A 144,179-nucleotide genomic window follows, 5' to 3' on the forward strand; every position below is an offset into this window, starting at 1 on the left:
TTACAGTGGAAATACATCTGTGGGGGTCGCCCAGAGGGGGAACCATGCACATGGAGGCACCTAGTCAAGCGCAAAAGCTGCGTTATGGCAGATTGGCATAACTCAGGCGCTGACGTCACCGGTGCTGGAGGAACTCAGAGCTTATCAGACTCACCTGAGAAGAAAATCGCACGTATCCCGTCCGTGGAGAGGAATGGCGAGCAAGCGAAGACACCTGAGCAGAATCTAGTACTGGCTGGTTGAAGCGAGTACGTAAGTAGAAACTGGCTCTACTCAGAGATTATAGAATCTCGCGAATGTGTTGGGTGTCGCCCAGCCTGCAGCTCTACAAATGTCTGTTAGCGAGGCGCCATGCGCTAGAGCCCAAGAGGAAGCCACACTACGAGTGGAGTGGGCTTTCACACCAAGGGGGCATTGACGACCTTGCTGCTGGTATGCCAAAGCAATGGTATCCACTATCCAGTGAGATAACCTTTGCTTTGAGAGAGCCTTTCCCTTCAGCTTCCCACCATAACAGACAAAGAGCTGGTCTGAGGTCCTGAAACACTGCGTTCTGTCTACGTAAGCACAAAGGGCGCGTACTGGACAGAGCAGTGCCAAGGCTGGGTCTGCCTCCTCCAAGGGCAGCGCTTGCAGGTTCACTACCTGGTCTCGAAAGGGTGTGGTAGGAACCTTGGGCACATATCCAGGCCGGGGTCTCAGGATCACGCGAGAGTTAGCCGGCCCGAATTCCAGGCATGCTTCGTCAACCGAAAATGCCTGCAGGTCCCCTACCCTCTTGATGGAGGCCAATGCAACCAGGAGCGCTGTCTTCATAGACAGGAACTTAAGCTCTACTGATTGCAAAGGCTCAAATGGAGCACTCTGCAGGGCAGTTAGAACCACTGAGAGGTCCCAAGAGGGTACGAGGGGAGGACGAGGAGGATTCAGTCTCCTCGCTCCCCTCAGGAACCTGATGATCAGGTCGTGCTTTCCCAGAGACTTACCATCAACTGCGTCGTGATGTGCGGCAATGGCGGCAACATACACTTTCAGGGTGGAGGGAGACAGCCTTCGCTCCAACCCTTCTTGCAGGAAGGAAAGCACGACACTGAATGGGCATTTCGTGGGTTCTTGATGTTTAGAAGAACACCAGTTGACGAAGAGGTTCCACTTCAACGCATAGGCATGCCTCGTGGACGATGCTCTAGCGGAAGTGATGGTAGCCACCACCGCAGGTGGTAGGGTACTCAAACCTGCCTCGTCCCGTCGAGGAGCCACACGTGGAGGTTCCAAAGATCGGGACGAGGGTGCCAAAGGGTGCCCCGTCCCTGAGAAAGGAGGTCCTTCCTCAGAGGAATTGGCCAGGGAGGTGCTGTCGCGAGGAGTACTAGTTCGGAGAACCAGGTCCGGTTGTGCCAATATGGGGCAACCAAAATGACCTGCTCCTCGTCCTCCCTGATCTTGCGCAAGGTCTGCGCAAGAAGGCTCACTGGGGGAAACGCATACTTGCGTAGGCCCCGCGGCCAGCTGTGCGCCAGTGCATCCGTGCCGAGCGTGCCCTCGGTCAGGGAATAATACAGGTCGCAGTGGGACGAGTCGTGGGAGGCAAACAGGTCTACCTGTGCGTCCCCGAACTGATCCCAAATCAGCTGGACCGACTAGGGATGGAGTCTCCATTCTCCAGCGAGAGGCCGAAGCCGAGACAGTTCGTCGGCTGCCTGGTTCAGGTCTCCCGGGATATAAATGGCTCGAAGCGACCTCAGATGCTTCTGACTCCATATGAGGAGGTGGCGGGCGAGTTGCGACATACGGCGGGAGCGTAGACCACCCTGATGGTTGATGTACGCTACTGTCGCGGTGTTGTCTGATCGGACTAGTACGTGCTGACCCTTGAGCAGCGCATGGAAGCGGTGCAGGGCGAGACGTACAGCCAGCAACTCGAGGCAATTGACATGCCAAAGGCGCTGGGGTCCTGTCCAGGAGCCCGCGGCAGCATGTCCATTGCACATGGCGCCCCAGCCCGTGGTGGAGGCATCTGTTGACACAACAACATGCCGGGAAACTTGTTCTAGGGGCACTCCGGCCCGTAGAAACTTGAGGTTCGTCCACGGGGTGAAGGTCTGACGGCAGGCTGGAGTCACTGGGACTCTGAGCGTGCCGTGTTGCCATGCCCACCTCGGGACTCGATCGCGAAGCCAAAGCTGAAGCGGTCTCATATGAAGCAATCCCAGAGGCGTTACTGCGGCTGCCATATGCCCCAGGAGCCTCTGAAAAAGTTTCAGTGGAACCGCACTCTTGCCCTCGAACTGACGAAGACAAGTCAGCAGTGACTGCGCGCGCTCGCTCGTAAGCTGCGCGCACATGGCGACCGAGTCGATCTCCATACCGAGAAAAGAGATCCTCTGCACAGGGCAAAGTTTGCTCTTCTCCCAGTTGACCCGAAGGCCCAGACGAGCTAGGTGCCGGAGCACTAGGTCCCTGTGTTCGCAAACCTGGTCTCGAGAGTGAGCTAGGATCAGCCAGTCGTCGAGATAATTCAGGATGCGAACCCCGTGTTCCCGGAGGGGAACAAGGGCTGCCTCGACGACCTTCGTAAAGACGCGAGGAGACAGGGCTAGCCCGAAAGGGAGAACCGCGTACTGGTATGCCTGCCCCTCGAAAGCAAACCGTAGAAACGGTCTGTGTCGAGGTAAGATGGAGACATGGAAGTAGGCGTCCTTCAGGTCGATCGCTGCAAACCAATCCTGCGGCCGCACACACTGGAGGATGTGCTTGGCCGTTAGCATCTTGAACGGCAGCCTGTGAAGGGAGCGGTTCAAGACGCGCAGGTCGAGGATTGGCCGTAACCCACCGGACTTCTTGGGTACAATGAAGTAAGGGCTGTAGAAGCCGGACTTCATCTCGGCTGGAGGGACAATCTCGATCGCACCCTTCGCCAGTAGGGTGGCGACCTCCGCTCTCATGACAGGGGCATTGCCACCGACCATAGTGAAGCGGACTCCCCTGAAGCGGGGAGGAGATATCGCGAACTGAATCGCGTAGCCGAGTCTGATGGTTCTCGCGACCCAGCGGGACAGTCTGGGAAGCTCTAGCCAGGCCTCCAGAAAGTGCACCAGCGGGGTCATACGAACCACAGACGTACCGTCGGTGGGGCAGCGAGGCGGAATGACCGGCACCGGCGAGGGTGGCAAAGCGGCCCTGTGCGGGGGCACGGTCATTAACCGCGTCCTGCCAGAGGAGGCCAGGGGAGGGCGCGCGTCCCACGGGGGCGTGCTCTGGCAGGGGTCTGGCGACAGAGGGGAATGAGAGGAGCGTGGCCCGTGGGTGGCGCGTGCTGTCATCCCACACCTCTGGAACAGAGGAGGGCGGAAGTGGCGGGACCCGAGGGTGGCGCGCACCGCGGCCCTCGAGCTCTGTTGGCTCAGGATTGGGGAATTCAATTCTGTCTTTAACCACATTAGGGTGCTGCTCGCCGTTGGACGAGCAGCGGGGAGTGGAGAACAAAAGATTCTCCCCCGGCCCTCCACCGGGGGAAGGAGTGGCCCTGCTACCACCTCCTGAACAGAAAAGAAAGCCAATCCTGAGTGGCCCGTCTCAGGAGCGCCGCTTAGCCTGGCGTTTAGCGGGCTGCGGGGCTGGAGAGGGCTGTGGCGCCTTCCTGCGGCTTCCTCCACGACGCGGCCCAGATGGAGGCTGCTGCTGGGGCCGTGCGGGAGGGGCGGGAGCCGCGGGAGGGCGCCCTCGGCGGCGAGCAGGCTGAGGATTCTGTGCCGGCGGAGCAGCAGCGGAGCGCCGGGGCAGAATGTGTTTGATCGCCTCAGTCTGCTTCTGGGCAGTCGAGAACTGCTGGGCAAAGTCCTCGACGGCACCGCCGAAAAGGCCGGCCTGGGATATGGGAGCATCGAGCAGACGAGTCCGCTCGGGCTCACGCATATCGGCCAGGTTCAGCCAGAGATGTCGCTCCTGGACCACAGCTGTGGACATCACCAGACCCAGGGAGCGCGCGGTCACCTTCGTCGCTCGGAGAGCGAGGTCGGTGGCGGCGCGCAGCTCATCGAAGAGCCCTGGGTCTGTCCTACCCTCGTGCATGTCACGGAGCACCTTGGCCTGGTAGACCTGCAAGATGGCCATGGCATGCAAAGAGGCAGCTGCCTGTCCCGCCGCTCTGTAAGACTTCGCCACCATGGTAGACGAAAATCTACAGGCTTTGGATGGGTGCTTTGGATCACCACGCGATGAAGCGCTTGCCGGACACAGCTGCATCGCGACAGAACGCTCCACCGGGGGAATCCCAGTGTACCCACAAGCATCAGCCTTATCGAGGGGAGGAAAGGCGGAGAAAGCCGACGAACGATCACGGGAAGACATGGGAGCCTTCCAGGGCCGCGTGACTTCCTCATGCACTTCCGGGAAGAATGGTATTGGGGTTGGGCGGCGACGAGTGTCAGCGGCCGCTCCCAAAAACCAATCATCCAACCGCGAGCGCACTGGATCGGGTGGCGGGGACCACTCGAGCCCAATGGCCGCGGCTGCCCGGGAAAGCATGGCAGTCAGCTCGGGATCAGACTCGGGCAATGCTGGCGCGCCCGAGGGCGGCAACACAGCCGAATCCTCACTTCCCGAGGACTCACGCCCACCTTGTGATGCAGCGATCGACATTGCATCCTCCTCTGGAGCTCCAAACGAAACACGCGGGACCTCAGTAGAGGGACCAGCGGTTTCAGTCTGAACGCTCGCGGGTACCAGTGCTGGAGAGGGGTGTGTGGACCGTGGACGTGTCGGCGGTATGTCCCACACAGTCACCCTCAGGTCACCCCGGCCACCAGCCGAAGTACTGGCTCCCGAGGAGTCAGTAGATCGGGGTGTGGGTAGGGGGACTCTTGCTCTAACGAGCTCATTGAGTCTCGACCGCAGCATGGAGATGGTCATGTTCCCGCAATGGGAACATGAGTCATCCACGAACGCTGCTTTAGCGTGATCAACGCCCAAACACGCTAAGCAGAGATCGTGCCCATCAGAGAAAAACACATCGCGACCGCAACCAGAAGTGCACGGGCGAGGCATCTTTAAAAAGACGTGCCGCGTGCAATGCTCTTTTGTGAGAGGAAAAACTCCGCGGATGCTGAAGCGAACAGGGAGAAATCACACTATCTGTCAGATCACTGAGCAGATCAGCAGGGTAGTGAGCACTCGCTGAAATCGCCGTCACACCAACACCGGAGAGTTCGCTCGTCTCGAAGGGATGAGAAGAATAACTCAGAATTTTGGCTTGCAAGGAGTGGAGAAGTTCTCGGCTCCGAAGCGAAAACATATCTGCATGTTGCCAGCGTACTTCCTTATATACCCCCTGCGGTGGGCGGAGATACGCTATGCAAATTCCGCAGACCCATGGCATTTCATTGCCATTGGCTCGTTTTATATACTCGAAGGTGATAGGCTTCTAAGCGAAACCCCAATCGTCGTCATCCGACGTAACTCGGAGTGACCACGAAAGGGAACTACAAATGACATCTTCAACAGTGTAATTAGATTAATGTTATAATGACTATCTTTAGAAATTATTGGTCTACTTATTACTAATTACTAAATCCCATGTCAACCTTAAACACTTTAACAATACAAGGAGAGACAAGAAACAGCACTTTTAATGCTTTCAAATAAACAATATACAATTGCATGAATTATTCTTGAATTTGACCAAAGTGTGTAGAGGGAGAAGGTTACATTAAAAATATAACTTTTAAAAATGTATGTTAAATATACAGAATTGTTCTATAGTCTAATGCAATTACATCAGATTTAACTTTAAATTACAGAAGAATTAAGAGTAATCTCTTTAATTAAATTACAGTATTTAGATTACTTGGTAATGCATTACACCCATCACTGTATAACAGTAATTAAAATGTGAAGAAATATGCAGACCTCTTTTTGTCTGGCGCTGTTGCCATGGTGACTCATAATATCTGTGCTCCATTGATAATGGCTTTTTATAGTTGTGGTGCACGCGCTTAACTCAGAGTCAGTCAACTCAGAGTTGATTGAACTAACTCATTTCAGCTGTTCTGTAACCGAAAACTCATTTTCCCATCTCAGGGTAAGTCAACTCAGATTTCAAGTTTTAACTCAGAGTTGGTTGAACCTCCTTATTGAAACAGGCCCCTGGTGTTAACAAGCAGAATCACTGAAGGAGAAAACCATAATTAAAGTCACCATTGTGGAGATCAGTGTGTGTTTTAGTTGGGCTCTTGACCCTTAACTTATTAACTTTAAGTTTCGTTTGGCTGCTGTATCTGCGTTATAACAGCCAGATGAACAAAGAGAAAAGGTGATCTGATGGTGTTGGTTGTGTTTTAACATAATCATTATTTCACAATCATTTGACCTGAATCACTGAACTCATATAGAGTCCAATTTAGTTAGGTTAACTTTATTAATTATAGTAGCACTGGCCTTATATGGCATAATATTTTTTGCTTTTATAGTATAATCCAAATAATTTCTAAAAAGTTTCTCTTACATAAAAAGGAGAGTTCATTTCATCATCAAAAAGTTCATTTTTATTTATTGATTTGATCATTTGGATTTTATTGAAAAGGAAAAAACTATTATGCTGCTGTAATTAATAAAGTTAACTTTACTCATAAATTGGACTCTATATGAGGTTCAGTGATTCAGGTCTAATGATTGTGAAATAATGATTATGTTAAATCACAACCAACACCATCAGATCATCTTTTCTATTTGTTCATCTGGCTGTTATAACTCATGTACAGCAGCCAAACGAAACTTAAAGTTAATAATTTAAGGGTCAAGAGCCCAACTAAAACACACACTGATCTCCACAATGGTGACTTTAATTATGGTTTTCTCCGTCAGTGATTCTGCTTGTTAACACCAGGTGTCTTCAATGTTGGCAATAAAAGATATTTTGTAAATTTTACTCATTTTAAATGGTTAACTTTTAATGAATTCATTTGATTAACTATTACTCAATTCTAATTTGTTAAATTTAATTAATAATATTGCTTGTAATCTGTTGCCTCATTTTTATTGATATCAATCAAATCAATGTATTCTTTTTTACAGTGTTATAAAGGCAAAAAAAGATGTCGTTTTAACGACATCTCGTTATTACAAGAAAAATATGTCGTTTTAACGACATAAGATCACGTTATTACGAGAAAAGATGACGTTAAAACGACATAAGATCTCGTTATTACAACAAAATTGAGGGGAAAAAATAATATGTATGTGGCAGCAGCTATGAGTCACCGTAGTACTGCTCTTGATGTAAAGTGTAACAATTATCATCAGCCCTCTTGCGCCCTCTGTTGGCATTTGTACATAATATACATATGTTCATTGTTTATATATTTCTTCATGTATTTTAATAGTGGTGTTAAAATAAAATAATTAATTACTTTTAATACCCTACTTTATTTTAACCAATTATATTGCCTCATTTGTAATATGTATTTAAGTCATACTAAACGCTATTGTTCACTTCAGATCTATCTTTATGACCAAAAAATATATAAATAAAATAGTCGACACTGACAGCCCTAGTTTTGAACATTTGAACATGAACCTACATTGTTTTGCATTTTGTGACTAAAAGACTATTTCCCTGTCTTATATTTTTTCATTGTTGATTTCTTGAAAATAATAGGCTATTAAAATACTTTCTTGTCACCTTCTCCTGTAAACAATATCGTGAATAGTTTCATATTGTGTATTCGCCCATTATGGTCAACTGTGTAAATTAAAATTATTACCACCTTCAAAAGTAAAAACTCAGAATGACACATTCCAGAATATTATGTTTATAGATTACAATTAATGAATTTATCTGTTCAACTTTAAAGTTGTTGTTAATAATTGTGCAAAAAGTTGTGACTTTGATGGTGTATAATTTGCAGCCTCATATCCAGTAGAAAGTGAGTGAATTATTAAAAAAAATAAAATACTATGTTCATAAACCATTCAGAGATAATGACATACACAACTTTGTATACAATACAAAATTTGTATCAATGATATTTTCAATGTCATCAGAATACAAGAAAAGAATGATTGATTAGAAAGATAACAAAGGAAAGATAAGAAAAGCTAGGGGGAAAAATAGATATTATTTTATTGTGATGCGACGTTGGAGTCACACATTGGTGTCACGCGTCTGTGGTGCGACGTGCTGTGGTGCGACGTTGGAGTCACATGTTGGTGTCACGCGTCTGTGGTGCGGCGTGCTGTGGTGCGACGTTGGAGTCACATGTTGGTGTCACGCGTCTGTGGTGCGGCGTGCTGTGGTGCGACGTTGGAGTCACATGTTGGTGTCACGCGTCTGTGGTGCGGCGTGCTGTGGTGCGACGTTGGAGTCACGCGTCTGTGGTGCGGCGTACCCCTTCTGTCACGTAAAAGTACACGACTGTCGACTTCGGTAAGTTATCCGTGGCACTATCCACTCGTCATAGCCAGCGCAGCTTCTCAAGAGCGGCTGCACTGGGCTGCACGAGGGCTGATGACGACACAGCTGTTCCATCATTGACCGGATTCACCGCATGACAACGATCACGTTTCGTGTTTATTCGAACACCTTTAGTTACTCTAAGCTCACAAATCAGTTTTTTATAACAGTAAACACTCTTTTCATGTTGTTGCGATGTTATATTGTGTCATGTTTATCAAATTAAAACTGATTAAAAAAACGTAGACTCCACTTCATTGATAGTAGCTTATGTTGAACTTTATTCTTGTTCAAACAGACGCTGTATGAAGCAGTAGGCTACATAAAGTATTGAATGAAAATGTCTCTGAAACATCTGTGCATTATTAGGCAAATATTGCATTTATTTCACTTCAGCTGTGGTAAAGTATGCAAACACCACGTGAGCGGTCACTACGGGAACCAGAAAGTGTCCGACTTCACGTCTCCGTTTGCAGCTCCTCCCCGCCTGCAGGCGGCTACTCTCGCCGATCGGTTACATGCAGCCGCAGCCGATGTCGAACACACCTAATAGGCCAAATAATACACAGATGTTTCAGAGACATTTTCATTCAATACTTTATATGCTTCATACAGCATCTGTTTGAACAAGAATAAAGTTCAACATAAGCTACTATCAATGAAGTGGAGTCTACGTTTTTCAATCAGTTTTTATTTGATACACATGACACAATATAACATCGCAACTACATGAAAAGAGTGTTTACTGTTATAAAAACTGATTTGTGAGCTTTAGAGGAACTCAACTAAAGGTGTTCGAATAAACACGAACACACACGTGATCGTTGTCATGCGGTGAATCCGGCCAATCGTGGAACAGCTGTGTCGTCATCAGCCCTGTGAAGCCCAGTGCAGCCGCTCTTGAGAAGCTGCGCTGGCTGAGTTCTCCGGCTACTCTCGATTCGCTCTTGCGGTACTTTAATGGCATACGTCACAATCACGTGGCGTCGGCGCTGTATCAAGTCGGACAACATTTCTAACCGGCATGCACTGCTTCAAGTCAGCCGCCGATCGGTCTGCGCAGAGCTGCATGAAGTCGAACAAGCCTAATTTCTAGTGAAGCCCCGTATCGGGGCGTGTATCAGTTTACTAGAGTCACGTGATCGATGACAAACGAAGCCTCACTTTCTGTCCAATCACGTGCGCGTTTCGCTTTGGGTGTCAGAAGACTCGAACTACAGATTGTATTTAACGAGTCGATTGTTGCCTCAGTCTGGTTGATGCGTTTGTGAGGAGAGTGCTGTACTTTGAAAGTAAATCAATATATTACATTTAAATAACCAACATTTATTTTTCACTACTTAGGCTATTATTTTTTGTTGTTTTTGTGTCTTTTTGTTTTTGTAAAATCTTTGCACTTTTTGGTGATTTTAATAAATTTGGTGAGTGAGAGTGAGTAGGCCTACATTAAATCTTGTTGAATCATATAAGCTTATATTACATTTTATTGTCACACTTTAATAGGAAAAAGAATTTATTTAATGAACAAATCAAACACAAACATGTAAGGCTTTTATTTGTACACATAACATTGAAACTATGGAGTGTGTTGTGGTTGCTTCATCTGCCAGAGCTTTTAAAACAGGCTTCTGGCTGCTTTATTTTAAATAACCACCAGATGGCGCTGTTCTCGACCAGTTCTCGACACTCTCGAAGCTTTGAATCTTTTCCCGGAACAGTCAGGGGAAAGCCTCAGTGATTCATGAGGCTTCATTTCCCCATCCCTACCACGTCACGCACACACAAAACACCATGAGGAACGCATCAACGCATCACCAGACGCGGGACCGCGCAAGAGGAACGCCAGAGGAGCGTAGCAGCTGCCAACAGCCCACAGCCGCGATTTATCCTCAAAGCTAAAACGGTGTTACAATATATTCGGTTCCTGAAATATTTGGTTCCATTGGGTGGAGCTATCATGAATATTCACGAGACCAAATTGTGGGTGGGTGGGGCGAGCGAGCAACTACAGGCGAGTGGAACAGAAATTATTAGCGTGAGCGCCTCAGATCGCGTTTTGTCCTAAACTACTCCTAACTGTTCGTTTCTCATGATGAATGACTGAGATTAAGCTTTTTAAATGTGTATTATTGCATGTTTAAATAAATATTTACAAATATATTCTTGTGTATTTATTCTGTCTCCCAAAGTTGTCTGTATATTATTAAAATAGATTTTAAATTATAGGCTGATCAAGACAACATGTCATGAACTTGGAGTTGCATGCTGCATGCTTTGAATGTTGCTTTACACTCAACTGGAAATATTTTTGATACACAACTGTACTGTATCATAAATGTTAAGCTTCAGTTGCTTTCAGCAATGTTTTAGAACGTTGGTCAAATTAAGTGATAATTATTTCAATTGTATTTATGTATACAAAGCAAGGTCCAACTAAAGTAATGTTGTAGCTACTTAGTTTGTGCAATTTGTAGTCTTGATAGTAGTTTGTTTGCCTTTCCTACTGTAGTAATATTTCCCTTTTCTGACCTCAGTAGTCACAGCAAAGTTTGGTGACACGGTTACTTATATTACATAATGGGTTGGGATATGCTCCATGAATGTAGCTCTGAATTCAAACTGTGCTGTACGTATTTTCCCATAGGCTAGGACGTTGTGGTTGAAAATGAAAATTAGAGATGTTCCTTGAAGGCATGCTCAGCAATCGAAACATAGAAGAGCCCACTTTTATGTTGTAGGCCATAAGGCACCCAGGGCAAATAAAAACCTCACTGTATAATATAGTATAAGACCTCATCTAAACGTAGTATGTTTTGATCATGAAGATACTATCAGATAAATCACTAAGTGTTACTTAACTCACCTTTGATTGTGAAGTTCTGTGCCCTTCTAAGAAGGACTTTTTTTAATATATTTACTATATTATATATATCTATATGACAGCCAAAATGACAAATTCAATAAGTATGGGTAGGTTTATTTTGATGAATTGTGGTTGAGACTCACACACCCAACAATTCTTTTAAAATATCACCATAGCCAATTGAATGTGGATGTTGAATGCTCCACAAACTATGTAATGAACCAATTATTTATTGGCCAGAGGTGTGTACAATAGTTAATTGCAGGTCAGAAAAGAAGTTTCTCGGGTGTGGTGGGTCATGGACATATAATTAAAAAGTATTATCATTTAAAGAAGAGCATATATGTTTATAATATAATATACATACAATTATCTACCTATCCTAAATACTATCTAGACTGTTTAAACTTGAAAAACAAAAACATCTGCCTCAACATATTTCTGTGTAAAATGTATTGAGGTTTTTTAAAGCATTCATTCATTAACTCAAAATTAGTGTCTTAAAATTAAATATTTTATTCATATTCATCATCTGTAAAAATGAGAATGTTAGACAATAGAAAAGCATGGGATCAAGGACAAAATTACAACAGCAAGACCAATAAAATATTTACTATAATATTATTTTTCAAATAAGAATTTATAACTATACCTTTCCTTCATTTTTAGTAGACCCATGCCTACTTCACCAGTGTGTTTTTGTGTTTACTTGTTTACAAAAAAAATACATAAGAATGATAACATTAATAAACTGATAAGATGTAGGCCTAATTTTTATGATTAATGGTTAGTCATTATTTTCACTTAATTTGACCAACGTTCTAAAGCATTGCTAGAAAAAAACTGTTAATGCATCTGAAGCTTAACATTTATGATAACCTTTGATAATGATGGTTGTGATATAAAAATTTTTTATAAAGTATGACGGTATCAAAAAGATTTCCAGTTAAAGGTAAAGCAACATTCAAAGCATGCAACATGCAGCTCCAAGTTCGTATGTTGTCTTGATCAGCCTATAATTTAAAGGCTATTTATGCAGACAACTTTGGGAGACAGAATAAAAACACAATAATATAATTGTAAAAATGTATTTAAACATGCAAAATTAAAAAGATTAATCTCAGTCATTCATGAGAAACGAACAGTTCTATAGCATAGAATGTCAACAACAACTAATCTGGGAGAAATTTGGAAAAATATGTCTTTATTGTAGGACTTCCAAGGTCTGTAGCTACTAGTTCAGGTAAACACAGAGTACTGAGAAACACATGCTACATGAATTATGTATAAAATATATAGTTTACGCTTAACTTCGTTCAACTTTATTACCTGTTTGAAATAAATAGTCCATAAAACAAATCGCGATCTGAGGCGCTCACGCTAATAATTTCTGTTCCACTCTCTTGTAGTGTCGCCCCGCCCACGATTTGGTCTCGTGAATATTCATGATAGCTCCACCCATTGGAACCAAATATTTCAGGAACCAAATATATTAGGCTTGTTTGAGATGAGCAAAATCTGCGCAGAACCGATCACCGGTGATCAGCGCGAGATGCATGCCGGTTAGAAATGTGTCTGACTGCAGTCCGCCTTGCTCTGATGTCATGCTGACGTATGTCAAAAATCTCTCGCGAGCGCAAGGCGCACCTGTCGGATTCTGCAGTCGAGCGCAGTTGCGCACCGACAGCGCTGATCAAAAGCATGATGGGAAACGACTTGCTGACGACACAGCTTAATGCTCATTGGTTTAAACAACCGTGATGTATTGTTCTCTTTTAAAATGTTTGATTGTAAAACTTTATGTAACGTTTTGTAAAATGTTATGTGTGAATATTCCCAAACTATCTGACAGTGCGATCTCCTTGGGTTATGCAATTTAATTTTTATAAAAAAAAAACAAAAAAAAACATCTGTATTAAAGAAAAAAATATTGATAAACATGTATTTGGAATGGAATATAATAACAAGTAGGCTAGGTGTCTTGTTCATTTTATTTATTTTCATATAAAAGCAACAGAACTTGAATTACATCCAGTTTATTAGCAACACTGTGCACGAGCGTGAATCCCGTGATTCCCGCGATATCCATCTTTGATCTCACAGGTGTCAGATCCACTGCGTGAAGAGAGAACTGTCCGGCTTGCCTGCGCTTTTTTCACTCCTCTCACTGCAGCCGCCTACTCTCGCATACATTTCAGGCGAGGCAAGGCGCATCTCAAACAAGCCTATTGTAACAACTGAACAATTGTTTACATGACATCACGCATCTCTGTTTAACTAGTCCTCCAAACGAGAACGGATGAGGAACCAGGAGGGGCGGTGCCCGGGCAATGACGCACCACACAGACGACACCCACAAGTAAACAGTGACTTGAAACCAAGCGTGCCCAGAGAATGTCTAATAAGGGGAGAACTTCCACTCTCAGTAAACTTCCGGCTTCTGAACTGGTTGCAGTTCCACTCTGATTCCATATGAGGGCCCTCACAGGACGAGTGCAGAATGAATGGAGGTCTATGGCAGTATACCCATCAAAATACACTTTTCTCAGGATATAATTTTTTGTCTAGTAATTTGAATGCTGTATTCGAAAAGAGATGCAAAGAAATTACACATCGCTGGGTGTTAGATTTTTTAGAGTCACTTATTTGCTTTAAAAAGTCTTTTAAAGTGTCAATGATGTCATACACATCGTACGACCAGATATACTGATTTACGGCAATCCTTCAGTCAATTTGGTGCTTTCGCGCTCTGCACTTTCTTTTCTCTCGAGGCATCGACAACACAGCTGACACAGGTAAATAAACGTGCTAGAAGAGTTTCTGTTTTGTTTGTTTCTGGTCCCGCTTCGGATGCCGCGATGCCATCAAGCGGTATCTCTGGTCGTAATCAGTCCTTCACTGACCAATCAGCGTTCATTAGCAGAATGCTAGCGTGTTATGGGCAACAACAACTCAACCTGTAAGAAATCGAAAGGACATAAGTACTCGTTCATTCAACTTTCGACCTATAACCCATGTTGAACTTGCAAAACCTACAATCAAATCTGAGATTTATCAGTGGCAATCGGGTGAAAGAGACGAATTTAGCTGTCTAGCCCCATAGACTTCCATTCATTCTGCACTCATGGCGATCGCCCCCAGTGGAACTACAACCAAAATTCGGTACAATAGGACTTAATAGGGAGTGGGCAGGCTCTCCGTAGACGGGCTCTGGCGTGCCGCACAAGCCCTGAAAAGTGAAGCCAAAACGTCTCGATCGCCCCCCGGTGACTGTTCCTAGTATAGGTCATAAGTCCCGCCTCCCCGTGTTATTCAACGGGACGTGAGACCAACTAAACAATTAAATACACTTCAAATATCTTTTTTCCAAAGGTGGTTTCTTTCATTTGCTGTCGTTTTTATCACGCTGATGTAAGTTCAAGTGTCTGTTTCAAAAATAAGTTGTTTTTTAGTTAGTTACGTGATCCGGTGGTGTAACGTCATGATTGACAGCTGTGATTGACAGGTTCTCTGAGCGAAGTAGTCACTGAAGCACCAACGGACATTTTTTCGGGATCTTCAGAGGACTGAGGAGATTGTATTTACTTTATTTTAACAAGCCTCTTGTCGTACTGCAATCAATTTTTAAAAAAGTGTGCAGAATCCTCTCACCCTGAGTGGATTTTGCGAGAGTGAGGGCGGAGCGTTGATTTCGCGGGTTTACTTCCTGCTCACGACTGCGCAGGTCTGGTCCCGAGATCGCTACTGCGCAGACTCAAGTTCCAATATGTCAGTGCCATATCGGGACGCTGGCGGCTTCAGTTCTCATCAATGGAAGAGAGCGAAGGGGCGTCGTCCATCTTTTTTTACAGTCTATGCTTGAAACCCTTTTTATATGGTCCCGCATCGTTATGATTGAACTCACGCCCGAACGCATTAGGTTAATTAGACGCAGCAGTACGTCCCACTACAACAACAAAACTGCCCTGTTCCCCAAATGGCATCCTGAAATATTTTAATACGCCTTTCAGCCTTGTACATTTTAAATCTGAAGACAAATTTGACATTACAAAAACTCCTACTTCTTGAGAATCAACTGAGTAATGAAAGAATGTCTCCATCTTTGCAAATTCACGGTAGATGATGTACTCCTGGTCTTAATAGACAATAATATTTTCCACCAAAGCAACAATCTGATTGATTCTAACACAATTGTCTCCTTCTGTAATTCTGACGTGCACATCATTCACTACCAGTTCTCTGAATTGTAGAACATCCCCTTCAAACAAGTCTGGTACATTTCTATGCTCTATATTTACTTGCATGTTTGACCACTTAACTTCAACGCTATGTTTTTGGTTGTGAACTTCAGACACTCTATGGATCACCTGAGTTAGAGGGCTGTGTGGTTTCCTGATCATTTTTTTAATGTACACAGGTAATTTTCAAATGGAAACCCAGAGATCTCATCTAAATGACCATGAATCTTTACATCATCACTAAGATGAATCAACCCATGTATATTGTAGACAACAAACTCAGGACCATACAATTTACTGAAGTGCTCCACAAATTACACAAACCTTTTCGCAAAACCATTCAGAGCTGAACAAAGGCGGGGATTGGCTAAAATCGAGATGGCAACTGACAGCAGCATGAAGTTGTTATATATTTCCTCAGGTAACACACGCCTAAGAACAAGAGAAATGGTGTACAGAAGGAACTGCCTGAGTTCAGTTGCCTTCCACCTTAGTCTTTCTGCCAGACTCCTTGGCTTCCTAGCAAATTCAACTGGGACGAATGCCTTCAAACTTACCTGCTTTTCAGAGATCTCCTGCATGTCACGACCCGAACGACGACACCGAAGAGGGCCAGAACTGCCAAACCACAAATCTAAGAGCCTCCTCATTACTCCCAAACAAACCAAATGCATTATAATCGTGAGGAAACTGACTGACCGATACCCGTTTCAAGTAGAGGGGAAACTGCTATGTGATGTTTCTCATCTGTGCCCCTCGCAAATGACTCATCAGTCCTATCAGCAGCACTTACCTCTGGGAATGTCATGAGGTGACGAGCATAAACGCCTGGTATACTTCATAAAATGAACATGAAGACATGCACTTTTTTTTTTTTTAAAGACATGCACTTTTATGATGAAGAGATGCACTTTTATGATGGATAGATGTACTTTTATGATGATAGATGCTCTTTTATAATGGATAGATGCACTTTTATGATGGATAGATGGACTTTTTTGATAGAGAGATGGACTTTTATAATGGATAGATGGACTTTTATGATGAAGAGATGCACTTTTATGATGGATAGATGTACTTTTATGATGATAGATGCTCTTTTATAATGGATAGATGCACTTTTATGATGGATAGATGGACTTTTTTGATAGAGAGAGATGGACTTTTATAATGGATAGATGGACTTTTATGATGATAGATGCACTTTTATGATGGATAGATGCACTTTTATAATGGATAGATGGACTTTTTTGATAGAGAGATGGACTTTTATAATGGATAGATGCACTTTTATAATGGATAGATGCACTTTTATAATGATAGATGCACTTTTATAATGGATAGATACACTTTTATGATGGATAGATGCACTTTTATAATGGATAGATACACTTTTATGATGAATAGATGCACTTTTATAATGGATAGATGCACTTTTATAATGGATAGATGGACTTTTTGATGGAGAGATGGACTTTTATAATGGATAGATGCACTTTTATAATGGATAGATGCACTTTTATAATGGATAAATGCACTTTTATAATGGATAGATACACTTTTATGATGGATAGATGCACTTTTATAATGGATAGATGCACTTTTATGATGGATAGATGCACTTTTATAATGGATAGATGCACTTTTATAATGGATAGATGGACTTTTATAATGGATAGATGGACTTTTTTGATGGAGAGATGGACTTTTATAATGGATAGATGCACTTTTATGATGGATAGATGCACTTTTATAATAGATAGATGCACTTTTATAATGGATAGATGGACTTTTTTGATGGATAGATGCAGTTTTATAATGGATAGATGCACTTTTATAATGGATAGATGAACTTTTTTGAGGGAGAGATGGACTTTTATAATGGATAGATGCACTTTTATAATGGATAGATGAACTTTTATAATGGATAGATGCACTTTTATGATGGATAGATGAACTTTTATAATGGATATATGCACTTTTATAATGGATAGATGGACTTTTTTGATGGAGAGATGGACTTTTATAATGGATAGATGCACTTTTATAATGGATAGATGCACTTTTATAATGAATAGATACACTTTTATGATGGATAGATGCACTTTTATGATGGATAGATGCACTTTCATAATGGATAGATGGACTTTTTTGATGGAGAGATCAAAATAGATAGTTGTTGTCTTTGGAGCTCTATCGATTTGATTTATAATTATTTATAATAGATACACGTTGTTGTCTTTGGAGCTCTATCGATTTGATTTATAATTCTTGATTTTCTCTTTAAACTCACTTACAACGAACATTTTCCACTTGTCCTCACTGAGAATCACTACTGCTCAAACCTCATAGTTACAACGCGGACTGTGAGCAGACGCGTCTCAAGCCTTTTAGTGATCCAACGCTGGATACTCTTATAGGTTACGTCCGTGGATCACGGCTGAACGCGTCTTCTCCACACTCACTTACAAACATGTTTTCGCCTATCGTGCGTCTACTCTACACCCGTACCACTAAAAAGACGGATTATATCCAAGAGTTTAGTCATAAATTAGTATTAATACTGATAGCATCACTGGTAGCGTCGTTGCTAACTTACTGTCCATCTGTTAAAATGGCGAACATATCAGATGTAAGTAGTCTACCTTTTGGTGCAGTTGAGGACACATTCGAGCTGCACGCGGTGCAGTCTGAGCTGGAAGCTGTAGAGAAGCAGATCCACGACCTTTTAGTGAGACAAGCCGAGCTAAGAGACCGGCGGTTAGCTCTTGAAACATCACGCGCCGATGCACACAAATCAGTGATTAACATTACTAACCCGCTGACTCCGACCTCGTCTACTCCGTGCGTTACTCAGCATTGGTCCCGAGCGCCGAGGTCGCGATCAGCCATGGTCTCGTTCACTCCGGCTCCAACACGCCACCACGAAGCCTGGATGGTTCCGCAGTGGAAGACGCGAGTCAGGGCTAGACCAAGAATCTCTCCGTCCCTCCCGGTTTTCGAGTTATCCACACAAAACCGCTTCTCCCCTCTCCGCGAAACAGAACGCGATGCTGTGATCATCGGCGATTCCATCGTTCGACACGTACACGTTACGTTAGGTAAAAGTAAGGTGCACAGTCACTGCTTTCCTGGTGCTCGTCTTTCTGAAATCGCCGCTCGCGTTCCCGAGATTCTGAACGGTGACGAGCGCGTCGGAACTGTGGTCTTGCACGCGGGAGTGAACGACATCAGGCTGCGCCAGACGGAGGTTCTGAAGAAAGACTTCAGGAATCTGATCGATACGGTACGCAGCACATCGCCCGAAACAACGATTATTGTGTCAGGACCGCTTCCCACGTACCGACTAGGACATGAAAAGTTTAGTAGACTATCCGCGCTAAATGAATGGTTAATGTCATGGTGCAATGAGCAGAAACTGCTCTTTGCAAATAATTGGAATCTGTTTTGGGAGCGTCCTAGGCTTTTCCGTGCCGATGGATTACACCCAAACAGATTCGGAGTGGATCTTCTGTCGGATAACATCTCCAAAATGTTAAATACCGTTAGATGACTAGTTACCAAAAGTCCAAATCATAGTCTCTGCTGCACCAATTTAACTGATATAAATACTAGTGTAGAACATTGCATAGAAACTGTGTCTATTCCTCGTTTAGTGAGATCAAATAATAAATCTACTGCAGGATCTAGGAAAAATCTAATTGTTATTAAAACAGAAAATGTTGCTATTAGTAAACAAAACAATTTCTAAAGCTAGGTCTTCTAAACATTAGATCACTCACACCTAAGGCAGTTATTGTAAATGAAATAGTCACAGATAATAGCTTAGATGTACTTTGCCTTACTGAAACCTGGGTCAAACCAAATGATTATTTCGGTCTAAATGAGTCTGCTCCTCCTGGATACTCCTATAAGCATGAGCCCCGTCTGATTGGTCGTGGCGGCGGTGTTGCAACAATCTATAGAGATATTCTCAATGTTACTAAGAAAACGGGTTATAAGTTTATTTCGTTTGAAGTACTTGTACTAAATGTTACGCTCTTAGATGTTAGAAAAAAATCCCTATTATCTCTAGCCTTGGCTACCGTATATAGACCGCCTGGGCCTTACGCTGATTTCCTAAAAGAGTTTGCAGATTTTCTCTCAGATCTATTGGTCAATGTCGATAAAGCATTAATTGTTGGAGATTTTAATATACACGTAGATAATCCAAATGATGCGTTAGGGGCTGCGTTTACAGATTTATTAAATTCCTTTGGGGTTAAGCAAAACGTTACCGGACCAACTCATCGTCTTAATCATACACTCGATTTAATTATATCATATGGAACCGATCCAACCGATATAGATATCATTCCACAAAGTGATGATGTCACTGACCATTATATGGTAACCTGCATATTACGTACTGCTGTAATATGTCATGCGGCGCCGCGTTATCGACCAGGCAGAACAATCCTTCCATCCACCATAGATAATTTCTCAAATTGCTTATCTAATCTGTCTCAGCTGCTGCCTGAATCCAAACAAACAGATGAATTAGAAGAACTAACTAGCACTATGAGCTCCATTCTCTCTGGAACACTGGATATTGTTGCACCGATTAGATTAAAAAAGGTCAGAGAGAAAATTAAAGCACCATGGTACAACAATACTACGCGTGTTCTAAAGAGAGAAACCCGTATTTTAGAGCGTAAATGGAAAAAAACTAACTTAGAGGTCTTTAGAATCGCGTGGAAATACAGTATGTCACGTTATAAAAAGGCCCTAAAAGCGGCCAGGGCTGAGCACCTCCGCAAACTAATAGAAAATAACCAAAATAATCCAAGGTTTTTATTTAATACCGTGGCTAGACTAACAAATAAACAGACATCACCCGAACAAAATATCCCGTTACAGTTTAGTAGTAATGATTTCATGAACTTCTTCACTGAGAAAATAGAAAACATCAGAACCACAATTGTAAACGTTCAATCTTCAATCGCGCCTTATAATTCAGCCTCAATTATCACCCCGCAAGAACAATTACAGTGCTTTACAACTATAGAACAAAAAGAGTTAAATAAACTTATCATTTCATCTAAAACAACAACATGTTTATTAGATCCTATACCAACTAAACTATTGAAAGAAGTGTTACCTGTAGTGGAAGAGCCTCTCCTCAATATTATTAACTCGTCTTTATCTTTAGGTTATGTTCCAAGAACATTTAAACTGGCAGTTATAAAACCTCTCATTAAGAAACCACAATTAGATCATAATAATCTAGCAAATTATAGACCCATTTCAAATCTTCCATTTATGTCTAAAATACTAGAAAAAGTTGTGTCCGCTCAACTGGGCTCTTTCTTGCAAGAAAATGACATCTATGAAAAGTTTCAGTCTGGATTCAGGCCGCATCATAGCACTGAAACTGCACTCGTTAAAATCACAAATGATTTACTTTTAGCTTCTGACCAAGGTTGTATCTCAATACTAGTTTTACTTGATCTTAGTGCTGCGTTCGATACTATAGATCATACAATACTTTTAGATCGACTACAAAATTATACTGGTGTTCAAGGACAAGCATTAAGCTGGTTTAGATCATACTTATCAGACCGCTACCATTTTGTCTATTTAAATGGAGAAAAATCTATCATAACTCCAGTAAACTATGGAGTGCCGCAGGGATCTGTGTTAGGCCCTCTATTATTCTCAATATATATGATGCCACTTGGAAATATTATAAGGAAACATGGAATTAGTTTCTATTGTTATGCTGATGACACTCAAATCTATATTTCATCACGGCCGGATGAAAACGCTAAATTATCCAAATTGACAGAGTGTGTTAAAGATATAAAAGATTGGATGACGCATAATTTTCTTTTATTAAATCCAGACAAGACAGAGGTAATACTTATCGGTTCAAAAAACCGCCCACAAAACCTCTCACAATACAACTTTAACATCGTAGGATGTCCTGTTACTTTATCCTCTACAGTAAAAGACCTGGGTGTTATACTCGACTGTAACCTGTCTTTTGAAAATCATATTTCATATGTTACAAAAACAGCCTTTTTCCACCTTAGAAACATTGCTAAGCTACGTAATATCCTATCAGTTTCTGATGCAGAAAAGTTAGTTCATGCATTCATGACCTCGAGACTAGATTACTGTAATGCTTTATTAGCTGGTTGTCCTGCATCCTCAATAAACAAGCTACAGTTAGTCCAGAATGCCGCCGCTAGAGTTCTTACTAGATCAAGAAAATATGATCATATAACACGATTTTATTATCACTGCATTGGTTACCTATAAAGTTCCGTATTATTTACAAGGTATTGCTACTGACTTATAAAGCCCTAAACGGCTTAGCTCCAGTCTATTTAACGGATCTTCTATCGCCCTATAATCCATCGCGCTCTTTAAGATCAATAAATTCGAGGCTTTTGGTCATACCTAGGATATCCAGATCAACCAAAGGAGGGAGATCATTTTCACATTTAGCTCCAAAACTCTGGAACAGCCTTGATCCTGATACTGTTCGTTGCTCAGACTCGCTCTCCCAGTTTAAAACTAGATTAAAGACGCATCTTTTCGGCCAGGCATTCATATAATATTTTTAATCTTACAGTTCAAACTACAATCCGGCCTCTAGTTCATAAATGCCAGAGGAGAACTGGCCCCCGACTGAGCCTGGGTTCTCCCAAGGTTTTTTTTTTTCTCCATTAGGTCACCTGATGGAGTTTTAGGACACCATTAGGTCACTTGATGGAGTTTTTCGGTTCCTTGCCACTGTTGCCTTTGGCTTATCAATCAATAAATTCCACTAGAAACAAACCTTGTTGTATTTTAATTTAATACTGTGAAGCTGCTTTGATACAATCTGTATTGTGAAAGGCGCTATACAAATATACTTGACTTGACTTGACTTTTATAATGGATAGATGCACTTTTATAATGGATAGATGCACTTTTATAATGGATAGATACACTTTTATGATGGATAGATGCACTTTTATAATAGATAGATGCACTTTTATAATGGATAGATGGACTTTTTTGATGGAGAGATGGACTTTTATAATGGATAGATGCACTATCCATCTATCCATTATAAAAGTGCATCTATCCATTATAAAAGTGGGTGAATATCAAAATACATGATAGAAACATTTTGTTAAACCAATTACAAGTGTTATGTTGACAACACTATTGAAACAATTACTTTTTATTACAACTGTACATGAATAAATAGGCCATTTGGCCCTGGACTAATAGACTAATATTTGACCATTCTATTGGCTCTATTCTATTTTGCTGGATGCACAAGTCTAATTTAAGGCTCTCACAAATAAATAGTCTGGGTATATTATACATTTTCTGAGTCATCAGAGTGCCTTGAGTATTGAAGTTGTTGAGTTTTGTGTCCGTGGTGTTCTTTCATGCCACAGGGATAAAAGAAAGCATACAGTTTAGGCGGAAATTGTGAAAAAAATGTGTGTTATTTCTGGTTTAAAGAAGTCATGTGACCTCTGAGTTTGTCAGACAGATTCAGTACTGGGCTTAAATGAAAGCCTAAAAGGTCCCCTTTTCAACGATACCAAGCACCATATTATAGAATATTGACAATATCCCTAGCATGAGCCTAAACCAGATATACACCAGATTTCAAAAACGGAATTTATCGTAGGGGGTTAGTAACTTCATGAGCTGAAAAAAGTGATTTTGCTATCACCCCTGCACTGCTATCGTGATTTTTCTAATACTAGGGGTGTATACCTTGCCAAAAAACAATGATAGCACCCCCCCCCCCCCCCCCCCCACACATGGGGGAATAGTTGATTGCCAATGAAGTAAAAATGGAAATATTGGAAAAAAGTGAGAAAACGCCTAATTTTTTGCATTAAATTGATACAAAATCATGTAGAAATGTGTTTTAAGAGTTATTTTTTCAGTGGATGTTGTCAGCACATGTGTTCTGTGTATCTTGAATGCATTTATTGACAGTCTACCAAACCCACTGAGGATTTGAGGAAAAAAATCTTTTTTCACATTTTTCTGATAAAAAATAAAGGGTGCATACACTAAAATGGCCACAATTTTTTTTCGTGATATTTCCGGCAGAGCAGACCCTCCAATTATTGGTTCTTAGGGTCAAAGTTAACAGAAAAAAACCCCCAAAAAATATGGCAGACCATGTCAGGTTCAACCCATTTTATTGAGCTTTTGAGACTTTGGCTCCCCGACTATTATGTTGTTGTCTCTTAAAGCTACGAAGTGTAGGTTACCTAATGTTGTTGCAAACCCTGAAGTGCATCTGAAGTTGCTGCCTAGCTAATAGGGGTGTAACGGTTCACAAAATTCATGGTTCGGTTCAATACGATACACTTGTGTCACGGTTCGGTACGTTTTTGATACAGCAAAAAGAAAGAAATGCCAGAGAAATTTCCTAGATTTTTTTTTTTTTATTAAAACTAACATCATAAAGTAGGCTTTGATATTTTTTACTTTGAGCAATGATGGAGCTATAATTGACTCTTCTTAGGAGCATATAAAACAAAACAGCTCCTTGGAAAAAAATGAAATGTAATATTTTGTACTTATAAACAAATGTTTATTTTAGTTCAGATTAACATTTGGGAGGGCAGCAACGTTATTCATAATGTCGAAATAAAACCGACGTAACGTTACTTGAAAGCATTATAGCCTACTATTCCTGACAAACTTCCAAAGTTACAGTTAGTTTTACTACAGTAAATCCATGGTGAATGTTGCTGATGTGTGGACACCGGATAGTTCATATCACAATGTTTCTTCCTGGTTTCCACGTCAGCGTTGTTTGATCAGTTAATAACAGAGAAATGTGAATGCTTCTCACTAGATCTTGCAGCGATGTTATTACTTCAGTGGCGAATTCAAATGCTTTCTTTACATCCAGTAAAGAAAGCATTTGAATTCGCGCTGTGTAGTATAAGATCGGCTCGCGCTGCTTTGGTCCAAACTGATAAACGGTCCGTCACGAGTAGCTCAGTTTCGTTCTGCTTACATTACGTTTGTCATTTGATGTTGTGGTCGCGCCAGCGTCTCTTAAAGCTGCATTCAGTAACTTCGGGATTTCTTCGCTGTATTCTCGCTTTTTGCTCGCAGGTTTCTCTCTAGAGCTCCCCCCACAGCTTCGGAATAGATATTTGACAAAACTGTTGTAAAAACTCGTTGGCTATTCTCAGACACCGGAGGCTAGCAGATCAACGACATCAAAGCAGATGGGACATTCTTTAAAACGTCTTCTTCCTTCGGGTTCGAACAGCGTGAGGGAGCGCAATAATGACGGCATTTTAGCAGATTTCTTTTGGCCATAAAGCAATTGTTTACATCGCGAGACCTGATATCACGCGAGACTTCCTGACGCGGCGGCCGGCGGACCGCCGGCTCAAAGTTGCAAGTGCGAATTTTCCGCTCACGGGCACCAGGGGTTCACCATTCAACCCGAAATAAGTAATATAACCATTCCAATGACTCCGAAGCTGTTCAGTTAAGGTAAAAAAAGTTACTTAGTTCACCTTTAAGCCTTGGTTATACTTTCGCCTGGCTCCGCAGCGCGAGTCTCCGCAGACTGCGCGCGCACCTCCCCAAACGGACGAGGCGCTTATACTTGACGCGCTCGCCGTTGTACTATTCTTTGAAACGACAGGGGGCGAGTAATTGTCCTCGAGTAATTGTCCTCTAAACCATCAGGAATCAGCGGTGAGAAGAAGAAAGCTACTGTATACACACGTGACAATGTTTATTTTAGTACACCACCACCAATACCACACTACAAAAAGAATGGTGTAAAACCCAGTAAACCCTGAGATTATTACTCGTGACAATAAAACAAAATATATGGATATGAGAATGTGTATACAACATAACTAAATTAACGATCTCTGACATATTTTCTAATTTCACTAAACATTTCATTAAGTTTCGTGAACATTTTTATTAAACATGGACCTTTATGTTCATTAAAAATACTTTTTATGCTACTGTATGCTCATTTTTTAAATGTAAGCAACTCAATTAGACGTGCAAACTGGGTGCCGGTGTGGCTCGAAGTTCGAGCTCGGCCAGATTCGGCTCGAAGTCGTTCATCTTCGGATGCGGCGCTGCGCGCGTTGTTACAGAAAATGTCGCGCACACCGCCAGGCGAAATTGGGTCTTGCGAACCCAACGCGCACGACCGCCCACACCGCATTGACGTCATTTTTGCCGCGCGCACCTTCGCGCTCGTGCGGACGCGTCGAGTATAAACCAGGCTTTACAGTGCGCTCGCGACGCGCTTAAATTTTAAATAACCTTCGGTTTGAAAATGCGTACCTAACACCGAACCGAAAGCCTTGTACCGAACGGTTCAATACGAATACACGTACCGTTACACACCTACTAGCTAACTATCTAACAAACTGTTGCCTCTTCGAAAATGCTCAATGGCCAACCATTAATGTTAACTAAAAAGTAGCTGAGATTCTGCTCATGACATTATGCTACCTTGTTGGTGGAATATTGTTGGTGGAATATGGTCGCTGTAGTGCGTTTGTCTCTGTCTCTTTGTTCTCTACACCAGTGGTTCCCAATTCCAGTCCTCGTGACCCACTGCTCTGCACATTTTGTAGGTCTCTCTTATCTGACACACTCAGTTCAGTTCATGGAGTCTCTCCTAATGAGCTGATGATCTGGTTCAGGTGTGTTAAATAAGGGAGACATACAAAATGTGCAGAGCAGTGGGTCACGAGGACTGGATTTGGGAACCACTGCTCTACACCAGTGGGTTCCCAACCTTTTTTTGTCTTGTGTACCCCCTGAGCCCTTTTGTCATACCATGAGTAGCGTTACCCTTTCAGGCTTTATCTTTATTTTGCATGTATTCTGCGATGGATTTGCCAGTGTAAAGCATTGATTACATAGATTTTTTCATAATCTAATTATTCTGTTGTAGGTAAACCATTATATGAGATGTTGGAGAACCAGCCTGACTGGACACCATCCCTGCGGTTAGGCCACAATGATGTTAAAGAAACAGATGGGGCGAGATATCAGCGGCAAGTAAAGCGCAGGACTCAGCATCTGTACCAGCAGTCGCCATCGCCAGCCCAGGACCACCAGCAGCCGCCATCGTCAGCCCAGGACCACCAGCAACCGCCATTGCCAGCCCAGGACCAGCAGCAGTCGCCATCGCCGCCAGCCCAGGACATGGAATGTGGACTCTGCACATCTAGACGAGATGTTATCAAAAATCTTTTGGAAGAAAACAGAGAGCTGATGAGTACCGGATGAATGAGAACTTTCTGAGTGGTGATGATAAGACAGTGAAGTATTACACGGGGCTTCCAAACTTTGCATTGATCCAGACACTTCTACTCACCCTCACTCCATATCTGCCTCAAGGTAGGATGAAGAAGCTCTCACCCTTCCAGCTTGTCCTATTGACTTTAATGCGCCTCAGACTAGACCTTCCAACACAGCACCTCAGCCATCTGTTTAGAGTACATAGGACAACAGTCGCCGATGCCTTTCACCATACCCTTGGAGTGATGTACGCACAGCTGTGTCCATTGGTGCACTGGCCAAGCAGGGAATGCTTATTGACCAGTATGTCACACCAGTTTGTGGAGTCATTTGGGAAAAATATAACTGCCATTGTGGGCTGCATCGAGGTGATCAGCGAGAAACCCTCAAATGTACTGGCAAGGGCACAGACTTTCTCTCAATACAAACACGCATACACCATGAAATACCTAATTGTGATCACGATCACGCCCCAGGGTGTCATTTCCTTCATATCGAACGGGTGGGCGCACAAGTGACAAGCGTATAACTGAGCAAAGTGGTTTCCTGAACAAACTGCTACCAGGTGACATTGTGCTGGCAGATAGAGGCTTTAATATAAGAGAAAGTGTGGGCATGATGTGTGCTGAAGTGAAAATACCTACATTCACAAGGGGTCGTGCACAGCTGGAGGCGAAAGATGTGGAGGAGACTAGGGTCATAGTACATCTCAGAATTCACGTTGAGAGGGTGATTGGTATTGTGCGCAACAAATTCAAATTCTTACACTCAACTGTACCTGTGCATTTGCTTGTCAAATGTGAGGGTGAAAACCTAATGCCTTTAGATAAGATTGTCACTGTTTGCTGTGCAATTTACGTGCAAAAGTGTTGTTTGAGTGCCTTGTTCATAACTTTTTAATTTCTTTGAAATAAATGCTTGAAACAACTTGATATGGCTTAACAATATTTATTGATAACTGAATATATATTTTTTTTTGGGGGGGGGGGGGGGTAATCTCTTGGAAAAGTTAGCAGTGCAAAAGAACACAAAAACAGTGCAAAAGAACATGTGTGCATTCAAAGTATAAATATTTCCAGCATGTAAACATGGACAACATAAGTAATAATAATTATTATTATTATTATTATTATTATTATTATTATAATAATACTGTTATTGGTGCAAAAGAACAAAAAACATACAAAAAAAAAAAACCTATTGTAACGACAGATAACAAATCAGACACAATTATTTGGTACATGTACCATAAAAAACCTTCAAACTTCTCTGGGATCTGGCCCCATCCACCAAACAGGGCAAGACGATCACAGTTGTCACGGCAACAATCAGATAAGTTTGTTTTATGGATGTAAAGGAATGTGACCATGTGCTCGAAAGAGAGAAAGACAATGGGAGGACAGAGACAATCTTTAACACAGACTGATGCATTAATCAGAGACGAACTGATCTAGAATGAACATGCATCCTAGAAACTGTGTGAATGATTGACTGTCCCGTGTACCATTATGTATATACTATGGTATGTATTTTATTTTACCACCAACGGTCAATGTAACCTCACCTGTATCATGTCTTCTATCTAATTAATCCTTGTGTAATGACTCATACTTTGATGTACATCACCTTCTCTTAGAATGCAGTGTGAATTTGTTATATCTATCTGAGTATTAATGAACAGAAAAGAGATAAGGCAGAGGCCTAACCACACTTAAGACACTTTGGAACGGATTAATTGATTGTAATATTAATTTAGCTTACCTCAAAGTTAATCTAATTAACTGACCCAAATATTAATAATTAATCATAATTGGTAATTATGGATTATTAATAATATTTCCCCTTTAAGCTAATATCATTACACTATTCAGCACAAGAAGGGCAAAACCATGGCGTGTCAGCGGAGGGTCTGTCCACAAGCCCCACACAACTGAAGTGATACCACTGGACTGGGCAGTTCTCGTTGTCACAGGCCACCCTTTCACCCTCCTCTGGTCCGGCACAGAGACACCACACTTCCTTTGTTCTCTTGGCTGCTTTTTTGGCAGGCTTCTTTCTTGGCCTCTTCCCACCTACTTGTTGTGGCTGTGGCTGTTGTAGTTCCCGTAGCACACTGTGACCAGATGATGGTTGAGAGGTAGGTGGGATAGTGAAATATTGCACAGCAAGTTCAGGGAGAGCCACCTTCACAAAGAAGTCCTGTGCCTTTTGTAGTCGTGCATTCCAAAAAGCACTATCTGGAGCTATGCGCAGAATCACAGTATCCTTCAAGGTCCACACTACAAAGTCACAGTAGCACTCTGTCACAAACAGTTGGGTCTGGACTTGTGTGTAATACTGGTGATTTTTTTTAAGGTGCACCTGACCATCGACTACATGCAAGTAGAAGTTGCGGTCATCCGATGAACAAGCTTGAAGGATTGTGCAGTCCTTGTATTTTGCTGGGCATTTCACCTCCACGCAGCCTTTCCCACAACAGGTGCAGGTTACAATGGCATCTGGCGAGGCTCCTACCTGTGGGAAGGCCGGGTTGACAAAAAAAAACACAGGTTTGCACTTGTCGATCGGTGTGCTGTTTGGGCAGTGTATGCCTGCCTCGCTGTCTCCTCGTGTCTGATTCCCCAACTGGTGGCAGCTGTTCCTGGCCCACGAGTTGGGTAACACCCTCTTTACGATGGAGAGTGCTGGAGAACTGAGGCCTGTTCCATAGACGCTATGCATCGAGGAGGCCGTGACTCTCCCTGCCCGTGCAGCAAACCAAAGGGATGACGTGTGCTGTCCCCTTGTCCATCTCTCCATCTGCACTGCCTGTTCCTCAGACACATCTGCAACGATCTTTATTGTCTGACAGTGCTGTTGCAGCGCAGGTAGGTCACTCCTATTAAGGCCAGTTCCATTAACCAGAGACTGTAGGCTCCGAATGGGCAGAACAGGATCTCTAAACAGCTCACAGTAGTCAGGGAGCACACTTAAAATGGCAGATCCTGTGCTTGTCATGCTGATTTGCCAGTAGAATATTGCCAGCTTTTCTGGTGTTGGTGTTGTTTTGCCCATACGTGTTCTCTTCGCTGGACTATCGTTGGTCTCACCATCAATTTGTCTGTCCAGAGATCTGCGTGTGGCTGCTGCAGATATAAAATTGATCTGGTGACCAACCTCTGGTTGCACCTTGTTGATGCTGCTTGGGAGCTTCCAGTACGCCGGCTCATCTGTGACCGTGGCCTTCACCTTTAGCCGGACACAGGCATTGACCATGAAGAGCAGGTCTCCAACGTGGGTGCACGACTCCGCTACGCCGGCCATACAGGTGCAGTGGGCCGAACACACTTGTCCCGATGGTGTTAAGATCACCCATGGAGTAAGAGGAGGCTCACTGAGCCGCCGTGAAAGCAGGACCTGTTAAATAAATAAAGGTAAATAAATTATGGAAAGAGTAAAAAGCATTTAAGACAGAAAGTGCCCATTTTTATTTCAAGTTACAGTCTACACTTTAGATTACCACCTGTCTGCAGCCTCGTCTGAATCTCTTACACCTTGCATTCACACTGTTAATGGTGTGACCTTTGCTTTTTTCTCTCTCTGACCCGGTTTGTCTCACCCCTCATCAACACACACACTCGAATTGTAGATGACAGCCGACTTTATTTTTCTGCACAGAGCAGTGAAAGAGAGAAGATGGTGAATCGTAATGTTTCGAAAAAACTCCACCCACAGCAGTTCTCTTTAGCTCTGCTGCCCTCAATATCACAGTAAACATTACTCATTCACATTATAGTGTACTTAAAACAGTAAACAAAAATAAATCTTAAATGTAATAATCTCTCCAGAAAAATTACAGACTTTGTAAACAGTTCAATACTGTCTTTTCCTGTATAAAACTGATTACACAGCTTACATCATCCTTTTTATGTTACTCTTAAATGTATGAATTTAATGTAAATAACATCTAGTATTTTTAGTAAAACCATGAATTAAATACTTTATAAAACAGTTCGTATCAAATATTTTTTTAACAATACAGAAAATACAACTTCATGAACAGAGTAAATTCTTCAACACCATATAATAAAAAAACATTTACCTGCACAGAGCAGTGAAAGAGAGAAGATGGTGAATCGTAATGTTTCGAAAAAACTCCACCTATTCAAAATATCAAAACATGTTGGAAACGTTTGTGTACATTGAACATCTCGTTACAATCTAGTGTTTACGAAACAGTCGCAGTTAATTACTTTGTCATTTTGGTCAAGAAGTGTCTGCTAAATGCAATGTAATTACAACACACTAAAACGCATGTGAAGAAACTTACCTTTGCCAGTACAACGCTGTTTTCACCACCTGGAGGCTTGTAGATGGCCAAGTCCTGCACCCAGCCACAGCAGAAAGCCTCGTAACTTTCCAAAGACTTGTGGCTTTTAAACTCCTGCATTTTGTAGTAACTTACACCAAAAACAAGATAATTCTCGATGTCCATATATGTTCATGGAGGTAAATGGTCCAGGTCTCTGTGCCATTCCGCTGCAGGGAGCTTGTATGGGTCGATATTTTGGATGCCTGAGAGCTTCTCCAAATACCGCTGTTTTGCGCTTGTTGTGAGCTTGTTCCTGTAAGGTCCCTTTTCTTTCGCCTTATCTTTTTGCATTGATTTACTTTCTTCCTTTTCTTTCTAGTATTCGTAGATCCGTCTCTGTCCTGCCGAAATAATAAATGCGCAAAAATTAAAGAACTCTGGAATGTTTAGCCGCACCTCTGAAGTTCTGAAGGCGTTGCCCCTGGCAACCGATAGCGTCTCCTACCATCATGGCCGACCGGCTCGGACCCCGCCCAAATCAACCCAAATCGGCACGTGCCTCCTCACTCTCAATAGATAGTAGGGCTGGGCGATTTAAATCGCGATATTGTTATGCGCATCTCGTCAGTAAAGCCGGTTCCTTGATTAGTAGTAAATCGCCATCATCTGCTTTCAGATGAAGCGGCATATACTACAAAGAGCCGTAGTTAACTGACAAGCTGAGCCATATCGCATTAATATCGCGGACGTATCGCCAGCGATATTTAATGCGATATGGCTCAGCTTGTCAGTTAACTACGGCTCTTTGTACACAGCAAAACCTCCAGTGTTAAATTAACACTCCTGGGAGTGTATGAGTCCACACTCAAGAGTGTTTAAGTTAATGAGATAATTAAGTGATTAATTTAGTGATGATTGAGCATTATTGAAGACACCTGATGTTAACAAGCAGAATCGCTGAAGGAGAAAATCGCAAATTGTAAGTTACCGTTATTGTGATGGGTAGTTGCTTTAGTTGGGCTCTGACCCTTTTATGTGTTCTTTAGATTTTCTTTGGCTGCTGTATCTGAGTTAAAACTGCCAGTTGAACAAAGAATAAAAAGTTATCTGATGGTGTTGGTTATATTATGACAATCATCATTTGAACTTGATCACTGAACTCATTAAAATCCTTCTTTCTGACTTCGATTTAAGTTGTTGGTTACAGCATAACTGTGAATCTGAATAAATGGCCAGAATTTTTGATATACCGGTAATATTAAAGATTTCTTAAAAGTTGTTTAAAAAAAAAATCATTCTTTTAGGCACATACAGATGTCAAGATTCAGTCTATGCATCTCAACAATGGTGAGGAGCAGAATATTCAATTAGGAAAAGTAAATTACATAGACAATTCAGATCATAATTTATTCATACTGCAATGCATGATGGGAACCATTAATGAGTTGTGATTGGTGGCAGCCACTTCAACATGCATTATTATTGTCACCATTGTTGAGATTCACAGGCTGATTATTGATGTCTGTGTTTTAAATGATTATGTTTGAACATCTTTTTGATCAGAACAATGTTTATTAAATATTTTAAATTATAAATAAAGTACTATAATCATAGGCTGAAGAATCACAAAACTGCTGCTAACAAGTTAAACCAAACTATCTTACTATGTTTCATTGTTCAGATCACAGCATGATTATGTCAAAACATAACCAACACTATAAGATAACATTTTACTTTGTTCATTTAACTGTTATAAATCAATAACAGCAGACAAACAACAGTAAATATTCAAGTAAACATATAATGGTCTAGAGCCCAACTAAAGCAAACACCCATCACCTTAATGGTAACTTACAATTTGTGATTTTCTTCTTCAGTGATTCTGCTTGTTAACATCAGGTGTCTTCAATAATGCTCAATCATCACTAAATGAATCACTTAATTATCTCCTCAGCCCTAAATGCCGCTCCATCTGAAAGCAGGTGATGGTGATTTACTACTAATCAAGGAACCGGCTTTACTGACGAGATGCGCATAACAATATCGCGATTTAAATCGCCCAGCCCTAATAGATAGATATCCATACTGTAACAAATAAATCCACTGCAGGCAAGATGTAGAGATCCCAAATGCAACTTTAATTATAAAACGTGATCAAACTTAAAACAAGGTCATGCAAGGCATGAAACTAAGAAATAAGAACACAGACAAGAAAACATTCACAAGAAACATACAATCCTAGACAAAGACACAGGGCAAACATGAGGGCTTAAATACACAAGACTAACGACTAGACAAGGGTCACCTGTGAACAATCAAACAATGAACCAATAAGGCTTGTTCAACTAGATACTCAGAAAAATAATATCACAGGTTTGGCACCTATAATGCTATGCATTTTTCTTATATCTTTATCATTTGCATTTGAAAAAAAAAAGACATTTTAACTCTGAATTATAACTTCAACTTTTTCGACAAAAAAAAGGAAAAAGCTATTATATGGCTTCAGAAGACTTACAACACAACCCATAACACATGAGTTGTGAACTCATTGATTATTTTTAGGATCTTTTCTGGGAGATTTCTTAACCATTTTTACATGAATTGTTGCATTGAATTGAACTAGACAAGTGTATATAAGAATGGTTTCATGAATGATTTACACAATTTTTTGCTGCTTGTTTCATGCAGTGAAAGTGAATGGTGACAGGGGTTGCATTATGCCTGAGATCTGCTTTTGGGTTCACAGACAGAAAGTCAAACAGGTTTGGAACATCACAAGGCTGAGGAAATTATTTAAATTTCACAACTATCACTTTAATAACCTTTCTAACAGTAAATTTTGTACTTTGCAGGGATCTCGGTAAGCTGAAATACAAGTTTGAACAAGAATAAAAATCCTCCTGTAGACCTGAAAATCACTGAAGTGCCTGGACACCAGAAAAGAGGAAAAACAAATGGAGAACAAATCTTCTCTACCTTTTTACTTTTCTAACTCTTTAAGTATCGCACATGTCCCTTGTGAAGATTTTATTATTGATGGCATTTTATGTTGCAGCGAGTAGAGGTGCGGTCACATTTTTGAATTTCGTGAAATTACACATGCAAAAAAAGTCCATTGACCATTGTCAGCAGTGTAGCGACGTAATGTATGAAGCACAGCTCACACAGGAGTCACTTTCACACAGCTTTCTGTTGGTCAAATCCATAGACTGTAAAAAAAGATGGACGACACCCCTTCGGTCTCTTCCATTGGTGAGAACTGAAGCCGCCAGTGTCCCGATATGGCGCTGACATATTGGAACTTGAGTCTGCGCAGTAGTGATCTCGGGACCAGACCTGCGCAGTAGTGAGCAGGAAGCAAAGCCGCGAAATCAACGCTCCAGCGCCCTCACTCTCACAGGGAGAGTGGATTCTGCACACTTTTTAAAAAATTGATTGCAGTACGACAAGAGACTTGTTAAAATAAAGTAAATACAATCTACTCAGTCCTCCGAAGATCCCGAAAAAATGTCCGTTGGTGCTTCAGTGACTACTTCGCTCAGAAAACCTGTCAATCACAGCTGTCCATCATGATGTTACACCACCGCATCACGTAACTAACTAAAAAACAACTTTTTGAAACAGACACTTGAATTTACATTAGCGTGATAAAAACGACAGCAAACGAAAGAAACCACCTTTGGATAAAAGATATTTGAAGTGTAATTTAATTGTTTAGTTGGTCTCACATCTCGTTGAATAACACGGGCAGGCGGGGCTTATGACCTATACTAGGACCAGTCACCGGGAGGCAATTGAGACGTTTTGGCTTCACTTTTCAGGGGTTGTGCGGCACGCTTGGTCAAATCCAGCGAATTCCAGTGACCAAGTGGGTCCCATAGTGACATATTTGACCACAAACGAAATTGCTGATCGTGTGGATTCTTATTAAAATGACTGGAATTCACAACTGAACATTCACAGAACAGATAATTTTACTGCACCTTAACTCTGTTTCCAGGACGAAGCCTCTACTTCCTCTATCTTGTTTCATGAGAATATTCAACAACCATTTATGAACACTGTTGATTCAAGTCACACATTTAAGCTTTTCAAAAGCCATAGTGTACAAAATGGCTGAATAACTAACCATTAGAGATTTCAGTATAGAGATAAAGGTTAGGACCATAATTTTCAGGAATATTACAGCATAATGAGTGTATATTAGCACTGTTTGTTTGTTTTTGGCATCTGATAGAGCTTTTGGACATGGAAACAATGATGTCAGACTTACCATCAGACTGAAACACAAATGTTTTAAAGTTAAGTGAAGATGGACATTTTTAATTAGTCAAATTATTTATTTTTACATTCATTTATTTCGTGGAACATAATTATGTTAGCCAACATCACCTGATCTCTTTTTCTCTTGGCTTTTTTGCTGCAACAAATGTGCTTTATAAACACAATTATAGCAGCCAGAGAAAATTTTATATTAAAGAGTCAAGGGTCAAGAGTCCAACTAAAGCAAACGCTAACCACCATCATGGTGACTTTAAAATACAACTATTGATTTCATTAAACCGGAAATTAAATAAAGTCAGTCTGGTTAGTAATAAGTGAAGCTGGTAATGCTGTTTGTGGAGTTGTTTAAAGCTCCTCTGCTGAGATCTTCACAGATTTAATGTCTTCTTTTCTCTTCAGTTGATTTCATCTAAGGCCACGTCCACACAAAGCCGGTGCGTTCCCGATCCGATATATTTTTTTCCTCATTCTAAAAAAAAATTCCGTAAACACGGCGTCGTCTCAAGAAATATCTGCGTACACACGAAACCACTGAAACCGACTGAAAACGGTGTAGTATATATGCCAGACCAGTATGGGGCGCTGTAATTCTGCCACAGAGATACACTATACACGGAGAAGAAGACTTTGAGCATGCCATAACCTTGCGCGCTGTATACGAACCAAGAAGAAGAAGACAAAGATTATCGCTTTTTGCTCACCACAGTTGCAGAGAAGCAATAGATTTTGCTGTAATAAAGCTAGTAGGCTTAGTAACTTCTGCAGCACGAATACAATCATATAAGTCCGCCATTATTGTTGTTGCTGTTGCTCGTGACACAGACGACACGTGATGTGATGACATCATCGTTTCACAAAATATACGGATTGGCTGTACACACGAAACCGCAAGGGTGTCGTTTTCAGATTTATCCACTTTGGGACCCGGTTTAAAAAAATAGCGGTTTCAGTCTCCCAAAACGCCGGATCCGTGTGGACGAAACGCCAATACGATAAAAAATGTATACGTATACAGCGAAACGCGTCTCCGTGTGGACGGGCCCTAAGGCTGTGGCTGAAGTCAGTTGTAATTCTTGTGTTTCTCTTTCTTTCAGTGATTCTGCTTGTTAACAGCAGGTGTTCATAATTAATGCTCAATCATCACTTAATTATCTCATTAACTTAAACACCGCTTTAACTCTGTAGTGTGCAGACATATGAACACTGAGCAGTGTTAATTTGACATGGGCGTTTTTCTGTGTACTATTACATACATCTTACCCGTTTCATTTACATATGACTGACAAATATAAATCACATTCAGTTTATTAATACAATTATATAAATCTTATCTGTTTCATTTATATATGACTTAAAAATATTAATCACATTCAGATTATTGATTGGTTTATGTTAAAACTAAGTAATCTAAATGGATGGAAATTTTATATGCAATTCAAATACATAAATCTTATGTTTAGACACAATATTTTTTTTTTGAGTGTGTTGACACCAATGAAATGAGCTTTAAGTGTCAATTTACAGGAGATCTGAAGACATCAGCATAATAAATGAGGTGAAAACAGGAACTATTGTCATGAAATAAAGAGTGTTTTCAGCAGATCTGTTAATATTGATGAGCCTCAGACTATCAACACTCATTCAACAAGCCATTCAGGATCATCAGCAGATCATCTCACTTTATTCTGAGTGTTTGCTGTTAGAAACACATTATTTGAGTCAGGATACATGATAAAAGCCTATAAAACAGCTCTATTTAAAGACTTGATAGAGTTAGATTTTTTGATAACTACATTCATTACAATAAAGTAATTAGATCATTAAAATGTGCAGAAGCTGAAAACGTAAAACGTAAGTACTTATACAACTTATGTACTTTATAGACCTTATGTAGCTCCGCCCCTTTTCAGCGCTGCGCTCATTGTCTTTTGACTTCCGGTCTGTATTTTCACAGCGTTTTGCGTGTTTATTAATGAACGGCTCGTTTTAAAATCTTCCCGGTCGATTTACATTTGTTAAGTCATCTGCTTTAAACATTACAGTCCTCATGATAACTTTCGTTAACTTTACATTAAGTAAATCCACTTAAAAAGCGAATTACTCCTGGACAGAAATGCCATATAAATATACAGAGCGACCGCAAAACGGAAGTTAAAAGACAATTTTCCAAAGATGGCGGCGCCCTTGTTTCTCTGGTGCATAAGGTCTATACAATATTATTTATGTTCTGAATTCTTCATGTCTAGCATAATAACGGAGATGCGCACAGAATCAGCGCTGTACGTCACTGTATAGTGCGCAACAAGCGCGTTGCGGAGCCTACGCTGATTTAGTAGACTGAGCGTAACGCCATAGGATTATATGCCGTCAATCCTTTGAAGTTTGAATAGCGATCGTTATAACTTGTATAAGCAAATACTTCATGTTGAATTTTTCATTTATATCTACAATGTACCACTTACGTGAATTTATGTTGATTATTATTTCTTTCATTGTTTTTAGAAAACCTTGCAAATGTCCATCTATGTTGATGCCAAAGCAATCATTAAAAGGCTATAGACTGGGGGCGTAACTTGAAAGGGGCGTAACTTGAAGGAGGCGTAACTTGAAGTTGTCCAAATCACAACCGAATCACACGAGATGTCAGTAGAACGAGATTTTGTTGGCAAGATGGCAGCTCGTTCAGAGACCACGGTAAGAATATTTTCCACAGATAACTGTTTAAATTGAACTGTATAAGAAATGTTCATACAGTAACACATTTTTGTACTGTTTCTGGAGTTGATAATCTATTAAAAGTTTTTATTTATTTAAAACTAATCCGTCATCGCTTGGCGTTGTTAAGTATTTAGCCTACTGGCTGGCGTGGTAATAATAATGCTGCCTTGCTCTCGGAATTGGCGTAAAACGACTTTCCTTGGTATAAAATGTACATGAACACCCTCCAATTTCGAACTTGAATGCAATGAGCTCGAGATCACGATTTCAAAAGTTGTAAATATCACATTTCTGATAGCATGTGAAAGCAACATAACTATTGGCGGGCAATAAGAATAAGCTAGCTAGTCAGGGTAAACATTAGGGTAATTTGGGAGCTCACTCTGTAACATGCAACGTGTAATGTTATTTATTTCCCCTCACACATCGCTGCATTCAGAATAATGCACGTTTCTTAGTGGTGATTACTTGAGTGCCACTTGTCAATCTGTGTCCTGAAGATGCCAGCAACACAACACATAAGATGGACCCTGGAGTGGTCACTTGCCATTATTAAAATGTAAATGCATGTTGTACATAGATGTTTCCTAATTTATTATTTTCTGTATAAGTTTATGACTGTTTCCTCTGTGATTTGTGTGCAGCTGTTGTGCTTTTGAGTGACGATTCTACATTTGTGTGGGCCATAGTTATGATTCAAGTCAAGGTTCTAGTGCTAAAATTATTTTAATCATCATAATATAACATTCACTTAAACATTAGACTAATGCTTTTTGTTTTAGGCAATAAGTGTTTCTTTTCATTTCTGAATTGTCTTGTTGTGGGGTGGCACACCACTACTAAAATTAATATTGAGGAAAAAGTTCATATTAAAAAAAAGAAAGAAATGCAAACATGTTTTACACTTAAACCTTTATTTTCTTTTGTCAACAGGTGTGGTAAACTGGAACTCCTTTTCAGAGGAGTATAAAAGAACCTACCGCATTCCCTATCTGGGGCCTGTTTCAGAAAGGAGGTTAAGTGAAAACTCTGAGTATGTTAACCCTGAAATGAGGGAAACTCTGAGTTTTCTGTTTCAGAACGGGAGGTATGTCAAACCTGAGAAAGCAGAGTAAGTCAAGCCCGTTTCTGAAAGAGAGGTAACTTATACACAGAGTCAGTTACCATGGCAACTTACTCTGTGAACCTAACCTGGTCAGGAGCAGGGTTTCTTCTGTAAACCCAGAGTTTCTTTCGGTCTCCTCCCCTTTTTTAAAGAGGAAGTGGTGTTTAAACACCTCATTCATTCTTTCAGTACATTTTTATTAATACAATTTATCTTTTATTAATAAATAAAATGTTGCTATTTTTACTGCAGTTTTAAAAAAATAAATAAGATGAAGTCTATATAACTCCTTAACTGGCAACTGAAAATACAGTAGTAGATTATTTACATTCTAAACAAATAAGAATACCTGTTTATACTTAGATTTAAACTTTGATTATATCGGCTACTCCACATAAAAATGTGAAATAATCAGAATGTGTAGATTGTTTGATGTGTAGACACATAATATTATATATTAATATAGACTTGTATTTGTCACATGATTTCTTGGGTGTGCCTGATTAAGGTGATCACCTGTATCTATTTAAAGTTGACTTCACTATTACATTAACATTGAGCCTGATGAAGACCTGAGGGTCGAAACGTTGCTTGAGCTTGAATAGCTTGAATAAACTCTTTTGGAGCATTAATTTTCAGTGTGCGGACTTGACACTTCTTTATTTTGTTTATATCATTTAGTTGTCCTGCACCTGCGCCCAATTTGGGTGTTTGGGATGTCCACAACATCTTTGTATTTTACATTAAAAATATACCTTTTAAAAATGTGTGTTAAATATACAGAATTGTTCTATAGTCTAATGCAATTACATCAGATTTTACTTTAAATTACAGAAGAATTAAGAGTAATCCCTTTCATTAAATTACAGTATTAATGTTCTAATACTGTAAAATTACAGTAATGTTTGTACTGGTGAGAAATATGAAGACCTCTTTTTGTCTGGTGCTGTTGTCATGGTGACTCATAATATCTGCGCTCCATTGATAATGGCTTTTTATAGTTGTGGTGCACGCGCTTAACTCAGAGTAGGTCAACTCAGAGTTGATTGAACTAACTAATTTCAGCTGTTCTGTAACCGAAAACTCAGAGTTTCTCATCTCAGGGTAAGTAAACTCAGAGTTTAAGTTTTGACTCAGAGTTGGTTGAACCTCCTTTCTGAAACAGGCCCCTGATCTCCCGTTGCATTCAATGCGATGATTTGTACAAAGACTGTGAAGGCAAGTGGACAAAGAGGAAAACTTCAAGGGTTCTACTCTGAAAATGATTTTGCTGGATACTGCTGCATGGACTGTTTTTATGTGGCTGGAGGCACAATATGATTTTCTATGACAATATTAGTGCCAGAAATTGTGGATTGCCACAATTGTGTTGCCTTTCAATAAAAAAAAAAAATTTGTGATAAGTTTGCTTGTAGTTAATTTGTCTCAAAGTATCATAAGATATTTGACAGTAGTGCATTTAGCGGTTTATTAGTGTTGTCAAAAATTCATTTGTCAGCACATCAGGCAATATGACATGAACAGATGTTTAAAATTATTTATTTAAAACATGAAAAGATGTTTAACAATATTTATAAAAAAAAAATGTTTTAGACAAAGCACAATTTCAAAAGAATAGCTATATTAGTACTTGCTCCACAGTAGTTGAGGTGGGACAATTAGAAAAAAACTAAACATTGCAATATGTTTTCTAGCAATACATTATCAATACCTTGGCATTAATGCATATTGAAACTTGCTTTACTGAATACAGACAAAAACAGGCATTTTGAAGATGTCATCTCAAAGGTTTATGTTCATGAACAGGTAAGAGTCAGTTTAGTTTATTTGAATATGTTCAGTTAAACTTGTGCGAGATCGATTAAAAAGCATACGGAACTAATCGCATACTTTAATCAATCTCGCGGTCATTTGATGTCATCTCGTCATATCGCGGAAGTGGGCGAAACTTGAAGTGACGTGACGTAACTTGAAGGGGCGTGACTTGTGGCGTGAAGTAACCTGAAGGGGCGTAACTTTAAGTGACGTAACTTGAAGGGGCGTTACTTGAAGTCTTGCGGGGTGCAGACAGATTCTATTGCAATAATCACTTAATTAATCACTTAATTTATTGACTGCAATGTATATCTACTTTTAGTAAACTCAACTGAAATAAGTTCAGAGTACTCATAACTATTGTTTTTATAAACTTAATTGAATTGAGGCAATCGGTTTCCTCAGATGAAATGAGTTAGCTTAACTTGTTGGGTTTTACAGTGAATTAAGGCAATCGGTGTCCTCAAATGTAATAAGTTAGCTTAACTTATTGAATTTGACTTTGTATTATTGTTTTAGTGGCCTTGATTAAAATAAGTTCAGAGTACTCATAACTATTGTTTTTTATAAACTTAATTGAATTGAGGCAATCGGTGTCCTCAAATGTAATAATAAGTTAGCTTAACTTATTGAATTTGACTTTGTATTATTGTTTTAGTGGTCTCGATTAAAATAAGTTCAGAGTACTCATAACTATTGTTTTTTATAAACTTAATTGAATTAAGGCAGTCGGTTTCCTCAAATGAAATGAGTTAGCTTAACTTGTTGGGTTTTACAGTGAATTAAGGCAATCGGTGTCCTCAAATGTAATAAGTTAGCTTAACTTATTGAATTTGACTTTGTATTATTGTTTTAGTGGTCTCGATTAAAATAAGTTCAGAGTACTCATAACTATTGTTTTTTATAAACTTAATTGAATTAAGGCAATCGGTTTCCTCAAATGAAATTAGTTAGCTTAACTTGTTGGGTTTTACAGTGTGTGTATTTAGTTCCTCATTGTTCTCTGTTTGCTAAGTTTGGTTATGTATGTGTTCTGCTATTAAAGCCTGTTTATTCTTATTTCGTCTTCATTGTGTTCCTGTTGAAGCCACGCTGAGCCATAGTGCTGTCAACATTGATTAATTGAGTGATGATTGAGCATTATTGAAGACACGTGATGTTAACAAGCAGAATCACCAAAGGAGAAAAGCACAATTTTAAGTGTATAATTTAGGGGTGACCCCGTGGCCTCCGCTGGCACTGCTGGCCTCCTCTCAGCCAGTTATGGCCCATGTGTAGCCCTTGTCTTTAATCCAGATCTAGGCCACTCCAGGACAGTCATTATTTGCAGCATGAGGACAGAGGAAAAAGGGGCTTTGTGGACCGGAGCTGGGCCAGACAAACATTGATATGTGATATGTGGGAAGGTGTGATGAAGTTATGAAACTCCCATGAGGTTTTGTGAACAGAGTTTGCTTCTGATACAGTAAATATTCTCACTGTACCATAAGACTGAATCTATACTGTAGTTGATCTTTACAGATGAAGGGTGAGTTACAGTAATGTCTCTACCATGGTAATCTGTTTACAGGATCACATGGCATACATACTGTAATGTAAAATGCTGTATTTGATGCCATCGGTCTGCCTTCGACTATGATGCATCTCTGATCAATCTGATGTTATACAGTCATTTACTGTTTACTCTGTCCTGGTATATGTTCACAAATCACATCTCTCTCTCTCTCTCTCTCTCTCTCTTGATCTTTTGTGATATTAGAATTAAAAGTGTAAACGTACAAAATGTAAAAAATGTTCACCTTACTTGTGAAAATAGTAAAAAAAAAAAAAAATCTGTATGTAAACTGAACAAGCAACACAATGTGTTAGTGATGTGATGCAAAAAGATTCTGTAAATGAGAAAATAAAAATAAAAATTACTCAGAGAACACTGTATTGGGTCACTTAAAAATAACTATATTTCATTATGTTGAAATTGTTTTCCCTGACAAATAATCAGTAGCTACAATAGCTGGGTTTCCATCCAAACGTAAAGCGAAGGCGTTATATGCAAATGTATCTTCTAGTGTCGTAGAGATGTAAAGCTGTAGGATTCAAAACACAAACGACTCGTAATGGTGGTTCAGAGACGATTCTTTCTTTTGGGAGACAATAACTTTATTTATTGTGCACTTTCGAATTAAACCATTTGCAGAAAGGTTACATTCACAAACAGCAATATTACACTGCGTGAAAGGGAATATTCGAAAAACCATAATTGGGGAACTTTAACTCTTTAACTCGCAGAAGTCAAAAACCATGTCAAGCAAGCGTGAAAACTTTTTTGCAAATTAAGGGATTTAATCAGAGATTAGACTCTAAATGAGTTTAGTGATTCGGGTCAAATTATGATTATGTCAAAACATAACCAACATCACCTGATCAACTTTTCTCCTGCTGCAACTACTTAGTCGACAGAAGCTTTTAGGAGCACAAGAGATCTATTCAGGTGTAATTGTAGGCCTACATTAAAGTACTGTATGTAATACTTAAAATATTGTAGTGTCCAATGTTTTTGGAGAATATTTGTTTATTCCTGATGATTCTTTTGCATGTTAGGCTCTGATTAGGTTCAGCTGTTACAATTTAAAGAGAATACTAGCAAACGTGTGTGATATATTCAGCCGTCAAGAAAGTTTCACTTCAACCAGGTAATCAAGGTCGGCAACCATGGCCATCACACTACTCATTGTTAGCATGATATACATTTACACCATCAAAATTAATGATCACTTAAATAAGAGGAATTTAAACAATATGAAAATTACTTCGTGGCTTGCTGTCAGATATTACATACCTCAAAGGTACAATTAAATCGTGGCTTGCTGTCAGATATTACATACCTCAAAGGGCATTTCATTACATATGTCACACAAAGAATGTTACAATGAACTGCCGTAGCCAAGGCGACATCTAGTGTATATATCTATGCACCAGTCTGCGCACATGTCACATACCAGGAAGCGCGCGCGCCCTCAGATCACTTGGACGTGGTTGTGTATAAGATGTAAAAACGATATAAATACTGTTCATTTTCTCACACAAACCGCTCGTTTCGTGTCTTAGGCCATCAATGTGTACTTACGATGGGGAATTGTTTAATTTGGATGATGGGGAATTGTTTTAATTTGGACTTTGTGTATGCTCTTTGAGATATAGTGACCATAGACCTGCATTAAATGACTGACAGACAAGAACGGTTTGACCTAAAAATATAAAAATTGAAACTACTGCGGAAAAAAAAGACACCCACATCTTGGATGCCCTTGAGGTAAGCTAAAACATACCAAAATTTTATTTCAAAGTGAACTATCCCTTTAAGTTTTTAATTTGGATATATATTTATTATTAAAGACTATTAAACATTTTTCTCAGAAATGTTCATTTGAAGTGCAATTTTTTGCATTATTATTATTAGTCAAATATGGACACAGAAAAAGCATTTTGTTATTCATACTAGCTACATATAATAGCTTTATCAGTCATCTTTATCACACAAAAGTAATCAGAATAAATATTGCGACCAGGGCGATACTTCAAAATAATTGAGTGTTTACATATTATGAACAGAGACGTGTTCTGTGGTCAACCATGGCCATCACACTACTCATTGTTAGCATGATATACATTTACACACCTGAAAAAAAGCCAGTACTGTATTATAAATAGTTTTAGTATAGTATTAATAATAAAAAAAAATAAAAAAACAGACTTACCACGAGTAGGCTAACATTATCCAGTATCCTGATAGCGACGATGACTAATGATAATGATATCATTCGTCTGTACTATTCCTTCTATAAGAAATCATCTCAACAATATAGTGTAGCAGCAAATAAATACAGATATAAACTTAATATCACTAATAACAGAAACAGATCCTACGCTCAAGAGAAAACAAAAGAACATCTATGAGTGATTGAGGTAGTAATAGAAGTAGGCTACTAAAGATTCTACGCTCAAAAGACCACCGCAGAGACAGTGATAGTGTTGGAAGACTAATAGAGCCGCCCTCGGGGCTGTAATACTCTGAGTTAGTATTAATGATCCTGTGTCGGACCAGCGTATAGATGCTAAAGACCTGTGTGCTCATGTGTGATTGAGGTAGTGATAGTAGCTTCTTGACGGGACGCCATCACCTTACTTCAGGGAAGTATTGTATTGTATTTGAAGTATTCAGGGAATTACCTTGAGATACTGTAGTTATTATTTTTAACAACTTACTGCAAGTTGTTTAAATTGTCCGTAGTGAAGAAGTCCGATTAAGTGGGTTGTATTCGTATTAAGAATTTCCACGACATGGTTTCTTTCATTTTTGGTAGCTCATATAATGCTGATGTGTGTTCAAGTGTATGCATTTCTAATAAGTTTGGATTTTGTTAGTTATTTGATGCTATAAAAAATGTCGTGTAATGTCCAGGGTTTGGTATCTTAATTTTAGCTATTCCAATTCTGCTTATATCGATCTCAATTATTATCGATTCACAGTTTTAATTCCAACAAGTAAAAAATGAGTCAAACATTTAGATATCAAACCTATTCTGTCTTTTTGCAGAACATTAATTTGCAGCTGAATTCCATATGCAAACATCTTCAGCATAAAGAACATTTCCAAGGAACTTTTGCCAATGGTTTTAACAAAAATTCCACAGGAAAAACAACTAGACTAATACGTATTTCAAACATTATTAAAGACAAGTAAACAGTCAGTAATGAAATATGAACAAATACACAAATTAGCAATAGCACATGAACGTAAATGTACATAAATGTAAATCAAAAGTAAAATAAAACGGCATACTTTTCTTTTTATAAATAAATTAGATTAATCAAAATATAGATGAAAGTTATATTATTGGAATTGTTGCAGGGTAACAATAACAGATCTATCTTGAGAAGAACATATGTGTGCTTTGTGTGTCTCTAAAGAGAATAAACACTTGATGCCATTTAGCTTTTGGAAAAATCTGTACTGTGAAGGAATGATCTTTAAAAAATTTGAAAAGTAAAACTGTTATAATTGTAGTAATTTTATGATTTATCAATGCAGAATTCCAGCGTAGAAATAGCGATTTGTTTGAAAAGCTGACATTTAATAAATATCATAAAGGTTCTGTATAGAAAGGAATTTTAGCAGAACGGAACACTTTTAGTTTTACTTTCTGTTATGTCATGTGACTTCAAGGAATTGTTTTCTTGCATCTATATAAAGGTCTGCAGAGAACTTTCACTTCCTATCTGGAAATCAGAGACAAGGACAGACACACACAGGGAGACATCAACACTCAGGTTTGAATTAAAATGCTTCATTTGATAGATTTTTCACACAAAAAAAACACTTTTTAAATTATTTATAATGAAGATTGCCAAAGCCGGCTGATAAAACAAATCATTGTCCTGTCATAGATTACTTTGTACATTGGTGTGACACCGATTTTCTGAAACTAAATGTAAAAACAGGGCATGCTCATTGATTTTTGTTTTGCAAAATTTCATGTTGATAAAAGCCTTATGATACTCTGACAAATTCTACACTGAGTGTGTATTAATGTTTACTGTAACATACTGTTATGGAAATATCAGTGGCAAGGTAAAAAAAATGCTCTTTTTAAAATAATTTTGGTCAGTAAGATTTTAGTTATCCAGCCAAGTAATCTTACTGGCCTTAATAATAACCATGTGATACGGAAAGCTAACTCCATCTTATCAGTTAGTGCCCACCACCCTCTCTACTCTGAGCTCAAGATTTGTTGGTGTGTGTTTTAGATTCCCTGCTGCAAAGAGTAATACTGTAGATACAGATATTCATTCCCACTACAATATCCGTTGTGCAGATGGCTTCTGTGTGTAAGATGCTATGCAATATAATGTTAATACCGCCTATCGAGGGTGAGCTCCATTAATACTAAGACTTTCTTTTCTATTTTATATCTATTTAAAAAAAAAAACTATACTGCGTTGGACTAAACTGGGAATGATCACAGCACTTGCATATTGTTGTCCTATTGTTAGTTTAATTGCTTCTATTGCTCTCCTCATTTGTAAGTCCCTTTGGTTAAAAACGTCTGTAAATGTAAATTATTAATGAGTGAATGTTGACATTATATGATATTGAACAATCAGCAGAAGTGAAGACATCCAAACCTGCCGACCATGCAGAAATGATCAAGGCACCCAAACCATTCGACTCATCGCACAGTGACATCATGGGTAGGAACAACACAATATTCAAGCATCCAAGCATTAACCAAGCAAATAATCAATAATGATCAGATAAGTACTGATATTCTGATGAATTTGAGATATTTTTTTTGTGTGTGTTTATTCTAGATCGCGCGTTTACAAATGTGACGGCTGTGTTATTTGGAAATTCTTCATCAGTCCAGTTTGGACATGAAAACATTCTTCTAGGAGAAAAACAGACTAATGTGGAAAATGCAGAAATGTCCAGAATTGTTCCTTTACAGAGGAAGATATCAGAACGCCACGTCTCTGTGATCAACATGACCGGTTTACATGAGGCTGAACTTTACCTGGACTGTGTGGATCATCTCATTGATCAACTAGTGAATGAAAATGAAATCCATGCCTTCATCTTTGTTGTGCGACTGGGTCAGTTAACCAATGATGATCAGATGGGTCTTGAATGGCTTCAGAAAGTGTTTGGTGACAAAGTTCTTCAGTTTGTGATGATTCTCTTCACTTATGAGAGAGAAGAAGAGTGTGACACAATAAAAGATTATCTGAAGAAAAACCCTGTTCTGGAGCAGCTGCTGGAGAAATGTGGAGGAAGATTTCAATCCTGCAACAAGACGATGAACAACCAATCAGAGATGAGAGAACTGATGGACAAGATTGAACGTCTGTATAATGAGAATAAACAGCAGTGTTACACACTAGAGATAAACAATACAGCATTAAGACAGATTGGAGAGCTGAAAAAGAGTGAATGTGAAAGTGGTGAGACAAAAGATTCTTCATTGATATTCCCCATGTTTAGTCCAGACTGTGAACTAGCATTCTGATTTTAACTGATTTTAACTAAACGTCATATATACATTTGTGGATAGAGACAGGGCTTCATGATATATCAGTAAGAAATGTTAATTGTTTGGGGAAAAAGGTGCTACATCAACCAAGGATTATCATTTTGAAAATGTCATATTAAAAAAGTAATAGTAATTTAAATGTATTTCAGTTGTTTTATTACAACTTATTGAAGCAGTAGTTACAAATACAGATAGTATAGTGAACAGAGTCAAAACAAATCCCAACCACCTTATATCACATCTATGGTATGATCTTATATAAATCTATGGTATACCCAGTTAAGTGGAATTAAGCGTCTACCCGGATCTAATGAAAGTATAACTGCTATAATATAGAACAAAATCTAAAACATTCATGTATTTTCTATTTATTTTTATTTCATAAGATAAACCTTCAATCAATAAAGAAACAAAGGAGCACACCGCAACAGAGACAAGAGACCCACACAAGGTAAGAGCTGGTTTACAGTATGTGCACATTTATTAGCTGACTTGTATTTGCTGCTTGATAGTTACATCCTCCAATTCAAACTTCAGTTGTTTTAATGATAAACAAGGCTGTACCCGACTAAAGATGTTCCTAGTCAACTGTTAGCAGTTAATTTAAGCTATTAGTCAATGGGAAATACTAAACCATAATAAAATATAAATTAGGCCCTCTAACGAGCACATAAAGCGACCTGCAGCGACACCAGCAAATATTGCATTAAAGGGATACTTCACCTCTGGAAAGATGAATGTGTATTTAAAATAGGTCATTTATGTAGAAGAAATGTGAAGAAAATTTTGAATTTGGAGCTTTCTAGACTGAGAAAAGCCAGAAAATGTATTTTTGGCTCATGTGGATGAAAGACAGTAACTCCCAGAATGCACTTGCTTCGCTGCCCTAGGAGGCCACTCCCAAGCCACGCCTATCGGTAAGAGAGCGCAGTTGAAAACAACAAGGTTAGGCTACGAATGAGTCTCCGTGACGAGTTTGCCCGGGATTTCGAGATCGCCCAAAATGTCCGGGATTCGGCTTTTGCGTTCTACAGTCGCCATTTATCATGTTTACTGTGGCGAGCAGGACGAGACTGACCAGCCGCGGGAGAACGACGCTAGGCCGGTGGCGTCATTACTGAGACGCACTGGTCTCGTATCTCTCACAGAGGAGTGGGAATTTTCTTAGCAATGTTAAAAAACGCACATCAACCGATCACTTGTTTAGCGTTCATGTAAACACTACATTCAAATTCACCAATCGGAATGAATTCAGTTAGATTGAAACAAAAGGTGTGCATGTAAACAATGAATGGCGACCGCAGAAAGCAAAAGCCGAATCCCGGACATTTTGAACGATCTCGCCCGCCGGACAAGTCGGGGAAAAGGAGGATGGTAACCCCTAGTACTCAGCTTTCTCCTACTACTCAGCTTTCTCCACAGAACAAGAGCCTGATAGTTTAGCTTCCAAAGAAAGACGGCTGACACTGTGTGTACATTCTGTGAGTGAGATCCCACCCTCTATGGGCGGGTTGAAAACATGCGGAACAGCTCCTCCTACTGGCTGTAGTCTTTAGCCTCTGGCCAGAAAATCCTCGAATGACGCAAAATGACGATTTTTGCGTCATCGGAGGATTTTTTCCAGACAAAAAATACATAAATCTCTCATCTCAGGGGGATATGAGGGTGGAAAGCATGGTAATTTGAAAATACTACAGATTTTCTACTAATACAAAGCTTAATGCTAAATCCTGAAGTATCCCTTTAACTTTTATGAAATCAGAATGTAAAAAAAATAACCTATAATATAAATAACCTTACACAAACACACACACGCACACATACATGCATATATATATATATATATATATATATATATATATGAAGAGTTTAGATGCAAAAGCCATCTGAAATTTTCTTCTAGAATGATAATTTTTATCAAGCTCGTATATTTAAGTTCAGTAATTTCACTTAAATGGCCTTGAATGTTACCTATAAATGGTAATTTAAGTGAAATTACTGAACTTAAATATATGAGCTTGATAAAAATTATCATTCTAGAAGAAAATTTCAGATGGTACTTAGAGGCTTTTGCATCTGAACTCCTCATATATACAGTGCAATGCATAAGTTAATACACCCATGCTAAAGTTGACTAAAAAGAGGAATAAAAAATCATATTTTGGAAATTGAACTTAATGCCTTAATTTAAAAAATTAGGAAAAATCCAACCTTTAAGGACACCAATTTTCTTTGTGAATGAATAATGTATCGTAAATAAATAAATGTTCTTCCTTAAAATACATGGTGCATAAGTTAGTACACCCCTATGTTAAATTCCCATAGAGGCAGGCAGATGTTTATTTTTAAATGCCAGTTACTTCATGGATCCAGGATACTATGCATCCTGATAAAGTTCCCTTGGCCTTTGGAATTAAAATAGCCCCACATCATCACATAGCCTTCACCATACCTAGAGATTGGCATGGTTTTATTTCAGTTAGCCTAAAAGCTAGTTTGATTTGCATTGCTCTCAATGGGAATTTAACATAGGGGTGTACTAACTTATGCACCATGTATTTTAAGGAAGGACATTTATGTATTTACGATAAATTATTCATTCACAAAGAAAATTGGTGTCCTTAAAGGTTGGATTTTTCCTAATTTTTTAAATTAAGGCATTAAGTTCAATTTCCAAAATATGATTTTTTATTCCTCTTTTTAGTCAACTTTAGCATGGGTGTATTAACTTATGCATTGCACTGTATATATAAAAGAGTTTGGTTCCAAAACGCGATAAACGCCATTTAAATAAAAATTGAGTTCCCGCAAAAATCAGTATTGTATAGGGTCGGTATTGAAAAGTCAATTTTAAATTTTACGTAAAATGCGATATCCGCCGTGTTATTCTGTCATGTTTTCTCCCTTTCTTTCCAAACCGCGACAAACGCCAGTCTCCTTTCTCTGCAGAATGCGATAAATCCACTCAACCAATCACAGCGCACCATTCCAAGCATTGTAAACAGTAACGGCGGCGCTCTGAATACACCCAGCATCCTAGTTTTTCCTATCTACTTTGTACTTTTTGATCAACAATCAAACAAAATTTTTTATAATCTTGACGGCATTGATGAACCTGGGGTGGTTTCTGCGGTAGGGAAGAAACGTAAGCCATCGAAATCTAATCATGTACGTGAGGAGATTAAGAAGACGAGACACGCGGGAGGAGGAAAAATGCCGGCTGTTGCTTGTTCTCACACGACAGCATCAAACTTCAGTCACGCTGACACGTTGACCCCAGGGGATCTTTTGAAAAACTTTCAATTGTTTTACTCAAAGTCAACGAAAACCGAGCGGGACCAAGCCATTTTACAGCTGATCGCCGTCAAAAAAGTTCAGGAGGTATTTCCTAGCGATGGCTGATTGAATGTATTTTTAGTCCAGTGCCTGTAATAAGTCAAGTCAAGTCAAGTCAAGTATATTTGTATAGCGCTTTTCACAATACAGATTGTATCAAAGCAGCTTCACAGTATTAAATTAAAATAATACAACAAGGTTTGTTTCTAGTGGAATTTATTGATTGATAAAATCTAATTAAATATCCCCAAAATATCCCCAACTGAGCAAGCCAAAGGCAACAGTGGCAAGGAACCGAAAAACTCCATCAAGTGACCTAATGGTGTCCTAAAACTCCATCAGGTGACCCAATGGAGAAAAAAAACCTTGGGAGAACCCAGGCTCAGTCGGGGGCCAGTTCTCCTCTGGCGTTTATTAACTAGAGGCCGGATTGTAGTTTGAACTGTAAGATTAAAATATTATATGAATGCCTGGCTGAAGAGATGCGACTTTAATCTAGTTTTAAACTGGGAGAGCGAGTCTGAGCAACGAACACTATCAGGAAGGCTATTCCAGAGTTTTGGAGCTAAATGTGAAAATGCTCTCCCTCCTTTGGTGGTTCTGGATATCCTAGGTATGGCTTAACCCCTTCCCAGTCACCCCCAATTTTGGCAAGTGCTGCATACATGAAATGCCCAAAATAAAAAGGTTACTGCTCATAAGTAATTCTGAATAGAAACATAACACACATACATTTAGAAAGCCAACACTTGAGAGTTCATAGTTCAAGACTCAAAATTAACCAGACTGTTATTAATATTGAGATATATAAGCTCAAACATATTTTGAACTAAAATAATCTGGGATCACCAGTGATCCCTGACTGGTAAGGGGTTTTAAAGAGCGCGATGGATTATAGGGCGCTAGAAGATCCGTTAAATAGACTGGAGCTAAGCCGTTTAGGGCTTTATTAATCAGTAGCAATACCTTGTAATTAATACAGAACTTTATAGGTAACCAATGCAGTGATGATAAAATCGGTGTTATATGATCATATTTTCTTGATCTAGTAAGAACTCTAGCGGCGGCATTTTGGACTAACTGTAGCTTGTTTATTGAGGATGCAGGACAACTAATAAAGCATTACAGTAATCTAGTCTCGATGTCATGAATGCATGAACTAACTTTTCTGCATCAGAAACTGATAGCATATTACGTAGCTTAGCAATGTTTCTAAGGTGGAAAAAGGCTGTTTTTGTAACATATGAAATATGATTTTCGAAAGACAGGTTGCAATCGAGTATAACACCCAGGTCTTTTACTGTGGAGGATGAGGTATAACAGGACATCCTACGATGTTAAAGTTGTATTGCGAGAGGTTTTGTGGGCGTTTTTTTGAACCGATAAGTATTACCTCTGTTTTGTCTGGATTTAATAAAAGAAAATTACGCGTCATCCAATCTTTTATATCTTTAAGACACTCTGTCAATTTGGATAATTTAGCGTTTTCATCTGGCCGTGATGAAATATATATCTGAGTGTCATCAGCATAACAAACAATAAGATATTGACTGAGTTCAGAGTCATATGTGGATCAACTTATTTTGTTGTGTATTTTCAACAGTTTCAATATGAAAAATAACTTTTATATTGATTCAATGGATTAATTGCATTTTGAAAAAAAAAGTGTCATGAATTTATTGCATTTTGGGGGAAAAATTATCAGTTTTTATTCTGGATTTGATTTTTTTTTTTTTTTTTATTATAACCTAAAGATGCTATGTGAAAGTTTGAAACAGAAAATAGTGGTTTTCATCTTGCCACATTCTTGGTAAAGAAAACGTACTCGGTTACTAAACGTAACCTCTGTTCTCTCTAGAGAGGGAACGAGTATTGCGTAAGCTAGCTTACGCTGCGGGAAAGTCTCCTTTCTCGAGATACTGAAGCCAAAAATTATCCTAATTTTTTAAAACTTGTCAACGCAGTGCGGCAGCCTGCAGACCTAGGGCAAGCGAGTCGCGTGCCCATTGGCTGCTCTGCGGCAACTGCAGCAGCCTATGGCTGAGCCTTGCGCGTGACGTCACGTCCAATGAGCGCGCTTGGCGCGCTTAGTGCGTCACAGCCCGTCATTAGGGGTGTGGCTTAGTGTATATAAGCAAGGAACAGAGGCTGCTTCGCTGGTTTCTGTCGCATGAAGCGAAATGAGCTCGTGGCGAGAGCACGGCGGGTTACGCAATACTCGTTCCCTCTCTAGAGAGAACAGAGGTTACGTTTAGTAACCGAGTACGTTCTCTTACGAGAGGTTCTCTCGTATTGCGTAAGCTAGCTTACGCTGCGGGAACACCTTTGTCAACGCCGTGCGCGCGCCCAGCATCCTGAATGAATCCCATGGGGAGCCCAGGGAACGCGAAGCGGAGCTGGGCGGCCAAGATACCACAGTACACAAGCACATAATATGGGGCAGGGAGCGGCACAGCCGGTCCAACTAACACTTCCATATAGTGTAGCTCAACCAGTAGAGCTAAATCAGCAGCGTAGCCCGCGCACAGACAGTGGGCTGGCTTACGCGAGACTTAGACTGATAGCACTTTGGCCTGCAAAGCGGGAACTTCCAGGTTGTAAAACCTAACAAATGTGGAGGGGGAGGCCCAGCCTGCCGCTGCACAAATGTCATGAATGGGAATCCCACTGGACCACGCCCACGATGAGGCCATGCCTCTGGTGGAGTGTGCCCGAATGCCCAAAGGGCACTGCAGGTTTTTAGATGCGTAAGCAGCTGCGATAGCATCGACTATCCATCTGGACAGGGTGTGTTTCGAGGCGGCGAGACCCTTGGTGCGCCCACCAAACGAAACAAAAAGCTGCTCTGAACGCCTGAAGGCGGCGGCGCTCGAAATATAGCTTCTCAGCGCCCTAACTGGGCAGAGGAGGTGACTATCTGCCTCGCATCCAGTATTCGGCAGGGCTGAAAGGGAAATGACCTGCGCTCTGAAGGGAGTGCCCAAAATTTTTGGGACGTACCCATGCCTCGGTCTGAGAATAACTTTAGAGTCATTGGGTCCGAACTCGAGGCACGCAGCGTTAGTGGATAACGCGTGAAGGTCTCCCACACGTTTTACTGAAGACAGTGCTATCAGAAAAACGGTTTTGAGCGTGAGGTATTTCATATCCACAGTTTCTAAGGGTTCAAAGGGATGTGCTTTCAGTGCGTCTAAGACCAGTGAAAGATCCCACATAGGAACCGAAGGGGGTCGCGGGGGGTTCATCCTCCTCGCTCCTCTAAGGAAGCGGATGACAAACTCGTTCCTTCCTAATGCGCGGCCCGGCTCTGAAACAGAGAACGCTGAAATGGCCGCGACATAGACTTTGAGCGTGGAGGGGGACCTGCCCGCGTCCAGTAGCTCTTGAAGGAAGCACAATACTTGCGAGACCCCACATGTCTGTGGATTGAGCCCTCTGGTAGTGCACCATTTGTTAAACACAGACCATTTAGACGTGTAGAGCCGCCTCGTGGAGGGGGCTCTAGATTGTATGATCGTGTTCATCACCCCTTCTGGTAGATCAGCATGTAATTGTTGAGGCTCCACGCATGCAGAGACCAGTGCTCTGGGTGGGGATGCCAAATCGAGCCGCGGGCTTGAGAGAGAAGGTCTCTCCGCACCGGAATCGGCCAAGGGGCTGAGTCTGCCAATTGTATGAGTTCCGGGAACCAAGCTTGGTTCTCCCAGAACGGGGCTATGAGGAGCACTGTGTGGCGCGCTTTCCTGACTCTCTCGATGACCTGAGGCAGCAGAGAGACTGGTGGAAACGCATATAGCGGGCCGCTGGGCCAAGGCTGGGCCAGCGCGTCCTCGCTCTTCGAAAAGAACGCTGGGCAGTGTGCGTTGTCTTTTGACGCAAAGAGGTCGACTTTCGCTCTGCCAAAGCGGCGCCACAGCGACTGGACTGTTTGGGGGTGTAGAGACCACTCCCCAGGGGGAACGTTGTCCCTGGACAGTCTGTCGGGGCCCTCGTTCAGATGGCCAGGCACATGCGATGCTCTCAGAGAGCGCAGAGAGTGCTGAGCCCATACGAGGAGGCGTTCCGTCAGGGCGCAGAGTTGCTTTGATCTGACACCGCCCTGGCGGTTCACATAGGCCACTACTGAAGTGTTGTCCGTGCGGACTAGAACATGGTGACCATAGAGGAAAGGGAGGAAGTGCATGAGCGCTTTCTCGACCGCGAGCATCTCTAGACAGTTTATGTGTAGGAGATTCTCCTGGTCTGACCAGTGGCCAAAGACCGGTCTGCCTTCGAAGAGCGCTCCCCAACCTAGGTTGGACGCGTCTGTTGAGACAACTTTCCGGTGTGAAACCACTCCCATATTCACTCCCGTGTGATACCATTCGGCTGCTAGCCAGGGCTGCAGGGCTGAGACACAGACCTGAGTCACTCTGATTAGCGAGCCGCCGGTCGCCCAGGCTTGATGGGATACGCGCGTTCTCAGCCAGCGTTGAAGCGGGCGCATGCGCAGTAAACCCAGCTGAAGCACTGCTGCAGCTGAGGCCATATGCCCCAGAATGCGCTGAAATGCCTTCAGGGGAACCCGGTTGCCTTCTTTGAAGGATGCAGCGAGGCGCTGGATGCGGCCACCGAGTCCAGTTCTATTCCGAGAAAGGAAATCGACTGCCGGGGCGAGAGCGAGCTCTTGGTCCAGTTGACCGCTAGACCCAGACCCTCCAGGTGGTCGAGTAGCGCTGTTCTGTGAGACACAAGTTCTGTCTCTGACTGCGCTAGAACGAGCCAATCGTCCAAGTAGTTCAGAATTCGCATTCCCTGACTCCTCAGGGGAGCGAGAGCCGTGTCCATGCATTTCGTAAATGTACGGGGTGCTAAAGACAGGCCGAACGGCAGGACTGTGTATTGATAAGCTCGACCGTCGAAGGCGAATCTCAAAAATGGCCTGTGACGGGGAGTTATCTGGATCTGGAAATACGCGTCTTTCAGATCGAGAGAGATAAACCAGTCTCCTGGGCGAATTTGCGCGAGGATCTGTCTGGTTGTAATCATCCTGAACGGCCGTCTCATGAGAGCCTTGTTCAGATGTCTCAGATCTAAAATAGGTCTTAATGCTCCGTCCTTCTTGGGAACGAGGAAGTAACGGCTGTAGAAGCCTGACTCGCTCAGGGAAGGATGCACCTGTTCTATGGCCCCTTTTCGCAGCAGCTTTGTTATTTCTGCTTGAAGCAGATGTGCTGTTTCCAAACTCACTTTCGTTTCCGTCTGCGCTAGAAAGCGCGGAGGGCGACGAGCAAATTGGAGCGAATAACCGTGTCTTATGGTGTTGAGCACCCATTCTGACGCGCCCTGAATAGCCTCCCATGCTTTTGCATGCATAGCTAGGGGTCGAATGGTCTCTGGGTTCAGATCGCCGCGTTGCGCGGGATGGGGAACCTGTATCAGAGAAGACGGGGCGGCGCGCGCGCCGCCGATGCTCGGACACGAGGGCAGAAGAACAGGGCTGGCCGACTGTGCAGAATTTAGTAGCTCGATCTCGGACGATGGAGCGTGAACTGCTGTCAAATAACCCAGGCGCGAGAGCGGCGTGGGGATTATGGTGTCTGAAAGTGGGCGCGCGTGCTCGTGAGCTGGCACGGGATTTGCACTTATGACACGGCCAGTGTTTGGGGGCTTTATGAGGTTTGCAACCTGTCTGGCAGAGCGGGCAGTGGGCAGGTGTGAGCACAGGGCTGTGGGCACATTTCCTACACTTGATGCTCGAGCGGAAAGTTTCCGCTTTAAGAGATAGCGCTCTGGACGCGTTGCCATGGGAACCTGGTCTGTGTGAGGCAGTGAGCACACGGGAGTGGGCACTTTTTCTACACTTAATACCCCTGCGGCTTGAGCCGTAGCAATTTGAGGTAACTGAGTGACAGAGCGAGCAGCGAGTAGTTGTGAGCACGGAAGTGTGGGCACATTTACTACATTTAGTACTCGAGCGGTGTGAGGCCGCTTTATGAGAGAGCGCTCTGGGCGCGTTACCATGGGGATTGTACTTGTGTGAAGCAGTGAGCACATGGGTGTGGGCACATTTTCTACACTTAAAGCACTTATACTCTTTTTGAGATTTATCTGGGTCGCCGTGAAAACGGCGTTTGTGTGCAGGCGAGCGAGTGTTAATACTGGCTCGTTGGCTGCGGTGTGTGCTGCTGCAGTAGCCTGAACATAGGGGACTGACAGAGCTGTGTGTTTTGATGGCGGTCCGGCCGTAGCGGGACTCAACCATCTTTTCCTCCTTGCGGATGCTAGGAGGACTTTGCGGGCTCGGGCTTCAACGCGATCTTGGGCCGCGGGCCCCGTGGGGGCGGCGGTCTGTGACGGCTGGTCGAGCGCGACCTGGGGCGATTGCCCTGGCGTCGCTGCGAAGCGCTGGGGGGCCTGGAAGAGCGCTGGTTAGAGCTGCGCACAGGAGGCTGAGTTTGAGGGCGGCCTGTGGCTGAGCTCGAACGGCGGGGCAGGAAGAGGTCCATCGCCTGCGACGCCTTCTGTACTTCAGAGAACCGATCCACAATTCCGCTGACCGCAGGGCCAAAGAGGCCGGTGGGCGAGAGTGGTGCGTTCAGAAACACAGCGCGCTCTGACTCACTCATGTCCGCAAGCGTCAACCAAAGGTGTCTGTCGATGACGGTGAGCGCGGCCATGGATCTGCCGATGGCTTGAGCAGCGGTCTTGGTAGCGCGCAGCGCGAGATCCGTAGCGCTGCGCAGATCGGTTAAGGCAGACTGATCCGAGCCCTTCTCGTCCAGTTCACGGAGGAGGTCGGCTTGAAGGATCTGAAGAATAGCCATTGAGTGCAGGGCGGAAGCAGCCTGGCCGGAGGCGGCGAAAGCGCGGCCGGCGAGAGCTGAGGTGGTCCTGCAGGCTTTAGACGGCAGGGCAGACTTTGAGCGCCATCTAGCAGACGGCGGGCAAAGGTGCGTTGCCACAGCATCCTCAACGGCGGGGATGCCGTTATAGCCGTTCTCGGCGGCTCCGTCCACCTGGGAGAGAGCCGAGGAGACTGGCGAGCGGAGTCTGGTGGAGAACGGAGCGTTCCAGGACTTAGAGAGCTCGGCGTGGAGCTCAGGCAGGAAGGGTGCTGACCTAGAGGCAGGCGCAGGGCGGCGGCTAAGCAGAAAAAACCCGTCAAGGCGATTGGGCTCCGGCTCCTTAGGTGGGGACCAATCCAGTCCCATTCTCTCAACCGCTAAAGTGAGGAGGCGGAGAAGCTCTGCGTCAACACTAGCGCGGGTTCGAGAAGACTCCAGAGTCGAGGGGGCGGAGCGGTGAGAGCCCGACCACTCCTCGCTGTCAGACGCGAGCAGAGAGCAGCTGTCAGCGGCATCATCTGCATCATCCCCCAGGGCGACGGCAGTGCGGGCAGTGGCCGGCCGCTGCGCGTCGGTGAAGGGTGGGGGGGAAGGAGAGAGCGAGGCTCGTGGGAGAGGTTCCGGCGAGCACTCAGCTGTAGCGTCCAGTTCCGGCGGCCTTTGAGAGCGACGTTTCTTCTTTCGTGGCCCGGAAGAAGCGGCCGGAGAAGGTGGAGTTTCTTCAAATTTAGCGAGTCGAGCCCGTAGGGTCGACATCGGTAACTCCTCACACTGTTCGCAGCCGCCCTCGGAGAGAGCGCGAACAGCGTGGTCAAAGCCCAGGCAGAGAGCGCACACCACGTGGCGGTCTCCGTCGCTGAGCGCGGCTCTGCACGAGCCACAGGATGTGCGAGGCATTTGAAACAACGCCTCGCGCTCTTTTAGATGCAAGTGTGTCGTGGCGGACACACAAACACACAACACAGAGCAGAAAAGGATATATATACCGGATGGCGCAGCAGGCAGGGAAGGCTGAAGGCGGCGAGCGGCCGGCGTCCTCAGGCTGAGATCCTCGGCGTGCTGGTCGCTGGATTCGACGGCGGCTTCCTCGGAGATCAGCGATGCGAAGAGCTTCGCTGAAGAGACAGAAATCAGCGAAGCAGCCTCTGTTCCTTGCTTATATACGCTAAGCCACACCCCTAATGACGGGCTGTGACGCACTAAGCGCGCCAAGCGCGCTCATTGGACGTGACGTCACGCGCAAGGCTCAGCCATAGGCTGCTGCAGTTGCCGCAGAGCAGCCAATGGGCACGCGACTCGCTTGCCCTAGGTCTGCAGGCTGCCGCACTGCGTTGACAAGTTTTAAAAAATTAGGATAATTTTTGGCTTCAGTATCTCGAGAAAGGAGACTTTCCCGCAGCGTAAGCTAGCTTACGCAATACGAGAGAACCTCTCGTAAGAGAACACATTTTTACTCAAATTAATCAAAATGGATTTATCGCGTTTTGGAACCAAACTCTTCATATGTATATATACAGATGGTACTCAATCAGAATGCGTTTCGGGAAATGCATTTCTGCTCTTGACCGCTTTAACCATAGATTTACACATGTAATGGACTGGACGTATCACATCTTGTTTTCGCGAGTAGCAGACAACTGTGCCATTTGGAGATTACCAAAATATTATCCATCACATTCCCATAACCAAATGTTCTCAATGTAAGCATTTGCTGTTTAGAACAAATTCAAACAGAACAGTAGCCTAAGTGTCAAAATTGTGTTTACTTTTTCATGGACTGTGCTTTATAATGCAGTAATACCCCATATTTCAAAAAAACAATTCTTAATATTTATTATGTTATTTTCTCCTTGTAATGAAATAAAACTATAGAAATATGAACTATATAAAAACTGTACGTAATTTTAATGGTAATTGCAATGGAAAAGACATGTTAATTGGTTAACAGTATGTACCCTTACTATACACAGTGAAAAAGTTTAATAGCTCTCAAGGGACATTTCGTGTAATTTTACAGTAAAATACTGTTAAATGAAAGGATTTTGGAAGTACACTGTAAAAAAAAGAAACATACCATTGCATTTTCCGTACTTTACTGTAAAAAATACGGTAGCAATTTTTATGTTTTACGGCATTGAATTTAAATTTACGGTAAAAAACTGGCAGCTGTGGTTGCCAGTACTTTACCATTAAAAATAAAATTTTACGGACTTGAACTAAAGTTTACAGAAAAAACTGGCAGCTGGTTTCAAGCACTTTACCGTAAAAAATACGGTAGTAATATTTTAGGTTTTACGGCTCTGAGCTAAAGTTTACAGTAAAAAACTGGCAGCTGTGGTTGTCAGTAATACCGTAAAAGATACGGTGGTAATATTTTAGGTTTTACGGCATGGAACGTCAATGTATGGTACTGTAACTCTCACGGTATCCTGAGACCCCAGCCTGGATATGTGCCCAAGGTTCCTACCTCTCCCTTAAAACGGGATCAGGTGGTGCTGCCCTGGAGGAGGCAGACCCAGCCCTGGCTTTTCTCTGTCCCTTCCGCTCCTTGCGGTTATAACTGGACAGAATACAAAGCCTCAGGACCTCAGACCAGCTCTTGTCTGTTACGGAGACCAGCAGAAGGGAAGGCTGTTTCCAAGCTGAGGTTGGCCCACTGGATAAGTGGTTGCCATAATCTTGTGGTTGCATGCCCCCTGGGTGGTGAGCCCCTGCAAACAGAAAGTGTAGCTCCTTCCTGGGCGTTGACACAGGGTGCCTCGCTGACAGATGTTTTTAGAGCTGCGGGCTAGGCGACACCAACACATTAGCTAGAAAAATAGCATATGTGTCGAGCCTGTGCTTCCCGTGGACTCCCTTTACATGAAGCCAGTTTCACTGTAAGCCTGGTTCGAAGTGTCGGCTTGCTGCGCCATTCCCCTCCAATGGACTGGATATGTGCGCCATTTTTGCTCCAGTAGAGTTCCTGTTTAGCCGAACCCTGTTGAGTTCCTCCACACCCTTCGGCAACAGACGTGGCGGAGCGTCCGATGCCAGGCCTTACACTGATATGCACTTGTGGAACCTGTGCTAGGCTGTTGTGATCCCTATGACGATCCCATGTGTATTCTGCCACTGTATCTTCCCTTGGCAAAGCCTGCTCTTTGTCACTAACCGGTTGTGTCTTCCCCCTGTTATCGGCTGGAGCCACCTCAGTGATATAAGTATATGTTGTACTGCCTGGTAAATTGCCCGGGGGAAAATAATGCGGGGGGTTCAGGAGGCTTTTGTTTAGGCACTGGAAGGTGGCAGCACTAGTGGCATTTTAATAGGGACTACGTTGAATGTGAGCGACTGAAAGGGAACGTCTCGGTTATGTATGTAACCCTCGTTTCCTGAAGGAGGGAACGGAGATGTAGTCCCGTCGCCACTTTTGCTAGACCACCGCTCCGCTCAGCTCCACAGCGGAAAACAACTAATACGTGCATCCACTTACGTATTTATACGCTGCAGGGCGGAGCGTGTGATGCAATTCACGCACGCCAGTGTGCATTGGCACGTTTTAACAATACTCGAAGATGAAAGTCTCCATAAGCGTGATCCCAATTAATCGACACGTCGACTACATCTCCGTTCCCTCCGAGGGTTACATACCTAACCGAGACGTTCCTCAACATATAGAGCCTTTGGAAAGTCTAAAACAATCTATATTATATTTTTATATGTGAATGTTTTTTTTCTAGAAATGTTCAGTAGTGGAAAAACAACAACCATGCGACCTAACAATCTCAAAATTTGCAACAAATCAATCATGCATGAAAAGTTTGTTAAGTGTTCACAATATGAATTAACTGTTACACTTGTTCTATTTAAGGAATAATAATAATAAAAGTAACAAAATGTATAAAGAAATAAAAATAACAAAGTAACAACAGTATTTTCTTTCACAGGGAACTACAGAAGAGCTTAGAAAACACAGAGAGAAACCAGATCAACCAGAAAAAGAAATGCTTGACCGATTGAATCTTAAAGGCAGGAATGATCATAAACTGAGAGCTGCAGACGTTCTTCAGTTAACTGAACATTCATTACAGTCCCATGAATCTTGTGCTGAAGAGGAGCTGGTTCAGACTTTTATACAAAAACTACTGATGATGGACTACAGAGCAAGATATATTCATGTTAATGAGGCCAATGAATGGGGTCAAATACAACAAAGAGATAATGACTCAGCTAAATACGAGTGTGACATTTTCGAAGAAATGTTTTTGTCTAACGAAGGATCAAATCATTCAGAGCGAATTCACCCAATGGATGTTCAGATGGCTGCATTTCATTGTGCTGATGGTTTCCTGAAGCAGCTGATGGTCACTAAACTGTCCCAGTGTCAGTACGCTCTGCCTCTGCTTGTTCCTGATCCATTCACAAAACAGATTGAGTTTCCTCTCTGGACATTCAGACAAATAAACAAGAGCTGGAAGATGAGAAACACCAACAATGAGATCATCAGTCAAACTCATCCAATCTACAAGGCACAAACTCCAATGGTGTCTTTCTTCAGGTTTGGCTCTGTGTCTTCATCCAAGTCTCATCTGATGAACAGTCTGATCAATGAGAAACACAACACGTTCTTCCACAGGAATTGCCCAGGCAGCAGCAGAACCAGAGTGCTGATGGATGGAGTGGTGGAGATCGCCTGGTTCTGCCCCTCTGGGAAAAACACGGATAAATTCACTGACTGTGTTGCGTTCTGTAATCTACATGGTGATGGAGGAGAACATGAGAAGCAGCTGCAGATCCTCACTGAAATGGCCTCAGTCAATGTTGTTCTTCTACCACAACTTCAGAGGAATGACACAAGCTTAATAAAAGTTCAAAAACTCTACAAGGACTCAAAGCCACTAATTTGTCTTTTTACTGAGGATGTTTCAACTCTCATTGAGACACGGAAAGGAAAATACAAGATTGGTCTGAAAGACAGAAATCAATCGGATGTATCTGAAGAACTCAGAAGAGCTATAAATATTTGTCTCTCATCTTCAGAATCATCTTCCACTTTCAGACTTGAAGATTGGTCCAAACACTCAGACATCAGAGTAGATGAGGAAGATGATGAAGACTGCTGGAGAGGAAGAGAAGCAGCACAGCAGATGATGAGTTTACTGGAGAAGAAAGATCTGACAGAAATCAAAGACTCATTTCTGCCCTGTCAGGGGAAACTGTGGCATCAGTGGAGTCAGAAGAACAAAGAACTTCATCGACCTAAAGCAGATGAGATTGAAAAGGAAATAAGTAAAAAACAGGCAGAAATGAAGCAAATTCGCCAACAACAGCATAAGTATGACATCAGCAAGTTTATGAAGTGTTTTATTGAAGAAATGAACTCAGATGCTGCAAATAAGAACATGTTTTTTGTCAAATGGCTCAGAATCCTCCTTGAGGAATATACATCAGCTGACCTTTCTGATCTACATCACAAGTATAATGAAACATGGTCAAAAGTCTTAAAACTGAAAGAGAACAATGATAATTCTGAACAACTTAAAGATGAACAAACTGAACTTGAGAGAATATCTGAGGAACTTCAAGCAGCAACATTTGGTTTGGAGCACATCATGAGGGAGATCGGTCAGATCTATGAATCATGTTCATCCGAGGAGAAGAACAAGAAAGATATGCAGTTTGACTTCTCTTCTCTCCCGAGTCTTGCAGCAGAGATGATGATCTCTGGATTTCCACTGGAGCTGATGGATGGAGATGCTGCTCATGTTCCTGTGATCTGGATTTCTGCTGTTCTAGATAAACTCCTCCAGAAACTGGGAGATCAGAGAGTCTTTGTGCTGTCTGTTTTAGGGATTCAGAGCTCTGGGAAATCCACCATGTTAAATGCCATGTTTGGACTCCAGTTTGCCGTCAGTGCTGGCAGGTGCACCAGAGGAGCTTTCATGCAGCTGGTCAAAGTCTCAGACGAGATGAAAACACAGATGAACTTTGACTATATTCTGGTTGTTGATACTGAGGGTCTTCGTGCCTTAGAACTGGCTGGACGATCAATACAGCATCATGACAATGAATTGGCGACATTTGTTGTTGGTCTTGGAAACCTGACCTTGATCAACATCTTTGGAGAAAACCCATCTGAGATGCAGGACATTCTTCAGATTGTTGTTCAGGCCTTCCTGAGGATGAAGAAGGTCAGACTAAATCCCAGCTGTATGTTTGTTCATCAGAACGTTTCAGACGTGACAGCTGGAGAGAAAAACATGGAGGGAAGGAGACGACTGCAGGAGAAACTGGATGAGATGGCAAAACTTGCTGCAGAAGAGGAAGTCTGTGATGCAGAAAGTTTCAGTGATGTCATTGAATTTGATATCCGGAATGATGTGAAGTATTTTGCTCAGCTCTGGGAGGGAAGCCCACCGATGGCACCACCAAACCCAAACTACTGTGAGAATATTCAAGAACTAAAGAAATCTATCCTTTCTCATGCTTCAAGATCAGATGGAATGGTGCTGAAAGACTTCAAAAATCGTATTCAAGATCTCTGGGAAGCTTTGCTGAATGAACGTTTTGTCTTCAGCTTTAGAAATTCTCTGGAAATTTCAGCCTACAGAAAATTGGAGATAAAATACAGCAAGTGGTCCTGGAGTCTTCGTAGTGCCATGATGGAAATTGAGAACAAACTACAAAACAAAATAGAAAATGAAGCAATTAATGAGATTGAGGGAACTGTTCTTCAAAGAGAACTGAATGAGACAAGTGAAGAAGTGGAGAAATCAATGTCAGAATTCTTTGAGAAAGACACAGATGCTAATATACTCATTCAGTGGAAAACATCATTTGAAGTCAAAATCAAAGATATCGAGGAAAACATTGTGAGAGAAACAAAGAGAAAATTAAATGATATACTCCAGCAGCGAGACCTGAAGAAAAAGATTGATGATAATAGGACACATCATGAAAACACTCTCTTTGAGAAGAGCAAGGAACTTGCCTTAAAACTCAAAGACAAAGCAAATGATGAAGAAACACTGAAGACAGAATTTAATTTGTTTTGGAAACAGTGTGTAAAGAAGATCATTACAGACACTCCTCTAATAAGAGACATTGACATACTCGCAGATGTGAGAGAGATCCTCAGTGACGTCTATGAAAGTGCTCCTGTAGACCACAGAAAAGAGGGAAGCGAATACAACAATATTTTTACTGTATCAAGTTATTCTGAATATGTTATTTTCAAAAGGTCCACAAAAGGTGGGATTAAAGGGGCTATGAAGGGTGCTTGCAGAACAGTTATAGAAACATTAGGATTTTCTCAAACTCTGTCTCCAGCTGATAAAGTCCAGATAAGGTCATTAGTCTTCGATGTTGCTCTGCAGACAGACACAAAGATTCAGTCATTTAACATTTCAAAGATGGGATACAACATCAGCTGCATTCAACAGCTCATAGATTACATCAAAGCAAGAGTAATTGAACATCAGGAAGGACCAGTAAAATATGTGTTCAAGAATGAATTCTTCATGGATTTGGTTTTTTCCATCTGTAACAGAGCAAACAAATTGATAACTGACCAACACAAAATGTTCAGGGAAGCCAATGATCCTGAAATGTATGTTGAGAATAAGAGAGAAGAGTACTATAGTATTTTCCAGAAATACTGTCATGGAGCAACATCAGCTGCTATTTTTGGAGAGATCATCTGTCAGAAACTTAAAGAGCCCATTGAGCAGAGTGTCTACAAGAAGACTGCCAGAGATCTGGCAGGTGAAATGAAAACAAACTGTGAATCACTAAATGGAAACAGATCAAAACTGGAGAAACACATCCTGAAGACACTGGCAGAGAAAGAGGATTTTGACAAATACATGGATTACATAAAAAATCCCAGAGATCATTTCAAGAGTTTCATCAGCGATGAAGTCAGTCAGTACATCTGTGATAAGTTTAGTGTCAGTGTTTTACCCAAGATGGAGGAGAACATTGAACTCCTTCAGCAGAAGATCATAAAAGCAGCACATGAATCTACTGTATATGTTCAAGTGAACAGTGGAGATGTTGGTTTGTGGTTGAAGAGTTTCACAAAGGAGCTCTCAGATGTGCTGATCTTCTCTGAAAAAGACCTCAGTGGAGTTAAACATGATAATGTTGATGATTTCAAACTCCTAGAAGATGTGATAAGAAAAGAACTTACTGCTATAATGTCTGCCATCAGCAGTAACTTCAGCAAAAAGACATTTCCAGTAAAGCTGGACTATAAGTTCAGGCCAGATGAGCTTCTGATTGATCACTTCTGTCAGTGCTGTTGGGTTCAGTGTCCGTTCTGTAAAGCCATCTGCACCAACACCATAGAAAACCATGATGGAGATCACAGTGTTTCATTTCATCGTGTTACTGGCATAAAAGGGTTTGCGTACAGGAATACAACAAACTTGTCTGTTAGCATCTGCACATCAGCAGTAGCAAGCAATCGATCTTTTTATCCCAGTTCATCACATGATAAAGTCCTCTGGAGAGAATACAGAAGAGCAGGAGAAGTTTATGCTAACTGGAGCATCACCCCTGATCTCTCTGAGCTGCCCTACTGGAAGTGGTTTGTGTGCAGATTCCAGAAAGATCTGGAAACGCACTACAATAAAACATTTGAGGAGAGTGGTGAGATCCCAGATGAATGGAGAAAATACTCAAAACATGAAGCTTTGGAAAGTTTGGATAAATACATTTAATTGAACAAAATTCAACAAGTTTCTTTGATTCACAGGACATAATATGAAATGACTTTCTCATCAGGGACTCTGAAATCGCCAAATCATCAGTTCACAATATACATCAAAGAGAAGAGTTTAAGCATGTAAAATGATCTATTCCATTAAAGGTAGAAGTGGCACAACTTTAACCACTCACAAGGTGCATGGAAATAAACAATCCAGCAGCACTTGCAGAGAGAACTTTTAATCATATGCCAAAAAGTATAAGCATTTCGGCTTGAGAGCCTTCCTCAAGCGTTCTGTTTAAAAAATCTTGTATGTGTAACAGTAGCAATTAACTTTTGACCACATGATCCCGATCATCTTCTGCTCAGAGGTGCTGCTCCGCTTCATTTCCTCCTTGTGACTGGAGATAATCTCAGTAAAAGAAACTCCCAGAGCCATCTGCTCCTGCAGCTCTTTCTGAAGCTCCTTGCGAGCTCCTATCGACTGCCGGTTACGGGAAAAATCAGAGAGCTCCTTCAGCCCAGCGTCAGAGAAGTACTTGGAGAAATACTCATAGCTGCGCTTGTTCACCAAATTAACTTTTTTTGTTGTTTAACTTTTAACTTTACTTTAAAACAATAGAAGGTGAAACAGATTACCTATTTTTTTGAGAAAACGATAAAAGTTCTGCAATCAAGCATGATGACTTTTAAATTATATTTTGAGTGTATGTTGCAAACTGAGTGTTTAGTATTCATTTTATTGGCATCTCTCATTCTGACCATACATATTTTAAAGTGCCCCATTATGCTTTTTCATGTAGTATACCTTTCATGTAGTGTATAATATAGCTGTTTGTGAATGTAAAATGTCTGCAAAGTTTTAAAGATCAAAGTGCATGATAAATAAAGTTATTGTCTCCCAAAAGAAAGGAGCAATTCTGAACTGCTGAAACGTGTCATCAGTAATTCCAGTCTCACGTCCGCTACGTAACAATGAAACAAATTTGTATTATTCCCAAATACACAGTAAAACTTAATTAATGTTCTGGTGTTGAATTTCAAGGGATTAACATGGCTAGTGTAAACAGTACCCTCTGGCTGGTGAAAGAAAAATAGAGTTAAAGCTCAATAACACTGAAAGTATAATTAGTTCCCTATCTATCAGTCAGTCATGTTAGATGTTACATCAGAACTGAACTGATGAATTAGAATCTCACCTGAGAGCCCAATCACCTTCGTGTGGTAACAGAACTAGCTAATGCACATTGGCGAGTGAGATTTGCATCACAAGACGCTCCCCCACTTCCAGGTATATAAGGCAGCGTGTGAATACTCCCATTAAGTTTCGCTTCAGAGCAGAGAGAACATTTGTCTTCACTCTGCTCTCAAACATTGTTCAGTGTGTCTACAGAACAAGAGGGAAGCAGTTTGTGTGTTAGTGTGATGGTGCATTCCAGTGGAGGTCATGGTTGCTCAGTGTGTGTACGATCAAGTGCAGTGGCTGTTCCCATGGGGGCTTCAACGTCGAAAGAGCAATTTTACCTAAAAGAGTAAAGACGGGTGTGGTGTTGCGACTTTTTAAAGATGTCATTCAGAGTTGAATTTAATTGTCATTCCTCTGAGTATTTAACAATTGGTGTGAGGGCCACAGGGTGGAAATCATTAAAGCAAGTTGGGTTAGGCTTCTTCGGAAACAGGAATGATAGTGGCGCTTTTGAGGTAAGTCGGCACAACTGCTTGACTAAGGGAATATTAAAAATGTCTGCAAAAACATAATTTAGTTGTTCTTCACAATCCTTTAAAACATGTCCAGGGATGCTGTCCAGCCCCGCAGCTTTGTGTGTATTAACTCTGGCAAGGGCCCGTTGACAGGCAGAGTTCAAGCATCTGTGCCTGAATGGTGCTACTGACCTCAAAACCTGTGTAAAAGTCATTTAGTTAATCTGGAAAAGAGGAGTCCATTATGACATACCTGCATGGGAGGGGGCTTGTAGTTGGTGATGTTCTGAGAACCTTGCCACAACCGCCGTGGGTCTTTGTCATTCATGAAGTGGCTGTTTAGTTTTTGTGCGCACAGCCTCTTTGCTTTCCTGGTCCCTCAGGACAGATTATTCATTTTTAGTCTGTATGCAGCAGTATCCCCAGATTTAAATGCAGCATTATGTGCCCTCAACAGTGAACAGACTTCTCCAGTTAACCATAGTTTCTGATTGGTGGCACCTTTTGATGGCATTGACCACTGAATACCCTATATCTACTCAATAAAATTGTGGCAACAGATTACAAGCAATATTATTAATCAAATGTAACAAATTAGAATTGAGTAATAATTAATCAAATTAATTCCTTAAAGGTTAACCATTTAAAATGAGTAAAAAAAAAAAAAAAAAAAAAAAATGTTTTAAACAAAATATCTGAATAACAGACAGACGTCAAAGATGAAATAAGAACTATTTATTTTTTATTGCCAAAACTGAAGACACCTGATGTTAACAAGCAGAATCATTGAAGAGAAAACAGTCATTTAAAGTCACCATTATGGTGATCCGTGTTTGTTTTAGTTGGGCTCTTGACCCTTAAATCATTAACTTTAGATTTTTTTTTTTTTTTTTTTTTTTTTTTTGCCTGGTGTACCTGAGTTATAACAGCCAGATGGACAAAGAGAAAAGGTGATATGATGGTGTTGTTTGTTTTAACATAATCATTATTTCACAATCATTTGACCTGAATGACTGATCTCATATAGAGCCCATTTTCTGAGTTAGGTTTACTTTATTAATTATAGCAGCACTTTCCCAGCAGCAAGACCTGAAGTAAAAGACTGATGCTCAGAGACAAGATCATGAAAACACTCTATGAATAGAGCAAAGAACTTGACTTAAAACTCAAAGTCAAAGGAAAAGATGAAGAAACGCTGAAGAAAGAGTTAGATTTGTTTTGGAAACTAGAACACACTGAGATTAGAAGTGAGAAATATAAATTTGAGTATTCCCATCTTTGACTTTGTGTCATCAGGGAGAACGCAGTTCATAGTTGCATAGCAACGACAGACGCCACGGGAGCGCAAGTGCTTGTAGGAGACAGTGGCACGGCCGCGTGCGCTTTCCACACGTTTTTAGACACAATATGTGAACGGCCTCTTGCAGAGTTGGCCAATTACAATATTTTTGGTTTATTTAGAATATTGAATATTTACAATATTCTGTTGGTGACGTTCACCATTTTTAATTAATTTATGGATAATGGACGCTCGAGTAGTCGATTGTTTCCGACACCGTCGACAAGTGGTTAACTTAGTCGATCTATCGACTACTCAACTAGTCTATGCAAGCCCTAACAGATACAAACAAGGTGACGGAAAACAGCTGTGTGTAATGATCATTGAGTGACAGAACAGGATGATGGGAAATGTAGTTAAATGATTGAATGACACCGTGGAGGAAGAGGAAACACAAAACTTGTTTACCCAGGGAAACCCAGACCAGACACTGTGACACTTTGTCTGTAATGTGGCGTAAAACAATGTTGGTATTGGAACCAAAATGTCTTAAAGTGAGGAAACAATTTGTTCTTTCAATTTACTTTAGTTTTGAGTGTTCAATATTTTCAGTGGCTTCTAGTTTTTGTTTTATTTTAGATTTTTAATTTTTGGGCTATCAAACTACATTTTTTAATGATTTAAATGTGTTTAACTATGTTAAATGGCTATCTAGTTCTAAAATATATGTAGTCATTGTTAGTTTTGGAGTTATGAAAATGTATTTTAGTGTGCAAAAATGTTTGCAAAATTGTAACAAAAAATTTATAAAACTTTAAAACTGGTCAAAAATACAACATTTGTATCATGTAATACACACACATATTTTTTTATTCTGCTCTTGATTGGTTTAACTGTTGAAGAAATAAATTAGAAGTAGATATTAGGCTACCTATCAAGCCTTTCAGTAGCCTACAGTGAAGTAAAAAAGAAAAAATAACCCCTAAAACAGCTGTAAATATCAAACAAAAATATTGAATTTAATTTAAAGGTTTTTTTTTTTTTTTTTTTTACTGTTTGTAAACTAAATTGGCACAATCATAAGAGATGAACCAGTCAAAAGTTCTTAGTGAGTGAACACAAGGTTTCTCGGGTGAACACTACGCAAAACTTTTCTGAGAGAACAAAAGCATTGATTTCCAAATTCAGATAATCCAGATTAAGCTTTTCAAACCTCCGGCCCCAGGAAAGCTGATTTAACACAATTGATTTTGCTGTGAAATTTTCCCTTGAAGATTTTTTTTTTTTTTTTATGTTTTACAAATACAGCCAATGGGTACATTATAAGAAAGAGAAATAAATATTTAAAAAATATATATAAATACTTAGGCAGAGCAGGTTTGTGTCTTGCATCATAAATATTCAATTATATGTTAATGAAGCAAAAGTCTGTTGGGTATTTGAAATGTTTTCGCCCTTGGATGGATGTGATTTAAAAACAATACATAGTAACAACATGCATGTTGCGCCTTTTGTGCCAATTCTGGGTGGCTCATCTTACCCCAAGGGTCTAACTTTATCTTTTTATTTCATAATAAAAAACTATAACTTTTACTCCACAAATCCAAAAACACTGATGTGTGTGTTTAAAAAAATGAACACAAAAAACTTTGACATTCAACATTGCAATGACACAGATCACTATTTTCCAGAGACACGGAATTAGATTAAAAAAAAAAAAAAAAAACCTCAAACTGTTTCGGCTGACTAAATCTCAGATCAAATTACAAATAGCGTAGCCATTCATCAAAAGTGCTGAGAGGAGATTGTGTGTCTGTGTCTGGAAGTCAGTTGTAGTTCTTGTGTTTCTCTTTTCTTCAGTGATTCTGATTGTTATTATCAGGTGTGTTCAATAATCAAATAATCATCACTCAATCAATCACTTAATTATCTCATTAACTCTAACACTGCATCAGTGTTACTTTAACACCCTGCTGGCGGTTCCCATATAAACACTGAGCAGTGTTAATTTAACACTGGGGATTTTGTTGTGCACTTATAAAATTCACTTGTAATTGTTCAATATTTATTTGCTTTTTTTTTTTTTAATCTTATCTGGTTTTTCTTGTGTTATTTTGAATGTTTTTCCCCCCTTGTGCAGAACCATCCTCTGTAGATTGTTTTGTCGTCTTGTTTTGTACATTCTTTCATATGCCGGAGGGAGAAAAGACAACTGAAGTTCACAGACTCCACCCTCCTGTAAACACTGAGAAACGTCTTCCTCATTCAAAGAGATTCAACAACACCTTGACACGCAGGTATCGCCTTTCTTTCTAGCTTTCTTTATTGAATATGTTTTAGAATGTAAAACATTTTATGTAAATATAGAACAGTTTAAGATAAAACAAGCGTTATAAATGCAAGTAGCCTACTGTCTATAATTGTATAGTGTCTTTCATTTTGATCTAGATATTTTTATCTCAAAAACAAATCTGTGTGTCTGTGGTTTTTTTAGTGTTGTGAACTAAAAGCATTTGGTAACGTATACACTATATTAAAATCTCATAAAATTTAAATGATTTAAAAAAAACAAATTTGTAATGTGCAGCTGAATGTTTAAATGTAAATATTGTTATTGGGTGTAAGGTGATGTGCACGTCACTTGTTTTGTAAATTCAGTTAGGCTTTATCTGAATAATATTATAAGTTATGTTATGCACTGGTATTTCACATTAATATGAATGTAATAAAAAATGCGACTTGTATATATTTTTTTCCCAATGCAATTTTGCCACGATGAGACTTTCTGGAAAATACGGGTAAATACTCAGATTTCCACTGACCGGTTCGTAAGACATGAGACATAAATAATCGTATGCATGTTTGTGTGATGTAAAACATGTAAACATACACATCATGACAATGCGCTTATGTGCAAGGTATTTTTGAATCCAATTGAGAACATAGTCAGATTCAGGAATTTACATGTTTAATTTTGTCCTGTTGATCGGATTATTTCAGGTCTACACCACCCCTTTCGGTTTTTAGAAATTTCCGATCGAGCTCAATATGAAGTATTTTCAGTCTGATTGAGTCATCAGTCCGATTACTAACATATTATTTGAGTGCATGTAAATGTAGTTACTGATTGTTGGGGTCTTTGCCGAAATCCGTTGACAACAAGGGTCTATGTTGGTCTTTTTTTGGCTGTAGAGGACTGTGTTGTGTTCTTAGCTGGTTGTAAGTCTGGTCAGACTGACTCTGGTTATCTTGGGATAATCCTGAGGATGTTTAATCCAGATGTTTTACTGGACCATCTTTCCTATACGCTAGAAATGTTAGACTCTGACGAATGCTGACCAGAGACAATCAAACAGACAGAAACTAATGTGAACGTAGATGCTGTTAACTTTTAAATCCGAGGTAAAAGTGCACGGGGTGTTTTGTAAAGTGTTTCTGCACAGTAAAGTGATCTATTAGAACAGATGTCAGTAATGCCTGCTGTTGCTTTACAAATCATACACCCAACCTCCAAACCAGTTTTACATGTCACTTGTCTTCTTTATTATGATGCATTTGCTAGCCTTTTTCTTTTCTTTTATTTTGGTAAGGTATTACAAAAACATCTATTGTTGTGCTTCCAATGTCACTTCTCAAATGTTTAGCTTATTTGTTTTATTTATTTATTTTGGTCGAACCGAACAGTTGTTCAACCCTGAATGAATGTAAATGCCAGGAGGACAATGAGCAGTGAAACGGCTCACAGATGCCAAGTGCGTTTATTCAGCACTAAATAAAGGCACCGATGTCATCATTGGAAGACACAATGGCCAACAAGGAAAGCGAATGTGAGTACATAAAGTGTGCATGAAACTTTCTTGATCAGTCCTCCTAATGTGATCTTGGCCTATTCAGCTGCAGAATATGGTCGTCAGTCCTGTTGTATGGTGTTAAATATGTTCACACACTTCAGTAATTATTGAGAGTGACAACTGCATTAGATTACCAAACCGATCGGGCGGTGTCAAAGTTTCAAGGGTCCAAAGAATGTTTTGTGTTGCTCAATAATGCAATTGAGTTTAAAAATATATATATAAAAAAATAAAGATTTACATTTTTCCTTTTTGGTAACTTTTCCTTTTCCGGGTAATATTTCTTAAAGTTATGATTTGTTAAAAAAGCAAAAATGGGAAATTTGAACGATAATGTCTAAATTTCGACATTAAAATTAATACAAAAAAATTCCACCAGAAAATAACACGTTTCCCACGTATTAAACACCTGGAAAATTGGGTTTATATTGTAATCAAGAAATGGTCATGTAATCCATAAAAAGTAACTGTAATCAGATCATTCACATTTAACTGTAATTAATTTACATTCATTTTAATTAAAAGTATTTGATTTATGTAATTCACTTAAAGCTGTCTAAAGCTTTGTTTTAATGCTTTTTGCTCTGCAGCAGTTGTTCAGACTTCTCGCAGAAGAAGAAACAGCATGGAAATAAACCCCCCCAAGTGTAAGTATCTTTATGAAATTATGAACTGTTTATTGATTTAAATTGCTTGCACTGCTGTTTTTTTTTTCATTACATAATGTGTGTGTTGTGTTTGTTTTGCAGTTGGCAGTAGTCCAGATTTGGATCGCACTGACAGTAAGACAATTTAATTATTTTATCGCAAAAAAAAGTGTGATATACAACTAATACTGAATTTATATGACACTTTGCAACACTGATCAGATCATTTATTGTGGTGCACTGTGTGGATTAAATTCTGGATTTTTTGTTGTTGTTTATTTAGGTCTAAAGGAGTCGTCTCTGACAGTTGTACTGTTTGGAAACTCTGCATCTGTCCAGTTTGAACCTGAAAACATTCTGCTTGGAGAAGACAAGCCATTTACAACTGTAGAAACACCCAGGATTGTTCCTTTACAAAAGGAGATATCAGAACATCACATCTCCTTGATCAACATGATTGACTTACATGAGACTGACTCTGTGGATCATCTCATTGATCAACTGGTGAATGAACATGAAATTCACGTCTTCATTTTTGTTGTGCGACTGGGTCAGTTAACAGATGCTGATAAGATGGGTCTTGAATGGCTTCAGAAAGTGTTTGGTGACAAGGTTCATCAGTTTGTGATCATTCTCTTCACCTACGAGAGAGAAGAAGAGTGTGACACAATAAAAGATTATCTGAAGAAAGACCCTGTTCTGGAGCAGCTGCTGGAGAAATGTGGAGGAAGATTTCACTCCTGCAACAAGATGATGAACAACCAATCAGAGATGAGCGACCTGATGAACAAGATTGAGCTTCTGTTTAATGAGAATAATCAGCAGTGTTACACAGGAGAGATGTATAACACAATGCTAAAACAGAGAGAAGGCCAGAAAAACAGTGAATCTCAAAGTGGTAAGAACACAGATTTGGTTTCCTGATGTTTCACATGTTGTTTTTTCTGATGTGTATTTGCCCTTGATGCTACTCTATTTTTTATATTTTTTTATATTCAATAACCATAAACTTATAGAATCAAATATACTAGTATACATTGACCTGCATCTGACACACCAGCTCAATGTTATATTTCAAATTTAATTAAATTGTTTATTAATTTATTTAATTAGGCTGATAATTCAGTCAGTCGGATAGTCTGTCTAGATTAGACACTATGTCTGTTTTAAATAATTAAACTTTTCCATTCAATCATTTCAACAAGAAATCAACCAGGGATTTAAGTATCAAAATAATAATTTAATTAATAAAAAAAAAAATACATTAATTTCTTGAGGGAATAATTATCTCAGAATTTGATGGGATCCTAACAGTAACTTTATCATTTGCCAGAACTGTAGATTAAAGTCCCTGTAAAGGCAATTCTAAATAAAAAAATCTAAACACATTATAAATGTTAGAAATGTATTGCTAAAACATATTACAAAGACTGTGAACTGTGAAGTACTGAATTGTGGAGTTAGACCGTTAAACAGTTTTTCACCATTGCTGTGTTACGGATTTTCTGGGCGGGGCTAAAACTGGGGCTCCATGACGCACTGGAGCCCCTGAGCTATTGGACACGCCCCTACTTGATGACGCACTGGAGCCCCTGACGCTGGCCCCTCCCCTAACAATATAAACATTCACAAGTTTGCCGCTCAATCGCGAGTTAGTGTCAGTACCATTAGTTATTACAGCCTACAGTTTGCTAGCTAGCTATACCTTCATCACGGAAATGCGTATTACCTGGATGCGATCACGTACAAAACAGATCGGTGTCCTTATTTAAATTTCCGAAAAACGATCACATCAAGAAGAGGTGGATTCATTTTGTGAAGAGCCAACTTGATGGAGAGTTGAGGATCACCACCAAAACCCGCCTCTGTAGTGATCATTTTACACAGGATAGTTTTATAAACTTTAGTCGGAGACAACTGGGATTCACTGATAATCCGCTGTTACTGGTAAATGTCATCGGCAAACGACAACTGGTGCCATCATCGGCAGTGTGTGCCCACCAGTGAGTGTAAGTTGCCTTGTGTGCTTATGTTATAATTATAGTTGGTAGTCCACAGTAACTACTAAATTGTGAAATTGCGGTGACAGTTGAGTGTAGCGACGGCAGCTTTCCCGCGAGTGGGCGTGGTTTCAGCGCAGCCAGCGGACACGCCCCCAGCGTTTGAGAGCAGAGACTACTGCTCTTTTTTTTTTCAAGATTTTGATAGCTTATTTTATTTACTTGGCTGCTTTTTTTATCATTCAAATTTGGCTGGGTGGCTAATAACACATTTTTCTGTGGTGTGACAAACTCAGAACACATACCTAATTTTGACTTTACAGGGACTTTAATTTAAACACAGACAGCTGTGCAACATATAATTCATTGGTTCTGTAATCCTTTTCTAAGCTGGTAAAAGGCTTTTTTTTTAACCCTTGTGCATCCTTGTGTGTTTTTTATAACTTTGCCTGTGTTTATGCTAACTGCATATAATCTGGCACAGGTGTGTATTTTTATTGGGTATTTATTTTTTAATATTTATTGGATTGGTATTTTACTATTTCACCCTCATTTCCTTTAAGAAATCTATTTTGCACTAGGTACACAAAATAGTTCCTCTCAGCGCCTTTTGGACAAAAATGAAATTGAAACCCATTGAAACGTACTCGGTTACTAACGTAACCTCTGTTCTCTCTAGAGAGGGAACGAGTATTGCGTAAGCTAGCTTACGCTGCGGGAAAGTCTCCTTTCTCGAGATACTGAAGCCAAAAATTATCCTTAATTTTTTAAAACTTGTCAACGCAGTGCGGCAGCCTGCAGACCTAGGGCAAGCGAATCGCGTGCCCATTGGCTGCTCTGCGGCAACTGCAGCAGCCTATGGCTGAGCCTTGCGCGTGACGTCACGTCCAATGAGCGCGCTTGGCGCGCTTAATGCGTCACAGCCCGTCATTAGGGGTGTGGCTTAGCGTATATAAGCAAGGAACAGAGGCTGCTTCGCTGGTTTCTGTCGCATGAAGCGAAATGAGCTCGTGGCGAGAGCACGGCGGGTTACGCAATACACGTTCCCTCTCTAGAGAGAACAGAGGTTACGTTAGTAACCGAGTACGTTCTCTTACGAGAGGTTCTCTCGTATTGCGTAAGCTAGCTTACGCTGCGGGAACACCTTTGTCAACGCCGTGCGCGCGCCCAGCATCCTGAATGAATCCCATGGGGAGCCCAGGGAACGCGAAGCGGAGCTGGGCGGCCAAGATACCACAGTACACAAGCACATAATATGGGGCAGGGAGCGGCACAGCCGGTCCAACTAACACTTCCATATAGTGTAGCTCAACCAGTAGAGCTAAATCAGCAGCGTAGCCCGCGCACAGACAGTGGGCTGGCTTACGCGAGACTTAGACTGACAACACTTTGGCCTGCAAAGCGGGAACTTCCAGGTTGTAAAACCTAACAAATGTGGAGGGGGAGGCCCAGCCTGCCGCTGCACAAATGTCATGAATGGGAATCCCACTGGACCACGCCCACGATGAGGCCATGCCTCTGGTGGAGTGTGCCCGAATGCCCAAAGGGCACTGCAGGTTTTTAGATGCGTAAGCAGCTGCGATAGCATCAACTATCCATCTGGACAGGGTGTGTTTCGAGGCGGCGAGACCCTTGGTGCGCCCACCAAACGAAACAAAGAGCTGCTCTGAACGCCTGAAGGCGGCGGAGCGTGAAATATAGCTTCTCAGCGCCCTAACTGGGCAGAGGAGATGACTATCTGCCTCGCAGCCGGCATTCGGCAGGGCTGAAAGGGAAATGACCTGCGCTCTGAAGGGAGTGCCCAAAATTTTTGGGACGTACCCATGCCTCGGTCTGAGAATAACTTAGAGTCATTGGGTCCGAACTCGAGGCACGCAGCGTTAGTGGATAACGCGTGAAGGTCTCCCACACGTTTTACTGAAGACAGTGCTATCAGAAAAACGGTTTTGAGCGTGAGGTATTTCATATCCACAGTTTCTAAGGGTTCAAAGGGATGTGCTTTCAGTGCGTCTAAGACCAGTGAAAGATCCCACATAGGAACCGAAGGGGGTCGCGGGGGGTTCATCCTCCTCGCTCCTCTAAGGAAGCGGATGACAAACTCGTTCCTTCCTAATGCGCGGCCCGGCTCTGAGACAGAGAGCGCTGAAATGGCCGCGACATAGACTTTGAGCGTGGAGGGGGACCTGCCCGCGTCCAGTAGCTCTTGAAGGAAGCACAATACTTGCGAGACCCCACATGTCTGTGGATTGAGCCCTCTGGTAGTGCACCATTTGTTAAACACAGACCATTTAGACGTGTAGAGCCGCCTTGTGGAGGGGGCTCTAGATTGTATGATCGTGTTCATCACCCCTTCTGGTAGATCAGCATGTAATTGTTGAGGCTCCACGCATGCAGAGACCAGTGCTCTGGGTGGGGATGCCAAATCGAGCCGCGGGCTTGAGAGAGAAGGTCTCTCCGCACCGGAATCGGCCAAGGGGCTGAGTCTGCCAATTGTATGAGTTCCGGGAACCAAGCTTGGTTCTCCCAGAACGGGGCTATGAGGAGCACTGTGTGGCGCGCTTTCCTGACTCTCTCGATGACCTGAGGCAGCAGAGAGACTGGTGGAAACGCATATAGCGGGCCGCTGGGCCAAGGCTGGGCCAGCGCGTCCTCGCTCTTTGAAAAGAATGCTGGGCAGTGTGCGTTGTCTTTTGACGCAAAGAGGTCGACTTTCGCTCTGCCAAAGCGGCGCCACAGCGACTGGACTGTTTGGGGGTGTAGAGACCACTCCCCAGGGGGAACGTTGTCCCTGGACAGTCTGTCGGGGCCCTCGTTCAGATGGCCAGGCAAATGCGATGCTCTCAGAGAGCGCAGAGAGTGCTGAGCCCATACGAGGAGGCGTTCCGTCAGGGCGCAGAGTTGCTTTGATCTGACACCGCCCTGGCGGTTCACATAGGCCACTACTGAAGTGTTGTCCATGCGGACTAGAACATGGTGACCATGGAGGAAAGGGAGGAAGTGCATGAGCGCTTTCTCGACCGCGAGCATCTCTAGACAGTTTATGTGTAGGAGATTCTCCTGGTCTGACCAGTGGCCATAGACCGGTCTGCCTTCGAAGAGCGCTCCCCAACCTAGGTTGGACGCGTCTGTTGAGACAACTTTCCGGTGTGAAACCACTCCCATATTCACTCCCGTGTGATACCATTCGGCTGCTAGCTAGGGCTGCAGGGCTGAGACACAGACCTGAGTCACTCTGATTAGCGAGCCGCCGGTCGCCCAGGCTCGATGGGATACGCGCGTTCTCAGCCAGCGTTGAAGCGGGCGCATGCGCAGTAAACCCAGCTGAAGCACTGCTGCAGCTGAGGCCATATGCCCCAGAATGCGCTGAAATGCCTTCAGGGGAACCCGGTTGCCTTCTTTGAAGGATGCAGCGAGGCGCTGGATGCGGCGCGCGCGCTGCTCCGACAATCTGGCCGTCATCGCCACCGAGTCTAGTTCTATTCCGAGAAAGGAAATCGACTGCCGGGGCGAGAGCGAGCTCTTGGTCCAGTTGACCGCTAGACCCAGACCCTCCAGGTGGTCGAGTAGCGCTGTTCTGTGAGACACAAGTTCTGTCTCTGACTGCGCTAGAACGAGCCAATCGTCCAAATAGTTCAGAATTCGCATTCCCTGACTCCTCAGGGGAGCGAGAGCCGTGTCCATGCATTTCGTAAATGTACGGGGTGCTAAAGACAGGCCGAACGGCAGGACTGTGTATTGATAAGCTCGACCGTCGAAGGCGAATCTCAAGAATGGCCTGTGACGGGGAGTTATCTGGATCTGGAAATACGCGTCTTTCAGATCGAGAGAGATAAACCAGTCTCCTGGGCGAATTTGCGCGAGGATCTGTCTGGTTGTAATCATCCTGAACGGCCGTCTCATGAGAGCCTTGTTCAGATGTCTCAGATCTAAAATAGGTCTTAATGCTCCGTCCTTCTTGGGAACGAGGAAGTAACGGCTGTAAAAGCCTGACTCGCTCAGGGAAGGATGAACCTGTTCTATGGCCCCTTTTTGCAGCAGCTTTGCTATTTCTGCTTAGCAAACAGGGCTGGCCGACTGTGCAGAATTTAGTAGCTCGATCTCGGACGATGGAGCGTGAACTGCTGTCAAATAACCCAGGCGCGAGAGCGGCGTGGGGATTATGGTGTCTGAAAGTGGGTGCGCGTGCTCGTGAGCTGGCGCGGGATTTGCACTTATGACACGGCCAGTGTTTGGGGGCTTTATGAGGTTTGCAACCTGTCTGGCAGAGCGGGCAGTGGGCAGGTGTGAGCACAAGGCTGTGGGCACATTTCCTACACTTGATGCTCGAGCGGAAAGTTTCCGCTTTAAGAGATAGCGCTCTGGACGCGTTGCCATGGGAACCTGGTCTGTGTGAGGCAGTGAGCACACGGGAGTGGGCACTTTTTCTACACTTAATACCCCTGCGGCTTGAGCCGTAGCAACTTGAGGTAACTGAGTGACAGAGCGAGCAGCGAGTAGGTGTGAGCACGGAAGTGTGGGCACATTTACTACATTTAGTACTCGAGCGGTGTGAGGCCGCTTTATGAGAGAGCGCTCTGGGCGCGTTACCATGGGGATTGTACTTGTGTGAAGCAGTGAGCACATGGGTGTGGGCACATTTTCTACACTTAAAGCACTTATACTCTTTTTGAGATTTATCTGGGTCGCCGTGAAAACGGCGTTTGTGTGCAGGCGAGCGAGTGTTAATACTGGCTCGTTGGCTGCGGTGTGTGCTGCTGCAGTAGCCTGAACATAGGGGACTGACAGAGCTGTGCGTTTTGATGGCGGTCCGGCCGTAGCGGGACTCAACCATCTTTTCCTCCTTGCGGATGCTAGGAGGACTTCGCGGGCTCGGGCTTCAACGCGATCTTGGGCCGCGGGCCCCGTGGGGGCGGCGGTCTGTGACGGCTGGTCGAGCGCGACCTGGGGCGATTGCCCTGGCGTCGCTGCGAAGCGCTGGGAGGCCTGGAAGAGCGCTGGTTAGAGCTGCGCACAGGAGGCTGAGTTTGAGGGCGGCCTGTGGCTGGGCTCGAACGGCGGGGCAGGAAGAGGTCCATCGCCTGCGACGCCTTCTGTACTTCAGAGAACCGATCCACAATTCCGCTGACCGCAGGGCCAAAGAGGCCGGTGGGCGAGAGTGGTGCGTTCAGAAATACAGCGCGCTCTGACTCACTCATGTCCGCGAGCGTCAACCAAAGGTGTCTGTCGATGACGGTGAGCGCGGCCATGGATCTGCCGATGGCTTGAGCAGCGGTCTTGGTAGCGCGTAGCGCGAGATCCGTAGCGCTGCGCAGATCGGTTAAGGCAGACTGATCCGAGCCCTTCTCGTCCAGTTCACGGAGGAGGTCGGCTTGAAGGATCTGAAGAATGGCCATTGAGTGCAGGGCGGAAGCAGCCTGGCCGGAGGCGGCGAAAGCGCGGCGGGCGAGAGCTGAGGTGGTCCTGCAGGCTTTAGACGGCAGGGCAGACTTTGAGCGCCATCTAGCAGACGGCGGGCAAAGGTGCGTTGCCACAGCATCCTCAACGGCGGGGATGCCGTTATAGCCGTTCTCGGCGGCTCCGTCCACCTGGGAGAGAGCCGAGGAGACTGGCGAGCGGAGTCTGGTGGAGAACGGAGCGTTCCAAGATTTAGAGAGCTCGGCGTGGAGCTCAGGCAGGAAGGGTGCTGACCTAGAGGCAGGCGCAGGGCGGCGGCTAGGTAGAAAACACCCGTCAAGGCGATTGGGCTCCGGCTCCTTAGGTGGGGACCAATCCAGTCCCATTCTCTCGACCGCTAGAGTGAGGAGGCGGAGAAGCTCTGCGTCAACACTAGCGCGGGTTCTGGAAGACTCCAAAGTCGAGGGGGCGGAGCGGTGAGAGCCGTCAGCGGCATCATCTGCATCATCCCCCAGGACGACGGCAGTGCGGGCAGAGGCCGGCCGCTGCGCGTCGGTGAAGGGTGGGGGGGAAGGAGAGAGCGAGGCTCGCGGGAGAGGTTCCGGCGAGCACTCAGCTGTAGCGTCCAGTTCCGGCGGCCTTTGAGAGCGACGTTTCTTCTTACGTGGCCCGGAAGAAGTGGCCGGAGAAGGTGGAGGTTCTTCAAATTTAGCGAGTCGAGCCCGTAGGGTCGACATCGGTAACTCCTCACACTGTTCGCAGCCGCCCTCGGAGAGAGCGCGAACCGCGTGGTCGAAGCCCAGGCAGAGAGCGCACACCACGTGGCGGTCTCCGTCGCTGAGCGCGGCTCTGCACGAGCCACAGGATGTGCGAGGCATTTGAAACAACGCCTCGCGCTCTTTTAGATGCAAGTGTGTCGCGGCGGACACACAGACACACAACACAGAGCAGAAAAAGGATATATATGCCGGATGGCGCAGCAGGCAGGGAAGGCTGAAGGCGGCGAGCGGCCGGCGTCCTCAGGCTGAAATCCTCGGCGTGCTGGTCGCTTGATTCGACGGCGGCTTCCTCGGAGATCAGCGATGCGAAGAGCTTCGCTGAAGAGACAGAAATCAGCGAAGCAGCCTCTGTTCCTTGCTTATATACGCTAAGCCACACCCCTAATGACGGGCTGTGACGCATTAAGCGCGCCAAGCGCGCTCATTGGACGTGACGTCACGCGCAAGGCTCAGCCATAGGCTGCTGCAGTTGCCGCAGAGCAGCCAATGGGCACGCGATTCGCTTGCCCTAGGTCTGCAGGCTGCCGCACTGCGTTGACAAGTTTTAAAAAATTAAGGATAATTTTTGGCTTCAGTATCTCGAGAAAGGAGACTTTCCCGCAGCGTAAGCTAGCTTACGCAATACGAGAGAACCTCTCGTAAGAGAACTGCAATTTTTAATCCCAGGGCCATTTAACTATAAAATGATGCAATCTTTGTTAAGAGGCTTTCATTCTGTTGGCAAAGCTTCAAAATTTACATTTTTACAATATTATTATTATTATTATTATTATTATTATTATTTTACCAGATGGTGCAATTTTTTCAGGTTTGGCCTATAAAGCAAATACTCGCTTTATTCCTGTTTTCTGCTTCGGCATATTATTGAGCCAATTGGATAAATTATGCAGCGATAATTGTGTGTTGGTGTGGATGTCAGAGTGTGGTTTGTATGTGTGTCATAAAAAAATGTGTGCTTGTAATATTTGAGAGAGAAAAACTCAACTGCAAATAACAAATCCAACCACTGTGTGCACCAGTGGAGTTTTGCTGGCGTCCATTTGGGAAAATATGGTACTGCGCCCAAACAAAATCTTACTGAAAGCACATTTTTTGAGATATCAACCTAAAATTTGGAACACAACTTGTTTAGATTTATGGCTTTGTTTTTCTAGCTGTTTTAGAGTTCAACTTATTTCATAAAATATACATTTTAAATAAAAATATTCATAAAACATTTTCATAAACTTTTACCTATATTACTTTTTTTGGTTTTACTTTTAAAAAATTTTCTTCAGCAATAATCTGCCAAGGGTCTTCTTTAAAATGAGACTAAACTTAAGTCTGTGCTCCTAGGCTTAACATTTTTTATGACAGTGTTTTGACACAGACATTTTTGTCCACTCTGGACCTATGTGTAACTTTCTTTAATTGATGCACAAGGGTTAAATTGCATGTGTTTTATTTATGCTTCCCTTAAAGCAGATTCTTGTTCAGAACCTACAATCAATAAAGAAAGAATGGAATACACTACAACATCAGAGACTGGAGAAAAATATGGCGTGAGTGCACATTTTTAATATTGGCTGCATTGATAAAACAATTATAGAAATATATATACAAACATTATGACTTTTAATTTAAGCAATACAGTGAAGGAGACTATTTAAATCATTACATCCCTATTCAATACAGAACAACGAATGAATGAAGGGGATGAGTGTATATACAAATATAAGAGTTTTTCTACATTAAGCTTTTTGTGCAAAATTCAACACTCTCACAAAATCTAATGGTCAGACTAAAATGATTGTATTGTTCAGTTCTTTAAAACCACTTATCAACATTTTGTTTCTTTTTTTAACAGGGAGAAAACAAAGACTTCGAAACAAGAGTCAGACCAGATCAATGCCAACAACAGGAAGATGCTAAAAAATACAATCTATTTCACAAACTTCATCTTGAAGGCTGGCAACAAAATAAACTGAGTACTTCAGATGTTCTTCAGTTAACAGCACATTCATTACAATCACACGAATCTTGTGCTGAAGAGGAGCTGATTCAGACTTTCCTTCAAAAACTGTTGATGATAAACTACAGAGCGAGATACATAAATATTAATAAGGGCAAAGAACAGGATCAAACACAACAAAGAGACAAAAACTCTGAAAATGAGGGTGATATTTTTGATGATGTTTTTAAAGATGTAACTTTATTCACGAAAGGAACAAGTGTATCTGAGCAAATTCACCCGATGGATGTTCAGATGGCTGTGTTTCATTGTGCTGACGGTCTCCTTAAGCAGCTGATGGTCACTAAACTGTCCCAGTGTCAGTACGCTCTGCCTCTGCTTGTTCCTGATCCAGTCACACAACAGATTGAGTTTCCTCTCTGGACATTCAGACAAATCAACAAGAGCTGGAAGATGAGAAACATCAACAATGAGATCATCAGTCAAACCCATCCGATCTACAAGGCACAAACTACAATGGTGTCTTTCTTCAGGTTTGGCTCTGTGTCTTCATCCAAGTCTCAGCTGATGAACAGTCTGATCAATGAGAAACACAACACGTTCTTCCACAGGAACTGCCCAGGCAGCAGCAGAACCAGAGTCCTGATGGATGGAGTGGTGGAGATCGCCTGGTTCTGCCCCTCTGGGAAAAACACGGATAAATTCACTGACTGTGTTGCGTTCTGTAATCTACACGGTGATGCTGGAGACCATGAGAAACAGCTGGAGATCCTCACTGAAATGGCCTCAGTCAATGTTGTTCTGCTATCACAACTGGACAGGCATGACAAAAGTGCAGCAATAATCCAAAACCTGTACAGGAACAGAAAGCCACTCATTTTTCTTTTTACTGAGGATGGTTCTACTGTAACTGAGACGAAGAAAGGGACATTCAAAATTGGTTTGAAAGACAGAAATCAGTCAGAAGTATCTGAAGAACTCAGAAGAGTTATAAATGATTGTCTCTCAGAATCATCTTCCACTTTCAGACTTGAAGATTTGTCCAAACACTCAGACATCAGAGTAGATGAGGAAGATGATGAAGACTGCAGGAGAGGACGAGAAGCAGCACAGCAGATGATGAGTTTAATGGAGAAGAAAGATCTGACAGAAATCAAAGAATCATTTCTGCCTCATCAGGGGAAACTGTGGCGTCAGTGGAGTCAGAAGAACAAAGAACTACATCGACCTCGATCTGATGAACTAGAAATGGACATCAGTAGAAAACAAACTGAGATGAAGAAAATCCGTGAACAGCAGCATGAATCTGACATCAGTGAGTTTATGAAATACTTTATTAATGAAATTGATTCAAATGCTGCAACTAAAAATATATATTTTCTGAAATTGCTTGAAATACACCTGGATGAATATATCTCTGCTGACCTTTCTGCTATACATAAATACTATGATGAAAAGTGGTCAACAGTTGTAAAACTGAAAGAGAACAATGATAAATCTGAGCAACTCAAAGCTGAACAAACTGATCTTGAGAGAATATCTGAGGATCTTCAAGCCGCAGCCTTTGGTTTGCAGCACATCATGAGGGAGATCGGTCAGATCTATGAATCATGTTCATCTGTGAAGAAGAACAAGAAAGATCTGCAGTCTGATTTCTCTTCTCTCCCGAGTCTTGCAGCAGAGATGATGATCTCTGGATTTCCACTGGAGCTGATGGATGGAGATGCTGCTCATGTTCCTGTGATCTGGATCTCTGCTGTTCTAGATAAACTCATCCAGAAACTGGGAGATCAGAGAGTCTTTGTGCTGTCTGTTTTAGGGATTCAGAGCTCTGGGAAATCCACCATGCTGAATGCCATGTTTGGACTCCAGTTTGCCGTCAGTGCTGGCAGGTGCACCAGAGGAGCTTTCATGCAGCTGGTCAGATTGTCAGACGGGATGAAAACACAGATGAACTTTGACTATATTCTGGTTGTTGACACTGAGGGTCTTCGTGCTCTAGAACTGGCTGGAAGATCAACAAAAGATCATGACAATGAATTGGCCACATTTGTTGTTGGTCTTGCAAATATGACCTTGATCAACATCTTTGGAGAAAACCCATCTGAGATGCAGGACATTCTTCAGATTGTTATTCAGGTCCTCATGAGGATGAAGAAGGTCAGACTGAATCCCAGCTGTGTGTTTGTGCATCAGAACGTTTCAGACGTCACAGCTGGAGAGAAAAACATGGAGGGAAGGAGACGACTGCAGGAGACACTGGATGAGATGACAAAACTTGCTGCAAAGGATGAAGTCTACGATGCAGAATGTTTCAGCGATGTCATTAGATTTGATGCACGAAATGATGTGAAGTATTTTGCTCATCTTTGGGAGGGAAACCCACCAATGGCTCCACCAAACCCAAACTACTGTGAGAATATTCAAGAACTAAAGGAAACTATTATGTCTCATGCAGCAAAATCAGATAAAATAATGCTGACACATTTAAAAGATCGTATTAAAGATCTCTGGGAGGCTTTACTGAAGGAGCAATTCGTCTTCAGCTTCAGAAATTCTCTGGAGATTTCAGCCTACAGGAAACTGGAGACCGAATACAGCAAGTGGTCCTGGAGTCTTCGCAGTGCCATGATGGAAACTGAGAACAAACTACACAACAAAATAGAAAATGAAGCAATTCATGAGGTTGAGGAAACTGATCTTCAAACAGAACTGAAGGAGACAAGTGAAGAAGTGGAGAACTCAATGTCAGAATTCTTTGACACAGACAAAGATAAAGATATACTGATTCACTGGAAATCATCATTTGAAATCAAAATTAAAGATGTTCAGGAAAACATTGTAAGAGAAACAAAGAGGAAATTAAACGAGATTCTTCAGCAGCGAGACCTGAAGAAAAAGATTGATGCTCTGAAGACACATCATGAAAACACTCTCTATGAAAAGAGTAAAACACTTGCCTTAAAACTCAAAGACAAAGCAAATGATGAAGAAACACTAAAGAAAGAATTTGATGTGTTTTGGAAACAGTATGTAAAGAAGATCATCACAGACACTCCTGCAATCAAAGACATTGACATTCTGACAGATGTAAAAAGGATTCTCAATGACATCCATCAGGGATGTCTCCCTGTAGACCACAGAAACGATGATAGTGAATACAATATTTTCAATGTGTTGAGTTTTTCTGAGTATGTTATTTTCAAAAGGTCCACAAAAAAAGAGATGCAAGATGCTGTAAAGGATGCTTGCCGAACAGTTAAAGGAACATCTGGATCTGCACAAACTTTGTCTCCAGAGGATGAATCTGAAATAAGATCATTCGTCACAGATGTTGAACAGCAAACAGACAGAATGATTCAGTCATTTAACATTTCAAAGATGGGCTACAACATCAGCTGCATTCAAAAACTCACAGGCTACATCAAGAGGAGAGTAGCAGAACATCAGGAAGGACCAGTGAATTATAAGTTCAAGAATGAATTCTTCATTGATTTAGTTCTCTCCATCTGTAAGAGAGCAAACAAGATGATCACTGAACAACAAAGACTGTTCAAGGAAGCCAATGATCCAGTTATATATTTGGAGAGGAAGAGAGCAGAGTACTATAGTATTTTCCAGAAATACTGTCATGGAGCAACATCAGCTGCCATTTTTGGCAAGATCATCTGTCAGAAACTTAAAGAGCCTATTGAGCAGAGTGTCTACAAGAAGACTGCCAGAGATCTGGCAGGTGAAATGAGATCAAACTGTGAATCACTGAATGGAAACAGATCAAATCTGGAGAAACACATCCTGAAAACACTGGCAGAAGAGGAGGATTTTGACAAATACATGAATTACATAAAAAATCCCAGAGATCACTTCAAGAGTTTCATCAGAGATGAAGTAAGTCAGTACATCACTGATAAGTTCAATGTAAGTGTTTTACTCAAGATGAAGCAGAACATTAAACTCCTGCAGCAGAAGATCATGGACGCAGCACATGAATCTACTGAACATTGTCAAGGGAACAGAGGAGATGCTGGTTTGTGGTTGAAGAGTTTCACACAGAAGCTCTCAGATGTGCTGATCTTCTCTGAAAAAGACCTCAGTGGAGTCAAACATGATGATGTTGATGATTTTAACCTCCTCGAAGACGTGATAAGACAAGAACTTCATGCCATAGTGTCAGACATCAGTAGTAGTTTCAACACAAATACTTTTCTAGTAAATCTGGACTATCCGTTCAGACCAGATGAGATTCTGTTTGATCACTTCTGTCAGTGCTGTTGGGTTCAGTGTCCATTCTGTAATGCCATCTGCACCAACACCATGGAAAACCATGATGGAGATCACAATGTTTCATTTCATCGTGTTATTGGACTAAGCGGAATATATTACTCTAATACAGAAAACCTGTCTGCCCATATCTGCACATCAGCAGTAGCAAACAGCAATCTATATTTTTATCCCAATGAATCACAAAAAGTTCTCTGGAGAGATTACAGAACAGCAGGAGGAGTTTATGCAAAGTGGAGCATCACTCCTGATCTCTCTGAGCTGCCCTACTGGAAGTGGTTTGTGTGCAGATTCCAGAAAGATCTGGAAAAACTCTACAGTAAAACTTTTGAGGGACAGGGTAAGATACCAGATGAATGGAAAAAGTACTCTAAACAGGATGCTCTAGAGAGTTTGGATAAATACATTTAGTTTACATTTGCAAGTTGCTATGGATAAAAGTGTCTTCATAAAAGTTCAGCTCATTTATCTGAACAAGTAAGTTAAGTTTTAGGTCTTTGATTTACAGAACACAGTATGAAATTACTTTGTTCCTAACTTCAGTGAGTCTGAAATAATTTAATCCTCAGTGTACAGATTAAAGTATTCTATTTTAAAAGACAGTATGGGCCCTATCTTGCACCCAGCGCAATTGACTTTGTACACCGACGCATGTTTCATTCCTATTTTGCACCCGCGCAAAGCGCGCTTTTCCCTCCACAGAAGCACGTCGCTAAACTAGGGAATGAACTTGCGCTCTCTGGGCGGTTCAGCGCAAAAAAGGAGGCGTGTTTTGGCGCAAACGTTCCCTGGTGCTATTTTACTGTTCCATAAAACAATTGCGCCACTGGCCAGAAAAAACCTAGTCTAAAGTCAGTGGCGCGTTGCGCGTTGTTCATTATGCTATTTTAAGGGCGCATGCTTGACCATAATGTATAGAGTGCACAAACGCTCATACACTGTGATTCTCTAATCTACACAGAAGCAGCAGTTTTCATTTTTGCAAATCATATTATTACAAACGATAGATAGATAGATAGATAGATAGATAGATAGATAGATAGATAGATAGATAGATAATTTATTATAAATATAATAATTTATTATAAAAGCATACATCTAGCTTACACATTTACCCACATTATTATATGCCTGTTTAGCCGAAGCTAATTTGGGTGTGTTTCTCCCATCCCCAATGTCACTTCTCTCTCTTTTACGGCCGTGACGAGAGAGAGCGTTGCTCTCCTCGGCTGTGAACCGCTCTTGACGCGCGCCTGGCAAATCCGCCGTTATAATAGCAATACGCCAAGGAAAAAGTGCGTCTGCTCTTAAAGGGAATGTGAGATGATGCTCTGATTGGTTTATTTCACGTTACGCCCAAACCACACCTATGAATAATGAAGCTACTTCAGACCAACCCCTTTTAGATTTGCGCCAGGCGCAAGAGTCATTTATCCCGCCGGGAAAATAGCAACAGCGCCGAGACCCGCCCACAAAGTTACTTGCGCTTTGCGCTTTGACACTTGCGTTTCAGATCGTTAAAATAGGGCCCTATATGTTTAAGGTTCACACCTGTAGATAATTTTCTTTGTTCTGAAACAGGGACTTAATGTGTTACAATTAGGGCTACCCCCTAATAGCCAACAAAACATTAATTGACGAGAATAGGCTTAGAGTTTTATTAGACGGTTGGTCAAAGAAAAAAAAAAAACATGTTCCATCGGCCTCAACTGTAAAGGGTCTACTTTTATGCGTGTACACTCAAAATGTTAAAACATTGTGCTTTTGTAAAATAAAGAAAACAAACAAAGCTTTCTGCCCTCTCGGTCTCCTTGAACAGCAGCGCGTCACAAAAATGAACCAAAACTCAGTGTTTATGATACTAGAAAACTAGACTAGAAAAAGCTTTAGTCAGGGGCAGCCCTAGATACAATGTTGATACAATGCTGCTTTTTATATAACACATTTCCTGCTATGGATTATAATACTGCTTAGTTTGTTGGTCCGTTGGGTCTGATTTCCCAGAGTTTGTTTTCAATCAGGCTGAGACCACTTCGTTCAGGCAATCTCGGAGTGATTGTTTTGGTGTGGATCAGAGTGCGATTATTGTGTGACAATACTGATTGAGTTTAATCCTTAAAAAATTTCTACCAGAAAAAATTATATAACAAAGCATATATTTATTAACTGCCCAGCAAGAAAATATTTATAAAGTTCTTTGGCGTAGACCCCATCTGTAGCACGCAATCCAAGGGGAGCGTAAGTTCTGTCTTCCTAACAGAAATTAAGCTAAAGCTTTATTTTTTGTCTCCTAATTTATGCTTTTTGTTTTATCAGTAATAAAACATATAATTTGACTTAACTTTGTGACCAGCAAAAACCCATTACATTTCATCACAATACCCTCACATTATCCATTCACCAGCTTATTGTGGATGTCACTTTTTGAGTTTATTTTTTGTATACACTTTGTATAGTCATGCCGTGGTTTCCCAATAATCAGAAGTTGAGGTTCACCCTATTTAGGTTGGTCTAACAACACTCTGTTGTTCTAAATGGAAAACCCATTATTAGCCATAAGTATACATGACTAATGCCAATGTGTTAGTCGGATCTCTAAAACTTCAGTCGGTGTGCTCCTCTTCTTCACCTAAGCTGGATTTTAGTCTGTTTACTAACCTGAGCGTAGAATTGTGGTGTTATGGATTTAATGTAATGTTAAAGTTTAATTAATTTCAGAGTAAGTCAGACTAAATCCAAATGTAACAATTTATTATTAGTCAGTTCCCTTTCGAAGGGAACTCAACAATACGTCATAACGACGCTATGGGGAACGCCTCAGGCTTGACAGGTGTCTGAAATCAAGTATCAACTCACAGCAATCATGTTGACCGGCGACAGCCCGTGCATCATCAGCTTGAATGATGAGTGCGCAACCTGTATGTATAAAAAGGGCGCCTTGAAACCGTAACAACATCTTTTCGTCTTCAGGGACTGCTCTGTTTGTTTGAGGGTATTTTCTCGAGTGCAATTAAAAATGAAGCGTACAGAAAAGAAGAGTAATTCCTTCCGCAAGTGTGCCGACCCGTGTCCCAGATATCTGACACCGGAGGATTCACACGATCTGTGCGTGTTCTGCTTGGGAGAAGAGCACGCACAGGAAGTTGTCGAGGGAGCTTCCTGCACAAACTGTGAGCGTTTTTCTTTGAGAACGCTCCGCTCTCGTCTGTCCCACTTCTTGAGGGAAGTGGGCGCGGCATCTGAACCCCGCGGTTGCGGTCCCGCTCGGGCTGAGGCTCGGCGGCGCTTGAGTTCGTGGGGCTCTCAGATGGAGCTGGCAGATCAGCTGGAGAGGGGCGTTAACCTCGCGGATGATCTGTCAGCTGACGAGGGTGATTTACAGGTCGATGTAGAGGAAGTTTTGTCTCTTTCTGATGGATCTGTAACTGGTTCTCTTCGGGCCGGGCAGGAGTTGGCTGCTGATGATGTCAGTCTGGTTGAGACTGAACCATCTCAGCCCTCCTGTCCAGTGTACGCTGAGCTGGTGGACGTTATGGGGTGCGCCACCAACAGACTGCAGCTGCAGTGGAGGGGCGTCCGGGAGGAACCTGTTCGTGGTATTTTGGACGATCGGTTCCTCCCCACCCGTAAGCCACCGGCTCGGACGAGCCTTCTATTCCTTCCCGATCTCCACTCTGAGATCGAGAAGGCATGGAAGAACCCTTTCTCTGCGCGTCTTCATCTGCATCAGCGGGCTAGTTTCGCTGCTGTGGAGGGAACCGCAGAGCACGGGTATGTGTCGATGCCGCCAGTAGATGAGACGTTGGCCAACTATCTCGCCTCTGGTCGGGCATCGTCACTGGGAGCTCCGACCCTGCCATCCAAGCCGTTGAAGACAACATCACGCTTGAATGGCAGAGCGTACATGGCAGCAGGTCAGGCAGGGGCGGTTCTGCACACCCTCGCGGTCCTTCAGGCCTACCAGGCCGACCTGCTGCGGGACCTCGATCAGGGGGCCGGCCTGCCCCCTGACGCGGTAGCAGAGCTGCGCCGTACCACGGATTTGGCTCTCCGGGCCACCAAACAGTCAGCTGCTTCCATCGGTCGTGCGATGGCGGCTATGGTGGCCACGGAGAGGCATCTGTGGCTTAACCAGGCTGACATCGGGGAGAAAGAAAAAACCTTTCTCCTCGATTCGCCGGTTTCGCCTTCCGAACTTTTCGGACCTTCCATTGAGATGGTGGTCGATAAGTTCAGGGAGGCGAGGGCGCGCTCTGCGGCATTTAAGAGCTGCATTCCGCGGAGGTCCTCGGCCCAGCCCAGGCAGGCGGGAGGGCCTGGTCCGTCGTGGTCTGAGGATCACAGACATACCCAGAAGGCCAGTGTTGCCTCCCGTGCACCCCCTCCCTCTAATAGAGGGAGCAGGGCGCGCAGGAGGCATAACTCCCGCGGGAGGCAGGATCTCAGGGAGGTGATCCAGAGTAAACGTTCTCAAACCAAACGTTAGACATCACCCCCCTGGGTCTTGCCTCCTAATCACCATCGCTACCAGGCTCCTCCTACATCAGGCCTGGGGCAGGGCCCATGATGAGTTCATGAATTATCTGATGGCCCGCTTCAGCTTGGTTGATAGGAGCGCCTCCAATTAGGCTTAGTAATATTCAGGCTTCTGAGTTTCTGAGTCCTGGCGTGCTTCATTCTGCACGCCGCAGGTTTTATATTGAGTAAAAATGTTTTGTGCGCAAATAAAATTTTTCTCTTCTTTTTCAGAATTCGTCTCCTGTCCAGAGCCTGGGACATGTTGGTAAGCAGGTAATGTATTGTAAAAGTGAGCAGCCGCATGTCAGGTCACAGGCCTCACCGGCCTTCCTGGTTATGAGCTCCCACCTATTGTGGTCGCCAGGTTACAGGCCTCACCGGCCTTCCTGGTTATGAGCTCCCACATACTGTGGTTGAGAGGTCACAGGCCTCACCGGCCTTCCTCGTTATGAGCTCCCACATACTGTGGTTATCAGGTTACAGGCCTCACCGGCCTTCCTGGTTATGAGCTCCCACATACTGTGGTCGCCAGGTTACAGGCCTCACCCGGCCTTCCTGAATGTGAGCTCCCACTTACTGTGGTGATCAGGTTACAGGCCTCACCTGGCCTTCCTGATATGAGCTCCCACCTATTGTGGTTGCCAGGTTACAGGCCTCACCGGCCTTTCTGGTTATGAGCTCCCACCTATTGTGGTCGCCAGGTTACAGGCCTCACCGGCCTTCCGGGTTATGAGCTCCCACCTATTGTGGTCGCCAGGTTACAGGCCTCACCGGCCTTCCTGATTATGAGCTCCCACATACTGTGGTTATCAGGTTACAGGCCTCACCGGCCTTCCTGGTTATGAGCTCCCACATTCTGTGGTCGCCAGGTTACAGGCCTCACCCAGCCCACCTGAATGTGAGCTCCCACTTACTGTGGTGATCAGGTTACAGGCCTCACCGGCCTTCCCGGTTATAAGCTCCCACATACTGTGGTTATCAGGTCATAGGCCTCACTAGGCCTTCCTGATTGAGAGCTCCCACATACAGTGGCTGAATATGAGCTCCCACACACTGTGGTCGCCAGGTTACAGGCTTTACTGCCTTCCTGAGTGTTAAGCTCCCACATTCAGTGGTCACCAGGCTTCAGGCCTCCCTGGTTATGAGTTTTCACATGTCAGGTTACAGGCCTCGTCAGGCCTTCCTGAATGTGAACTCCCACTCACTGTGGTCGCTAGGGTATAGGCCTCACTGGTTTTGAGCTTCCACATGTCAGGTTGCAGGCCTCATCAGGCCTTCCTGAATGTGAGCTCCCATGCATTGTGACTATCAGGTTACAGGCCTCGTTTGGCCTTCCTGATCATGCGTTCCCACATGCTGTGGTTGCCAGGTTACAGGCCTCACCGGCCTTCCTGGATACGAGCTCCCACATTCTGTGGTCGTCAGGTCACAGGCCTCAGCGGCCTTCCTGATGATGAGCTCCCACCTACTGTGGTCGTCAGGTTATAGGTCTCACTAGGCCTTCTTGAATATAGAGTGATGAAGTACATGCACCTTTACTTCATCTATTTTTCTTTTTGGTACGTATGCTCTGTACCTTCTTAAACCCATACTTATGTTAAGTCACACGACTGAGCGTCTTGTGTACTTTCTAAAATCCATTTTTTATGGTAAGGGTCATGCGCTGTACGCTTCGGTCCCTTTTTATGTGGCTCTGACCCCGGTCTTTCACCTCGGGTCCCACTTTAGATGCGTCTTCTGTCGCAATGTTTTACGACGGGCGCCTCCCTTTCAAGCTATTTCCCACATTTTGTGGTAACAGGCCTCGTTAGGCCTTTCTGAAGGTAGCCCCACATTGTGTGGCTGTCAGGTTACAGGCCTCTTCGGCCTTCCTGAATACGAGCTCCCACTTACTGTGGTTGCCAGGTTTCAGGCCTCACAGGCCTTCCTGAGTATGAGCTCCCACATACTGTGGTCGCCAGGTTAGAGGCCTCATCAGGCCTTCCTGGATTCGGACTAGCATAAGTATACGCACTTTCGTTTCGTGTACTTTTTAAAATCCATATTTGTGGTAAGGGTTATACGCTTCCGCTTCGTTCCCTTTTTTACGTGGCTCAGACTCCGGTTCTTCACCTTGGGTCCCACTCTAGATAGAATAGAAGAATAGAATGAGGCATTTATATAGCGCTTTCATATGTACTACTGTACACCCAAAGCGCTTTACAGTCATATCAGGGAATCTCTCCTCAACCCCCACCAGTGTATAGCATCCACTTGGATGATGCAACGGCAGCCACAGTACAACGGCGCCAGTGCGCTCACCACACACAAGCTACAGGTGGAGAGGAGAGAGAGTGATAGAGCCAATTCAATGTAAGGGGATTATTAGGAGGCCATGATTGGTAAGGGCCAATGGGTGGAACGTGGCCAGGACACCGGGGTTACACCCCTACTCTTTACGAGAAGTGCTATGGGATTTTTAATGACCACAGAGAGTCAGGACCTCGGTTTAACGTCTCATCCGAAGGACGGTGCTCTTTGACAGTATAGTGTCCCCGTCACTATACTGGGGCGTTAGGACCCACACAGACCACAGGGTGAGCGCCCCCTGCTGGCCTCACTAACACCTCTTCCAGCAGCAACCTGGTTTTCCTAGGAGGTCTCCCATCCAGGTACTAACCAGGCTCAGCCCTGCTTAGCTTCAGTGGGCAACCAGTCTTGGGCTACAGGGTGATATGGCTGTAGATGCGTCTTCTGTCGCAATGTTCTTCTGTCGCAATGTTTTACGACAGGTGCCTCCCTTTCAAGCTATCTCCCACATTTTGTGGTAACAGGCCTCGTTAGGCCTTTCTGAAGGTAGCCCCACATTGTGTGGCTGTCAGGTTACAGGCCTCTCCGGCCTTCCTGAATACGAGCTCCCACTTAAACTGTGGTCACCAGGTTTCAGGCCTCACAGGCCTTCCTGTGTATGAGCTCCCAAATACTGTGGTCGCCAGGTTACAGGCCTCACCGGCCTTCCTGATATGAGCCCTCATGTACTGGAGCTCCCCACATGAGGGGGTCATCAGGTCTTAGGTCTCAGTAGACCTTCCTGGTTTGAACCCTCTCTTACTTCCCCAGTGTTTGGAGCGAGCACTGGGTAGACCCGTGGATTGAGTGGACGATTTCCGTCGTTTCTTGAGGTTGAGTCACACTCTCCGGGAGATCCCGTCTCTGTGATCCGGAACTGAATGGTTTCTGCCAGCTTTGCAGGCCTTCGGTTTTTGGATGCCTTATCCAAGGCAACTTCCAGAGGTTCTGTCTCGGACAGACAGGCAATGGCCAGACTGTGTGTCTTAGTATACATCACCAGGCCAGCCTGGTGGTATTTCAGGAGGCATGCTCCCCTGAATAGTGACTGGCTGGGAGTCCCTTGGGTCCCCTAGCCACACTCCCTAGAAGGGACCCCTTCTTTTGGAAGTTGTGGTCCAAAGCCTTTGAGCTGGCCCAGATATACCCTCCATTAACTATGTTCTGGCAGTTTTCTTGGTTCATTAGCTTGGGCTATGACCGGTAGGGAGTGCTGTCACTGACAGCCCGATGTGACCTAAGGGTGAGTGGTTCTAGCGTTCATTGAATTGCTGGTTCTGACAGTTGTCACGGCCTTTGGGCATGCACTCCCCTCAGCATGGTGGCGTTGGTATATTGTTCCCCATAGCGTCGTTATGACGTATTGTCGAGTTCCCTTCGAAAGGGAACGTCTCAGGTTACGAATGTAACCTATGTTCCCTGAGAGCAGGGAACGAGACAATACGTCTCCCTGCCATGCCTCGGGGCCTGCCTGCAACAGTCCTTTCAGACGATAGGATGTTGTTACGGTTTCAAGGCGCCCTTTTTATACATACAGGTTGCGCACTCATCATTCAAGCTGATGATGCACGGGCTGTCGCCGGTCAACATGATTGCTGTGAGTTGATACTTGATTTCAGACACCTGTCACGCCTGAGGCGTTCCCCGTAGCGTCGTTATGACGTATTGTCTCGTTCCCTGTTCTCAGGGAACATAGGTTACATTCGTAACCTGAGACGGTTTCTAGACATAGGGAGTTCACTCCTTGTTGAGCAACAGGAGGTAGTTTGGATGAAGGACCCTGGGAAAAAGTGCACGCCCAGTAAGAAAAGTGTCTCTAAACCCTTATTACCAATTGGTTTACTTCTGTGGAGACGAGACCATTGTACCAGTCGCACTGAAACATTTTACATGTGATTCAAAACATTGACATAGAACAGAGTGAACTGAGTGAAAAGAAGAATGTGTAAAGGGAAGGAAGAGGGGAGAAGGAAAAAATGTGAAGGAAGGGCAAGAGGGAAATAAGCTTTCCCGCATCTTCACTCTGTAGAGTGTGGAGACAAATGGCAGTATGTGTTTGTGTTGTCCATATCTCAGGAGATCAAAATAGCTGAAGTTCTGTTTGTCTTACATTTTATTATATTTAAAGTCTCCTAGAATATATCTCCTTGGCTTCGTCATGCGCTTATCTAAAGCCACATTCCATGACAGTGGACTGTTTTTAACAGTAAAAAAACTTTTTTGAAGTGTGTTGCAGTCATATTTTTTTTATATATATATTTACAAAATACTATTAGATTGGTCAGTGAAAACATTGGAAATATTTATTTATACATTTATCAGCGAAGTAAAGGTTCAAGACAATTAACATGTTGCAACTTTTATTGAAATGGGTTGTATATTTCTACAGCTTTCCTTGTGTGCATGTGTTTATGATTATATAAAAGACAGACACAATAGACAAATTGAATAAATTTCTGCCAACCCCCTTGAAAATATTATGTTTGAGAATAGCAATATTTTTTATAGTTATGGGCTTTGGATAAAATAAAAAAGCGTTCACTCCAGTGGTGATTATGGGTATTACAAAACTATCTATTTGCTTATTTTTATTTTTACTTGGTTCAAAGTGATTGTCTTTTTGTCTCAAAAAATTGGTTATTCAAAGCTCAGGATGGTCATTCACAGAGCACATTGCGATGTACATGCACATATATAACCACATTGCACGTTCTTGTTCCTAAGACTTAAAAAGTAAGTCCAAATGTAATTATCAAGATCATAAAAAAAAATCTTTTTAGGGGTTAACTCTTCTCTTAAAAGGGTTGATTTTGTTTTTGGGGTGTACTAGAATATGCTTGCATGCATGATTGTTCAAAAACACATTATTTTTCACATATTTTACTTTAATACAGCAGACTGTTACATTTCTTTATACAGCACTTTATACAAAAGATTGTTCAAAAGCAAGCAGATTTACAGAATTAAACATAAAAAAGTGTCAGTGTCTCTTTCGATTAGAATTACAACTTAAATTTCTACTATAAAGCAGCTCTCCAGTTACTTCATGTTTTCACTTGCGGACATCTGAACTCGACAGACTAAACAGAAGAAACGAACCGGAGAAGAGTTCCATTGAAGGAGGAGCCTCACAACCATAAATCACCACGGACCAATGGCACTGTAAAAAAAAATCACAATTTTATGGAAAATAACAGATTTTTGTCCGGCCATTTTCTTTTCTTTTAAATTGTACTCAAAACTCTGTAAAAGTACAAACAATATCTTTAAATTTACAACTCAGCTGTTATTTTAAGTATTATGAAATTATTGACAAAATACTTCATTGTATTTTAATTACACGCGTTGCTATTTTGGATAACGGCCGCGTTTGCTTAGTGTTTCTGTTGTTTTTACTGCACTTAGGTGTCGTGCTGTCCAACACTTTAGTTTCGATTTCTCCCATTTACGGGCCAAAATGTATGCTTTTGCTGTGCTAATTGCAAGGGCGGGCACAGCAACTGTATAAGCAAATATAAACTAGAGAGATTAAGGAGAAAGCCAGGCAAGTGCATGGTCAGTCAGGGAACATGGTGAGAACACGTAAGTGTTTTTTGCTTAATACCAAGTTCTGCTGTTGCTTAGTTTATTATTCACTACTAGGTAGGGCTTTTCGATTCTCTGCTTATTATAAATGTTTACCTTTAATAACTATTCTCCTGTTTATTGGAAATGTTGAGCTAAATCCCGGACCTGACTCAAATATTTTTTGACAACTTTAGGCATATTGCATTTGTGGGGACTATATACATATGCAAACTATATCAGATTTTTTACCACTACCACAATCACAGCGTATGTTGTTTTCTGTTAACTGATTATTTTCACTCCTCCATCTTTTCCGATCTTACCCTCTGAAGTACCTTCTTTTAGGGCTTTAGTCAAAACAGATAAAGTACAAAGAAGAAGACCCCATCTAAGGAAAAGTCCAATTAATTTAAGTAAACCCGGTAGCATCACAGGCTTTAAAATTTGCCATTTAAACACCCGAAGCCTTGTTCCCAAACTAGACGAATTTAAAATCTTGCTTGTGCAGTCGAAAGCACATGTAATGGCAATCTCTGAGTCATGGTTAACTCCTAATATTCCGGATTCTTTTCTTTCAATTGAAAATGAAGAATTGTACCGTAAAGACCGCATTAGCAAGACCGGCGGCGGAGTGGCCTTGTATGTGAGTCGGAAATATGCACACTTAATATCAAAATTTGAAACCGAAACTGAAACATTAAAACTGATCGTACATTTTACACCTCAACATGCAATTACCATTATTGTCACCTACAAGCCCCCTAATGTCAGTGAAAGTTCTTATCTATCTCAGCTTTCTGACATAATTAAATCTGTTACATCAAAGGAGCTTGTAATTCTGGGCGATGTTAATCTCGACTGGAATGATAGCACATCAAAATCTTTAAAAGCTATTGCAATGAAACTTGGACTGTATCAATTAATTAAGGATCCAACAAGAATTGGTAAAACACGTAGCTCCATTTTGGATCTTTTTCTCACAAATCAGCCCTCAAAATATTCAATTTCTGGTGTCATAGATGTGGCTATTTCAGATCATTCGCTCATCTATGCAGTTAGAACTATCTTAAAATCAAAAAAATCTCATGCCTCCAACTCTGTACCAAAAATACCAATTTCAAAACTGCCGCAATTCAATGCTAATTTTGGTACTATTGATTGGAGTGATGAGCTATCATTAGAAGATCCAGAACAAATTCTAACACAATTTCATACTAAATTACATAAAATACAGAATAAATATATTACTGCCAGTAAGATTCGACTAAGAAAAAGTAGATTACCTTGGATAAATTCTGAAACCCTTCAACTTCTTAAATTGAAGGCCTCTTTTTTTAAATTGTATAGGTTAAATCGAACATCTGAGAGTAAAATTTATTTTATACAAATTAGAAATAAATGTACTTTGGAACTGCGTAAGGCTAAGGCGGTCTATTTCCAACAGAAGATTAACCAATCTAACAACCCAAAGACATTATGGCAGACCCTTAAGGTCATCACTGGTGAAAATGAAAATGAGAAGAAAAATGATGTTAATATTCAAATTTCCCTAAGTGGTAGTCTTATCTCAGACTCAGAAAAGATTGCAAGTGCTTTTAATGATTACTTTGTATCATCTGTTAAAGAATTGGCTATGCATTTTGCCATTCCCTCTTTGTCTTCACCTGTTCTCTCTTTAATAACTGATCAGTTCTCATTTTTTGAGATCAGAAAGAGGTGATACAAATATTACACCTGTTAAAAAATTATCATGCCCGTGATATTTATGGTTTAAATACCTTATTTTTAAAGACTCATGCTGATAGCCTCATACCTCTCTTTCTGCATTTAACCAACCTTTGTATCAGGCTTTCTATCTTTCCTACAAACTGGAAAACAGCACAGATTACTCCAATTTTTTAATCTGATGATCACACCCTTGTTTCAAATTATAGACCTATTGAAATACTTCCAGCAATGTCTAAGTTGCTGGAAAAAGTCTTGTATAACCAGCTAAGTTCTTATCTTGAAACTAATAACTGGCTTAGTGACTGTCAACACGGTTTTCGTGCTAAGAGATCAACCATGTCAACGTTATTACTCTTCACTGAACAAATACGTAACGCTCTCAATAAAGGTCACATTACTGGAGCTATTTTTATTGATTTACGTAAAGCATTCGACACAGTGAACCACCAGATCTTGCTAAACAAACTGTCTCCATCTGTGATAGAAATGCTCTCTTCTTATTTGACGAACAGGTCGCAGATTGTTAAAATTAATCATGTCATATCCCAATCTTTAGTTTGTGACATGTGTGTTCCACAAGGCAGTATTCTTGGACCTTTACTTTTTCTCTTATCAATGATTTCCCTCGAGTGTGTAAACACTCAAAATGTCTATTGTAGGCTGATGATACTGTGATTTTTCTCTCTGATGCAAATCCTAATGTCATAAATTCCAAACTATCATCTGATCTTCACCTCATACATGATTGGTTGAAAAAGAACCATCTGACCATCAATGTAAAGAAAACTGAATGTATGTATTTTCATTCACCAAGGAAAAGTTTTTCTTTTACCGACTTTATTACTTTTGCAAATCAAGATCTTGTCGTCACAAAGACTTACAACTACCTTGGTGTGCTACTTGATTCACACCTTACATATCGGGAGCACATTTCTAAATTAACAAAAAAGTTGAATCAGAAACATGTGTATAATAAGATTAGATCATATCTTTCCTTTTCAGTTTCTGAAACCTACTTACATGCCATTGTGTTACATGCCAATCTTTCTCATTATATGACTGCAATGAAATTAAGACCATTATACCAATCACACTGAGACATTTAAAATGATACCAAACATGAAAAGGAAAAACAATAGATTCACAAGATACATCATATGTGATAGACAATCTCAGTGAACTTTTGGTGACTCGACTCTGGGAGAGGGGGGATGCATATTTATAAACAAGGAGACAAGTTTGGACAGGACAATGTCCTGTGCTCTTTCATTGCGATCTTCTGTCCAGTGTGTGTTTTATTGCTTTATTATTTTGTCGAAGCAGGAAAATCAGTGTTGCATTGATCAGTGTTTATTTCATTATAATTCTCTTCATTTGTGTTCCAAAGATTGGACAAAAGTCTTATTGGTTTGGCTAATCCTTTACTCTATATCGTGATTCATTTTTCCACATTCACAATGCAAGCCATTGCATTTTTGTGCTGTGATATATTGTTACACCCCTAGAAGTACTGAAATTGACCTATTCACTTGGCCTTTTTCAATATATATTTACTTTTTTATCTTATCTGGTCTTTTTATTTTAAATGTTTTTCCCCCTTGTGCAGAACCATACTTTGTAGATTTCTTGTTTTGGTCATTCTGGATTCGTAATTTTTCATGTGAAAAATATTTTCCCATGCCGGAGGGAGAAAAGGCAACTGAAGTACACAGACTCCACCCTCCTGTAAACACTGAGAAACGTCTTCCTTGTTCATAAAGAGATTCAACAACACCTTGACACGCAGGTATCGCCTTTCTTTCTAGCTTTCTTTATTGAATATGTTTTATTATGTAAAACATTTTATGTAAATATAGAACAGTTTAAGATATAACAAGCGTTATAAATGCAAGTACTGTCTATAATGGTAGTCTCTTTCATTTTGATCTTGATATTTTTATCTCAAAAACAAATCTGTGTGTCTGTATTTTTTAAGTCTTTTGAACTAAAAACGTTTGGTAACGCATACACTATATATATTTTTTTCTTTTTTTTGCAATTAGCTGATTGTTTAATCATAAAGATTATAATTTGGTGTAAGGCGGTTTAATTCAAAATAAAATGTATTCAGTTAAACAGTAAATTATTATTCAGCTTGCTTTATATTGGTTTTAGCTGTGCATTATACAGTATGTCATTTCAACCAAACACTAATATAATTAAACACAGAAGGTTGTATGAACAGAACTAAAACACCTGGAGGAATAAAACCTGTTCTACTTGTTCAGTGGAACAAGATGGATCACATGTAGGTTAAAATAACACATTCAGCAGACAGATAGACAAGTTAAGTTTGCTTATAGTGTTGTACAGTATGTACAGTTTGCTTCAAAGCAGCTTTACAGTGAAATTGTCTCAAAATTCAGCTTGAGGAATATTTAATTCCAATTGCAAATTAGGTTTCAATTTCAGCAACAAAGCAGCTTAATACAATGTCAGAAAATTAAGTTATTCAATATTCTCAGTCAATAGTTTCAATTTAAAGCTTAATTGATAGGTTTTACCAATTGTTATATACCCCCACTGAGCAAGCCTCTTTGGCTGCCGACAGAAGCAAGGAACAATTATTATTAGCTAACACTATGAGACTGATGATAAAATCATAAATACAGCACTAGGTTAAAGCAGCTCAATTACCTGGGAGACAGACATGGGCCGTGACAGAAACAGCTGAAATCATACTGTAGTAAGTGGATGTAGTTTGACTGACAACAGAAGTCTCACTGGGTGTGTTTACATGCATTCATTAAATATGTGTTTTTTAAATACAGGGTATTAACTGCATTATTCTGCATTTTATCTGCATTATAACCTACATTTGTTTGTGAATGTTACTTTTAAAAATCGTATTGATAGTTCTCCACATTGCGCCGTTGTCTGCTATTTGCGAAAATGAGCTGTGATACGTCCACTCCATAACAAGTGAAAATCTTAGTGGTCAAGAGCAGAAATTCATTTCCCGCCGCAACTTCCTGCTGACATGTTGGAATACTCTTTGGTTTTTAATGCTTTATTTAACATCACAACAGGTAGGCCTATAATAAATGGAATACTCAGGGTCAGATACTCAAATGATTAGGCTGTTTTTACCTCACAACCAGGAAATAAACTGATTCATTAAATAAACACTCCACCTTTAATCAAAATAGATAAAGATTCTCATTTTCTGTGATTATAAAATGAAGTAAATAATTAAATGAGTAAAGAAACAAGAAAATAAATGAATGCAAAAATAATTAAAAGCAAATTACTGATCAAATAAGTAAACTATTGTAACCCCTTACCCCCCGCCACAATAATATTGTGTATCACCGATTTCACAGGCTGACGATAAGACGATATGACTTTGAAGCAAAATGCCTCACGACTAATTATACTTGTCTTCTTTATTTTGCTGCATTTTCTGGGCAACAGCCATAAAATTCACCTTAGGGCAGAATCAAACTGCACATTATATATAAGAACATAAAACAAATAAGTATACAACATTACACAATTAGACAAAGTGACACTGACACTGAAAAACATCTACTGTTGTGCTTCTCATGTCACTTCTCAAATGTTTAACTTATTTTTATTTTTTTTGGTAGAACCAAACAATTGTTCGACCCTGAATGAATGTAATTGCCAGGAGGACAATGAGCAGTGAAACCGCTCACATGAAGCTCAAATGCCAAGTGTGTTTATTCAGCACTAAATAAAGGCACCGATGTCATCAGTGGACGGCACAATGGCCAACAAGGAAAGCGAATGTGAGTACACAAAATCTGTGTCCCAATTCAGGAGATGCATCCTTTTAAGGCCGCGTCCTTCGAAGTGCGCGGCCGACGAGGCCTTCGGAGGACGCACCGAGACTTGTTTAAAGGGGTGCGACGAAGGCTGTCCCAATTCAAAGGTACTTCGAAGGCTCCTTCAAAATGCGGCCTGCAAATGCGTCCTTCTTTTCCCGTGAATGCAGGATACATCAGAAGGATCCTTCGCAGCCTTGCCTACCCCAGAATTCATTGCGCGCCGGAGACGAAATGGCCAGATTACACTTTTAAATGTAAGTATTGACAGCATCGAATTACGTTCGAATTGGGACAGCATTCGTCACGCCATGATGACGCAGTCTGCTATACTTTCCCCTTTAAACGAGTCTCGGTGCGTCCTACGAAGGCTGCGTCGGCCCGACACTTCGAAGGACGCGGCCTTCAAAGGAAACAGCCCCTGAATTGGGACACAGCTAAAGTCTGCATGGAACTTTCTTGATCAATTCATCTAATGTGATCTTGGCCACATTCAGTTGCAGTTATTATTGACAGTGACCGCTGCATTTGATAATCAAACTGATTGGGTGTTTTAGAGTTTCAGGGACCCACAGAGTGTTTTATGTGTTTCTCAATAATTAGTTAATTTCTAATAGAGAACTTAACATTTTTCCTTTCTGGTCATATTTTTCAGTAATATTTCTTAAACTTGTGATTTCTTAAAAAAACTAAACAAAGATGGGACATTTAAACAAGAATGTAATTGATTTTTGCTCTGCAGCAGTTGTTCGGACTTATCAAAGAAGTCACAGCATGGAAATAAACCCCCCCAAGTGTAAGTATCAATATGAAATTATGAACTGTTTATTGATTTAAATAGCTTGTACTCCTTTTTTCATTACATGATGTGTGTGTAGTGTTTGTTTTGCAGTGGACAGCAGTCCAGATTTAGATCAGACAGTAAGACAATTGAATGACTCGACAGCAAAAAAAAAAAAAGAGTGTGATAAAAATGTAGTTTTATGTATTTTATAGTTTTGATGAACCGTTAATTATTTAACTTAAATAGATTTGTGTCACTTCACTGATAAATCTGTTAAGTTCTTTATGTGTTCTTTCTGTGTGTTGCAATGTTCTCACAACTGAAGGCTATATTTGATATTTGAATATTTGAATAAAGGCTATGCTGTACATTGTACAAAAAAGTTAAAAAAAAATATTATAAAAAATATATAATAATAAAAAAAACAATAAATATATATATATATATATATATATATATATATATATATATATATCTCCATCCATCCATCCATTTTCTTCCGCTTATCCGGGCCCAGGTCTTATATATATAAGACAAAAATAAGACCACTCTATCGCACTGTTGACTTTACTCTTTGATTTTATTCAATAAAATAATTCGTTATTTTATTTATTTATTTTATTCGTTCCGCAAAAACGTATATCTTATTTTTGTCATTTAAATCAGTTCCTGCTATCTATTGAATTGGAATTTATAAATATATATGATTTTGCAACACTGATCAGATTTACTGTGGTGCATATTATTGTTTATTTGTTGTTGTTTATTTAGGTAATGTGTGTGTTGTGTTTGTTTTGCAGTTGGCAGTAGTCCATATTTGGATCGCACTGACAGTAAGACAATTTAATTATTTTATCACAACAAAAATGTGTGATATACAACTAATACTGAATTTATATGACATATTTATATGATTTATATTATTTGCAACACTGATCAGATCATTTATTGTGGTGCACTGTGTGGATTAAATTCTGGATTTTTTGTTGTTGTTTATTTAGGTCTAAAGGAGTCGTCTCTGACAGTTGTACTGTTTGGAAACTCTGCATCTGTCCAGTTTGAACCTGAAAACATTCTGCTTGGAGAAGACAAGCCATTTACAACTGTAGAAACCCCCAGGATTGTTCCTTCACAAAAGGAGATATCAGAACATCACATCTCCTTGATCAACATGATTGACTTACATGAGACTGACTCTGTGGATCATCTCATTGATCAACTGGTGAATGAACATCAAATCCACATCTTCGTCTTTGTTGTGCGACTGGGTCAGTTAACAGATGCTGATAAGATGGGTCTGGAATGGCTTCAGAAAGTGTTTGGAGACAAGGTTTTTCAGTTTGTGATGATTCTCTTCACCTACGAGAGAGAAGAAGAGTGTGACACAATAAAAGATTATCTGAAGAAAGACCCTGTTCTGGAGCAGCTGCTGGAGAAATGTGGAGGAAGATTTCACTCCTGCAACAAGATGATGAACAACCAATCAGAGATGAGAGACCTGATGAACAAGATTGAGCATCTGTTTAATGAGAATAATCAGCAGTGTTACACAGCAGAGATGTATAACACAGTGTTAAAACAGAGAGAAGGCCTGAAAAACAGTGAATCCCAAAGTGGTAAGAACACAGATTTGGTTTCCTGGTGTTTAACATGTTGTTTATTCTAATGTGTATTTGCCCTTGATGCAATTCTATCACTTTGATTCCCAATCCAACGGTCTCCATTGACTTTGCATTGCGAGAGGATGCCTCCTTGTCATTTATGACTTATAACAAAAAAAAAAAAAAACTGCTATGTGACAAGGTGTACAGCAAACAAGCTAAATAACCCAGAAAAATTTTTTATAAGCTGTCGACCCCCAAAAAAACGGTTGTTTCAGGACATAAAAGTGGATCAATTGAGACAGAGCGCAACTAGTTCTCGAACTACTCAGAGAACTACGCCCACTGGAACGTGACATGTTATTGTAAAAAATGCTACAGCTTAACTTACATAAATATAATATATAAAACTGACATTTGGATATTTTACCTACCAGTGACAAAATGTTTACTGCACACGTAGCCATGAGTGTCAGGATCCCACAATTTACGCATTCTTCCTGCTGATGCTTCAAGTCTTATTGCCTGTATCCACATTTGTCTCCATCCACTTTTGTCTCCTTAAATGCTGGCTTTTACGGTTTGGAAGCTTATAAAAATGTATTTCTGTTTTTTTAGCTTGTTTGCTGTACACCTTGTCACACAGCAGCTTTTAGGCATTTTTCTGTCTTTTGTTATAAGTCATAAATGACAAGGAGGCAGCTTTTCACAATCCAAAGTCAATGGAGACCGTTGGATTGTTTTCCCCCTCGGTGGGCGTGGTCTTCAGATTATGACGCTTTGCGTTGTCTCTATACTTTTATTAACTTTATAATTTGCCAGAACTGTACATTAATTTAAACAGACAGCTGTGCAACTGCAACATAACATTAATTTGTACAACAATAATTTTCTAAGCTGTTGAAAGTCTTTCTTTAAAAATGTGCTTTATTTCTGCTTCCTTAAAGCAGGTTGTTCAGAACCCACAATCAATAAAGAAAGAATGGAAGACACTACAACATCAGAGACTGGAGAAAAATATGGCGTGAGTGCACATTAAATATTGGCTGCATTGATAAAAAAAAAATTATCCTTTTGAAGTTTTCAAAGTAAATATATGATTCCACTTTATATTAAGTGGCTTTAAGTACTATGTACTTCCATTGAAAAATAAGTACAATGCACTTATTTTGTTCATGTTGTATTGTAAAACACCTTTGATGCTATTGAGGTGTGATATGGCCTTACCCGGTAAGGTGTGGTGGTATGGGTAGCTTTAAGAGTGGGTTAAGGTGTAAGGGAAGTGTCAACAGTGTAATTACAAATGTAATTACATAAACTAATTACAGCTGTAATTACATGCAGGTATTTTCAAAATATAAGTACAATGTAAAACATGTATGTACACAATTAGTCCATTATATTAAATTATTAATTTCAATGTAAGTACATAGTACTTAAAGCCACTTAATATAAAGTGGGACCAAATATAAATCACTAGAATCAAAATGCTTCTCATGTCTGAATAACAAAAAAAAAGAAAAAATAACAAAAAAAGAAAAAGAAAGAAATCATAAGAAACAATGATAAATTGGTATAAACCAAATGGGTCATATTGATACAAAACAAAACATTGTTAACCCTCTGGGGTCTGAGGTGTTTTCTGGGCCTGGAGGTGTTCTGCCATGCTCAGACATTTGTGCTTATTTCTGTTACTTGTGACATTTTCATGGCTAAAGTCTGATTACACTGTATTCAGCACAAACTCTGCTACAATAATATATCAACAGCATGTATGTAAAAGTTTGTAGTTTTGAGATAATGACGTTTATGCGTGGTTTGTGAAAATACAAAAAACAATTGTCATTGAAATAAGCTCATGAAATCCATACTGATTATTTCTTCACAAGACTTTTGAAAATTGTATCACGTAGCCTAAAGTATTTGCTCCAAAACTATGTGAAAATCACCCTGACTGCTCATTCAGATAAGACAATATATTGATTTAAAAACTGTAAGACGTGTTTTGTGTAAGAAAGCTTTATGCGGGAGGCGTGATCATGTCATTAATATGACACCTGAGAAAGACAAAGACCCTCCCCTAACGGCCCTATTAGGAGCTATCAGGCCCTGTCATTCTGAGCAACCTTGCACAAAGAATGAGGAGATTAAAAAAAGAATGGCTTTTTGATTGTTTGGATTTATTTACAACACAACATAATCCAAAGATACACAACAAATGACAAAAAGCACACTATTGAAAACAATGATCCAAAGACAGAGACCTTTGTGCCATTCCTAAAAACATTGTACATACCTTTAATTTCCAAGGTGTCTGATTTTCACTTTACCATGTTCATATACAGAGACTCATGTGAATGTTGAAGTCAGCAGGACTCAGTTGTATCTGGGCCCTGTAAAAAAAAAAAAAAACCTGTGCACATACTGATATCAAGAGAAACTATAGCTGCACGATATTGGGAATAGATGTTAGATTTTTCTGGTTAAAATTTATTTTTAAAATTCACAGAATACACACACACACACAAATGTTTCCAACAATAATGAACACCAGGTTTGTTGTGCCTTGTAGGCATAGGCTACGTGCAGTGCTGCATAAAATAATAATAACAATAAATTAAGTCTTCCAAAAGATTTCAGTAACAACTACGCTAGAGAAAAATATATTGATTACAATATAAAAACATGAAGCCTATTGTTTGGTGCGTTTTGCGCTCCAAAATATGAAACATTCAAACGCAGACCGCGCTCCAAAATATGATACATTCAAAAGCAGAGCTCGCTCCAAAATATGAAACATTATGGTTACCATACTATACATATCTATGTTTGAGCAGATATCCACAAACACAGTAACGGTTCAACTGCAATGTGAAGTTTATGCAACAATAACATAAACTAATAATTAAGAATTTCTTACCTTACGTCTTTCTTTTCTTCAAATCGCGTTCTTCTTCTTCTGAGGTAAATCCAATGTAAGCTCACAGCGTCTTCCGAACTCGACGAAAAGCAGAGACTTTGGTAAAGTTTGGTGCTTTGTTTTTGAGGTAACGAGCGCGTTCGTGAGAGGCGTGGGCGATTTGCATGTCAATCTCTTTTGCGCGTGTGGGCGTGGTCAAATTAAAAATAATGAGCAAGCATTTGAGAAGCTGGACATCTTGTTGGTTTTACACAAATTACTTAAGCAGAGAATATTTGTTTTCAGTTTGAATCCGATCATTTAAAAGTACACACTTAAATGATTATATAGATATATGGCTCATAAATGTGTGACAAGTATTCGCTGAGTTTTGTTTCAGTTTATAGACGTGCTCAAGAAAAAAAGTTCACCACGACGGAGAGGCAGAAAGCACACCCTGTTTATTTTCTTTATTTTACAAAAGCACAATGTTTTGATTTGATTGTAAGTGGACATGTATGACTGTCACTTTTGCATTAAGCTAGTGCAGACACTGGAGTCTCCACTCTCAACGGAGCGTAACTTGTCACGAGAGTGCATCAGCTGCGTGATTGAAGATGCTGATTTACACAACCTTCAGAAGCGAACTGTAGGAATAGTCTGTGCCTTGGAAGGATCAAGACATGATAGTATGTGTCCTTCAGGTTTATCACCATGAACCCATCTTGATGTTGAACACATCTGCATAAGCATTTTGAACAGAAGATTGTACAGGGTCCGGTTCAAAATTTGCAGATCTAAGATTACGCTCAACCAACCTCCTTTCTTGGGTACAATAAAGGGCTGTAAAACCCTTTCTTCATCTCGGCCAAAGGGACAAACTCTATTGTGTCCTATTGTGTAATCTCCGCTCAAAGGACAGGAGTGTTCTTACCTTGCACAGAGTTGCACAAATAGGACTTTTTCGGTGGAAATTGGAGAATTTTCATCAAGCTCAGTTCCCGTCACTTGTGGGGTTCCCCAGGGCTCCATTCTGGGTCCAACCTTATTTTCTCTCTATTTACTCCCTCTGCGTCTTATTTCGGAGTCCCATAAAGTTTCATATCATATTTATGCAGATGATACTCAGCTTTATTTTCCTCTAAAATCAGATACTGATTCAGTGTCCTCTTTGCTAGCTTGTTTAGAGGACATTAAGACCTGATGGACAACAATTTCCTTCAACTAAATCAGAAAGAGACTAAAGTAATGCTGTTTGGCCTTTCACAACTTTTAAGTCCCTGGGTCCCTTCAATATAACATTCGTGATAAAGTAAAAAATCTGAAAGTAACCCTTGATCCTGAGTTAAAATTTGACAAACAAATCAACTCAGTCAAATCAGCCAATTTTCTGCAGCTTAGGGGACTTTGTAAGCCCAAAAATGATCAGATTTTTTGTGATTTGGAGACTGTTATCCATGCATTCATCTCAACAAGACTGGACTATTGTAATGCTCTATATGCTGGAATTAATCAGTCCTCTCTTTTGCGCCTACAACTGATAGAGAACGCTGCGGCTCGTTTTTTTTTTTTTTTTTTGACAGGGATAAAAAAGAGGAAACATATTAAATTCAGCAAGCACTTCTTTGTCAAGGTAAATGGAAGTTGCTTCGCATAGACAAGAGACACTGGCTTAGGCACCGAAGAAAAAAAACAACAACAGTGTGTAGTGCAGCAGGCTCACCTTACATACCTGTATGTCTGGGGGACATGGCTTGGCATGCAAATTCCACAAACCAATTCCATTGGCAGCAATTTCCAATATATCAGAGGTGTTGGTATTTCGACAAAATGACCGATAGAAAGGGAATCCCAGATACTTTATTTGTTATAGATTAGATTTATTTTAGATTTTACACTTTGCATTTGCCTAAATAGAAGCAACTCTTGGTTTTGGGAACTGTTTGGTTTTAAAAGAAGTTTGCTTTAGAATTGTGCTTTTAACATTTTTCATTAAATTTAGAAAAACAAATTTAGAAGCACAGCAAAATTTTGAAATTTAATGTTGTACTTGTTCAAACACTTGTTTTGATTTTTGTCCGTTTCTTCAAAATAAGCCAAATTTTTCTACAAACGATACTCTTAATAAACGAGAAATTTGTATCATAATACTTGCTATACTGGATGTAGAAACACTGTAGTAAAATGTTGTAATGTTCAAAATGTTCAGAGCTTACTCTGAAAAACCTGACTAAAATGTGCTTAAGGAATTTTGAGAAAACGATTTATCACAATTGCGACTTGTGAAACTGAAACATAGGAATAGTGTTTATAGTTTGACTGTTTTATTTCACTAAATGACATTATGGTTTTTGATGTTTGGTTAAAATAAATGGATTCTAATGTGTAAGCAAATAAGAAAAACTGTAGGAGTACAAAACAATTGAACTGACATTGGGTTTTGCTAGATTGATCTCTTTTGTACAAAATTCAACATTCTCACAAAATCTAATAATTGTTAGATTAGAATGATTGTATTGTTCAGTTCTTTAAAACCACTAATCAACATAGATGTTGTTTATTTATCTAACAGGAAAAAAACAAAGACATGAAAACAACAGTCAGACCAGATCAATGCCTCCAACAGGATGATACTAAACAAATGAATCTATTTCACAGACTTCATCTTGAAGGCAGACAACACAATAAACTGAGAACTGCAGATGTTCTTCAGTTAACAGCACATTCATTACAATCACACGAATCTTGTGCTGAAGAGGAGCTGATTCAGACTTTCCTTCAAAAACTCCTGATGATGGACTACAGAGCGAGATACATCAATATTAATAAGGGTAAAGAACAGGATCAAACACAACAAAGAGACAAAAACTCTGAAAATGAGGGTGATATTTTTGATGATGTTTTTAAAGATGTAACTTCATCCAAGAAAGGAACAAGCGTATCTGAGCAAATTCACCCGATGGATGTTCAGATGGCTGTGTTTCATTGTGCTGATGGTTTCCTGAAGCAGCTGATGGTCACTAAACTGTCCCAGTGTCAGTACGCTCTGCCTCTGCTTGTTCCTGATCCAGTCACACAACAGATTGAGTTTCCTCTCTGGACATTCAAACAAATCAACAAGAGCTGGAAGATGAGAAACACAAACAATGAGATCATCAGTCAAAACCATCTGATCTACAAGGCACAAACTCCAATGGTGTCTTTCTTCAGGTTTGGCTTTGTGTCTTCATCCAAGTCTCAGCTGATGAACAGTCTGATCAATGAGAAACACAACACGTTCTTCCACAGGAACTGCCCAGGCAGCAGCAGAACCAGAGTCCTGATGGATGGAGTGGTGGAGATCGCCTGGTTCTGCCCCTCTGGGAAAAACACGGATAAATTCACTGACTGTGTTGCGTTCTGTAATCTACACGGTGATGCAGGAGACCATGAGAAACAGCTGCAGATCCTCACTGAAATGGCCTCAGTCAATGTTGTTATTCTACCACGACTCGACAGGCATGACAAAAGTGCAGCAATAATCCAAAACCTGTACAAGGACCAAAAGCCACTAATTTTTCTTTTTACAGAAGATGAATCTGCAGTAAATGAGATGAAGAAAGAAGGGAAATTCAAAATTGGTCTGAAAGACAGAAATCAGTCAGAAGTATCTGAAGAACTCAGAAGAGTTATAAATGATTGTCTCTCAGAATCATCTTCCACTTTCAGACTTGAAGATTTGTCCAAACACTCAGACATCAGAGTAGATGAGGAAGATGATGAAGACTGCAGGAGAGGAAGAGAAGCAGCACAGCAGATGATGAGTTTACTGGAGAAGAAAGATCTGACAGAAATCAAAGACTCATTTCTGCCTCATCAGGGGAAACTGTGGCATCAGTGGAGTCAGAAGAACAAAGAACTACATCGACCTCGAGCAAATGAGACAGAACTGGAAAGTAGAAAACACACAGAAATGACGAGAATTCGTCAACAGCAGCATGAGTCTAACATCAGTGAGTTTATGAAATACTTTATAAATGAAACTGATTCAGATTCTGCAAATAAAAAAATATATTTTCTGAAATTGCTTGAAATACACCTGGATGAATATATCTCTGCTGACCTTTCTGCTATACATAAAAAATATGATGAAAAGTGGTCAACAGTTGTAAGACTGAAAGAGAATTATGATAAATCCAAGGAACTGACAACTGAACAAGCAGAACTTGAGAGAATATCTGAGGATCTTCAAGCCGCAGCCTTTGGTTTGCAGCACATCATGAGGGAGATCGGTCAGATCTATGAATCATGTTCATCTGTGAAGAAGAACAAGAAAGATCTGCAGTTTGACTTCTCTTCTTTCCCGAGTCTTGCAGCAGAGATGATGATCTCTGGATTTCCACTGGAGCTGATGGATGGAGATGCTGCTCATGTTCCTGTGATCTGGATCTCTGCTGTTCTAGATAAACTCCTCCAGAAACTGGGAGATCAGAGAGTCTTTGTGCTGTCAGTTTTAGGGATTCAGAGCTCTGGGAAATCCACCATGTTAAATGCCATGTTTGGACTCCAGTTTGCCGTCAGTGCTGGCAGGTGCACCAGAGGAGCTTTCATGCAGCTGGTCAGAGTCTCAGACGAGATGAAAACACAGATGAACTTTGACTATATTCTGGTTGTTGACACTGAGGGTCTAAATGCTCTAGAACTGGCTGGAAGATCAACAAGACATCATGACAATGAATTGGCCACATTTGTTGTTGGTCTTGCAAACCTGACCTTGATCAACATCTTTGGAGAAAACCCATCTGAGATGCAGGACATTCTTCAGATTGTTATTCAGGTCCTCATGAGGATGAAGAAGGTCAGACTGAATCCCAGCTGTGTGTTTGTGCATCAGAACGTTTCAGACGTCACAGCTGGAGAGAAAAACATGGAGGGAAGGAGACGACTGCAGGAGACACTGGATGAGATGACAAAACTTGCTGCTGAAGAGGAAGTCTACGATGCGGAATATTTCAGTGATGTCATTAGATTTGATGCACGGAATGATGTGAAGTATTTTGCTCATCTTTGGGAGGGAAATCCACCAATGGCTCCACCAAACCCAAACTACTGTGAGAATATTCAAGAGCTAAAGGAAACTATTATGTCTCATGCAGCAAAATCAGATAAAATAATGCTGACACATTTAAAAGATCGTATTAAAGATCTCTGGGAGGCTTTACTGAAGGAGCAATTCGTCTTCAGCTTCAGAAATTCTCTAGAGATTTCAGCCTACAGGAAACTGGAGACCGAATACAGCAAGTGGTCCTGGAGTCTTCGCAGTACCATGATGGAAACTGAGAACAAACTACACAACAAAATAGAAAATGAAGCAATTCATGAGGTTGAGGAAACTGATCTTCAAAGAGAACTGAAGGAGACAAGTGAAGAAGTGGAGAAATCAATGTCAGAATTCTTTGACAAAGACAAAGATAAAGATATACTGATTCACTGGAAAACATCATTTGAAATCAAAATCAAAGATGTTCAGGAAAACATTGTGAGAGAAACAAAGAGGAAATTAAATGAGATTCTTCAGCAGCGAGACCTGAAGAAAAAGATTGATGCTCTGAAGACACATCATGAAAACACTCTCTATGAAAAGAGTAAAACACTTGCCTTAAAACTCAAAGACAAAGCAAATGATGAAGAAACACTGAAAAAAGAATTTGATGTGTTTTGGAAACAGTATGTAAAGAAGATCATCACAGACACTCCTGCAATCAAAGACATTGACATTCTGACAGATGTAAAAAGGCTTCTCAATGACATCCATCAGGGATGTCTCCCTGTAGACCACAGAAACGATGATAGTGAATACAATATTTTCAATGTGTTGAGTTTTTCTGAGTATGTTATTTTCAAAAGGTCCACAAAAAAAGAGATGCAAGATGCTGTAAAGGATGCTTGCCGAACAGTTAAAGGAAAATCTGGATCTACTCAAACTATGTCTCCAGAGAATGAAGCTGAAATCAAGTCATTAATCACAGATGTTGAACAGAAAACAGAAAGAATGATTCAATCATTTAACATTTCAAAGATGGGCTACAACATCAGCTGCATTCAAAAACTCACAGGTTACATCAAGAGGAGAGTAACAGAACATCAGGAAGGACCAGTGAATTATAAGTTCAAGAATGAATTCTTCATGATTTTAGTTCTATCCATCTGTAAGAGAGCAAACAAGATGATCTCTGACCAACAAAGACTGTTCAAGGAAGCCAATGATCCTGTTCTCTATTTAGAGAGGAAGAGAGCAGAGTACTATAGTATTTTCCAGAAATACTGTCATGGAGCAACATCAGCTGCCATTTTTGGTGAGATCATCTGTCAGAAACTTAAAGTGCCCATTGAGCAGAGTGTCTACAAGAAGACTGCCAGAGATCTGGCAGGTGAAATGAGATCAAACTGTGAATCACTGAATGGAAACAGATCAAATCTGGAGAAACACATCCTGAAAACACTGGCAGAAAAGGAGGATTTTGACAAATACATGGACTACATTGATAATCCCAGAGATCACTTCAAGTATTTCATCAGAGATGAAGTCAGTCGATACATCACTGATAAGTTCAGTGTCAGTGTTTTACGCAAGATGAAGGAGAACATTAAACTCCTGCAGCAGAAGATCATGGAAGCAGCATGTGAATCTACTGAACATGTTCAAGAGAACAGAGGAGACGTTGGTTTGTGGTTGAAGAGTTTCACACAGAAGCTCTCAGATGTGCTGATCTTCTCTGAAAAAGACCTCAGTGGAGTCAAACATGATGATGTTGATGATTTCAATCTACTAGAAGATGTGATAAGACAAGAACTTCATGCTATAGTGTCAGACATCAGTAGTAGTTTCAACACAAATACTTTTCCAGCAAATCTGGACTATCCGTTCAGACCAGATGAGATTCTGATTGATCACTTCTGTCAGTGCTGTTGGGTCCAGTGTCCGTTCTGTAATGCCATCTGCACCAACACCATAGAAAACCATGATGGAGATCACAGTGTTTCATTTCATCGTGTTATTGGACTAAGCGGAATATATTACTCTAATACAGAAAACCTGTCTGCCCATATCTGCACATCAGCAGTAGCAAACAGCAATCTATATTTTTATCCCAATGAATCACAAAAAGTTCTCTGGAGAGATTACAGAACAGCAGGAGAAGATTATGCAAAGTGGAGCATCACTCCTGATCTCTCTGAGCTGCCCTACTGGAAGTGGTTTGTGTGCAGATTCCAGAAAGATCTGGAAAAACACTACAGTAAAACATTTGAGGGACAGGGTAAGATCCCAGATGAATGGAAAAAATACTCAAAACAGGATGCTCTAGAGAGTTTGGATAAATACATTTAGTTCCTCATTTGCAAGTCGCTGGATAAAAGAGTCTGCTAAATGAAAACTTTTAATTTAGTTAAACATGTCTTAGGTCTTTGATTTATAGAACACAGTTTGAAATAAATTTAGTAAATCATTTAATCCTCAGTTCAGAGAATACTGTACATCAGAGAGAAGAGTTTACATATTTAAATAAAGTGCTCCGTTTCAAAAGACAGTATGTGTTCCACACAGTGAACTGATCTCTTCTGTAAGACAATAGTTGTTGGAACAAAAGACTTTCATTTATGAGGAAAGTGGCAGTCTTCTGTAGCAGTTTGAATACATTTTCAATTAGGAAAACTAAAATACTATATTTTTTGTAATAAACTGTGAGAAACTTATGCACTGATTTAAATTTGAAGTATCTAATAACATTATAAATTATGTTTCATGTTTTCAGTGCACACTGTTTGTTTATAATTAATAGGATATTTTCTCGACACGTCACTGACAAAACTGATTAAGTTTAAGTTAAAACAAGTCTCCAGATTTTGTTTTATCATTAATCCTATACTTAACAAGTAATTAAACTCAACATTACATGACAAGCAAAAATCTATTACATTTCATCACAATACCCTCATCTATTACCAATTCACCTGCCTCTGTCGCAGTTTTTTTGGGGGGGGAGTGTTGTCGCAGCATCAGAAGTTGTTTATATTTACAAGAAAAAAAATTAAGTTGGTTAGTGAAAACATTAGAAATCATTTCTTTGTACTTTTTAGTGAAATATAGGTTCAAGGGAATATATATTTTTTTTTTATCACAGATTCCTGAATTTATTGCATTTTATAAAAGTTGCAACCTTTGGAAATGGGGTTATACATTTCTACAGCTTTTCTTGTGTACATGTGTTTGATTATATAAAAGACATACACAATAAAGAAAACCTTTGGATAAAAAGAAAGGGGTGAGTCCATCCGAAGTGGCCCAATGAAGGTTGCTTGACCATATTAATTGGTTTTGAGTGATTACCTCTATGTATTTGTATTGCTAAACAATCCACACACACACACAAACATTTATGTCTAAATATAAGATTTATGAATATAAATTGCATATAACATTTCCATCCAGTTGTATGTTTTGTATGTGTGTTTTGTATGTTGGTTGTATGTTTTAACATAGACAAATGAATAAACTGAATGCGATCCATATTTGTCAGTCATACATAAATGAAACATGTCAGAATGAGATTTATGAAATAGTATACAGCAAAATCCCCAGGGTTATAATAACACGGCTCATTGTTCATTGTGTGCAACACTATACTGTTAAAATAACAGTGAAGCAGTGTTGAAGTTAATGAGATAATTAAGTGATGATTGAGCATTAGTAATGAACACCTGCTGTTAACAAGCAGAATCACTGAAGGAAAGAAAAACATAAGGAACAGAAAAAAAAAATAAGAAAAAGAAGCAGAAACACAAGAACCACAATGGACTTCCAGCCATAGCCTTAGATGAAATTAACTGAAGATAAAAGACATTAAATCTCTGAAGATCTCAGCAGAGGAGGATTAAACAACTTTACAGCCTTACCAGCTTCACTTATTACTAAGCGGTTTGACTTTATATCTGTCATTTACAGTTTAATTGAAAATAATAGTTTCATTTGAATTCACCGTCATGGTGATCAGAGTTTGTTTTAGTTGGGTTCTTGACCCTTGACTTTTAAACTTTAGTTTTTCTCTGGTTGTTTTTCTCTGATTCACTGATCTTATTTGGAGTCTAATGTTCTGATTATACAGGTAATGTGTTATTAATTTTGAATTAATAATAGTATAATAGTAGTCATGTGATTCTATAGTATGAGATCCACCAGTGTTGTGTAATCAAATAATATGAGGGATTTTAAAAACATTTAGTGCACACAAAAAAATCTACAGTATTACTTAAAGGCACACTATGCAGCTTTCCGTTTTTGTCAAACAGCGACCCCTAGAGTCGCTGTGGAGTACTTGTATTTAACATTACTGTCGTAAATACCACTCACGCAGAGCCGTCTCTGCCATAGATATATATATATAAACACTAGATACCACGTACGCGCTGTTGGCCAATGGAGGTCGACGTCCGCACACGGCGGCCATCTTGCGACAGGGTGCTCGCTCACTCGTTTAATGGTGCATGTACTTTAAAATAACCATAACTTGCTCAATTTTCTACCGATTTTCAAACGGTTTGGTTTGTTATAAACGTCAGAGATGTAGTTACGACACTGCATACATAAACTGCATACATATGAAAAATTATAACATGCATGTTCAAGCATTCGGAATTATAGCCATGTTAATAACGTTTGTAAGAAACCAAACCGTTTGTAAATCCGTCGAGATTTCATCGAGATATGAGGATTTGTGTGCGTGCTGATCATTCACCTTAATGCACAGAGCACTGCCGTAAGATGGCCGAACGGTGATGCCGGAAGTGACTGCGCCATAAGACATCTAGCGTTTATATATGATATCTATGGTCTCTGCACTCACGGCCTGATCCCTTCCGCCTGTATACCGGTACCTGTTCAGTAGGATGGAAGCTGTAATGAGTGGAAATAAGGTGTGGCCCCTTTAAGAGCTGCGCGCACCCTGTTGAACTGTCAGCAGTCTGTATTGTATGTGCAACTCGAACACCCCATGTATGCGGGTTATTTCAGTTTGATGCTCATTCTAATCCTGCTTTTGTTTATCAAGTAAAGCTGTGGACGGTATACAAACAGTTACACGAGTTCGATTGGGGAATAAAGATCAAGTTGTGCCAATCGCCTCCGTGAGTCTGTCTGGCCTCTTTAATAACTTCATCTGTGAGCTATCCCTATTTCTCCTCCTGACACAACGTTTTACAAAGCGTCGGACATTGAACAGGCACAGATAACCTCTGAAGATGTCTACTAGTCAGTGGCGGCTCCAGAGATTTTCTGTTGCAGATGCTATGGGGATGCTCAACACTTAACTAATTAAGTGGTGTTCAAAGAGTTCAAAGAAGTTGCTTTCAGGGCTGGACTGGGACAAAAAATCGGCCCGGGCATTTTGGCCCAGACCGGCCCACTATATGATCATAAACACCACCCATCTTTGCACGCCCTTAATTATTTGCATACCAACTCCTATTCATTAAAACCACTAATGCCATGTAATGAGTGAGTATAGGAACGAGTGAGAGTTTACAGATGAAATAAGTACAAATTTGACATTTATTAATACAGTCGAACTATACTCCACAGTGGTGAATCCTAAACCAAGCTACTGTATAAGCGGCTCTGGCATAGCAATACAAGTGTTTCTTACAGGATTTTTTGTTAAAACTGTGGTGGGTGGACCTTGGTTCTTCTAGGGGGGTTCGGGGGCATGCCCCCCCGTGAGAAAATTTTGTGCATTTTAATGTTAAATTCATCAATCTGGTGCACTTTGAGAGTTCAAAATTAAAAGCTCCAACCCATATTCAGTGTGCAAATTAAACAAAGAAAAATTCAAACCTCTTTTAGTTACAGTGTCTATTTACATTACACCTACTATATACTAGTTATAATATTAATCCAATGACAGTAATAGCCATATTTTGTAAAACAAATGCACTAAAAAATAAAGGACACTTTCATAATTAGTTTTGTAACAATTTCTATACTTGAAAGAGATAAGCACATGATCTTTTATTTTGACGCAAACTGCATCAAGCTTTTATTTTGGCGGAAAACATGGTTTACAAACGCCTGTCATTAAATTTCTAGTGAATTGCAGTAATCGTCAACTATGCAGATGTGGTAATCTGTAACTGGGTTGTGGGTTCCTACACTCCATCATGACATAGCCTAAGTGTTTTGAAAGTAGTTCTGCTTACCGCAGGCTCTACACTCTCTCATCTCTCTCCTGATCCTCCGTCCTCACTATCATCATCTGCCACAGGAGCTGACGAAGGTCAGAAAACATATATTTTGACACATAAAGCGTCTGCTTTAAGGGCCTGGTTCTATTTTTTCACGCTATTTATCTGCACATTCCTTGCGTTTCTTCTCCATCTCGCAGACTATTCTGGCAGATATTACACACTGACACTGCTGCACGCTCGCTTACTCGTTTAAAGTTGTGATTGGGCCAGCCCAGTGTCAATCAAGGAAAGAACCAATGGGCCGCTGATCTACGTGTTTCATGGGCTGGTCTGTCAGAAAAAAAACTAACACTGACTTTTTTTGACCAATGCATTACACCGGCACAAACCCAAAACGCAAGCAAAACAAAACAAAACGAATGGCCCGCCGATGTACACATTTTATGGGCCGTAAAAAAAAAAAAAAAAAAAAGTATTTATGAGATGTATCGGCCCAAAAAGCACGTCGGCCCACCGGGCATTTGCCCGGTATGCCCAATGGCCAGTCCAGCCGTGGGTGCTTTGAATTTTGGGGGGGCGTATCATTATGGAGGTCGCATCGGACCACCCTTGGTATACACATGCGTACACGCCCGCATTAACTATACTCGTTCCGTGACTATAAGCATATATATATACTGTATGTAAAAGTATTCAACGCAAGGGCTATAGACCCGCAACTACCCAGTGTCAGAGGGGTATGCAGCAACAATTTTGGCAATCATCAATCTGGTGCACTTTGAGAGTTAAAAATTAAAAGCTCCAACCTATATTCAGTGTGCAAATTAAACAAAGAAAAATTCAAACCTCTTTTAGTTACAATGTCAGTCTACATTACACTACTACATAATAATAGTTATAATATTAATCCCATGATAGTAATAGCCATATATTGTAAAACAAATGTACTGAAAAATAAAGGATACTTTCATAATTAGTTTTGTACTCATTTCTATACTTGAAAGAGTATATTTCTATACTTCACATTAAAGATGTGATTGGGCCAGCCCAGTGTCAATCAAGAAAAGATCCAATGGGCCGCTGATCTTCGTGTTTCATAGGGTGTCAGAAAAAAAACTAACGCTGACATTTTTTAACCAATGCATTACACCGGCACTAACCAATGCAAAACGAATGGGCCGCCGATGTACGAGTTTTATGGGCCGTTAAGACAAAAAAAAAAAAGTATGAGATGTATCGGCGCAAAAATCACGTCGGCCCACCGGGAATCTCCCGGTAGTCCCGATCATAGATATCATATAAAGGCTAGATGTCTCATGCGCGCTGCTGGCCAATGGAGGTCGACGTCCGCACACGGCGGCCATCATACCACAGTGTGCTCGCTCACTCGTAACATGGTGCATGTACTTTGAAATAACCATAACTTGCTCAATTTTCTACCGATTTTCAAATGGTTTGGTTTGTTATAAACGTCAGAGATGTAGCTATGACACTGCATACATATGAATAATTATAACATAAATGTTCAAGCATTCAGAATTATAGCCACGTTAATAACGTTTGTAAGAAACCAAACCGTTTGTAAATCCGTCAAGATTTCAGCGAGATAAGAGGATTTGTGTGCGTGCTGATCACTCACCTTCCGGTGATGCCGGAAGTGACTCCGCCTTAAGACATCTAGCCTTTATATGATATCTATGGTCCCGATGGCCAGTAGTCTACTACATGCCTGGACGTCACACTTTAAATCCTACCTGTTGCCTTTCACCATCCACTTATTTAGCTGCTGTCGCATCAATTGACATGCCATCTCCTTTTCCCTCTTTCTTTTTCTATTTTCAGTCCCCGACAGCTTTTTTGCTTTATCCATCTTATTCTTATTGCTTTATTTCCTGTTTTCGGTCGAAGTCCACAGTAGTCAATTGTCGAGTTCTCCACTGTTTCTTAGTTACCTATGATCACGCGCGTGAACTCGACAATCGACTACTATGGACTTCAACCGAAAACAGGAAGCAAATACAGGTATGTGCGCTGGCTGAATTAACATCACTTTTATTCATATCTTTCACATCTACTGCATTCAGGTTCACCCGTATTCACTCTGAAGGAATCACTCACATTGGCTGTGCACTTGTAATGACACATCAAGGATGTTAAGAGGCTACAAGCAGGTTTAAAACTTGCCCCATTTAAGTCAACAGGGTGCAAATTTTAAAAAGAGGATAACACGGTGTGGGCAACACCGATTTTTGTCGTTGTTTTCTGTACTGACAGCACTCCAAATTTACAAAAACATGAGCTCAATGTTAAAATTGACTGGAGTTCTCCTTTAAGGTGTGTTTTGGCCGATCAGATAACAAGTGGATGACTAAATAGGTGTAAACGGGGTCTAAAATGTTTTGAGCTTGTCCACTTTCAACCACTTCCAGAGGTAGTCGAAAACGCATTCAAACAGCCACAAAACACCACCTGCTCTCCGCCTACTGACCTAATGCGTAAACATTATGGGAAGCATGCTAGCCAAATAAAATTTAAATTGTGTTGGCTGGAGACTCAAGTTTGGTTTAAATGAACCAAGCACAATGTTTTCCAACCAATCCTGATTTCTAACACACACTCACAGCATCCGGCACTTTATCGACTAAAATAACTATCTTCCGGCAGACGGCAGTACGCATCGATTTACACCAAAAGAGTAACCCTTGAACTTGACGCACAATGTAATGACGAACGCGGTTGCCCAGCCCTGTTTGTTTTAACCGCGAGAGGCGTCAATTGCCGTCATTAAGTTGTGCGTCAAGTTCAAGTGTTACTCTTTTGGCGTAAATCGATGCGTACGCCATCTGCGGGAGGCTAGTTATTTTAGTCGATAAAGTTTTAAATATGGATATTTTTCTTACACGAACGCATTGCTTCACTTCAGAAGACCTTTATTAACCCATGTCGAATATTATAAATCTATTAATTAATTATGAATATATACACTTTAATGGACTTCAAAACAGAAACAGGCATTCACTACCATTATCACGCTTGGAAGAGCCAGGACATTTGTTAATATAACTCTGATTGTATTCGTCTGAAAAAAGAATGTCATATACACCAAGGATGGCTTCAGGGTGGGGAAATCATGAGCTAATGAGCCATTTCTGGGTGAATTATCCCTTTAATACCAGGTTTAAACAGGCCCTAAGTAATGCTGCAGATGAAAACTTGTTGTGCACTAAATGTTTCTTTATTTAGTTTTTTCTAGTCATATAGCATTTGCCTGTTTTTGTATCTTGTTGTCTTGTCCTTGAGTCTTGTCGTGTATGTGTATGTCTCTTCAAGTCAAGTAACCTTTATTTACATAGTGCTTTTAACAATACAGATCGTTTCAAAGCAGCTTCAGTGATAATGTCAAAATAATGCAACAAAGTTTGTTTTGGCTGTACAGCAGCTCTAGAAGAAATTTAAGCTTAAAGTTCAGCTTAAGTTCAGTGTTGATTCATTTCTGTTGTAAAAAGTTATTCATTTAGTTTATTTATCAGAACATTCAAAATTATTAATCCAGTTCCATCTGGTTGAAGATCGGATTTATCATATCGGTATGGAGACGGTTTTGTTGAGAATCTGTGCCACTGTCTGTTGTGTCGAAGAGGCCTTCAAAAGGGGAGAGTCTAGTTGACACAATCTCTGCTGACACTTCAGGGATGCGTTGTGGTCGTGTCCTCCATCTAATCTAGATACAGCCTAAATCCAGCTGACTATGGTAACCAGTCTCATGTTGGTTCCTCCCCTGCCCTACTTCTTGTGTCCTCCCAGCTAGCTGACTCTCCTGAGATGGCAGCCAGTCTGGTTTTTCTACAGTTACATCTCCCTGTGCCAAGCCTCTGGTTCCTTGAGCCACTGCCTTGACTCCATTGTTGCCTTGGCATCTGGAGCCAACTCATCCCCGACCAGCCTGTTCTCCTGTTGTGTGCCCTGCCCTTTTGTTTGGACTGTGTTCCCACCTCGCCAATCTTGTGCTGTGTCTTCTGTTGGTAATAAATATCATTCTGAGTCTGGGTGCTCCCTCTCAGAATCTTGACAGTTGAAGGTGCGGTACACTTGTGTGTACATGATCAGGATTTTACTACCTCCACCTCATTTTGAGCCAGGAAAATCATGTGTACACACACAGAGAAACTTCTCCCCTGTTCATAAAGAGATTAAACAGCACTTCAACATAGAGGTATCATCTTTCTTTTTATATATATATATTATTATTATTATTCGTTTTATGGAAATATATTGCAGTGTAAGAATTATAAATGCACTTACTATCTTTAATGGTAGTCCCACCTTGGTGTTTTACTTATAAAAGAAATATGTCTGTCTGTTTAGTGTTGTGAACCATAAACATTTTGGTAACAAATTTAATATCAAAAATGTAAGAGATATTAATAAAATGTGTTGCAATTATCACATTTTACACCAATAAAGTTGTTTCTGGGTGTAGCCACCTTACACCCAATGATAAACTTTACAGTGTAAAAATGTGCAGATTGACGCATGGAATTTGCATGGCACTCTCTCCTCTCATATGTTGATTTGATGTTTTAGATAACGTCGAGAATTCAATAGTGATAGTGAAACACCTGTTTATTTACTTTATTAATCAGTAAAGCTGAAACTTTGTGTTTTTATTCATGTGTTCATCAATGTGCAAACTGCAACACAAAAGGAAATTATATTAAATTAAAAGTTGCATTATTATATTGTAATTGGCTCTTTCACTAAAAAAAAAAAAAAGAATTACTGAAGTTTGTATGAACAAAACTAAAAACACCTGGGGCCTTTTCTCCGTACGTAGATTACTCCGTTATCTGGATTTTACTGTTGACGATTTGACATGATCCAGGATTGTTATATTCTTCAAAGCTCATCCTGGAGTTGCTTTCAAAGCAACAGGTCCATAAGTTCAAACCTTCTCAGGCGCAGCTTATTTCATGTAAACAGGATTAAATTGCATTTTTTTTAAAAGGAGGTTGAGGTCGGTCTGTCCCAGCCATAGCTAATTTCTTACAAGACCACCCTATTTAACCAGAGACAGTAATAATTTAAGATAATAATTGTAAAAAGAATTAGAAAAAGAATATAATATTGTGTATTATATCTTAACATGGACAGTTTTACTCATTGAGATATTTATTTGTGAGGGAATAATTAGCTAATATTTTATTTGTCTTTAGTTAGTCTAAGCATTGTATTAATTTGAACAGCTATTATGGGAGTGGCTTGATGCAGTGCAAGAGATGCAGATAGATAACTTGGTAAAATAAAATGCTGTCTGTGCTGATGTTCGTTTTTTTTTTTTTTTTTTTTTTTTTTTTTTTTTGATGGTTTAACACATCCTTTAACACATTCTGTTGACTATCAGGAACATGTCCACCAACTCTCATTAGAGTAATAGAGTATAGGTAGACTGGTAGGGTTAGGGTTAAAATAAAATGACATGTAGTTGCAAAGTTACTTAAAGCCAACAGAATGTTCAAAAGGGACCATCAAAATTAAATCTAACCAAATGTTATTGACCCTTAAGTAACTTTAATGCTGTCACGTAACAAATTTGCTTCAAAGGTAAAATAAAAAAATTGCTAAATACAACATTGAAATAAAAATGTAAAGCCTGTACAAATGCTAGAAATCGTGAAACAATGGAAATAATTGGGAATCCTGTAACAGTGCATTTCATTATGTTGTTTTGGTCGCTTGGCTGTTTCCTTATGAGGGTCTAGAAATTCAGCAAGTTTTTTCATCAGGTGTGTGATGTTATTTTTTAATATGATGTCATTACGTTGCTGTCTTGCTGCCAGCCAATCACTGCATTGCTGATCATGGTTTCAAGTATCAATATATCTGCACCTTCCAAGGAACACAAGAACGCACAATAAATCACAGACAACTACATCCGGATATTTTAATTAAATCAATTGAAAACGAAATTAGCCAGAGATCAGTTATCACGATTAGAAGATCTGGCATCTGGCATACATCTCAGATATATTAAGATAGTTATGAAGAAGGGACCCATGGAGGCCACATAAAGACAATCTCAGACATTACCTTGCTTGCAAAATCCAATTGTAATTAATACAGTACTACAACTTGTCAACTTTAACAGGCTTCTCTTATTGTTCGTGATGTAAGATTTTTTTTATTGTTTTTTTAAAAGTCTCTTAAGCTCACCAAGGCTGCATTTATTTATTAAAATAACAGTAAACACTGTGGTATTGTGAAATGTTCCAATTTAGTATAACTTTTTTCTATTTGAATATATTTAACATATTATTTATTCATGTGAAGCAAAACTGAATTATCCACATCACTTACTCCACACTGTAAAAAAAAATGGCCAAAAATGTTGCCAGTAATTCACTGTTAATTTTACAGTTATTTACCATACTTTACAGTACGGTTATGGTTTGCTAACCCTTATTGTAAAATTAAAATAAATATTAACTGAAATAAAACTTTGCAGAAAACAGCTGCCTTGCATTAGCCAGCTGCAGTTTAATTTAACTGCCATTATTACTGTGTACTTATTAAAAAAATCCTTAAAGTAAAAATAACTGAATTTAACAAAAACATTATTTGATAATACATTCTCATTTATTTACAAAATAATAATTTATTTTTGCCAGCAGCCATATTACCCTGTAGCCCACTGTTGCCCACGGAAGCTAAGCAGGGTTGAGCCTGGTCAGTACCTGGATGGGAGACCTCCTGGGAAAACTAGGTTGCTGCTGGAAGAGGTGTTAGTGAGGCCAGCAGGGGGTGCTCACCCTGTGGTCTGTGTGGGTCCCAACACCCCAGTATAGTGACAGGCGCACTATACTGTCAGAGCACCGTCCTTCGGATGAGACGTTAAACAGAGGTCCTGACTCTCTGTGGTCATTAAAAATCCCAGGATGTCCTTCGAAAGAGTAGGGGTGTAACCCCAGCATCCTGGCCAAATTTGCCCAGTGGCCTCTGTCCATCATCACTCTGTCTCTCCTCCACCAATAAGCTGGTATGTGGTGGTCGTTTTGGCGCAACATGGCTATCGTCGCATCATCCAGGTGGATGCTTCTATGTAAAGCACTTTGAGTGCCGAAAAAAGTGCTATATAAATGTAATGAATGATTTATGCACTGTTTTTCAAAATAACTGATTACTAAAACATTGCTGAATCTCATATTGTAGAATCATAGAGATACTATAATCAACAAATCTAAAAGTCCATGATGATTATTGTATCATCACAATATAGCCAAAACCACCTGATTAACTTTATCTTGGCTATTTCTTGCCACCACAAATGTGCTTTAAAACAGTTACAGCAGCCAGAGAAAAACTATTGTAAAAAGTCAAGAGCCCAACTAAAGCAAACACTGATCACCTTAATGGTGACTTCAAATGAAACTATTGTTTTCAATAAAACATCAACATCTAAACCTCTGTTTATTCACAACAAGAAATGTTGTACATGTGTGAAATATATAATGTCAAACTGGTTTGTAAACTGGTTTCATGCTCAGTGTGAAAGGGCCTTAAGGCTGTGGCTGGATGTCAGTTGTAGTTAGAACAAATGTCTGACATGTCTACAGTTGCTTCACATGCCTAACCTTTAAACCAGTTTTACATGTCACTTGTCTTCTTCACTTCTTTGCTGCATTTTCCAGCCAACAGCCCAAAATTCGCTTAGGGCAGAATGTAGGCGTTCAGAGCATAAAACAACAAAGTGACACTAATACACAAGTATTACGAAACAACTATTTCTGTGTTGTCTTCTCACTTCTCATGTTTTGTTTTGTTTTAGAACCAACTGATTTTTCAAAGCTGAAATGAATGTAAATGTATTAAATTGTCCACAGGACGAACAGCAACCATGGAAGCTCAGATAGCGGTGTGAACTACAGCACTAAAAGACATTGACGACATCAGTGGACTTCAGAATGGCCGACAGGGAAGGCAGATGTGAGTGCACAAAGTCTGCATGAAACATTCACCTTGGTCTTCTAAATGTGATCTTGGCTACATTCAGCAACAGAATATGATTGTCAGTCTGGGTTTTACAGCCACGTTTACACAGTTTGGTTATTAATGAGAATGACAACTGCATTTAATAACCAAACTTTTTAGGGGTATTGGACCGGGGGAAATGGTATACAAGAGTTTCAGGGGCCACATAATATTTTTAGTGAAATTTGTACGTAAAATAAATAAATAAATAAATCTTTCATAGTTCCCCATTAAGATTTAGAAACTTGTCCCTTGCTGGTCATCATTTATTCTTCTTTCTTAAACTTATGACAAAATTATTGCTATTTTTGGTATATTTTGTCATAATTTCCCTGCTAAATTGAAAATGATATAACCTTTGCTTCTTTGATAGCAGTATATACAATTCAAAAGGATACAACTCAATCAAAAGTGATGCAGCATATTAAGTTTATTAGATGTACTCTTTGTGGTTTATTGTTTTAAGGCGAGACACGACAGGCAAAAACATCGTTTTTTTTTACTGGTCAATTTTGAGATTTTTGGATATTTGTCTTCAATAACATGTCTTCTTTCAGACTTGTGGTGAAAAAAAGTCAGATATACACATTTAGGTCTTTATTTTACTACACTTTGTCTGTTTGCATCTGTAGATTTCTCATAAATTCAACAAAAGTTGGCGTTCTTAATCAACATGCTGCTCTGCGATTGCTGCCGGCACACTGTCATCACATGTACTGCTGTAAAACTTTCTCTCTGCTCTACAATGATGTCGGATCCAAATATGGTCATTTCCTTTTTATCAGCAACCAATCGTGAAAGTAAACGGGCTGAATGCGCACTCTCATTGGCTGATGAGAAATATTTAAAGCCCATTTTCTTAAAATGACTTTTCTCTCATACTCCAAGTCTGAAATATCCACTTCAGTAGCACCTATATAAACCACACTTTCCAGTCTTGTACCTAGTTATATGATGAAGACATTTACAGAGGGATTTGTAAATATATTATTCCTAGACTGATTTATATAACATTTTATTCCATAAAACATGGCAAAAATATTTTTTTTAAAGGGACTGTGTGTAGGAATTTCTCCCATCTAGTGGTGAAATTGTGTTTTGCATTCAAACGAATAATGCTCTCCAGCGCCTCACTTTGGCAAATGCGCGTTGCATCTACGGTAGCCGTAATGTACCAAAAAGCTATGACAGGATGTCTTATAATAGCACTTCGAGTTTTTCACCTACCCGTCCCATGTATATAAAGATAATAAATTCTTCGTTTACGAGGATTAGTCTGATCATTGGCAGAGGTATTTGTACACCATTGAGGGCATATTTATTAATAAAAATATTGATTTTAGATAATAAAATACCTAAAAAGCTACACATAGTCCCTTTAAAGTCCCTGTAAAGTCAAAATTAAGTATGTGTTCTGAGTTTGTCATACCACCGAAAAATGTGTTATTAGCCACCCAGCCCAATTTCAATGATTAAAAAAGCCGCCAAGTAAATAAAATAAGCTATCAAAATCTCGAAAAAATGAGCAGTAGTCTCAGCTCTCAAACGCTGGGGGCGTGTCCGCTGGCTGCGCTGAAACCACGCCCACTCGCGGGAAATATGACTCGCGCACAGCTCGTGCATGTCGGCGCGACGGGAGGATGAAGGCCGAAGCGGACAGCGGGAGATAGTCGGTTCGGCCCCATTCACCAGTAACAGCGGATTATCAGTGAATTCCAGTTGTCTCCAACGAAAGTAAACTATCCTGATCTCTACAGAGGCGGGTGTGGTAGCGATCATCAGCTCTCCATCAAGGTAACGTTAGCTCTTCACAAGATAAATCCACCTCTTCTTGATATGATCATTTTTCGGAAATTTAAATAAGGACACCGATCTGTTTTCTAAGTGATTGCATCCAGGGAATACGCATTTACATGACGAAGGCATAGCCAGAGCCGTGGGCATAGTAGCTAGCAAACTGTAGGCTGTCTGATAGTAACTCGCGATTGAGCGATAGGCTTAGTGACTCCGTGCGTCATCAAGTAGGGGCCCAATCAAGCTCAGGGGGTCGCAGTGCGTCATCGGGCCCCCGTTTTAGCCCCGCCCAAAAAATCCGGCTCACAGCAAGGGTGAAAAACTGTTAAACGGTCTAACTCCACAATTTAGTACTTCACAGTTCTCAGTCTTTGTAACATGTTTTAGCAATACATTTCTAGCACTTATAATGTGTTTAGAATTTTTTTGTAGAATTGCCTTTACAGGGACTTTAAGGCTATTGACAGTATATTCTGATTTACAGGATAACAAAAGTAGATATCCATAAATCCCTCTGTAATTGTTTTCCCATCTAATATGTGAACACAATGAAAAAATAATTTTTAACCTGGCTTTATCCAATTCTCAGATTTAGTTTTTTTTATATATATATGCAAATTAGCGCATATTTAATCAGATATTGCCTAATTTGCATATTTAAACATTAAATTACGAAAAAATTGTAATACATTTTTTTTTTCTCATCTTAATGTAGGTAATCAACTGGGAAAGTTTAATGGTGATATCTGCTAGTTAAATTTGTTACCCTATTCACCTGTAGTGTCTCGCCTTAAAGGGCAACTATTATGCCCCTTTTCCCAAGATGTAAAATAAGTCTCTGATGTCCCCAGATTGTGTATGTTAAGTTTTATCTCAAAATGCCCAACAGATAATTTTGTACAGCATGTTTAAATTGTCCCTTTTTGGGGCAGAAACCCCCCCCCCCGCAGTTTTAGTGTATCCCTTTAAATGCAAATGAGCTGCTGCTGCCGGCACAGAGGGCGGAGCCTCACAAGCTTGCGCTCAGTTTTAAGACACTCTCATCTCACGGAATGATAATATCAAAACAGAAACTCTCAGTAGCGGTGTTCATTTCAACCCGGAGTCGGAAAATAATGCCTACAGAGTCAGAGAAATACTATATGGAGATGGAACAGGTATAGTTTTGTCTAATTACGGTTATAACTTATTTGTCATCTGCTTTTATCCACTATTAATACAAGCCTGCTGTAGCGGACCGTGTCCGAATGATGGCCAAAAATATACTGATGAGTTTTAATGAAGTTCATTGTACATCACACAAAAGATGAAGCATTAGTTTTACTCCAGAAAAATCACTGTAAGAGAGGAATAAACACAGTATAAGAGGTGTGCATTAAAGTCTATTCCATAAACTCTCTCTCTCCCTTTCATTATCATCAACATACACAGTGAATTACACAAAACACTTGTTACAACTAACAGTAAACAAATACACACTTTGTCAGGGGGTGCTTAATAAACTGGTAAACTTTATATCTGTATAATAACTCCTATGAACTGTAATAAAGTGCACGCTCTCCCTTTCATTACTGCCATGACCAGTAATGTTATGCCTATTGCTCCAGAGACTATAAGCTGGATCAAGAACTGTTGGTACAGATCCATCCTCGAGTAACAACGAGAGTAAATGACGACTGCTATGTTCATTCTTATATCCAACAACAAAACACCTCAATCGCTAAGAAGATATTCTTGTCTACAGCTGCTCCAGCATAGAAACAATGGCGAACTGTGCTAATACGGCAGTGTCAGTCAACTGTTGTGGGTGGGGCCTGGGCAAAACTATATCACATTACCCAGAATCTGAAAACGGCTTGTTCTGAGACTGCTTATGATTTATGGGGATTTTAAAAAAAAGCATTGGGTGGATTTTTATCACTGTCAACACACATTTATGTTCAAAAACCATGTAAAAGTGAATTTTGCATAATAGGCCTTTAATAGTAACAATAGTGTCAATGTAGGGCCTCCTCTGACATGTTTTTTTTTTTTTTTTTTTTTGAACACTCCTAATCGCTGAAAGCGAAATACTCTATTGTGATTGGCTATTTATTTTTTTGCCAACGGAGGCACAAGTCTCCGGTTATGGATTTGCCTCCCTCCCTGGAAACTGAACACAAACTGAAATGGGGCCACAATCAGTAAACAATATATTACATTTGTTGTAATGCTTTTGTCTCTGCAGCGGGTGTTCGGAAGACTGGGGAAAGATGCCTCAATAGGAGCAAGAGCAGGGATGGATACCCTAAAAGTATTTAAATGAAAAAATAACAGTTTGTAGATTTTAATTGCTTGCACTGCTTTTTTTTTTTTCAATACGTGTTCATGTGTGTTTTGTGATTGTTTTATGTTTTGCAGTTGCCAGTAGTTCAGATTTGAATCTCCCTGACAGTAAGTCAATTAAACGATTCAACAGCAACAGAAAAGTATAATATAGTTTTAAAGTTTTGATGAACTGTGACTGTTATATTTCATATATCACAAATATGTTGTAAATAAGAACATTTGATATTCACCAGAGCGCAAACACAAATAGGCACTGGAGTGTTTGCCAAATCTATTTCGCCAGTATGATATTAATAAAATATTGACTGAGGGTGCTCTTGCTTTCATTTAAGGGTGCTTATATCTAAATTTGACTTTGTGATGTTTTTATTTTTGTACCTATATTTTAATTTGACAAATTATGTGATCAAACTTTACTTGTCATGCAGCCTGTAGTTCTGTTGTGGACCCCTGGTTGAAGACCCTTGTTTTACAAAATTGATTTTTTCAAGTACAATAAAAAATGTATACCTACAAATGCAACTACTTTTTTGAACTGCAGATGTAATATATAATCATAACAAATAATAAAAATGAACAGCATTTTACAGTAAGTATGTTTACAATTGACATTCAATACCCTATACTTGTCATTAGCCACATTTCCACTTTCGGGCCAGTGCAAGCCAGGGCTTTAGATGGGCCGTTCCGGGCTAAAAGCCCCGGGCATGTAGCCCCGAGGCCAAAATCCACATTTCCACTGTCAGGCCAGAAGCTCTGCAACGCTACACTAAAACACGCCCGTAACACGCCTCTCTGGAACAATGTCACACAAACCCATCATTTCACCAACAAATGGAAGTTTTATCAGAAAACTAATCAGAAAGAAATCACTGGAAACAGCGTGATCGCAAAACAAACATGATAAAAGGGACCGTTTGCTGACTTTTTTGTTGTTTACCTGAATATTTAAAACCCAAGAATCGATGTTTTACCACAGGTTTACAATAAAAAGAGATACATTGATCATAATGAATTAATTTGTGTCAAAGCTGCAGATTAGTCACACAGAAATTAATGAGTCTTAAAATTATTTACAGTAGATTTATACAATGTGCTGTACAAGTCAAGGACTTACTACCTATGAATGCATGTGATGTGAATGGCACAGTGAGTTCAAAGTTCAGAAATCTCTGAATAATAATTAAATGTAAAATATTCTCATCCCAATCCCAAACAGTCCAGATATAAAAAAAAAGTGTTATTTCACTCACGTGTGTGCAAATTATTATTATTATTTTTTTAATTACCACCAATTGCATGTGTGACTGCGATGGTTTTTCAGGCTATTTTAAAATTCAGAGGCATGATCATTAAATAAGTTACTGCTATGGGCTAAAAAGCAATGTAATCAATATAATCCATACCTGTAATTTGATAAACGCATTAATGAAATTTAATTACAAGTACTTGATTTTGTAATTTGGCTACATAATGCATTTAGCATTACTAAATTCTGCACTTTTATATACAGCACAGTATACCGAGTTACAGTCTGTTGAAATCTTAATTGTAATGTTTTTCTTTTTTTGCTCTGCAGCTGTCGTTCAGACTTTTCACACAAGACCCCAGAGTCCCATGAGTAAGTATTTAAATAAAACTCTGAACGGTTTGTAAATTTAATTTGCTTGTACTGGTTCTTCATAACACCGTGTGTGTTTCAGAGAGTGATCTGAGGATTGTTCTACTGGGGAAGAACTTGGCAGAAAACAGTCGCGTGGGAAAACTCATATTAGGGAATGAAAAGTTTGACAGTAAAGCTCCTTCAGATCAAGTGCAGACAGAAAGAAAAATGCACAAGACAGTCATCAACGCTCCTCACCTTCTCCAGCCACATCTCTCAGACAATCAGATCATAGAGACAGTAAGAAAGTGCCTGTATCTGTCTGATCCAGGACCTCACGTGATCGTTCTGGTCCTTCAACATGATCAGTGTTCAACAGAAGATCTAGAGCATGTAGAGAAGGTGCTCAAGTCTTTCTCTAACAAAGTTTATGAATACACCATGGTGCTCACGACACAAGAGTCAGACAGTGTTGAGCCGGCCGAAGTCAATGGCGTTATAAAGGAAATTATTAAAAAATGTTTAAACAGACATTACAAACTTACAAAAACCAGCCCTTCTGCCGACCTTAAAGAGAATTTAGAGAAATTTGCACAAATGAACAGTGGACACTATCTGATTTGTGATGAATTTGAAGGTTCAGAGAATTCCACAGAGCAACAAGACAGAGAAAGAGGTGAGTCTGGAAATATATATATATTCTAATAAATAGAAGTAAATGACAAAAGTAGATTAAAAAGCATCACACACTTCACACAGCCTGTCCAATGATCTCCTGCAAACTGAAGGTTATAATGAATGTGCACAAATAAGTAAAATAAATTAATCAGATGGTCATCCTTTATCTTTTTCTGTGGTGCATTTTATTGTAGAGATTAAAGTGCTTTTTTTTTTACTTCAGGTCATAAGAAGTCACCTTTGACCGTTGCACTATTTGGAAACTCTGCATCAATCCAGTTTCGACATGACAACATTTTACTTGGAGAAGAAGAGTACCGTTTTAAAACTACAGACACATCCAGGATCATTCCTTTACCAAGGGAAATAGCAGAACACTACATCTCTGTGATAAACATGACTGCCAGACATGAGACTGAACTTAACATGGACTGTGTGGATCATCTCATTGATCAACTAGTGAATGAAAATGAAATCCATGCCTTCATCTTTGTTGTGAGACTGGGTCAGTTAACAGATGCTGATAAGAAGAGTCTCGAATGGCTTCAGAGAGTGTTTGGTGACAAAGTTCTTCAGTTTGTGATGATTCTCTTCACCTATGAGACGAAAGAAGAAAAGTCTAAAACTATAAAAGACCCTGTTCTGGAGCAACTGCTTGAGAAATGTGGAGGAAGATTTCACACCTGCAACAAGATGATGAACAACCAATCAGAGATGAGAGACCTGATGAACAAGATTGAACATCTGTTTAATGAGAATAAACAGCAGCGCTACACTGAAATAAGGCGAAACTTCGAAAAGAGCGAAAAAGAAAGTGGTAAGAAATCAGTTTGTTTTCTGTATATACGCACACACTATCACTTGAATATAATATGGTAGTATCAAAGTGAGTTGTGATTCAAGCAGAGGAATTACCACTTCAGAGAACCAAATATTTCAGTTTTCCCCTTTCGTTTGTTTAAATAGATAGAATCACAATCATGAAAGAGAACACGCAGCGAATCACCACAAGCATGGAGAAAGATACACACAAGGTATGTGCTGGCTGAAATATAACTACAGAATATGTGCACAAAGTCAAAATGAAACATTTTTTTAACATTTATGTAGGATACAAGCTGAAGTAATGGTGAGATTAGAAAATGTTCCTTTGTCACATTTTATCTTCTGTTTTAGAACAAACATTTGGGATGCAAAACTGTAGAATAACTAATAATGTTCTGAAAGTAAGGTATGGAAAGTGACCCAATTAGGCCCACAGATATCCAAGTTTTAATTGTTTTCATATACTGTAGATACTTCAAATACAGTATTAAAAAGATTTAGATTTAGCTCTCAATTAAACACTTATGTTCATTTTTATCATAAATTGACTAAAATAAAGGTGACATTGTGTCATACATTTTATAAAATTAAGTTACTTAAACAATAAATCCACAAGTTGTGATGTTGCTGATTTAAAATGAGTCACTGTTGTAAAGTGGACATACAGGTGATGTACACATGTTTCCGGGAACACCTAATTCACATCCCACGCTGGCATTGTAAATTTAAGACTGAAAATAATAATCCAGAACAGGATTAAGCATTTAAAGTGAAGTAATGACCAAATTGAACTGCAGTGTTTACATGACCATAGGATGCATTAGCTGCATATATTAAAGTGAAGTGCATTACTGTTTTGCAAACTTGTTGAGCATGTGCTTATTATACAGGATATTCAGTCTCAGAGCAGGTCAATTTGCAGTAGGGCTTGGCAATATGGCCAAAGATCTTTTAGTAATACTGTTTGTATTTTATATTTTTAAATTTCAATATTAATATTGATTCAATATAATTTCATACCATTTATTGGAGAAATAAAACATTCCACATGTTGTAGAGATGTGGTGGTGGCCTAATTTTACTTTGAGCCATAGTATATATCTGTTTTCGATAGCCTTCAAATTTGACAAGATGTGGTATAACATAGCACAATATATTTTTTCAATATATATAAAATGTGACTTTTTATCTTAATTAAAACTGATTTATTGATTCATTGTCAAGATCATAACTTGCATTCTTGCATAAGTGAACAATGTCCTTCATTACTAAGTGCCAAATAAATGGCTGTTTCTTTCACAGGTAATAGCTTTAGAAGAAGAAACAAGATTGGAACAAGACAACGCAAAAGAAATTGATGGAAAAACAAAGCATCTCTTAGATAGACTTCATCTTAAAGGCAGGCATCATAAACTGAGAACTGCAGATTTTCTTCAGTTAACAGCACATTCATTAAAATCCACTGAATCTTGTGCTGAAGAGGAGCTAATTCAGACTTTCATGCAAAAACTACTGATGATGAACTACAGAGCAAGATACATTAATGTTGAGAAAAACAATGAACAGCATCACACAAAACAAAGAGACAATGACTCATATGCAGATATGGGTGATATCTTTAAAGCAATGTCTTTTTCTAACAAAGGAATCAGTCAATCTGAGCGTATTCACCCAATGGATGTTCAGATGGCTGTGTTTCATTGTGCTGATGGTTTCCTGAAGCAGCTGATGGTCACTAAACTGTCCCAGTGTCAGTACGCTCTGCCTCTGCTTGTTCCTGATCCAGACAAACAACAGATTGAGTTTCCTCTCTGGACATTCAGACAAATCAACAAGAGCTGGAAGATGAGAAACACCAACAATGAGATCATCAGTCAAACCCATCCGGTCTATAAGGCACAAAGTCCAATGGTGTTTTTCTTCAGGTTTGGCTCTGTGTCTTCATCCAAGTCTCAGCTGATGAACAGTCTGATCAATGAGAAACACAACACGTTCTTCCACAGGAACTGCCCAGGCAGCAGCAGAACCAGAGTCCTGATGGATGGAGTGGTGGAGATCGCCTGGTTCTGCCCTTCTGGGAAAAACACGGATAAATTCACGGACTGTGTTGCGTTCTGTAATCTACATGGTGATGCAGGAGATCATGAGAAACAGCTGCAGATCCTCACTGAAATGGCCTCAGTCAATGTTGTTCTTCTACCACGACTGCAAAACAATGACAAAAGTGCAACAATAATCCAAAACCTGTACAGGGACAGAAAGCCATTTATTTGTCTTTTTACTGAGGATGATTCTGCTGTAACCGAGCCAATAAAAGGAAAATACAAGATCGGTTTGAAAGACAGAAATCAGTCAGAAGTATCTGAAGAACTCAGAAGAACCATAAATGATTGTCTCTCAGAATCATCTTCCACTTTCAGACTTGAAGATTTGTCCAAACACTCAGACATCAGAGTAGATGAGGAAGATGATGAAGACTGCAGGAGAGGAAGAGAAGCAGCACAGCAGATGATGAGTTTACTGGAGAAGAAAGATCTGACAGAAATCAAAGAATCATTTCTGCCTCATCAGGGGAAACTGTGGCATCAGTGGAGTCAGAAGAACAAAGAACTACATCGACCTCGAGCATATGAGACAGAACTGGACATCAGTAGAAAGAAAACAGAGATGAAGAATATTCGTCACCAGCAGCACGAATCTGACATGACAACTTTTATACAGTTGTTTTTTAAACAAATCCAATCTCATGCTGAGAATAAGATGTATTTTCTGAAATGGCTTGAAATCTTCCTAACCTCAAAAAATATTTCTGTTCCTCACAAATATGATAAATCTGAACAACTCAAGTTTGAACAAACTGACCTTGAGAAAATATCGGAGGAACTTCAAGCCGCAACCTTTGGTTTGGAGCACATCATGAGGGAGATTGGTCAGATCTATGAATCATGTTCATCTGTGAAGAAGAACAAGAAAGATGTGCAGTTTGACTTCTCTTCTCTCCCGAGTCTTGCAGCAAAGATGATGATATCTGGATTTCCACTGGAGCTGATGGATGGAGATGCTGCTCATGTTCCTGTGATCTGGATCTCTGCTGTTCTAGATAAACTCATCCAGAAACTGGGAGACCAGAGGGTCTTTGTGCTGTCAGTTTTAGGGATTCAGAGCTCTGGGAAATCCACCATGCTGAATGCCATGTTTGGACTCCAGTTTGCCGTCAGTGCTGGCAGGTGCACCAGAGGAGCTTTCATGCAGCTGGTCAAAGTCTCAGACGAGATGCAAACACAGATGAACTTTGACTATATTCTGGTTGTTGACACTGAGGGTCTTCGAGCTCTAGAACTGACTGGAAGTTCAACAAGACATCATGACAATGAATTGGCCACATTTGTTGTTGGTCTTGGAAATCTGACCTTGATCAACATCTTTGGTGAAAACCCATCTGAGATGCAGGACATTCTTCAGATTGTTGTTCAGGCCTTCCTGAGGATGAAGGTGGTCAAACTGAATCCCAGCTGTGTGTTTGTGCATCAGAATGTCTCAGACGTCACAGCTGGAGAGAAAAATGAGGAGGGAAGGAGACGACTGCTGCAGACACTGGATAAGATGACAAAACTTGCTGCAAAGGATGAAGTCTGTGATGCAGAATGTTTCAGTGATGTCATTAAATTTGATGTTCAGAATGATGTGAAGTATTTTGCTCATCTTTGGGAGGGAAACCCACCCATGGCACCACCAAACCCAAACTACTGTGAGAATATTCAAGAACTAAAGAAAACTATTGTGTCTCATGCCTCAAAGTCACATGGAACGATGCTGATAGACCTAAAAGATCGTGTTAAAGATCTCTGGGAGGCTTTACTGAATGAACGATTTGTCTTCAGCTTCAGAAATTCGCTGGAGATTTCAGCCTATAGGAAACTGGAGACAAGATACAGCAAGTGGTCCTGGAGTCTTCGCAGTGCAATGATGGAAATTGAGAACAAAATACACAACAAAATAGAAAATGAAGCAATTCATGAGGTTGAGGAAACTGATCTTCAAACAGAACTGAAGAAGACAAGTGAAGAAGTGGAGAAATCAATGTCTGAATTCTTTGAGAAAGACACAGATGCAGATATACTGATTCAGTGGAAATCATCATTTGAAATCAAAATCAAAGAGATTCAGGAAAACATTGTGAGAGAAACAAAGAAGAAATTAAACGAGATTCTTCAGCAGCGAGACCTGAAGAAAAAGATTGATGCTCAGAAGACACACCATGAAAACACTCTCTTTGAAAAGAGCAAAGAACTTGCCTTAAAACTCAAAGACAAGACAAATGATGAAGAAACACTAAAGAAAGAATTTGATTTGTTCTGGAAACACAGTGTGAAGAAGATCATCAGAGACACTCATCCAATAAAAGACAATAACATAATGAGAGATGTAAAACACTTCCTCAGTGACATCTATGAAAGTGCACCTGTAGGCCACTGGATGGACAGCAAGGATATTTTTTCTGTGCCAAGTTATACTCAATATGTTCTTTTCAAAAGGGAGTTCAAAGAGTCTGTAATCAACTCATCTAGATACACTCAAACATTGTCTCCAGAAGATGAAATAAGGAATTTCATCACAGATGTTGCTCAGCAGACAGACAAAATGATTCAGTCATTTAACATTTCAAAGATGGGCTACAACATCAGCTGCATTCAACAAATCACAGATTACATCAAGATGAGAGTAACAGAACATCAGAGAAGATCTGTGGAATATGAGTTCAAGAATGAATTCTTCATGGATTTAGTACATTCCATCTGTAACAGAGCAGAGCAGATGATCTCTGACCAACACAGAATGTTCAGAGACGCCAATGATCCAGAAATATATGTTGAGAAAAAGAGAGCAGAGTACTATAGTATTTTCCAGAAATACTGTCATGGAGCAACATCAGCTGCCATTTTTGGAGAGATCATCTGTCAGAAACTTAAAGAGCCCATTGAGCAGAGTGTCTACAAGAAGACTGCCAGAGATCTGACAGATGAAATAATGAAAAACTGTTCATCACTGAATGGAAACAGATCAAAACTGGAGAAACACATCCTGAAGACACTGGCAGAAGAGGAGGATTGTCACAAATACATGAACTATATTTATAATCCCAGAGATCACTTCAAGAGTTTCATCAGAGATGAAGTCAGTCAGTACATCACTGATAAGTTCAATGTCAGTGTTTCACACAAGATGAAGGAGAACATTAAACTCTTGCAGCAGAAGATAATAAAAGCAGCACATGAATCTACTGAACATGTTCAAGTGAACAGTGGAGATGTTGGTTTGTGGTTGAAGAGTTTCACACAGCAGCTCTCAGATGTTCTGATCTTCTCTGAAAAAGACCTCAGTGGAGTGAAACTTAGTGGTGCTGATAATTGCAAACTCCTAGAAGATGTGATAAGAGAAGAACTTCCAGCTGTAATGTCTGATATCTACAGTAAATTCAACACTGAGGCATTTCTAGTAAAGCTGGACTATACGTTCAGGCCAGATGAGATTCTGATTGATCACTTCTGTCAGTGCTGTTGGGTTCAGTGTCCGTTCTGTAAAACAGTCTGCACAAACACCATAGAAAACCATCATGGAGATCACAGTGTTGCTTTCCATCGTAGTATTGGACTGAGTGGAATTCATTACGACAATACATGCAACTTGTCTACTCATATCTGCACATCAGCAGTAGGAAATAGCAATCTGTATTTTTATCCTATTGGATCAGAAGAAAAAGTCCCCTGGAAAGATTACAGAACAGCAGGAGGAGTTTATGCAGACTGGAGCATCACATCTGATCTATCTGAACTGCCCTACTGGAAGTGGTTTGTCTGCAGATTCCAGAAAGATCTGGAAAAATACTACATGAAAACATTTGAGGGGAGTGGTGTGATACCAGATGAATGGAGAATATACTCAAAACAGGATGCTTTAGAGAGTTTGGATAAATACATTTAATTGAACAAGTATAAGTTGTTTTTTTTTTTTGTTCTTTGATTTACAGAACAGTTGTATCACTTCAGTGAAGCTGGAATCATCTACACCTCTTTGATACCTGGGGACACTTTAGAGAGAAGAGTTTAAAGATTTAATAGCATTATGTTTCAAAAGACTGTTGGTAAACTGATTAATTCATTAAGACCTATAGTTGTTGGAACAAAATGCTTAAATGTGACAAAATAATCGTAAAAGTCTTCACTGGTCCTTTCAAATTTATTTTGAGCACTTCACTGCATCCAGCTGACACTTATATATTTTTTATCTTATTCTTTGCTTTCGCCATTTCTTAATTCCCTCCTTGCTCTAGCCTGTACTATCCTAGACAATGTTTGAAAATTTATATTATCAGACATCCCAAGTCTCACGGAAGTTCCGGGAGTCTCCCGCATGTCGATAGCGGCTCCCTGATGCCCGCAAATCAGTTAAAATCTCCCGGAACCTAGAGCGAGCGAGCAAGCGCGCGCGCACAGCAGAGAGAGGGAGCGAGAGACCTTGCGTGTGTGTGCTAGTGTGCCTCACGAAGCGCATGTAAGGACCCAACCAATCAATTGTCAGTGCGGGAGGGCTTTTATCTATACTCCCGAACCGCACTGACAACTCAAAATTGTTTAATTAAGATCATTTACAGGTTTAACTATGTTCAAGTTCAATGAAGGCGAGTCGTGAATTTACGATGTACTGGGTTTATTTTAGTCTCTAGAGTTTGTTTTCATTTCATATTACTAATTACTTTTTTCATTACTTTCTAAAACCTGACACAAACTTATAAAAATACAAATATGATACCCAATAGTACTTTCAATACTGTCTAATTCCTGCAAATGTGCAGCTTTATGTCTGGCCATCTAAGTTTCTACTGTTTAATTGTGTGTGAATTGTAGACAAGCATGTGTTTGTGATTATGTACAAGAAAAACATACATGACAAAAATAAACAATCTATGTATTACTGTTTACCTTCATGTATGTTGTTTTATGGTGCGTATTTCTAGACACCGATTACCTTATTTTGATTATTCTCAGGTTATGTAAAGTACTGTAAGTCAAATCTGTGTCCTAAATCATAAGCATCTGAATTTTCATACTTACAATCCATAGGTGAGAAGACTTCTCCGTAGTCTGATCAGGTTACTTTTTTGGAAATCGAAGACTTTTGGCAGGCAAGCTTCTTAGTTTCAATTAAATATAGTTTTATTAGGTTACATATAAAAGTACTAATATATAAAAAAAAAAACATCAAAAGCAAATCGCTTACAAGCGTTGTCTGTCAGAGACACCAATGGCATGGCATCTAAGACCAGAGAAGCCATTCCAAAGAATCAGCATCTGCCTTCATCTTCTCCTTTCAGCCTTTTATAGACCATCTGAATTCTTGGTCATCATTGTGATTTTTGTTCTGGGAACTCCTTTTGGAGAAACTAATTTAGCTCCTACTTCAGAGTCGCTCTAAACCAGCACTATATACCTTATGCGCCAGAGAAACATGCGCACAGTAATAGCACTTTTGGAAGTACTTCGACTTGGCGCAG

At 40.6% G+C, this 144,179-nt stretch overlaps 4 protein-coding genes across 6 annotated transcripts; all 4 read left to right on the forward strand.

Annotated features, from left to right (window-relative positions):
- Positions 1 to 46,358: 46,358 nt before the first annotated feature.
- LOC311276698 (interferon-induced very large GTPase 1-like) lies at positions 46,359 to 67,947 on the forward strand. Of its 2 annotated transcripts, none has more exons than XM_084386542.1 (5): positions 46,359 to 46,407; positions 47,242 to 47,328; positions 47,449 to 48,078; positions 48,554 to 48,618; positions 62,260 to 67,947. In XM_084386542.1, exons 2-5 carry the CDS (start codon positions 47,280 to 47,282, stop codon positions 67,033 to 67,035), a joined length of 5,520 nt encoding a protein of 1,839 aa, XP_084242668.1. In that variant the 5' UTR covers positions 46,359 to 46,407; positions 47,242 to 47,279; the 3' UTR covers positions 67,036 to 67,947. The 2 variants fall into 2 exon arrangements, with proteins under 2 accessions (XP_084242668.1, XP_084242669.1); XM_084386543.1 differs by having other exon boundaries at positions 47,245 to 47,328.
- Positions 67,948 to 72,259: 4,312 nt separating this feature from the next.
- On the forward strand, positions 72,260 to 90,673 carry LOC311276690 (interferon-induced very large GTPase 1-like). Its single transcript, XM_084386530.1, has 8 exons — positions 72,260 to 72,299; positions 73,687 to 73,829; positions 74,444 to 74,500; positions 74,603 to 74,635; positions 74,784 to 75,398; positions 84,135 to 84,214; positions 84,520 to 89,507; positions 90,432 to 90,673. The coding sequence occupies exons 2-7, from the start codon at positions 73,787 to 73,789 to the stop codon at positions 89,314 to 89,316; spliced, it is 5,625 nt and encodes a 1,874-aa protein (XP_084242656.1). The 5' UTR covers positions 72,260 to 72,299; positions 73,687 to 73,786; the 3' UTR covers positions 89,317 to 89,507; positions 90,432 to 90,673.
- Positions 90,674 to 102,780: 12,107 nt separating this feature from the next.
- LOC311276839 (interferon-induced very large GTPase 1-like) lies at positions 102,781 to 118,700 on the forward strand. Its single transcript, XM_084386791.1, has 7 exons — positions 102,781 to 102,832; positions 104,676 to 104,837; positions 105,616 to 105,669; positions 106,458 to 106,490; positions 106,659 to 107,273; positions 108,206 to 108,282; positions 112,730 to 118,700. Exons 2-7 carry the CDS (start codon positions 104,795 to 104,797, stop codon positions 117,524 to 117,526), a joined length of 5,619 nt encoding a protein of 1,872 aa, XP_084242917.1. The 5' UTR covers positions 102,781 to 102,832; positions 104,676 to 104,794; the 3' UTR covers positions 117,527 to 118,700.
- Positions 118,701 to 125,434: 6,734 nt separating this feature from the next.
- On the forward strand, positions 125,435 to 143,605 carry LOC311276859 (interferon-induced very large GTPase 1-like). 2 transcript variants are annotated; one of them, XM_084386841.1, is made up of 9 exons: positions 125,435 to 125,587; positions 129,252 to 129,354; positions 133,421 to 133,486; positions 133,594 to 133,626; positions 135,101 to 135,142; positions 135,225 to 135,800; positions 136,026 to 136,619; positions 136,769 to 136,836; positions 137,930 to 143,605. In XM_084386841.1, the coding sequence occupies exons 2-9, from the start codon at positions 129,333 to 129,335 to the stop codon at positions 142,607 to 142,609; spliced, it is 6,081 nt and encodes a 2,026-aa protein (XP_084242967.1). In that variant the 5' UTR covers positions 125,435 to 125,587; positions 129,252 to 129,332; the 3' UTR covers positions 142,610 to 143,605. The 2 variants fall into 2 exon arrangements, with proteins under 2 accessions (XP_084242967.1, XP_084242968.1); XM_084386842.1 differs by lacking the exons at positions 133,421 to 133,486; positions 133,594 to 133,626 and having other exon boundaries at positions 125,502 to 125,587.
- The last annotated feature ends 574 nt before the right edge of the window (positions 143,606 to 144,179 follow it).

The sequence above is a fragment of the Rutilus rutilus genome (genome assembly GCF_951802725.1).
Source record: "Rutilus rutilus genome assembly, chromosome: 1".
NCBI classification, from domain to species: Eukaryota; Metazoa; Chordata; class Actinopteri; order Cypriniformes; family Leuciscidae; genus Rutilus; species Rutilus rutilus.

Bases quoted from the DNA above. Each gene is read 5' to 3' on its own strand.
- LOC311276698 (XM_084386542.1), top strand. From the start codon at position 47,280: ATGATCAAGGCACCCAAACCATTCGACTCATCGCACAGTGACATCATG. The intron at 47,329-47,448 runs GTAGGAACAACA...TGTTTATTCTAG, and splicing joins ATCGCACAGTGACATCATGG to ATCGCGCGTTTACAAATGTG. The intron at 48,079-48,553 runs GTGAGACAAAAG...TTATTTCATAAG, and splicing joins AAAGAGTGAATGTGAAAGTG to ATAAACCTTCAATCAATAAA.
- LOC311276690 (XM_084386530.1), top strand. From the start codon at position 73,787: ATGTCATCATTGGAAGACACAATGGCCAACAAGGAAAGCGAAT. The intron at 73,830-74,443 runs GTGAGTACATAA...TTTGCTCTGCAG, and splicing joins GGCCAACAAGGAAAGCGAAT to CAGTTGTTCAGACTTCTCGC. The intron at 74,636-74,783 runs GTAAGACAATTT...TTGTTTATTTAG, and splicing joins AGATTTGGATCGCACTGACA to GTCTAAAGGAGTCGTCTCTG.
- LOC311276839 (XM_084386791.1), top strand. From the start codon at position 104,795: ATGTCATCAGTGGACGGCACAATGGCCAACAAGGAAAGCGAAT. The intron at 104,838-105,615 runs GTGAGTACACAA...TTTGCTCTGCAG, and splicing joins GGCCAACAAGGAAAGCGAAT to CAGTTGTTCGGACTTATCAA. The intron at 105,670-106,457 runs GTAAGTATCAAT...TTTGTTTTGCAG, and splicing joins GGAAATAAACCCCCCCAAGT to TTGGCAGTAGTCCATATTTG.
- LOC311276859 (XM_084386841.1), top strand. From the start codon at position 129,333: ATGGCCGACAGGGAAGGCAGAT. The intron at 133,487-133,593 runs GTATTTAAATGA...TATGTTTTGCAG, and splicing joins CAGGGATGGATACCCTAAAA to TTGCCAGTAGTTCAGATTTG. The intron at 133,627-135,100 runs GTAAGTCAATTA...TTTGCTCTGCAG, and splicing joins AGATTTGAATCTCCCTGACA to CTGTCGTTCAGACTTTTCAC.